Source organism: Peromyscus maniculatus, chromosome 6, assembly GCF_049852395.1.
Source record: "Peromyscus maniculatus bairdii isolate BWxNUB_F1_BW_parent chromosome 6, HU_Pman_BW_mat_3.1, whole genome shotgun sequence".
In the NCBI taxonomy this organism is placed as follows: Eukaryota; Metazoa; Chordata; class Mammalia; order Rodentia; family Cricetidae; genus Peromyscus; species Peromyscus maniculatus.
In genome coordinates, this window is record NC_134857.1 from 69,738,050 (window position 1) to 69,853,540 (window position 115,491).

Sequence of the window (115,491 nt, forward strand, 5' to 3'; positions counted from 1 at the left end):
TCTTGCGTGTGGCCGTCGGTGTGCACTGCGGATCCCAGGGATGTGACCATGGCCCCAGTCCCCTTCTTCCTGGTCTGTACTTTCCCAGGCTCCTGGCTTTGCCCAATTTGTTTGGCCACGGCCCTTCTTGGCACCAAACACCGTTTGTTTTGTTGGGGCTGTCAGGTGATCTGTGTTGGACGGCCGTCGTTTTCTGTGTCACCCTGTGTGACCCTGGGTAGAAATGTGCCTCGGGTTGCCTCTCAACCCCTTTCTTTGTGTGTGAGCTGGAGTGGTAGGAACGTGTGACGTGAGTCTGTGCTCCTGCGTGTTTGGCGGACTGCAAGTGGGTTGAGCGTGCACACCTGTGTGTGCCATGTGCCCGTGGTCTATGGGACCGAGTCTGTGGGGATCTGAGCTAGTCCCTCCGGCACAGTGTGAGGTCCCTTGCACCCCAGCTGTGTAAACAAGCCCATGTTTTCCTTCCTAAGGAGCCCCCCCCCCAGGGTGTCACTCCATCGTCCCCACCGAACAGCAAGTTTGACTGTGTGTGGGGGTGGTGCAAAGTTGTGAGACTCTGTGAGTGAGTGTGAACCCAAAGTTTGCGAGTTAGAGTGTGGGCAAAGTCGAGTGTTCCCTGGACAACCGCAGCCTCTCAGGGCCAGCCAGAGGAGCCTAGTTCTCTCCGGTTTCTGAGCTGGCCCAGCCACTCTTCTATAGCCAGGCTTGACACAGCTCTATAATTACCTGGGGCCAGATGCTGTGATGAAGGTCAAGAGATTGGCATTGACTCGGAGTGTGAGTGTGTGTGTGTGTGTGTGTGTGTGTGTGTGTGCGTGCGCGCGCATATCTGCCCCCACTGGCCCATCCACAGGAGACTGGAGGAAGCTGGACTCCAGGATCAGCTTGCAGACCCACAGCTCTGGGCTCGGCCTGGGCTTCCCCGGCTGCTCAAGGCCTGAAGAGTCTCTGGCTGACCTGGCTCCAGCACACCCGGGCTCTCCCTGGGGACAGCATCGCGCTTTCCCAGTCTTTTGTCCCACGGCTGCTGTTCCCTGCTTGGTGTCCCTGTATCTCCCGGCCGCGTTCCCCATGCCCGTCCGTATTCCTCACCAGATGTGCCTCCTGCGTCTCCACACATATCCTCCATACGTCTTGCCCAGTCCTTGTCTCTAGGTCCCAGCTGGTGTCACCGCCACATTCAACCGAGATTTCCCGGGTTTGCCAGTTGTACCAGCTAAAACAGTGTGAGAGCGAAGACGAATGACACTCGGGCCGAGCAGCCCTGGGATGGACAGGTGTGAGCTGGCCCAGGTCTATCCTACGCCCAGAGCATCTAGAACCGGAGCTTTTGGGGTGTTGCGGGATATTCGTGCGGTGTGTGAAGGTGTGCTGCTGTGATGGGTGTAATGAAGAGCTCAACAGCCAATAGCCAGGCAGGAGAGTGGGACTTCCGGGCGGAGAGAACTCTGGGAAGAAAGGCGGGTGGCCAACTGGACGAGGAGGAAGCAGGACAGACAGCACAGAGATGAGGTGATGAGCCTCGTGAAGAACAGATTGAAAATATGGGGTATGGGCTGGAGAGATGACTCAGAGGTTAAGAGCACTGGCTGCTCTTCCAGAGGACCCAGGTTCAATTCCCAGCACCCACATGGTGGCTCACAACCATCTGTAATGAGATCTGGCGCCCTCTTCTGGCCTGCAAAGACACATGTAGGCAGAACACTGTATACATAATAAATAAATCTTTTTAAAAAAATTTCTACTTAAAAGAAATCTGGGGTAATTTTTTTTTAATTTTTTAAAATGTTTTTGGTTTTTTCAAGACAGGGTTTCTCTGTGTAGCTTTGAAGCCTTTCCTGGAACTCACTCTGTAGCCCAGGCTGGCCTTGAACTCACAGAGATCCACCTGCCTCGGCCTCCCGAGTACTGGGTTTAAAGGTGTGCATCACCATCCAGACTGGTCTACAGAGTGAGTTCCAGGAAAGGTGCAAAGCTACACAGAGAAACCTTGTTTTGAAAAGCAATAACAACAACAACAACAAAATTGTGTTGATCCTGGTGTCTCTTCACAGTGATAGAACACTAAGACACTTACTTTGCAATAAATTAATTTTCTGAGTCTATTTCCCTGAGGGAAAAAAAAAAAGAGGTGTGCACCACCACCACCCAGCCCAACTAGCTCTTATAACTTAAATTAACCCATATTTGCCAGGCAGTGGTGGCGAATGCCTTTAATCCCAGCACTCGGGAGGCAGAGCCAGGCGAATCTCTGTGAGTTCCAGGCCAGCCTGGTCTACAGAGAGAGAGAGATACAGGACAGGCACCAAAACTATACAGAGAAACCCTGTCTTGAAAAACCAAAACACAAAAACAAACAAACAAAAAAGAGCTAGTTGGGAACAAGCCTAAGCTAAGACCAAGCTTTCATAATTAATAATAAGTCTCCATGTCATTATTTGCAGGCTGGCGGTCCCTTTGAGAAAGGACCACTACAGCAGGGAAAGAGAGTAAGAAACTTATTTTTTTCCAGTAAAGAGAGGTTTGACACCCTGCTCCTCAGTGACCAACACTCCTCTTTGCCTTTCCATAGTTCACAAACCCTTCCCCATCCAGCCGTGCTGGCTCAGTGGGCTGTAGTGTGAGACTCAAAACAGCAATAAGAAAGGACCCAGGCATGGTGGCACGTGTCTGTAATGTCAGCACACAGGAGATTAAGGCAGAGAGATCACTTCTAGCCTAGAGTATAGTGTAAGACCCTGTTTCATAAAGAAATAAAGAGGTTGTGGCTGGAGAGACACATGTCTCACTGGCTGAGAGCACTTGCTGCTCTTTCAGAGGACCTGGATTTGGTCCTGAGCACCCGCACAGGGGCTCACAACTGTCTGAGTCCAGTTCCAGGTAACCTGGTGCCCTCTTTGCACGCACGCACGCACGCACGCACGCACGCACGACACTCATATACATAAAATTAAAATGCAAATTAATTAATTAATTAATTTAAAAACTTGGGTAAGAGCCTGGCTGTAGCAGGAATCTTAAATGGTCTTATAAATAAGATCAAACCTGAGGCCAGGTATTGGGGTGAATGCTGGAAGATCAGAGAAGCAGAACAAGCCACAGCTACCTCGCCTCACCAGTTCCTCAGCTGATCCTGTTTCCTCAGACTGGAAGCCTCTGAGTCTTCATCCACAATGGCTCTCAGCTGAGCTGCTGCTCAAAAGCCTGAAACCTTAACCAGCCAAATGCTTAACCAGCCAAATGCTTCTCGTTTCTGGTCTCCACGCCTTATATATCTTTCTGTTTTTGCCATCACTCCCTGGGATTAAAGACTCACTTCTTGGGATTAAAGGTATGTGCTACCACTGCCTATCCTCTATGTTTAATATTGTGGCTGTCCTGTTCTCTGACCCCAGATAAGTTTATTAGGGTGTACAATATTTTGGGGAACACAATACCACCACATTTCCTCTTTTTTGTCTAAAATTTAAAAAAGCTTATAACTAATACAAGAAAAATTATATCCAATAAGTATATACAATATACACAGTCAAGATTACATTAACGATGTCTAGTCCATTAACATTTGACAGATTCAGACAAAAAACTCCATTACTATATAACAATGTCCAGTCCAGTAACATTTGACAAATTCAGACAAAAAAAATTAATTATCTTATTTAAAACAAGTAGTTCCTTTTTAAAAGTGGATTCCATAATCTCCCTTTTTATCTTATATCCACCTGGTGGTGGTGGAGCACACCTTTAATCCCAGCACTGGGAGGCAGAGGCAGGTGGATCTCCGTGGGTTCGAGGCCAGCCTGGTCTACAGAGTGAGATCCAGGACTACATTGAGAGACCTTGTCTCAAAACAAACAGACAGACAACAACAACAACAAAAACGAGCAGAAAGAGGAGGAGGAGGAGGAGGAGAAAGAAGAAAAGCCCTTCAATACAACAACACATTTCCCAAGCTCCACCACACAGAGCATGACTGACCCCTCAGGCTAAATGTTGCGCCACCTGGTGGATATTACGCAGCACTTCAGGCTCTGAGTGGGCGCCCAGCCGCAAGCGGCTCCGACCCCAGGCCTGGGTGGCGAACAGCCCTGGTTCCCTCCTGCCCTGAGCTCGGCTGCCTGCCGTGTATCTCACTCAGAGGACATGACGTGGCGACTTCAAAACAAGCCCCACAGTCCACGGCCAGCTGCGTGTTTGCTGTGGCTGTTCCCCGCCCCCCCCCTCCCCGGCCCCCCAGGAATGGGATGTGGCAATGCTGTATCCCGGAGTGGGGACACCTGGGAGGCCCTGGCCTGTGTTCCTCTAAGTGCTGAGCCCTGTCCTCAGTCCTGTGGACTGATGCTCTGTGCTGGTTATAACTGTCAACTGGACACAGCCCAGACCCACCCGGGAAGAGCGCTTAACGAAGTGTTAACTCCCTCAGGTTGGCCTGGGGGTGTCTGTGTGGGGTTGTCTTCATTAATTGATGAGAAGGACCCAGCTCATCGTGGGCGGTGTTTCCAAGGCAGGGGCTCCTGGACAGCGCGAGGGAGTTGAAAGCTAACCAAGAGGAGCAAACAGGCTGGATGAGGTCAGGAGGCAAAGGCACTTGGAGCTCTGGGAGTTCGAGCCCAGCCAGGGCTACATAATGAGACTTTGTCTCAAAACCTTAAAAACAAATTGTTCCAGGAGGTGTGTCACTGGGGGTGGGCTTTGAGGTTTCGAAATCCCACACCAGCCCCGTCTCTCTCCCTTTTTCTGCCTGTGCGTCAGGATGTAGCACTCAGGTTCTTCTTCAGCACCACACCTGCTTGTTCCCAGGCTCCCTGCCATGATGATAATGGACTAACCTCTGGAACTGTAGGCCAGCCACCAATTAAGAGTTTTCTTTTATAAGAGTTGTCTTGGTCATGGCGACTCTTCCCAGCAATGGAACAGTGACTAAGACACCTGCTCTACATTTTTGAAGCCACAACACCCCCATCCCGGTCACCAGCCTTGCTCGGCCTAGAAATTTCAGGGATCTGTAGCCGAGTCCTATTGCCTCGTGAAGGATCTCCACTCTGGCACGGCCTCCAACCCTGCACAGTAGAGCCAGCACTGGGTACGTGCAGGCTTCCTCTGACCCAGGCAAAGATATGATTTTCCGAGCTATTTCCACAGCCCCTGACATTTAACCGTGGAATACTGCACATGCGCTCGCTCTCTCTCTCTCTCTCTCTCTCTCTCTCTCTCTCTCTCTCTCTGTCTCTCTCTGTATTACTGATTTTTGATCATACACCAGTTACTGAGATGGAACACTATAACCAAAAGCATGTTGGGGAGGAGAGGGTTTATTTGGCTGACACATCACGCCATAGTCGGTCACTGAAGAAGTCAGGGCAGGAGCTCAAACAGGACAGGAACTTGGAGGCAGGAGCTGATGCAGAGGCCACAGAGGGCCCACCATGGGCCGCCCACCCCCACATCAATCACTAATTAAGAAAATGCCCTACAGCCCAACCTCATGAAGGCATTTCCTCAATTAAGGTTCCCTCCCCTCAGATGACTGCAGCTTCCGAGCTGACACACAAGGAGCCAGCACACACCAGCACACATGCAATTAATTAGGAGCTGTCTTGGGTAGGGTTATCATTTGTGTAATGAAACACCATGATCAAAAACAACCTGGGGAGGAAAGGGTTTATTAGGCTTGCTCTTCTGCACTGTAGTCCACCACTGAAGGAAGCCAGGGCAGGACCTCAAGCAGGGCAGGGACCTGGAGGCAGGAGCTGATGCAGAGGCCGTGGAGGAGGGCTGCTGATTGCCTTGCTTCCCATGGCTTCTCAGCCTGCTTTCTTACAGGCCACCAGCCCAGGGAAGGTACCACCTCTAAGAGACTGGGATCTCTCCTATCAATCACTAATTAAGAAAATGCTCCACAGCCCAATCTTTTTTGTTTGGCTGGTTGGTTTTGGTTTTGGTTTTTTGAGACAGGGTTTCTCTGTGTAACAGCCCTAGCTGTCCTGGAACTCGCTCTGTAGACCAGGCTGGCCTTGATTGAACTCACAGAGATCTGCCTACCTCTGCCTCCTGAGGGCTGGATTTAAAGGTATGCACCACCATTGCCCAGCAAGTAAGCTGTGTTGGGCCCAACGTCTTTTTTTGTTTTGTTTTTTAAGACAGGGATTCTCTGTGTAACAATCCTGGCTGTCCAGGAACTTGCTTTGTAGACCAGGCTGGCCTCGAACTCAGAGATCTGCCTGCCTCTGCCTCCCGAGTGCTGGGATTAAAGAGGTGTGCCACTACTGCCTGGCCTTTTTTTTTTTTTTTTTTTAAGATTTATTTTATTCATAAGAGTGCTTTGCCTGCACATGTCTGTCTGGGCACTGCATGCATGCCTGGTGCCTGAGAAAGGGATGAGCCTCCATGTGGATGCTGGGAACCAAACCCAGGTCCTTTGCAAGAACAAGTGCTCTTAACCACTGGGCCAACTCTCCAGCCCCTCCCATCCTGCCTTTATGTGGCTTCTGGGGTCTCAAACTTAGGTCATGTGGCCTTCACAAGTGATTTACCACAGAGCCATTGGACTGGCTCTTGTTTTTTGAGGCAGCATATGTAGTCCACACTATCCTTGAACTCTCTGTCTTCTTACCTCAGCCTCCCAAGCCAGGATTGCAGGTGTGCACCCCCACACCTGGGAAATCAGCGTATCTGAGTACAGACAGTGTCTTCCTTGTCCCTCCAGTACCCGGCACTTGGCAGGTGTTCCCTGAGTATCGACTGACAACATGGAAAACGGAAGGGCCGGGCCAGCCTTTCCCGTCCTTTGGTATAGTAGTGTCTGCCGCAGGTTCTGCCCCTGTCTGCCTTCTACTCCAAGCATCTCCGTTAGGTGATAGCGAAAACTTACCAAGAGTTTGCACACTCTCAGACAGGGCCTCGCTCCACAGCCTAGTCTGCCCTCGATCTGCAGCGTCTCCCTGACTCCTCCCCACCGAGGGCTGGCATTACAGGTACATGCCACCACACCTGGCGAGGGCCGTCATAATGCAACTAACATCTGCAGGAGCACATAGGAGGGATGCTTGCCTAGGATCTAGCCTGCCTAGTACCAGTTAGAAGACCAGGGTGCGGTGAAGTCCCCTGGGCTATGACAAAGCCTCCTCCCTGGCCCCTGAGAAGCCCCTTCGATTGTCCTGCCCATAACCTTTGTTCTTTCTGCTCTCCTGACACAGGGGGCTGTGGTCAGGTGGAGCCCAGGCCCCACCCGGGAACACATTTTTAAACGAATAAAATCTCAAAGGGTCAGGAAGGAACCCAGTTATATTGAAACACAGTTAACAGACGTTTACATTTTTGGTATGTAATATATATGTTTCTTTATTAACATGTTAAAAACAAGAAAAGTCTAACAACTAGGATCATTTCAAAGTAGTGGCGCATAAATGATATTCTGAGATATAAAGCAGTCTGAAAACATCTGGGATTTCTGTTGGCTACAAAGTCACAGGTACTGTTAACGCTATCGTGGCCTGACGCCCATCCAGTACATAAGGGAAGTGCTAAATTTGTCACAGGTGAGTGAAAAGAAAGATGTAATTGTTTTCCTATCTAGGTTCACAAGTCCCCTGAAATCCTTGGACCCAGCCAAAAGCCTGCCTACAGCATAGAGAACTCCAGCCTGAGTCTGAACTCCCATCCATGGGCCCTGGGAAACGGGTCCTCAAGTCATATTCTCGGTGGGGAACCTGAGCCTAGAAAGGTTGAGGAATCTGCCCAGAGTCACCCAGGCTCAACTCGAAGCTCTCTCCACACAGAGGTGGACTCTAGAGCCAGGCACTCCATGGACTCTGGCCTAGAATGCCCTCCTCACCCAGGACCTGAGCCCTATAGGGTTCAGCCCGTGAAATGGGGTGACATGGCCCCTTGAAACCACACACACTCAGTTATTTTTATCTCCAGTTTATTTTTTTTAGACTAAGAGCAGAGTATGAAAGTCACAGCAAAGCACTTGAAAAAGGCCCGGGATGGGTGGGGACCACAGGGCGGGCAGGGCGAGGTCCTAGGAGTTGGTTCCCAGCTCAGAGCGGGAAGGGACGGGGCATTGTTGTTACGGTCTCCAAAAGTGTCTGTGCGTTGCATAGGTCCTGTCTTCACAGAAGACAAAAGAGGGGCCAGGGGGGTCCCGAGGGGGCCTAACCTGGTGGGGAGGGGTCTGAATCTGGAAGGAGGAGTCAAGAAAGGTCAAGGTTAAGGAAGGGAAGGGACTCTGTCTGTCTGTACATTATATATAGAGATATAGTGTCTGTACATGCCTGTCTGGCACCCCAATGCCCACCCCTGTCCACTGCCTGCTCCCCCCAGGGGTGTCTATTTGTAAACTTGGATTCAATCCAAACCACAGTCCTCTGTGTGGGAGTGGGAGGAGGAGGACATGCTTATTGCTGTAAACAGGGGAAGAGGGAGCCTGAGGCTCCGCCCCTCACCCATCTAGTCCCCTCCCCGTGTTCTGCCCCCCCCCCCCCGAGGAGAGTGACAGGGGGCACCTCCCAGGCTTCGTTTGTTCTCTCTGGGGCATATGTGCCTCTTGGGGGACAAAGAGGGAGGGGCACCGAGGGTCGGGGAAAGGTACCAGGGGGCAGGGAGTCCAGAGCACTGCCTTTTAAAGCCCCCAGGTTTGGTACCAAACATTACCGAAGCCACAGGCCGCCTGGGACCTGCGGCTGTCCCTGTGACTGATCCGCTACAGTGCCTGTCCTGGAGAGAGTGGGCAAAGAGGCAGGCACAGATAGATAGATGTACAGTGCAGACCCCACTCCCAACCATGGGGAGAAGGATGTAGGCCCCACAGCCGACTCCCTGCTCCTTTTCAGCCCCGCCCCCACCTCTCTCTGCCATAGGAAGGGGCAGGGCTAGGAGGCCAAGAGTGTCATAAGGAAGAAGGCGATGCCCACGGCCAGAGGCAGGTGTTCCCGCTTGGGGCTGGTCCCGCTGATGCTCTTCTCAAGCTTGGGCACCTGGGGACTCTCGCCCTCAAAGTCTTCTGTGGAAAGATGAATAGACAGACTGGTCAGGGCTGGGCTGTGCGCTGGGGCGGGGGGCACGCGGCGGCGGCGGCAGCAGCAGCAGTGGAGCCCAGGGAGGTGACCACCCCTAGGGGCGGGAGGGGCAGGAAGAAGGGCTCTGGTCCCAAGAGAAGGCATGCAGGGGGCGGAAAAAAAAAAAAAAGCAGGCACCGGGAAGGGGGCTGCGGTTCCAGCAGTGGCCACCAGAGGGCGCTGCGCAGACTCACCCAACACGTTGATCTTCACATTGGGGCCCATGGTGAACTGGGGGAGAGTGGGGACCGGCTTCTCCCCGGAGTGCGATGCTGCGGGGTGGGGTGCGGGTGGGGAGAGAGGAGGGGAAAGTCAGGGCCAGGACCCCCTCCCCCTGCTACAGCTGGGGAAGCTAATCCCGGTCGCCTGTGCCCTCTGCCCCCATCCCCAGGAAGCCAAGGGAGCCCCAAAGCGGGGAGGCTAGGATGCAGACGTGGCTGCAAGCCGACGACGCTACTCACTGGAGGCGCAGCAGACGAACACCTTCATCCTCAGACACTTCCAGTGCAGGTTGTGAGTGGGCGTGGCTGGGGAGGAGACTGGGCCTGAGTTGCATTCACTCACTGGGTGCCCTGCAGACCTGACGCCTAGACTCTCATCCCCCCTCCAAATCACCCGCATCCGGCTACGTCCTGGAGTAACTGCTCCATCCTTTGGACACTGGTCACCATGGCTCTTATAGCCAGCCCAACCCAGAATGCCCCCCCCCCCGGGTCACAGAAATGCTCTGAGGCCCAAATCTGGGGCTGTCACCAACCCGCGTCCCCCCACCCTCCCAATCCTCACAACCCCTCGGAGAGGAAACTCCGAAGCCTTATCCTTGGTGACCACACCGGCCGGCCGGGGGTCCCCGGGACCCTACCCTACTCTGGATCACCCCAGAGACCGAGGAGCCGGCACTCACAGATATAGTAGTATTCTTGGCCGGCGTGGAATTCATATCCCAGCGAGAAGGCGCTGTAGCGCTGGAACTTCTCGGAGAACTTGATGGGGCTGTGCGCGGCGTGCTGCCGGTTGCATTCCCAGCGCTTGGAGCCTTGGCTCGCGTTGCAAGTGCGGTAGCCGCTCAGGTTCACCATGTACAGCACGTACTGCTCCGCCCCGCCGCCGGGCCCGGAGCTGTTGTAGTGCGGACAGTAGATATCCAGATAGTCGTTCACGTTCACCTGCACCGTGTAGCCCTCTCGCCGCAGGCTGGGGACAAAGGAAGCGGGTCAGAGAAGAAACCCCCAACGCTCTAAGGTTTTTTTTCCCTGTCACCACTTCGCAGACCTTCATTAGGGCATTTTAGTTCATACAGGTGGTGTGTTTTGATCGTCAAAATAATAAGAATTCACTCCCCCAGAGTCTTGGCTTTTCCTACATTTTTTTCCCCTCGGCCCCTCTCTGTCCCCTTTACTGTGTTCTCTCCTTTTTGGCCTGTCCTTCTCCTGGTGGCCACCAGAGGGCAGCAAAGGCACAGGGAAGCCTGGCCTACCTCCTAAGGAGGAGAGGGAGAGGGGCGGAGGAAAGAAGGAACCTGGCTCCGGTTGCCACAGAAACAGCGCAGGCCCCAACGACTCCCAGACCCAGGCCCGGATTTCCTCAGTCCATTCCCCACAATTCACCAGCCCCGAGGAGGGACTGAGGACTGGAAGCGAAGGGTGGAAGCGGAGAGCCCCCTTCCTTGGAGCACCAGCGCTCTCTCCCATCGATTCTCCCAGAATGCCTTCTTGCTGCTGCAGGTCCACCCCCCCACCCCCCAGGCCAGTCCGACAGGACTTGGCCTCGTACACGCGTGTATGGCGGCTTCATGCACATACATGCACAAGTCCCATGGCACAAACACAAAAATGTCCACCGCCCACTCCTGGGCGGCAGATACTCGGAAAAGGTAGATTGCATGGGGTGCTGGGCCTATGCCCGTATTAGCTGGCCCCAGCGATCTCAGGGCTCCCCCCTGAATTCCCCACACGATAGGACCTCTCTGTCTTTGTGGTTCTGAGTCCCATTTGCCTCCACCCCGAGGCCATGGACAATGAAGTCCCCAATAACCTGACACAGATCCCGGAGCTGAGGAGTTCAGCATCAAGGCCCTCCCTGTGATCACCCCAAGATTACTGCCTCGTTACATACTTCCTTCCTCCACGTAGATGCCACTGCACTGCACACACACACACACCCCACACACACACCATGATAATGCTAGACTACTAATAAGAGCACAGGCCTAGACAAGATGACTGTGTCTGTCACTCTCCAGAGGAGCCTCTGGGACAGAGAAGCAGATACTGGGTCCCCAGGAACCCCCACCTGCCTGTTAGTCCCCATCTGAGTGCTGGTCTGAACATCCTGGGTGATAGCACAGAATGGTGTGGGGGACGACAGAGACACCGCAGTGCAGGAGTGTGGCGGAGTGGATAGACGTTTCCTTTAACGTCCTCAGGGCAAGCGTGCGTACATGTTGGCAGTGATGTGGGAGGTCAGTGGGCACAAGAAAGCATGGCTTATACCTGGTGGGATGACAAACCACTGGGTCCCTAGTCCCTGGGAACTCCCCGAGGGAAGGAAGTGGCTGTCTGTGTCACCAGGCAGGCACTACCCAGTTCTACAATCAGCAATCGGATACATCAGGGAGATGCGCTCGGAGGGCTTCTTCCCGGGACAAGGCCTCGAGGGTCCTCCCTGACATCCCCCAACCTCACTGGATTGTGTTGCCCCCTCCCCAGGACGGGCAAGGAGGCAGATGGGTAACAGCTGGTGTTTGGGCTCTCTCTCCAGTAAGAACAGGCACGGTCCTCTTGAGTCATCAGGAATGCCACCAGTCCCACTTGGTTCCCATGGGAGTGATGGGTCACTCGGGCCCCTCCCTGTCCCTGGCACTCAGGTGGGCAGGAGTCTCGACGGGCGGGCGCTGAGAGCAGGAAAACGGGTTAGGCGAGGCCCGGCTGCTCCCAGCCACCACCCATGCGTTGTATGTCCATCCCAATCCCATAGCCTCCTGTGTCTTTCCTACGGTCCTGGGGAAGGGGCCACCAGCCAGCCAGCCCGCCAGCACAGAGTGCCAGGCCTAGACCAGCCCCAGAGCTACCCTGGAGCCCTGTTCCCTCGGCCTCACGCATGTATGCAGCCTGATTTTGATGCCAGCCCCTCCCCGTGGCTGCCCCCCACCCCGGAAGCCACACACCCCATTACAGCAGGGAGCAAGCCAACTCCAGAGATGTTCCTACAGGTGGTACCTCAGTTTCCTCAAGAGGGTGGACTGAGCATAGAAAGTGGTTGCTGCGTGACGACAAGAAGCCACCTCTTACCTATCCCTGTGATCGGTGGCAGAGAAGCCTCAGAAATGCCCCCTCAACCTGGCTATGTGAATCAAAACCTGATGGCGAGTTAGCTGTGCCCATTGGTATCTGGTGGGGTAGAGAGCAGAAGGCTGGGTGCCAGGAATCCCAAACCATGACTCCTAGGAGACCCGACCTGTCTGTTAGGCACAACCTCTTTAATTGAATCTGTCATCCTACTTAACCCAGCAGTGAAAGGGAGGTGCACAGAGGCCGCAGCAGAGCTTTGGAAGCTAACCACGCCTCCGGGGTTACCCCCTCCCGCGCTCCGCGGAGGGTGGGCCAGCATCTGGGGACTGGGCTGTGCCCCGCTCCTTCAGGGGGTTCTCCGTTCTTCCCTCCATTCTATTCCCTCGTTGCTTCCCACTTCTCTTGCAGAGAGAGGTCTTCGCCGCTCTTCTACAGGGATTACCCCCTTAAGCCTGTTACTTCGTCCCTCCCGACCTGCAACACCCGTGGGTGCATCTCCCGACTCTTCTCACTTCTACTGCGCCCTGGCTTCTTCCCAGGCCCGAGGAACTCAGCCTTCAGTGTCCGCGGGGGGGGGGGGGGACGACACAGGACGGGAGGTGGGGGAGCGGGGAAGGAGCAAACGTCTCCCCCTGGGGCAATTAAGGGCAGGTAAACAGGGTGTCTAACAAGACCTGGGAGAAGGGAAAGGCTCCCGAGAGACCCTGAACTTGTTAAACCCCTATCCTCGGCCTTAGGAGCCAAGATGCAGAGTTAAGGGAGTGGAGGGAAGAAAAAAAAAAAATGCAGAGACTAGGTTCTTTCCCTCTGGTGCGCGCCCCCGAGGCTGCGCGCCGCCCGCTCCAGCAGGCGAGGCCCAACCACGTGTGCGCGGCGTGGAGTCCGCGCGCCGGGGCTGGGGCGGGGGGTGGGCAGCGGCGGCGGCGGCGGCGGCGGGAACGCTCCCCGGGCGGCGCGTGCACGCTCCCCGGGCGGCGCGTGCACGCCGACACCCCCGCGCCCCGCCAGCTCGGGTCTGGTGGCTGGCGAAGCAGCGCGCCGCCGGTCACCCCCGCCCCTCGACCCTGCGACAGTAGCGACAGTAGCGGCGGCGGCGGCGAAGGTTTATTGATCTGCAGCGGCGGAGAAGAGCGAGGACCCGCCGAAAGCGAGACACACAGAGATGGTCAGACTCTGCCATATCCAGAGGGGAGGCGAACACACGGCCGGATTCGCCCGAGAGGGGAAAAAGGGAGGGAGCCGCAGCGAGGCAGGGGAAGCCAGAAACAGGGAGAGGGAGGGAAGGAAGGAGAACCAAGCGCGACTTGGGGGAAAGAAAAACAGCAGAGACTCCGCATCCGATCCACAGAGGCCCACAGCAGAGAAGAAGACAGCGAGGAAAAGAAGAGAAATCGGCACACACATGGACGAAAACAGACCACCGCGGACGTAGTAGAGGTCTCAATAAATATTTGTTGAATGAATGTGTGAATGAAAGCGATCGGCAGCGGCAACGCTTCCCGGATAGGTAGGGAGATCACGAGAAAAAAAAGATGCTCTCGAGGAGAGTACCAACACCTCCGTCTAGTTCCAAGAACGAAGCTCTGGCCAGGGGGGGATGATATACATGTTGGGCCCTCAACTCCGCCCCATCCAGTCCCCGGCTCAGGAGACCCCCCGACTTCACACTCGCATCCCCCCCCCTCCAATACGGTCGCTCCCACCGCGTCCTAGTTTCTGGGCCAGGTTAGGGAAAGGTCTCGCCTGTTCCCAGGGACTAACTCAAGGGGCCGAGTCCGGGGACGGGGGGTGGGGGGGAGGCTAGGTAGCCGGGGCCCCGGCCACCCGCCCCAGGTCTGTCCACCGAGGCTGCTGCAGGTCTGTCAAAAGAGGTGACTGCACGTGTCCCACCAGCACCCTCCCACGTGACCCCGAGGGGCGGGGTCGCGGACCCTCCCCCACGTGACCCCGAGGGGGCAGAGACCCTCTCTGCACGTGACGGGAGGTGGGAGCCAGGAGTCGGGGTCACGTGACGGCAGGAACGGGGGGGGGGGCCGGCCTGGGAGCCTGTGGCTCGGCCCGGCCCCGCCCCCAGCTCCCCGGCCCTCTCCACTCCCGGCTCTGGAGCACGTCGCTCTCACGATTTATGGGGCCGCGGATGCCGCAGTGAGAGAGCCGGGGAGCCCGGGCGCAGCGGCAACAAAGGCCCGGGGAAGCGGGGCGGGGGCGGCAGCGGCCTCCCGGCCCAGGCTGCGCCGCCTCCTAGCTCCGTCGGTCCCCGCCGGTGGCCCGGGAGCGGAGAGGGCGACGGGAGGCTCCGGGAAGCCGGCTCTCCCATCCCGTTCCCGAGCTTTCACCTGCGCCCAGGTGTATGCGGGGGAGGGGAGCCCGAGCAACGCTCCCCTCCAGGCTATTCCCACACCCACTCGGCTCTGGCATCCACGACCAGGGGGTTCCCCAAGGGTGGCGGGGAACCCGGGGTCTCTCACCTGCGAGCTCACTCACCGCCGCCCCGTGCCAGACTGTAGCGGGGCGGGGGTCGGACGTGTGAATCTCAGAGTGGGGGGGGGAATGAGCTAGATATAGCAGGGTAGTCAGCGAGCACTCAGCGCCCCCCGGGGAGGTTGGAGTCCCGCTCCGGGGGGGAGGGGCTGCAACCCCACCCCCGAGGTTTCCATGGGAAGCAAAAGGGGGGCGTCATTAGCTCATCCCCACCCCCAGTCTGACACTCTGGGCGCGAGGAGGAAGAGGGGGAGGCGCAGAGCCCCAAACAACAAAGAGCGGAGCAGCAAGCAGGAGCCCCTCCCCCGGAAGGTTGGGGGTCGTGGTCGAGGCCCTTCAGGTCCCCTCCCCCGGGGGTCTCACCATTTGTTCCCTAGTCGGCCTCCAGGGCGGGGAGTCAGAAGCAAAGCTGCCGCCACCGCCCGGGCAGGTGTGACAGTGATCCCCGTGTCCCCAGGGATCCCCCCCCCCCCCACCAACACACCGAGGTGGCCAGAGTGATATACGCGACAGCTCGGCCGGGAGAAGAAGACAAGGGCAGCAAGGACTGTGCAGAATGACGGCCCGGCCCCGCAGCCGGCACCGGGCCGCCGCGCCACACACCGGAGGAAACCACACGGCCGCCCTGACACCCGCCCAGACCGCGGCGGCGCCAAGAGCCACCCCAGCCCAGACAGGACTGGCCACGCGGACACCGACCGCAGCCCCCTCCCCGACCCGCCGCCCGCTCCCACCCCTAGACGGTCGCCGACGCAGACACACAAATCACACACAGACACACGCACACTGACAGCCGCGCACGCCCGTTCACACTCGGTGCCATACGCCGTCCCTAGCCTCAGCGTGCGTGTGTGTGTGTGTGTGTGTGTGTGTGTGTGTGTGTGTGTGTGACACGCCGACATCTCTGCCTTCTTCTCTCTCACCAGTACCCTGCGTTCCCAGGGCCCCCCAACTCCGCGACCTGCCCCGGCTCACCCCAGTAGGGTTTAGCCACACAACCAGAGCAACCCATTCCCCTTCGTTCTGGGGGAGGTGGCGAATCGGACTTCCTGCCTTAAGGCCGAACCCCACTTTAAAGAGCAAGAGTCTTAGCAGGCAAAACCCCATCAACGTTTATAGGCTGAAAACAGGTCATCCTTGGGCTCCCAAATGCAGCGGCCTATCCCCAAGCACACCGGTACCCCCAGACTTCAGCCTAGCCAGAAGGAGTGTGGATGGTAAGGGGGGGGGACTACGGGACAGGGAACACTAATCCAAAGGCTAGTGTGGAAAGAAACCAAGATGGGGTTGGGGCCCCCCAACAGCCTCCTCCGCACGGCCAGAGCGCTCCTCACTATGCCCCAACAGCTTCTCTCAGACACCCCCTAGTTTCACAGACGCCCACATAGTGCGTCCCCTCTCCCTCGCCTCTCGGCACCCAGCCTGTCTCCCAGGACTGCCGCCAGGTTCCCCCTAGGACTTCTAGGGCCCACCAGCTCCCCCATCACTGACGCGGGACGCACGGGCTCTCCGGGTCCCCGACTCACTGCTGGTTGGAGCTGTTCCAATACACCGCATGCCGGTTTCCCAGCGCGCCCCCAGGCCCCTGGGCCAGCAGCGGCAGCAGCGGCACGGGCACGAGCAGCAGCAGCAGCAGCAGCGGAGCCGCCGCCATCCCCGGAGCCGCCGCCGCCGCCGCCCCCCGACTGAGCCCCGCGCTCCCGGCTTCTCGGCTTCCCAGCTCCCTGCTGCCGCCGCTGCCAGCCCCCAACCTTAGCCACGCCCACAATCCTTCCCTCCGCCCTCCCGGGCGCGCCCCCGAGGCCCCGCCCCTGGCGCGCTCACGCCGGGCTCCGCCCCACTTGAGCCCAGAGCGCGCCGCGCGTGGGCGACGGGAACTGTGTTGCCCCTCTAGGAACAAACGCGCCTCTCCTCTCTCCTAGGTGATTTGCTGCAGCGGCTTTGCGTCTTTTGCTCCCCGAGGCCGGAGCTCCCAGAAGGACCTGGGAGCCAAGACCGGGATGCGCAGCTTGTGTCGGTCCACACCTTTCTCCGTGGACTGTGGGAGTGTGGGGGATCGAAGGGCTACCTCTGAATAAGCAGGACTAGACCCACATCTGAACGAAGTTGGACCTCGGCTTCCCCTAAGCCCTTCCCATGTGCACAAGGAGTCAAATGGACACGTGATGGGGAAGCCCTCGGGTGGTACCCAGGAGCTAACAGCTGGCTGCCTGAAGGCCCTCAGCTGAGCACGAGGGCTTGTTTTTCTTGGAGCCAAGGCAGAGAATGTCATCTCCTGGGGGGCTGAGCACAGTAGCTCACTCCTTTGATGCTGGCACTCTGGAGGCAGAGCCAGTCGGATCTCTGTGAGTTCGAGGCCAGCTATATAGGTCTGTATAGGGCTACATAGAGAGACCTTGTTTTTAAAACACGGCCTACTCTGGTAATTCCAGGGCATAGGTGTTGGTGATGGGTCAAGGCAGGAGGCGGTTGGAGCCAAGCAGGAATGGAGTGATCTTGGCAGGCCCACAAAGGGCCACTGACTGTCTCCAATCCCCTCGGCACGGTGACGTCCTCAGGCACGCTCATTCCTGCTCCCATAGATGCTTTCTCTAAGGACAGAGAGCGGCTTGTGTTCCCGCACTCACCACAGCCATTGTCTTAGTGGGGACATCCGAGCACAGACATGACATGCACACAGTGATGCGGAAAAGAAAAGGTGTGCAAACCCAGGGACAGGGAACATGGGGACATAGACACTTGCCACACAGATTGATACACACCAGGTGCTACCATAACCAGGTAAGAGGCCGGTAGAAACACAGGCCTATAGACACACACACACACACACACACACACACACACACACACACACACACTTCTCCCTAGCAAACTGGCCTATTCCTCTCACAAAGGGTCCAGAATCCGACCTATCTCCTCTCTTTTCTAGAAGCCCATTCCAAAAGGCAAAGCAGAACCAGGCCTGACTGGGTTCTCAGGACCCCTGGCAGCTATGCCCAGGGAGGCAGGTGCGATGCTATTTTGTTGTGCTTCCAAAGGCAGGGCAGATGTCTGCACCCTCCTTCTGTTGACCTTTGGTAGTATAAGGCCTTGACCACAAGCCTGCCTTGGGGGTGAGGTTGGGGGAGGGCACTGCACCCACAGTAGGCTCTATGCCTCCCTGCTGCTAGGCAAGAGTGGGTGCACCTCTCCACTCCAGGGAGATATCTTCTCTCTTCTTGGGAGCCAGAAAATAAATGAGGTCCCTTGGGATGGGAGGGAGGGACTTGGCAAACAGTTCTCTTCATTCCCAAAGGGGTTTTCTTCACCCCAATAATGCTACCCTGCATACTCCAGGGACCACAAGTTCCAGCCCCTGCCCCTCCAGGGCATGCCTCTGATTCACAGACATAAGCTTCTCTCTGTAGGGCAGAGTAGTCAGAGAGCCTGTCCATATGCACAGGATGGATTGGTCCAGGACTTTGAATTCCATTTTTGAAAACTTGACTCCTGTTTCTAGATTCTGGGTTCCAAGCTGGGAATGTACTTCTTGGTAGAGCATGTGTATGAGACCCTAGGTCACAATCCCCATTATGGTCAAAATAAATGAACACTAAAACCTGGCTTTTATTTAAAGATTTGGGTGACTTGGGTCCCATACTCTAGAGCCCAGATGCTCCTCTTTAGAATGTACTCTTCCTCCTTCTCCTCCAATAATCATTGAGGATCCCATGGAACTGGAATTAGAGGTAGCTGCAAACTGCCATATGGGTGCTGGGAATCGAACCCAGGTCTTTTGCAAGGGTAAAAAGTATTCTTAACTACTGAGCCATCTCCTCAGCCCCAAGCACACTCTTATTTTTTATTTTACTTTATTTTTTTAAGATTTATTTATTTATATGTATACATGCCAGAAGAGGACACCAAACCTCATTATACATGGTTGTTAGCCACCATGTGGTTGCTGGGAATTGAACTCAGGACCTCTGGAAGAACAGCCAGTGCTCTTAACTGCTGAGCCATCTCTCCAGCCCCCAAGCACACTTTAAAAGAATGAGACAGAGGGGCCAGGCAGTGGTGGCGCACGCCTTTAATCCCAGCACTCAGGAGACAGAGCCAGGTGGATCTCTGTGAGTTCGAAACCAGCCTGGTCTACAGAGCGAGTTCCAGGACAGGCACCAAAACTACACAGAGAGGGGTTGGAGAGATGGCTCAGAGGTTAAGAGCACTGACTGCTCTTCCAGGGGTCCTGAGTTCAATTCCCAGCACCCACATAGTGGCTCACAACCATCTGTAGTGAGATCTGGTGCCCTCTTCTGGCCTGCAGGCATACATGCAGGCAGAGCACTGAATACACAATAGATAGATCTTAAAAACAAAAAAACAAAAAAACAAAAAACCCTCAACTACCCAGAGAAACCTTGTTTTGAAAAACCAAAAAAAAAAAAAAAAAAACGGGGGGGGGGGGGGCCTGGGGATTTAGCTCAGTGGTAAAGCGCTTGCCCTAGGTTTGGTCCTCAGCTCTGAAAAAAAAGGATGAGACAGAGGTTAGGAGCATCTCTTCCTCTTCCAGAGGACCCACGTTTGATTCCCAGCACCCACATCAGATTGTCCCCAAAGGCCTGTAACTCCAGTTCCAGTGGATCTCCACCTTCTGCACTCACATGTGCAGATACCCACCCCCACATGATTAAAAATAAACAAGAAAAAGGGGAGCTTTTGCCTTTGAACCGGGGCCCCTCTCTGTTTAAGCCCGGGTTTAAGATCATCTTTCTCTCTCTAGCCAAAATCTGGCTTTCAGACACTGTATGGGGCCTGTGTCCGTGGGATCTGGTCCTCGGGTTTCCAGGCTTCTATTTATGGGGCTGCTGGCTGATTTGGGCCTTCATGTGGTTCACAAAAGCACCCCTCTATGCAGATTCTGTCTCTAGAGAGCAGCCCTTGGCAAGTGGTGTCTTCGTACAAAAGCAGAGGGTTTGCGTGTCTCCATCTTAGCAGGGAGTGTAAGCTAATGGCAGCCTCTTCTGGCCCTTTGTACAGAATATGCAGTGTGTATGAACCTCCAACTACAGTACGTTCAAGAGCCTTAGGGGAACTGAGAGCCCATTTATTTATTTATTTATTTATTTATTCATTCATTCATTCATTCATTCATTTAATTGAGACAGAGTCTCTCTCTCTATGTATCCCTGGCTGCCCTGGAACTCACTGGATAGACCAGGCTAGACTCAAATGCCAGCCTCTTCCTCCAGTGCTGGGATTAAAGGCAGTGCCACTAAGCCTGGCTGGGACTGGGATTCTTGAAGGACTAAGCCTATGTATATGAGATCTGAGCTGCTGTCCGTGCCTAGGACCTGTGGCATCTGGGTCAGAAGAAGTCCTCTGTCAGTGGGGCCTTTGTTTACATCTGTGGCTCCCATCATTCTTGACTGGCCTGCAGGAGGAGTGGGTTATCTGTCTGGCACTGCCATTCAGCAGGCCTGTGCATACATCACTGAATACAGCACGGAGCAGACACAGGAAGGTCCGCAAAGCAATCCTTACCCTGCTGCAGAGGATGTGTCCTCAGTGTCCCTCTGTCTCATTCTTTTTTTTTCAGAGCTGAGGACCAAACCTAGGGCAAGCGCTCTACCACTGAGCTAAATCCCCAGCCCCCCGCCCCTTTTTTTTTTTTTTTTTTTTTTTTTTTGGTTTTTCAAAACAAGGTTTCTCTGGGTAGTTGAGGGTTTTTTTGTTTTTTGTTTTTTTTTAAGATCTATTTATTGTATATTCAGTGCTCTGCCTGCACGTATGCCTGCAGGCCAGAAGAGGGCACCAGATCTCACTACAGATGGTTGCGAGTCACCATGTGGTTGCTGGGAATTGAACTCAGGACCCCTGGAAGAGCAGTCAGTGTTCTTAACCTCTGAGCCATCTCTCCAAACCCTCTCGGTGTAGTTTTGGTGCCTGTCCTGGAACTCGCTCTGTAGACCAGGCTGGTTTCGAACTCACAGAGATCCACCTGGCTCTGTCTCCTGAGTGCTGGGATTAAAGGCGTGCCCGGCCCCTCTGTCTCATTCTTTTAAAGTGTGCTTGGGAGCTGAAGAGAGGGCTTAGCAGCTAAGAGCACTGGCTGTTCTTCCAGAGGTCCCGAGTTCAATTCCCAGCAACCACATGGTGGCTCACAACCATGTATAATGAGGTTTGGTGTCCTCTTCTGGCATGTATACATATAAATAAATAAATCTTAAATAAAATAAAATAAAATAAAAAATAAGAGTGTGCTTGGGGCTGAGGAGATGGCTCAGTAGTTAAGAATACTTTTTACCCTTGCAAAAGACCTGGGTTCGATTCCCAGCACCCATATGGCAGCTTGCAGCTACCTCTAATTCCAGTTCCTACCCCCCTCTTCTGGCTTCTTCAGGCACCAGGTATAAATATGGTACATAGACATACATGTAGGCAAAACACCTATACACATAAAATTATGAAATAAAAAAGGTTTTGTTCTGTGTATCCTGCATAATGGGCGTTAACAGTTTAGATGCAAGAATGTAGAACGTTCTGTAGCGAACTTCTGCCCTCCGGGGTTCTCCCATTGTGCTGTAAGCCTGTATTTAAGACCTCCTCCCTCCTTCAATAAACAGCATTTGTCAAAAAATAAAATTAAAAAAAAATAAAAATAAAAAAAATAAATAGGGCTGGAGAGATGGCTCAGAGGTTAAGAGCACTGACTGCTCTTCCAGAGGTCCCGAGTTCAATTCCCAGCAACCACATGGTGGCTCACAACCACCTGTAATGAGATCTGGTGCCCTCTTCTGGGTGTATAGGCATACATGCAGGCAGAGCACTGGATACATAATAAATAAATAAATCTTAAATAAATAAATCTTAAAAATAAATAAATAAATAAATAAATTAACTAATTAATTAATTAAAATTAAAAAAGTAGGAGGGAGGAAAAGATTACTAACAAACTCCTTCCTTAGCTGGTTTCATTGAATTCATCCTGGGGAGAGTGGGTCACAGTTTAATTCAATAAAATTTACTGAGAATTTTATTAAAAAAAAAAAAAAACACCAAAAAAAGGGTTTTGTTTGTTTGTTTGAGACAGGAGTCTCACTATGTAGCCCTGACTGTCCTAGAACGCCCTATGAAGACAAGGCTGGCCTTGAACTCACAGAGCTCCACCAACTTCTGCCTTCTGAGTGCTGGGATTAAAGGCGTGTACCAACATGCCCAGTATTATTTTTAACTAAGTCCGGTGTACTGGAGTCTCTAACCACAGCACTTAGGAGGTAGAGGTAAGGAAAAGCAAAAGCAAAAGTTGAAGATCATCTTCCCCTACAAAATGCGTCGGAGGCCAACCTGGGCTAAATGAGACCTTGGCTGAAAGTAATAATAATAATGATAAAGCTGCCTGAGACTAATAAAACCAGCTCCTTGGTTTCATCTCCCACAGTAGGTCACAGACTTAAGTGTGAAGGTCTGAAACATCAGGCCTGACTCTAAGCTGCTGTTGGCGAAGCTGGAGTTTTCTCCATGGGCCTGGTCCTCTCTCTGGGCCTCAGGCCTTTTCTCATGTGGAGAAGGCTTTGCCTTCTAGTCTCACTGGCCTTGGGGCCGGCTGCCATTATCTCCCCAGGAGCACTGAGCCCAGACTCCCTGAAAATCCTGACAAGGTGCTCCATTCTCCCCATCCCTAGGGTCCAGGGCATCAGGAAGCTGAGCAGGTCTGAGGCACGGGCAGCACTCAGGGTATGTAGCCCAAGGCAACTCCCAGGACATAGGGTAGCAGCCACAGAGCTGAGGTTAGTTCAATAAATCATGGAGGCTAGGGCCTGGGGGAGGGGAAGGCTGGGAGGGGAGGGGGCTGGATAAATAATTCATTAAACAAATAAACAAGGAGCCTGTGAGAGCGAAGCTCGGGCATGGTGTGAGCAGAGGCAGCCGCCGCCAGCTCCTGACATGAAATATTCACAGGCTCTGCACCTTCCACAGGGTCATGAGTGTTCCGCTGCGTAAGTACCATAGACACCTGGGTGCTATGGGGTGGGGCCAGGTGTGTGCATTGGCCTTCTGACTTCTGAGTGTGTGTCCACATGGCCCTCTGGTGTGCTGGACCACCTGAGGTGACATGAAGCCACACATATGACTGACACATGGGATAAAAAAAAAATATGGATGACGGCAGGAAACATAGTACCCCCAATTTTGTCTAGGATACAAAAAATTAGGGTGCAATGCTTGGTTGATGGGGTCAAAGTATAATAATCTCAATTTCTACACATGCCCTGATCCTCTACTGGGCCTGGGAAGCCAAGGGAGCCTCTAGTAGGTGGCATCTCTGGGGTGTGACATTAGAAGTGTATGTACCTCTGGTGGTACTGGAGGAAACCCTGGGAAGGAGGAGGCAGGTACAGTGTCAGTGTGAGCCTACTACTCAGTGACTTGCCTGTCACTTAGCTTCCCTGGACTGCTTTTCTCTCCAGCGGGACTAATAATACCCTCCCTGCTTGAGAAGTTGCTCCTTGCAAAGATCAAGATCCATCTACACTCTCTGGGAAGCACTTAGCACAGTCTTTAGGGCCCAAGAGATGTTTGATTAATGGAGGCTTCATCAGAATCCTTATTAAGAGGTTACCTCCTTGCTCTGCCCACCTAGACCAGCCCAGAATCTCTTCCCACTTGCTTCCCCTGATTTTCAGAGCTTGCCTGATAACCATCACAGAGAGAAAGGTGAACTAGGCCTTGGAGAGTGGGAAAAGATTAAATAGGCTGAAGGAAGGGAGAGTCACATTTTTTAAAGAAGTATTAGCACATACCTTTATTTATTTTTTTTTATATATATATTTTTTATTTTACAATACCATTCAGTTCTACATATCAGCCATGGGTTCCCCTATTCTCCCCCCTCCCACACCCTCCCCTTACCCCCAGCCCACCCTCCATTCCCACCTCCTCCAGGACAAGTCCTCCCCCGAGGACTGTGATCGACTTGGTAGAATCAGTCCAGGGAGGTCCAGTCCCTTCCTCCCAGACTAAGCCAAGTGTCCCTGCATAAGTTCCTGGTTTCAAACAGCCAACTCATGGAATGAGCACAGGACTTGGTCCCACTGCCTAGATGCCTCCCAAACTGATCAAGCCAATCAGCTGTCACACCTATTCAGAGGGCCTGATCCAGCTGGGAGCCCCTCAGTCTTTGGTTCATAGTTCATGTGTTTCCATTCATTTGGCTATTTTTTTTCAATAATTGAGTAAAACTGAAATTTATTATATGCCACAGTTAGCACATACCTTTAATCCCAGCATTTAGGAGGAGGCAGAGGCAGGTAGATCTCTGTGAGTTCAAGGGTAGTCAGGGAGTACCAAGTGGTTAAATAAATAAATAAATAAATAAATAAATAAATAAATAAATAAGAAATCTCCTGCCTTCAAACTGTGGGAGAAGGAGCTCTTGACCTTCTCAGACCCCACAGCTGCTTCTTAATCTCAAACTCTTCCTAGGTCTGGTGCTCACCAAAGCTTTGATTTCTAGAAGGTGGCTATGAGGTGTAGAGAGGTCTTTGAGCTGGGTACCACTACCCAGACCCCATTTTCACTGTCAGAGTTTGGGTCCCCACCCTCTGCCCAGCAATCAAGGGCATCCCTGGCAATGAAGTCTATGCCTGGGCAAAGACCAGAGTGGGTGGGGAGAACCCGGGCCGCAGAGAGCCTCGTCGAGAGTCAGGGTGGAGTAGCTGGCAACCTCTTAGCAAGCCCTAGCATTCCCCAGCTCTCTCCTGTCCCCTGGAAAGGATCCGCTCCCCAGGGAGAGCGCCAGCAGACAGGTCTGAGCTGGCCTGCTCTTTTACACACCAGAACCGGTGGGGGAGGGGACCTGGGCTCCTCGTGGAGAGTGGTGGATGTGACACCGTGTCACTGGGAAGTCCGACCGAGTGGCCTGCCCTGCCTAGGAGTACCTACAGCCTGGAACCCAGCCCTCTGTCTCCCTTGGCCAGACAGCGGCTGTTTTAGAAGCTAGTTTCTGGCTCCCTGATGCAAAGATAATGTCTGCCCACCTTTTCCCATGGAGCCAACATCGGTTCTCCACTTCTCTCCCCTGGGCTGTGCAGGTTCAGGCCAATCTGCACAGGAGCTTCGCAGCATTGATCTGTAATAAAACCACAATATGAGTTCAGGAGAAGAGATCAAGAGATCCAGATCTCTCTCTCATGCACACACACACACACACACACACACACACACACACACACACACACGAAGTATACTGTGAAGCTCTACCAACAGTCCTTAAAGTACATCTCCACACGGACCTTTACTATGTCAAAACACATGAACATCACTAATTGTGCGCATCTCCCTGCCACCAATTTTGTTCTCCACAACCAAAGCCTTCTCTCAGAGCCCGGTCTCCCCTGCGTTCCCAACCGTTTGTATGTGGCTCTCTGTATTAATGCTTGCACTTGGCAGCATACTTAGTTAATGGACGGGTTGTCTCTGAGGAATTCTTTCTTTCTTTTTTGAGACAAGGTTTCTTTCTATAGGTTTCTCACTCTATAGGCACCAGGCTGACCTCGAACTCAGGCATGTTCTCTAAGATTTCTTAAGAGAAAGGTTCTTGTCTCATGCAAGTATGTGTACTCAGCACCCAAATGAGCTTGACATTTAGTTAGCAGAGGTGTTTAATCAGTGATTGTAAATCCATGAGAGAAAAAAATGCATTGAACGGTGCCACCGTTCCTAGAATCCCTTGAGAGTCCACATGAGTCCTAGAGAGCCCTGGAATCCCGGGAGAGATACCCTGAGCGTGGCTCCTGCCTGTGTCCAGGCGCCCTTATCTCCCCGCCTGTCTTTCCTTACAGCCTGTCCTTTTCTCCCTTTATCGCTGGGAGACCATGAATGTCAGCTCCACATGCTTGGCAGCCAGGAGGCAAGGCAAGGGTTAAATGACACCTCATTAGTGTTTAATTGAGGGAAGGAAGCTTCCCTGGCACCAGACAGGTGGGCAAGCCTGCTCCTTGCTGGAACCAGGCATCTCTAGTTCCAGCCTCTCACCAGGCGTGTGGGTGATTTGGCCCTGGAGACCTTCAACCCAGCCGGGGCACCTCCCCCCACTACCAGCTTTGCCAATTCAGTCTCCAGGCAGTGCCGACCAGCACTCCCCATCTGTCACCAACATCTAGAGGAGAGGCACACTCCTTATTCTTTCTCCTTTAGCTAGTCTCTGCCACTTCCCACCCCCAGGAGACTCTGGAGAGTGGGAGGAGGGGTGTGGAGCATGGAATTGGACAGTGGAGGAATACAGAGCCACCAAGGGATAGATTGCAGATACAGACAAGTGACAGAGACAGGGAGGTGGAAATGTCTGCCCAATTTGACCTTAAATGAACAGAATGCAAATGAGATGCAGACGATATGCAGATGAACACCAGGATCTCAAAACTGACATCCCCCATGGCAGCAGCAGCTCCGCACCCAAGGCACCATGGCGGTGGCGAATAACCCCTACCTAAACTCTCTGGCTGAAGTGACACTGACCTGTGCTTTGAGTGAAAAAAGGAATTTTAAGGGAGACAAGCGCTTGGCTGGGTGAAGGCTACAGAACCCGGGACGTTGAACTCCTCTCCAGCTTCCTCATCACATTTCCCAGCACCGTCTTAACGCAGCGGCTACGGGCGATGGATCACAGCCGCTGGAGCAATGACCACTCTCAAGGTTATGCTTGGACGCACCGTCGGTTGCTATGGGGACTTTCGTTTCCAGGCCCGAACCAATGCAGATTGCCACTGATGACCTCATGCCCCAGGTTCAGGGATTCTATTGGCTATCCGGAAGCCAGAGTGCTCATTTTTCAACTGCGTCACTGCGGGGATCCCCCGACGACCCTAGCCAGTGTGGCTAACTAAAAGAATGGCAGCCAAGCTCACAGAGAATGAATGAATGAATGAATGAATGAATGAATGAATGAATATGGAAAATCAAGAAGAGAGAGAGGAGAGAAGAGGGGGGGAGGCAAATTAGGGATTTGAAAGGCAATTTGCAAAGTGATAAGCGTGGAGCAGAAATCCAGGCAAGAGATTCTCTCAAGCCTGGGGGACAGAGATGAAGTTTTCGCATCTGTCCCGCTGAGACTAGGGTTGGTTTTAGTAAATGGAGGGCCCCACCCTCAGCCGTCTAGCGCCGCGGAATTTAGGGGAGACCGGTGACGCCCCAAACTTGCAGGTCTGCTTAACCTCTTGGAACTGTGCCCCTGAACACGCCGCGGAGACTTCTCGTGGGTAGGGCCAGGCTCCGGAGGGCCGCCCAAAGCCTTCGGCCTCTGTCTGGCCCTAAGAGCAGACTCCATCAGAGCTTTCTCCCAGAGAGTACCTGGGCCGACAACCCGCATCCGTGCAGGGCCCACGCTGTGAGGAAGGGAACAGAAAGGTGGGGGGTTGGCTTGGCCTGGAGGCCTACGGCCTGAGGGCGCTAGTTTGCAGCCCCACGAAGTCCAGCTCCTGTGCCCACCCCAGCATCCGCCCTTGTCCCTGCGAAGGCCTGGGCTGTCTGCAAATGCCCGAGTCTGTACAAAGTGCGGTCTGAGACTGAGACCATGTGTCTGAACTCGAGAAGAGCCAACGAGGTCCTGGTCCCTTTTGCACAAGGTCCCTTTTGCACTGCCAGCCAGAGCTCCTGCTGGGTCCACAAAGAGGTGCACGAAACCTCGGAGGAGCTGGGTAAGAACCCCGTATTTCTGAATCCGGGGCAGAGGCCGCTACACAGTTGCCCCGGACTTGCCCTGCTTATGATTTCTCTGACGGAAGGACCGAGGTAACTGTATCTTTGGTTTCCATGGCAACACATAGACGCCCTCCAGGAAGATGGCAGCGTTGGAACTCCAACGCTGGACCGAAAGACTCCCTCAGCCCACAGCTCCTCCCACCGTTCTTAGCTCGCCTTTTCTTCCACACGTAAACATCCTTTTAATTGCTAAAGATCAAAGCTTAGGGTCAGGACCCTAACCCATACACCAATAACGCGGCACTTTCTGAAACTGGCCTCGAATAAAGAGATGATTAACTCAAAATCTGCTCTGCCTGCAGCCACGCTCCTTAACCCTGGGCCTTAGCCAGAGCCACAGAATCACCACGAACTGTGAGGGCCCACAGTCGTGTGACAAGACAGGTCCCCCGTCCCCTTCGAGAGAGGAACCGATCGGTCCCAGGCGTGCGTGCGTGCGAGGAGCAGCCGGGGAAGGCCTCGCCGTCCCCAGCACCTTGGTGCTCCCCCCTCAAGCCCCCGCCCCATAATGTTCACACGCTGCCTCTCGCTGCCGCAGCCGGGGCGGGCTAATCAGCACAACATCCACCTATCGATCGCGGGCTGCGTGCCAGGCCGGCGGGCACCCCGCCAGAGGAGCCTGCGGGGCACCAGGGAGGGCAGAGCGCAGCTACAGAGGGGAAGGGGTGCTCCTTCTCCTGCATCCACCTAGGGCACAGTTCAGAAAGGGGGACCTTGCGGGGTTAGGGGGTGTCGGTCTTCTCAGAGAGGAAGCGACGGTATCGAACCAAGGGCGAAGGAGCCCTCTCTCCTGAGCTCCGCCTCCTCCTTATAAAAGCTCAGAACAAAGAGGCCGCTGGGGAAGAAGGGCTTTGATCCGACCCCACCTTCCCGGTTCTAGGCCAGGCACCGCCCAGAGTGCCCTTGGGAGGGGGAGGGCCGCCAGGCTAGCTGCGACGACGCCGGCATTCTGAAACCCAGGTGCTTCTCTGTTTCCTCTGGGTTTTACCCCAGCGCCCGCCCGCCCGCCCGGAGGAGGCCCTGCCAGGGTGGGACGTCAGCAGCATCTGCCACCTAGCACAGGAAGATGGCTGGGGAGGTGCGAGAGGGTGCCAAGCTCCACAGCTGCTGCTGGCACCTAGCCCAAACTGCCCAGAAGGGTGCCCACTGATGTCTGGCATGGACGGCCTGGGCACAGCTGGCATGGAGGTCAGAGCGGAGGCCCCAGGGAGTTCAGGTGTCAGGGAAGAAGCCAGGAGGGAAGAGTAACACAAAGATGGGTGGTTTTTAACGAAAGTTTATTATTTGTGTGTGCGCATATTCTCATGTTCACTGTGGCATGTTCATTGACATGCCATGTGGCGTACCCAAAGGACAACTTTCAGGAGTCTGTTCTCTCTTTTCCACCATGTGGGGTCCAGGGACTGAACACAGGTGGTCAAGGCTTTAATCTGCTGAGCCTTCTCACTGGCATCCGTTTTTTTTTTTTTTTTTTTTGGACAGGGTCTCTCTCTCGTACCCAGGCTGACTTCCTGCTCACCACCCCCCCACCCCCCCAGTGCTGGATTACAGGTGTGAGCCACCATGCCCCATGAGAATGGGTGATTTATTGAAGGTTTGGTCCAAACACTTATAAAAATACAAACCAGCATGAAATTCAACCTCATGGCAAGTCCGTCTTCACAGAAGACAAGTGTACTGGCCCCCTGGGAGGGCAACAATTGCCCCTGGGAAGAGGCCTAGAGGGCACAGATGGCTTCTCCTTTGCTCCTGGCCAGGAACCCACCTGTTCCCAGGTCTTTGGCTTTGGCCCCCAGTGGCTCAAGGATTTGATCCCACCCAACCCCAGTCTTCCGGGTGGGAGGGGACACGAAGCCATCAGAGCAGCTTAGGCTCCGGGGTGCCCTGCACTGTCTGCATCTCCCTCGCAGTTCCTCCTCAGCCTGTGGTGAGGGACGGTCACCTACAAGGGTCACCTCAGATCCTCTGCCTTTGCACATCAAAGCTTCATCGTGTCCGCCAGGCTTGGTATCGCCGCTGCGGCAGCAGGAACCCCTTCAACAGAGGATCTTGGGGAGGGCTCTGGTTCCTTGGGGTGACAGGGAAGGTGTGCTTGGCTCACAGAACTCGCAGGAGACGAAGTATCGGGAGCAGCAGCAGCAGCAGGAGAGACAGGGGGCTGGACGCATGCTCTCCTCGCCACCCAGAGGTGCCACTTTCGCCGGGGCTCCCGACAGGATGGGCTGACTCCGACTCTGTGAGGGATTAGAGGTGGAAGTGTGGGGTCTGCCTGCTTCCTCAGCAGCCCCCTCCCCGCCCTTCCCATTCGGTTTCTATTCTCTAGGGTCTCCCAAGGCAGCCACTGCCTTCCCACGATCACCTTCATCCTTCCCAAACCCCAACCTCCAAGTTTTCCCAATCAATAGTCCCCAATTAAGGCTCTGAAGGGCCTTGCCCCTTGGGGACCCCATTCTCTGTGCCCAGCTTTTTTAAAAGGTGTGGTGGGATCTCCCACAGGGGGGACTCATGGGAGACGAGGCTGCAGCTTGACGCTTAGCCTGGACCCCTTAGGTCTGATGCTCCTGTTTCCCCGACTCCTCCTCTCCTCCCCAGGGCTCCCGACCGGCTGGGAGGGCTGCTGGGGAGACCCCGGCCCACTTACGGCTCCCCTTGCAGCAGACGGACACCTGGAGGCGCAGGCACCGGCCGGAACTCTCCGGGGTTGGCACCGCTGATGGACAATTGGGAGGAAGAAGTCAGCACAGAAAAACCCATCCCTTGGAGTCAGCCGATTTCAGGCCTCCTCGGCTTATCTCCTTTGGGAGTCACACCGAGCAGCGGCTCATCCACGCCGCCCGGCCTCATCTCCCTAGTCCTCCTTCCGGCTTTCTGTACTCTTCTCGGCACAGATTCGGCTGAGACGGTTCCTTCCCCTGTCCCAGACTCAAACCAAAACCCCTCAGCCTCGGGAGCCACAGCCCCCCTTCCCCACAGCTTCTCCTTCCTCCTTCCTTTAACACGAGGCGAAGGCAAAGAGCCCGTTCCTGTTCCCCCCTTCCTCGCCCCCCCCCCCCCCAGGCATGCAGTATGCCCTGCTCACTCACAGATGTAGTAGTAAGTCTCTCCAGGCAAGAACTCGAAGCCCAGGGAGAAGGGTGTGAAGCGCTGAATCTTTTCGGAGAAGCGAACAGGGCCAAAGGGAGCAAAAGGCAGAGAGCACTTCCATCGCTGAAAGGCGTTTGCCCCCTGTGCCTTGCAGGCCTGGTAGCCTGACCAGTCCACCATGTACAAAGCAAAGGTTTCCGGGCCCTCCGGGGGGCCCGGGCTTTCATAGTGTGGGCAGAAGATGTCTAGGTAATCGTTGAGGCCCAGCTCCACCACGGCATCCCCTCGAAGCAGCCTGTGGGGACAAGGGGGTGTGGGCTGACGGGTTACGGCCTAGCACAGATGGGACAGCTCTGGGGTCTGAGCTGGCCTCTCTTGAGCCGGCCTCCCTCACCCGCTAGAGATGGAATAGCTCAGGAAGACACACGTTTCCAAGAACGACCCACCCCTTTTCAAAATCTTCTCCCCCTCTTTTTGGTAGCTGGGATACAATCTAAGGCCCGCATGCTCAGTGCCCTACTACTGAGCTATGACAAGCCTTTTAACTTTTCCTTTTGGAACAGGGGCTTGCTAAGTTGCCCAGGCTGGCCTTGAACTCACTCTAGTTCAAGCAGGCCTTGAACCTATGATGCTCCTTCCCTAGCCTTCTAAGTAGCTGAGATTACAGTCCTGTGCCAATTCCTAGACTGTACACCTCCCTGAGAGACAGTGTCTAGGTAATAAATGTGCCGATCAAGTCCCTTTTAGAGAGGTTAAGGGGCTGTACTGCCCAGCCCATAAGGCTTCCTTATGGGTGAGGCGGCCATCAGCCTACCCAGGCTTTGAGGAGACCTTCCCCGCAGCCCATCGCCCCCCATGGGGCCTGGCCCACCATCTGTGCCTGATAAACGCTAAGAGGATGGATGCCGCCGCCGCCAGGAGGCTGAGGCCAAGGCAGGGGAACAGATACATGCCCACAGAATAGTCGGAGAGGAAGTCAGAGCCCTCAGGAGCCTCAGTACCACACGCAGGGAGAAACAGGCAGAGTCGAAAGAGAATGAGTGGGTGGGATCCTTCTTTCTTCTTATGCAGTCCACGCTGGCCTTGAACTCATGCTCTCCCCAGCTCATCTCAGTCTTTTTTTATTACTACATCATTTTTTAATCATGCACGTGCATGTACATGGGTATGTGACATGAGCGCACGTGCCGGCAGAGGCCAGAGGTGGTGGCTGGTCTGGAGCTGGTGTTGCCGAGGTTGTGAGGCCCCACGGGCCGCCTCAGCCTTGGGAAGACTGGGATTACAGGCATGTGCCACCACACACGTCCAACTTCCTTTTTTTTATGACCAGACAATGCTAGGTATAAAAAAGCTCCCCCCCACCCCCACACAGTCCAGTTCCTCTTCCTCACCTCTCAGAAGCAGCCTGGGGGAAATCAGTACAGGAGAGAAGACCTGGGACAGGCCACCCCCACAGCACCAAATACTGAATGAATCCTGCCTCCAACACCACGCACACAGTCAAGCATGATTTAGAAAAGGCCTCTAAACGTCCTTCAGTGGGTAGCCGAGGACCACCTGCTGTAGGAACTCTTGATGAGAAGGATGCTCATGCTCAGGCTTAGCTCAGACCACTAGAAGGCAAGCTGAGGGAAGAGAGCGTCTTCATATGCTTCATTACACTGGGTGTGGAAAGGCACCCCCACACGGCCAGAGCCCAATAAATACTTGTGGATTTGGTGAATGAACCAGAAACTCAAGAGCTGGGGGCTGAGGCCCTGGTCAGGATAGTAGAAGCCAGAGTTAGGAGGAGATAGAAGAAGCCAGAGTTCAGGACAATAGCTCTTATCACCCAGCCCGGGTATTGGAATGGCGATCTTGGGCCTGCCCTCCCGGGGGTCTGTGGCCTCCCACAGGGCAGTGTTTTGGCCTCTCTCATTGGGAATGCCCAGCAGATCAGCACTAGTCTTGACACACAGTATGTGCTTATCAAACGATAGTGAATAAATGAACAGAGCCACAGATTGTCAGAAGTAGAAAATCAGAGAGGAAAACAGATGGGGAAGGCAGGGAGGCAGGGAGAAATGGGAGGCAGGATGCAAACAGCAAAAAATACCGAGGTTCAAAGGCAGCCAGCTCAGCAGAGAGGGAGAAACAGGCATTTCAATCTGTACAGCTGTACTTCTTTCCACAAGCCTGACCTCAGTCAGTCCGCTTGCTTCCCAGGGTACTGGGTATTATTAGCCCATTTTGTAGATGACATAACTGAGGTTAGCAAGGTCAAATGACTGGCCCACAGGTGAATCAGCTGGAAGGGCAAGGCCAGGATTGGATAGAAATAAAATCAAGATGGAAGCAGAGATAATCAAACGAAATCAGGGGCCGAGGGGGCCTGGGAACCAGAGAGGAACTCACGTTCTTTCTCTAGGGTGAAGACCCCCTCCCGGGTTCTCAGCGGCCCGCCCCAGCTCCTGCCGGCCGGAGGTTGGGGCTCAGCAGAAGAGGGGGGCGGGGCCCGGAATACGGGCCCGGGCCCCCCAGCTCCCTGCTTTCAGACTCAATCCGACTACCCTCAGGACCAGGGTCCTCCGCCCGCCCCCCCCAACACGTTCGGGCGGGGGGACCCCAGGCACGCCTCGCCCCTCCCCCGCCGGCTCAAACAAAGGAGCCCCGGCGCGCGGCTGGGCAGGGCTCAGGCAGCGCCTCGCAAAAGGCGAGCGGCGGGTGCGCGCACGGCTGGGGAGCGCGCGGGCCCAGCTTGGCGCTCGCCTCGTTCGGCCGGGCTACCTGGGGTTCGTGGAGTTCCAGTAGACGGGGTGGCGGAGGCTGGAGCACCCCCGCAGGCGCGAGCCGAGCAGCGCGGCCCAGAGGACAGTCCGCAGCAGGGGCAGCAGCCGCATCGCCCCTGGGCTCCAGTCTGGTCTGGCCCGGCTAGTCCCGGCCCCGCTTCTCCGTCCCGGCGAGAAAGGTACAAAAGTGGAGGGGGCGGGGGGGGGGGGGGGAGACGGAAAGGAGGTGGGGTGCGGAGACTCTGAGACCACACCCCTGGATAACTTTCCACCAATGGGAACTCGTCCCCGCCTCTCCACCCTGGGCCAACTCCTGTTAACCCTTTGTGCATTCCTGTGCGCTGCAGGTTAGCCAAAGCGTCCCTTTGTACCTCGCTGTGCTGGGAGAGCGTGGCGGAGCGGACCTGGTCCACGAAGGAGTTTTTGTTTTGAGGATTTGGGCTTTGGTTTTGTATGTGTGTGCACGTGTTCGTGCGGGTTGTCGTGGGCCGGAGGTCTTGCTTCTATCCCTCTCCACCTTATTTTTTGAGACAGGGTCGTTCACTGAATCCGGAGCTCGCTGATTGGCTAGGCTTGCAGTCCTGTAAGCTTGGGGCTGGGGGATCCTCCAGTTTCTTCGCCCCACCCCACCCCTTCCCACCCGCGGTTGGGTTACAGAAGCAAACCACTACACCTGTGGCTTTTTACATGCGTGCTGGGGATCCGAACTCAAGTAAGCACTTTACCAAGGCTGAGTCCTTTGAAACAGGGTCTTAACCCTAAAGCCTGGCTAGCCTGGAACTTACATGTAACCCAGGCTGGCTTCAAACTGGCAATAATCCTCCTGCCCCGTTCTCCCTGGTGCTGGGATTACAGATTACAGACACACACCCATGCACTACCACCTAAGAGGGTTGGGTTTTGTTTTGTTCAGATCTTGTCTTTTGTGTCTGCATTAGTTCAAGGTAGAAAGCCTTATTGAAAGTCTGGGAGGCCAGAGCTGGACTGCATATGCAATTACAAACATAGTCTCAGTACTGGAGAATGTCTCAGAAGAATCCAGAGTTCCAGTCAGCTTGAACTACACTCAGGATAGTTCACACAGGCACCCGCGCGCGCGCGCGCGCGCGCGCGCGCGCACACACACACACACACACACACACACACACACACACACTGGCCAGCACCTGAAACCCCAGATATTTTTGGAGGCTGAAACAGAAGAATCACTCCCATGCATTGCTCTTTTCTTGGCGCATCCAGAGGATGGTGCAAGGGGAAGGCATGAAGTGCCTCTGGGGACACCCCTAGTCCTCCAGAGCCTGAGGTGTCATAGTGGGTGACCACTTTGGGGAAGAGCCTGCCTCTTATCTCCCCCCCCCCCACCTTCTCTCTCCCGGGAGGCCTCCGTCCTGAGGACCAAGTGATGAGGTAGTAGCAATCTGTACAAGGCACAAAGCACCTTTGTTCTAGCGCCTTCGGGTGGGGGCAGGGAGGTGGAGGAGGCAGGTGTGAAGCCTTGGAATCCAAGCGGTTGCTGCCCTACTCCGCCCAGGCTCAGGGCTCTGAGAACACCAGTTAGATCCATTTTCCCAGCCACTGGCCAGAGGGTGGGGATGCAGGTCTGACGACTTAGGTCATTTGTCTATAGCTGTGGCGCGGGGCTGAACAGCATTGGCACGGAGCACTTGGAAACTAGAGGCCATCCAAGGCTGGGCAGAAACAAGCTATAAGCATCCCCAGTGACAAATTCTAGTTGACCCTTTCTAGGATGTCATACTCCCCAACAGGCCCCGGTCTGACTCAGCAGCGTCTCCTAGTGGCCAGACCTAGGAACAACAGGAACTACCCATCTTCCAGGAGCCACATTCCAAGATTCTCACATTTATTACCAAAGAGCAAAGACAGACTGTGTGCATGCCCCTCCGCCACCTACTCCAGCCCCAGCCCCTCCCCAGCAGCCAGGTGCAGCTATTTTGGTGGGTCCCCAGGCGTTGCTTAACAGCGCCTGATGGTGGGTGGTTCCCTAGGGCTGGACACTTCATTGTCTAGGCTCCTGCGCCTCTAGTCATTTGTCGGGGGGGGGGGGGGGGGGAGGGGGGGGAGGGGCGGCAGCGGCCGAGATTTCACTTCTTTAAGTCTTAAATCTGGGCGGGAGTCAGCCAAGTCTCAAGAGAGGTCAGAGGTAGAGCGAGGGTACTGCTGGGGGCGGTGGAGCTGGCCTGGAGTTGAGAAAGCCAAGGGGGAAAAAAAAAGTCAAAGCTCTTGCCCTGGCTGCCTCACTGGCAGACAGGCGTCCCTAGCAACCCCCTCCTCACCTACCTGGAGGGCACCACCGGCTGCATGCTCCCATCCCCTGGACCCGGCAGGTCACCTGATGGGTGCCGGCCCTGTGGGTTGGCAGGCAGTGGCTTCCTTGGGGGTGGGGGTTTGGCGGGCCCCTGAGACTGAGAGAGAAGACCAGTTTGGAAGGATGTCATGATTCCCACCCTCGACGGAGCGGCGCTAGCGGTCACCTTCGTCTCCACACAAACCTGTCACTACCAGAGGTGCCGCGGGGTTACCTGCCCCGAGGCACAGGGTGGGGGGCATCCTGTGCTGCCACCATGGCTCTAGGTCGGAGAGGCAATGCCCTGCTTTCCCCTCACTGTTACCTTTGGGTGCCGCACCACCACAGGGTCAGCGGGCAGAGGGCGAGTGGGGGGATTGGATCGCTCAGCCAGCTCAGCCTGAACAAAGAGAGGAGCGGTGGTTCTGAGAGCGGTCAAGGCGAGTGAGCATGCAGAGGCTCCCCGGGGGTCAGCGTGCAAAGTCAGCCGGGGGGTCGGGGGGAAACGGGAGCATGCGCAGGGGGCTTTGGGTGCTTGCCAATAGACAGGAGCCTCGGGGAAGGAAGGTGCGGATCAATCATGGAGTCCCTGGATGGCTGTAGTCCCACTATTGACCACCAGGTGGCAGTAGAGACCACGGCGGGAGGCTCACTCTGCTGCTTCTGGGACTTTGAAGGCGGAGGGGGCACCCTGGTCTCCTAATGAAGAACACCACTGGGGGGAAGCAGGGATGAGAACTGGGACTGGGCATCTAGCCTCCCACCTGTCCTGAGCCAGGGCAAGGCCCAGCCCAGATTTACCTGGAGTTTCTTGGGCACAGGGTTAGGGGGCAGCGGCCTGGAGGGGGGTACCGGCAAGATGACCGCACTAGCTTGCTGAGAGGGCAGGAGGAGCAGGCAGAGTGGGCAAGAGGAAACAGACAGATGTGGGCAGAAAGGGGTTAGTGTTCAGACCAGGGCCGCAGAGTCCCAGAGGCAGGGGGAAGGTTCTCAGCTACATGCAGAGGGGCGACATGGAATAAGAGGGCATGCAGGCTGACCCCACACACACCCCCTGCCGTTAAAGGTAGAGGGCCCTGGGCATTCTGCGGCCTTCCACCCGTGATGTCCTGGGCCTTGGCAGATCTTAGCACACGAAGGCCCCTTTGCCCACCACCCCGTTATCCCATGGCACGGGTCGCTGGCGGGTATGCACAGAACCACCTCTCAAAGCTCCCGGTTTGGCCAGCTGAGAGAGCTCAGCGGAGCCTCCTGGGGTGACTGGCCCTGCCTGCCGCTCTTGCTGTCCTGACTCCCCGGACTGACTGAGCACTCCGAGTCGTTTTTTGAGTCTTGAATCTTTAGGCTACCTCTAGGCCCGAGGTAGGCGCAAATAATGCGGACTCCCTTTGCTCTGCCATCCAGGGCTTACCTTAGCGCCTGGCGTCTGCTGGGCCCGCTGTGGAGGTCCTGGCCGTTCAGGAGGGTTTGGTTGGGCTGCCCTGAGTATGAAGAAAGCCGAAGAGAGAATGGGATCACCTGCTGATCTGGGGGGAATTAACCCTTTGGCCCTTGGAGGGTAGCTTTGTGTGGTTTAGGCCAGGGGTGTGGCTGAACAGCCTGGGAGAAGGCTACCTTTCCCCTACTTTGGGGTCCTGAGTGAAGTGGCCTTAGTACCTGGGGTGAAGTTAAGGGATACATGTAGAGATGGTAGACAGTGTGTAGGAATGTGGTCAGGAAATCCAGAGTCTGAGAGTTTGGGATTTAGAAATAGGGGCTAAGGACTGCTGGCTGGGGCCTTTAGAAGCAGGGGCTTGAAAGCCAGGCAGTGGCGCACGCCTTTAATCCCAGCACTCGGGAGGCAGAGGCAGGCGGATCTCTGTGAGTTCGAGGCCAGCCTGGGCTACCAAGTGAGTTCCAGGAAAGGTGCAAAGCTACACAGAGAAACCCTGTCTCGAAAAACCAAAAAAAAAAAAAAAAAAAAAGGAGAGAAACGCTGTCTCCGAAAACCGAAACAGACAAGAAAGAAGCAGGGTCTTCAGAACTGTCCTGAATTGAAGGGGACAGCGGCAGGGAAGGGGTGGTCATACCTATACTGGCAGCTGGATCCCTTGAGCTGGCAGAGCCGCTGATGCAGGCGGGCTCGGTGCCAGTAGCTGGCACCGAGGAGGACTAGGGCCACCACCACCAGGAGGCTGAGGAGCAGGCCCGTGGTCAGGGAGCTGGTTGCTATGGAAAGAGGCCACACTGAGGGTAGGTATGCCTAAGAACTCGGGGAGAGGACCAAAGAGAAAGGTGATGGGTGGAGCCAGTTCACCCTCCCCGGCACCCCGGGCCCCGCTCCTGGCTCACCTCTGAGCTGAGTCACGCAGTCAGGGGGTGCCCAGCCCTCCTCACAGTGGCAGTGTCTGCTGCTGTCACAGACCTGGAGGCACAGAGCAAGCGATGAGGGCATCTGTGAGATGGGACCATTTCCCTGTAGCTGGCTTTCCTTTTTTTTTTTTTCTTTTTTCCAAGACCAGATTTCTCTGGGTAGCCCTGGCTGTCCTGGACCAGGCAGGCTTCAAACTCAGAGATCCATCTGCCTCTGCCTCCCGAGGGCTGCGACTAAAGGCGTGCGCCACCACCGCTGGCCTTCATCTAGCTTTTCAAGAGCTCAGACTTCTGGCGGGAATGCTGTGGATTATGGGTAGACATAACCTCCCTCCTGGAGGGAGGAAGTCTTTATCCATGCCAGGGGAAATGACAGCAAACTAACCCCTTTAATATGGTGGTCACCAGTTAGCAGCTTTCATACCCATTTCATGCCCTCCAGGACATGGGTACCGTTGATAACTCGCTCCCAGGAAGTGGGAAAGACTGAAGCCAGGGTACGTCTGCCTCCAACGTCCCCTTCCCCTTCAGCAGGCTCCCTTCCCCTCCCATCTCCTGCACCCAGCTCACCCCATGGCCATGGCATTTGCTCCGACACTCGTGTGCTCCCAGGAGATCCACGGGCTGGCATCGATGGTCGATGCACACCTGTTCCATAGAGAGAAGAGCCAAGGTCGCGTTCTCACAGGGCCTTACAGGGACGGGACCTGCAAAGCTGTGAGGCTACCCTTTACAGCTATGAAACTGAACTAGACCGCTGAAGAAATAGTCTGGCCTCCTGTGAAGCCTCTGCCCTTGACAGCTGGTGGGGGGAAGCCTGGGCACAGGTTGCTGTATTTCACCTATTCCTTCCTACCTGGTCTCAACCACTCAGGCTACTCACCAGGCCAGGGCCACAGGCAGTGCCAGGCAGAGCCAGGAGAGGCTGAGCCACATCGTTGCCCAGGTCCAGGTGTGCCCAGCTGCAGTTCAGCTGCCTCCCATTGGCTTGCAGGACCTCCGAGAACAGGTCTTGGACTGAGCCCAGCAGAGGCTGGCTCCCCCCCCACTGGCACTGTAGCTGTCCACAGACGGCATCTCTAGGGGCAGAGAGAAAGACAAGCAGGGTCGGCAGAGGCTGCTCCCAGGTTCCCACAAACTCAGGCGGAGCCAGTGTTCTCCACTTACCTAGGGGCGCAGGGCACGTAGCTGCCGTTGGGGCTGCGCCCACAGCTCCCGAAGGCGTTACCCCGAGTGTTGGCTGTCTGGAGGCAAAGCGGTGCAGCAGGCTGGGCCCCAGGTCCCCAGAGCGACTGGCACTGCTGGGCGTAGGAGGCACAGCGCCCGTGCATACACACAGCCTGTCCGTCAGCACAGGGTTCACCGTCCCCCAGCCTGAGGTCAGCGGGGCACTGGGAACTATCTCCGGGGCAGAACTCGGGCAAATCACAATCGTCTCTGCGAGGGCGGCACTGCCAGCCAGCTGGGTGCAACTGTGGAGGGTGGTCAGCGTCAAAGTGGGTCCTGGGCAGATTCAGCCAGGAGCTCAGGGTCACAGAGGTCAGAATGACTCTTGGACCCTGTCACCTGGCCGGTGAGCTCCGGGGCGGCTGGTCTCCGGTCTGTGCCCACCTTGCAGTTCTGACAGCAGGGTCCATCGGAGGCACACTGTGCTCCTGGCCGCAGCTGGCAGGTGAAGTAGTCACAGCAAGGATCGGTGCATTCCTGCAGGCAAGGGGCCAGGGGGAGCTGAGTCTCAGAGCAGCGCTCAAGCCTTCCCACCCTCCCGGAGAGCGAACCCAGGTGTCAACGCCACACAGAGAAGACAGGAAGGCCCCCTCAGAAAGCCACTCGGGAGACGTAGAAGGGTCTGAAGAGTCAGGATGAAGGTGCAGCTGGGAGAGGGCCAGGCTTCGGGTCAGGGGCTCACATCTGGGAAACCACAGTCACACTGCTCGCCAGGGTCCACAAACGTATTTCCACACAAAGAGGACATGGGGGCCAGGCTGGGCAGCCGTTCAAAGAGGCAGCTGCCCATCCCATCGAGGAGGGCTTTTTCCAGGGCCTGTCGGCTGCAGTTGCTGAAGTTCAAACCTGGTAGGAAACTGGGCAGAGGGGCGAGTAGGGCTGGGCTGGAAGCTCTCCTAGCTTGCCTTACCCTCCTGCATCCTAACTCATCCTGCCCCCCATCCTCCTCATCCTCCCAGTTACTCACTCTGTGGAGGCTTCCATGACGCAGCTCTTGGCTGGAGCTGGACCCGGACAGGGACAACCGCTCCCAGGTGAATCATGGTCTAGACCCAGGCTGTGGCCCAACTCATGGGCGATTGAGGAGGCAACTCCTAAGATGCTTGTGGAATGGTCCTGTCATTGGGGAGGGAGATAACCCCAGCTCCAGCCCCAGCCTGGACTCAATACAATGGACACCTGACTCCCCATTCCCTCCTCATCCACTCTCCTGGATACTGTCTTCCTCCTTAAATGCTTCTAAAGTAGGCAAGTCCAAGTCTGCGTGACAGGAAATACTGAGTTCTAGTTCAACTCTGTACTACACCCCCCCACCCCAACACACACTGTATAGCCCCTCTGCCTGTGGGCCTCAGAAATGCCAAGGTGTCACAAATGACAGCTCTGTATACTATGATAAACTGGCCACAAATGCGTCCCCTGACAAGTCAAGGCCACTTTGTGGACTCTACCCTCTTTTTTTGTTTTTGTTTTTTCTTTCTTTCTTTTCTTTTTTTTTTTTTAAATAGATTTATTTATTATGTATACAGTTTTCTGCCTACATGTGTCCCTACAGGCCAGAAGAGGGCACCAGATCTCATTATAGATGGTTGTGAGCCACCATGTGGTTGCCGGGAATTGAACTCAAGGCCTTTGGAAGAGCAGCCAGTGCTCTTAATCTCTGAGCCATCTCTCCGGCCCTGTTTTTGTCCTGGATCTCGCTCTGTGGACCAGACTGGCCTCGAACTCACAGAGATCCGCCTGCCTCTGCCTCCCGAGTGCTGGGATTAAAGGCGTGCGCCACCGCCGCCTGGCGACTCTACCCTCTTTGGGCACAGCTTTGAGGCTAGTGAAGTCTAAAGGGAGCTTTCAGTGAGTAAAGGCTCCATACACAGGAGATGTGTACCTGGAAGTGAGGAGACCCTCAGGTAACTTACCATATTCACACCTCCTGAGTAGTCGGGGGAACAGATGGAGTTCTGAATGGCCATGCCCACCATGGGCCCAGAGAAAGAAGTACCACTGCGGGACAGAGATGAGAGGTCAGGGTCTAAAGCCGTTGTCGGAGCTCCGGAGGACTTGAAGGGATATGAGCTGGGCGCCGACGAGCTAGCACAGGGTCCCAGGAGCTGAGCTTGGGGGTCCTTACGTCACCAGCTGGGCACTATCGTGGGGCAGCCGAGGCAGCAGGTCCGTCCGGCGCCAGCGGAGGAAGTTGTCCAGCAGGACAGCTGGGTTGGAACTCATCTCTATCAGGTCATGCTGGGTCCATGCCTCTAGACCCACGAGGGCTACCCGGACCTTCAAGGGCTGGAAGAACTGAAAGAGCTGGGACTCAGTAAAGGGGCTGGGCCTGCAGCGGAGGGGGGGTGGGGGTGGGGCGGCTGCGGGACTCCTGCCCAGCCCAAACTCACCGTGTCTAGCAGGAGGGCCACTTCCAGTGTTCGGTTCAGCAGCTGTTGGAAGTCAGGGTACTTTCTGACCTGGGGGCCAAGAGGGGTTCCCTTGAAATACAATACGGCGGGAAAGTGGGGGCAGGGTGAGCGGCAGAGGGCTGTGGACTCAGCACACTCACCTCGGAGTTGTCAGCCACAATCACCAGCTCAACCGTTTTGGTCTCTGTTACCACATCCCGCTTAAGCTGTGGAGAAGATGGGGGGGGGGTGTCAGGCAGATCCCCCCGAGGGCCATGGCCTCAGGCTGAGCGAGCTGTGTCCAGGCCCACTCTGAGTAGTGTAGGAGATCTCATGAGAAGCCCAAGAGGCCAGAGACCTGCCCATCCTGGACCAAAAATAGATGAAGCTGGTCATAGGCCCCTACTTTTCCTACTCCAAACGCTGCTGCTTCTAGTTAAAAACAAAAACCCAGCTTTTGGTGTTTTGAGACAGTACAGCTCAGGCTGGCAGTGAAGTCAGTATCCTCCTGCCTCCGCTTCCCAAACAACTGCTAGGATTTGTGTACCCCCAAACCTGGCTCCTCTCAATGTTTAAAAATACTAACGCCAGGCATAGTGGCACACGCCTTTAATCCCAGCACTTGGGAGACAGAGGCAGTGGATCTCTGTGAGTTCAAGGCCAGCCTGGTCTATAAAGCGAGTTCCCACCCAGCCAGCCAGGGCTACACAGTGAGACCGTGTCTCAAAAGGAGAAACAAAAAACCAACTGAATGACAGCCGACGCTATCCAATACACGATTCCGGGTGCAGGTTCTCAGCACTCGACATGCCGACTGACCTTGGTTTTCACACTGTATGGTAATCTCCACCTTGGTAAATGAAGAAAGTGTGTTTGTATTGCTTTCTAGGTGGAAGTTTCTATTCAAGTGAATGCTCTCTGCAATGGGCCTAGAAGATAGAGGAGGTATTTGGGATGAACCCTGAATCTTACATATACTGTTTACTAGTGTATGGCCTCAGGCAAGTCCTCTAACCACGCTGTCTCTTCATCTGAAGAGAGAGAGCTCCTGGCAGCCTCTGCCTTCCGGGGTCGCTGGGACGAGCAGAGGAGGACGGCACTACTGTCACCGTGAACTGGGCTCCGAGTCAGCCCAGGGCTGCTTCCAAGCCTCCTCACCCTGTGAATGTGCTGCTGTCCCAGGAGGAGGTCTGGGCCAGCTTGAGTGGGCACAGGTGTATGCCAGCTTGGAGCACAGGTGTGGCCTGGCAGGAGGAGGTCCTGGGTCCGAGAAACAAGGAGAGGACCCTGCAGGTCTCCAGGCCCCAGCTCCAGTGCATAGCTTCTCTCTGGGGACAGGACCACCAACCCCCTAAGGAAGAAGGCGGAGTCAGAGAGCATTTCGGGTTCCTGCTTGGGTAGCCTCTTCCCGGATGTCAGACCCACCCACAGTACCTGATCCCGGAGCAGGCACAGAGGGAGACCCGTGAGCCGGGGCGGCCCTGCACATCTCCTCGGTAGCAGCAGTTCTCCTAAAGCAGGGGGGCCCCATCAGCTAGCACCCGCTCGCAGGGAAGACCAGAGAACCCCGGAGTCCAGCTTGCCGGCCAAGTGTCCTCCCACTTCCTCCAGGACTGCTACCTCCCATCCTCCTCCTCCTCTCTGCCCAGGCCAGAAACGGCAGAAGAGAGCCTGACTCACCAGACTGTGCCCCTCACTGATCACCCGGGTGCCATCAGGCTGGTACCACACCAGAGTTGGGCGGCCGGGGACTAGATCTCTGTGACAAAAGCAAGGCCGTGTCTGAGCCGCTTCCTAGGGGGTTGCGGTGACAAGCTAGTGGGGTGGCAAGGACATGTTAGGGACCAGGCAATGCCACCAAACTCCTCAGTTCCTCTGAGGCCACAGAGCCCAAAGGTTGGGCTGCTGTCTCCTCCAGCCTTTCAGTGTTCCAGTGTGATTTTTGAGATATGCATGACTGTATGCACTCAGGCAAGTTAATTTAATTTCTCTGGGCTTTAACGTCTTCCCGTGTTCAATAAGGATAACTGCATAATAGTATCTACCTTACAGGACTGTTGTGAAGGAGTCCATGAGGGCAGGCACTTAGTACCTGGTGCATAATAAATGTATGGTAAATCCTTCCCGCGATGACTCGTATCTGCCACCTTACCTATTCTGTAGAAGCTCCAGGACATGACTTTCACCGTCCAGCTCCACTCTGACCCTCAGGGCTTCAGGGAGACCAGTCTGTGAACACCAGAGGCATGTCTCACCTCGACCAGCCCTGCCCACCACTCCTACCTCCGTAACTAGAAAACCTCAGGCTCTCAGGAGAGTACCAATGATTAGGTCACTGGTTGGGGGATCCCAAGGGAGGGACCAGGAAGCCCTGCCTGGACTGGGCATTGTTCTAGGGGCTTGTGGGGGGGGAGGTCAGGGAAGGTATCGGAGCCACCCCCTTCTCGGCTTCCTGCCCAGAGAGGAAGCATCATGAAGGACCCGGCACAGGCCCCAGCCCTTCCTCTGACTCAGCTGCAGTGTGTGTGTGTGTGTGTGTGTGTGTGTGTGTGTGTGTGTCTGTCTGTCTGTCTGTCTGTCCCTCTCCCTACTGAGAAAACGAACAGCATGAGATGAAAGGAGGAGATGTAGTGACACTCTCCCAGTGAACATGGATGGGCCGACTGGGACTGAGGCAGGCAGATGTGTGTAGAGCGGAAGCTGGCTAAGTGTAGCCAGGTGCCGAGGGAGCTGCTACAAAGTCTGTTCACTGGCTGGTCAGCCAGACTTTGGCCTCGAGATGATTAATAATGTGAAGTGTGAGAAAATGTATTATCAGCAGGATGGGGACTCACCTGGAGCAATTCTGCCAGGCTAACTGGGGGGCTGTCCTGAACGACCTGCCTCTCCGAGGATCCACTCAGGGCCCTCTCTGGTTTGGCTTCCTGCTGCTGCTGCTCTCCAGTGCCTCCTGCAGGGGCCCAGAACATCCTAAGAGACTGCTGAGGGAATCCTTGGCAAAGCTGGGGTGGCTGGTGTCCTCAGACCCACCAACTCCCTGCACATCACGGCCTCTCAGTGACTTAAGGGCTCCTGCACTGCATGCTGGGATTTCAAGGAGGATACTGAAGATCCCCAACTTGCCGATTTCATCCACAAGTCCCTAAAGAAAGTTCAGTCTATCCTGCTTGCAGCCCTCCTGGTCTCCCTCTGGCCAATCCCAGGTTCTCGCAGGGACCGTCCCTGTAAGCATCCCTTCTGAATCACACACACACCCCCACCCAATCAGGAATGCGCTTTCTTAGGACTGGGAGCAGCCTTGTGGCCTGGTGCCCACTTGCCCTTCCTTTCCCTCCCAGAAGAGATGCTGGGAACGCCCATCCCTGGGTGAGCAGTGCAAACACTCCGACCTCCCTAAACAGCCTTGATGCCCAGTCAGGCGCACCCGTTCCCAACAGCCTCCGCTTCCTCCGCCAGCACCCCCCAACAATGGCCCTCTCCCCTCCGGACACTCCACCCCCGCCTACCCTCTCGGCCCCCAGCCCAAGACAGCAGCGGGAAGTGAAAGTTCCAAGGAGGAGTTGGTGTCCCAGACTCTTTCCTGGCAAGTGCTCTCCCTCCCCTGGCTCCTCCGGGGCCCCTCCCGCTCCGCCAGACTTCTCTCGTGGCCACCCCACCAGGGTGAGCGGTGTGGGCCGCCCAGATGTGGAACGAACGGCTGGAAATTATCCTTTTCACTAAAGCCCACGAGCCGTGCCTATTCCGGGCACCACACAGAGTGGAACTGTCAGCTAGGCCCTAGAGAGACGAAAGACGTCAGTCCTGGGAAGTGACTCTTTCCGCGATTCTGAGGGGCGCTGGGCAGGACCCCTCAGTGCGGAGCCTGAAGGTGTCTGCGGGGATCACGCCGGACTTCTGGATAGGGGACGCCAGCATCCTCCTCCTTCTCCATTCCCTCGCCAAATCACCAGCCCTAGGCCTTGGTCAGCAAACCAGGCAAGCTGCGCCCTGGTTAGGCGCTGGCAGACCCCAGCACCCCAAGGCCTCTCTGGGTTTCCGTGTATCTCTTCCCGGTCACCCCCTCGACCCCACTCCCTCCTGGGCACTCACCTATGTTTGGGAGCGGCGGGGAGGGCCGAGGGCTGCCCGCGCCCAGGAGTCCCAGGGCCCAGAGCAGCGCCAGCCGCATAGCCGCGGAGCTCCGGGCCGGACGGGGGCAGCAGGTGCGGGGCCACGCGTGGAGGAGCCGCCGCCGCCGCCGCCGGGTCAGACACCAGCTCGGCACAGCGCAGCCACTAGGCCCCGCCTCGCCCCGTCCGCGGCCCCCCGAGGCCCCGCCCCTGCCGCCCAGCGCAGCCTCTTTCCGGCCGCGGCTACCGGGATCAGCGGCGTGGATGCGGCGGGGCTCGCGCCTCCCCGCCTCTCCGCCGCGGTCCGGCCTCGGCTCTGCGGCCCGCCGGCTTCGTGAGGGTTGTGCGGGCCGGCGCTTCCGGCTTGCCGGGTCCCCGAGCCCCGCGAAGCGCCAAGCCGCAGGAGCGTGCATCACACTTTATTGAGCAAGAAGGCGAGCCGCATCCCTTCTTCACTCGCCGTAGACGGCGTCGTCGTTGCTGTCGCTGTAGGCGGAGGAAGAGAGCTCCTCGACGGGCGTGCACGCCGGGCACCGCCGTCGCATGTCGTCCCAGCACGACTGGCAGTACACGGCCTGACAGTCCGGAGTGGGGCACACGTAGGACTCGGGCGTCTCCGGTGCCTGGCACACGACGCAGCGCCGACGCGTCAAGCGGCGCAGGAGAGGGCACCGGCGGTACAGAGTGTCCACCAGGTGGGGGCGCTGTTGGGAGGCGAGGTGGGTTGGTTAACGCCAGGTGGGCTGAGCGGGAAGGGCTGTCCGGAGCCCTGGGCAGTTCTTACTGTCTCAGGTCCCAAGGCCTGGCTGACAGTGACTTGTTGGAGGAAGCTGGGGAGAACCAGAAGAGCCCTGGAGGGCGAGGGTGCTTTGGAAGTGAGTCTTAAAGAGCCTCCTTTTCCATTCCATTCCATTCATGATGGAATGCAGAGACTCTCCCGGAGGGTAACCCGCAGCAGCTACCATGTGCACCTGTACAGCAGCTTAATTTGGTTCTTTTTTGTTTTGTTTTGTTTTGTTTTTTTGGTTTTTCGAGGCAGGGTTTTTCTGTGTAGTTTTGCGCCTTTCCTGGATCTCACTCTGTAGACCAGGCTGGCCTCGAACTCGCAGAGATCCGCCTGGCTCTGCCTCCCGAGTGCTGGGATTAAAGGCGTGCACCACCACTGCCCGGTTTAATTTGATTCTTACAGTGAGACTTAGGAGTAGGGTAGACAGACTATGATTACTTACACCTTATAGGAGGGTTGGAGAGATGGCTCTCCCAGAGGGCCCGGGTTTGAGTCCCAGCTAACAATCGTCTGTAACTCCCCGGGGGATCTGATGGTTTCCTGGCCTCCCTGGGCACCAGCCACTCATGAGGTAGGTGCACAGACATGTGTGTGGGCAAAACACCCGTTTGCAATAAGTAAATGAAAGTGTTTTTAATCTTAAAAAAAAAAAAAAACTTAGATGGTGTGTCTTTCATGAGTCAGATCTCAGTCAAACCTGGCAGGAACTAAATCATAAAGTCTGCGATCATTAGGCTCGGTATCCGCTTTCCAAACACCCTCTTCATACGATGCCAGGAGTCCTTCACTGGCCATTGCTTAAGAAATCCTAGAGGCCCCACTGCCTGACAGATCAGGGCTTGGCCTTCAGAGCGCTCCAAGATCTGTTTCTTTGTAGTCTTGCTCTGCCTCCCAGGTCCTGCCGTGTGTGTGTGTGTGTGTGTGTGTGTGTGTGTGTGTGTGTGTGTGTGTGTGCTGCTTTTCCTTAGCTTAGCCTTTGGTCTTGGCATTCCCTTGGGTCTCTGATTTTTTTCACCTCCTGTTCCTTGAGCTTGGAATACATATCCCTCCTACCTCATCTAGCCGTTCGGGTTCAGTTTACTTCAGGACCAAGGTCAAGGGATCCCATCCTGGACGCCATGTTTATGTGTGCCAAGGGGCATGTGCGGCAGTCAGAGGACACCTTGTGGGAGTCCTTTGCTTCTAGCATGTGGGTGGGACTGAGCTCCGGGCATCAGGCTTGGTGGCAGGTACCTTTATCACTTAGCCGTCTTACCAGCCCCATTGTTCTGCTGATAATGCTGGTACCCACAAAAAGAGACCGTTAGGAAGTAAATAACTAGCTTGGCAGCAGAGCTCATGCCTTCTATGCCATCCATTCCCAGTGCCCCTCCCTGGGTGGGCATGCATGCCTGTGTGCATGATCGTTTACTGTTATTTTGTTGTTGTTATTGTTTCATTTTTAAACAGGGTTTCTCTGTGTAGCCCTAGCTGTCCTGGAACTCGCTCTGTAGCCCAGGCTGGCCTTGAACTCACAGAGATCCGCCTGCCTGTGCCTCCTGAGTGCTGGGATTAAAGGTGTACGCCACCGGCCCCCAGCTGTGTTTACTGTTACTATTACCACCTGTCCTTGGGGTGAAGACGTTGCTTGCTCCAGGCATGCAGTGCCGTACAGTGGCACCTAACACACATATGGAATGTTATTCTCATACCAGCGTCAAGGAAGTAAAACAGTCGTCGTCGTCACAACTGAACAAATGAAGCGGTTAATGCCATCTCACAGAAGAATGGCCTCACAGACCTGGCTCCATGTCCCATCCTTCCATAGGAGTGAGGACCACAGGCTCCTACCGCTTATGGAAGTGTGGATTCAAACCTGGTGTCGACTCTGTGTCTTCCAGAGGTCACACGTTCCTTTATGCAGGCCTCCTACCCGCCCCCGCCCCCACCACCTGCCTCCTCTCGCGATTTTCCTTTTTCGGAACCACCTTGGGCTTGTCAGCGGCCTCTTTCTGATCCTGCTGCTTCCTCTCCTACAAACAGACCATCCGACTGACTTCCTTCCCCTTTCTGCCACTTCCTAAAAGGCCACTGCTTGTCTCGGGCTGTGCTGAGGACTGAGGTTCAGACAAAGACACAGCCTTGACTTCCAGAAGCTGGAACCTGCATGCTGCCAGGCCCACTCAGCTCCAACAGGCCTGGGACACTGAGGGTGCTCAAAGAGATGCCCCTTCTCTGAGAGTCTTCAGACCCAGCCTAGAGCTGGCAGGCTTGCTCGGACGGTGCTTACCGGGGCCCTCTGCCGACGTGCCCGACGAACAATGGCGGCCCTCCTCAATTTAGTGAAAGCTGCCCTCTTCCTCAGTAACTCATTGTAGAGGAACAGAACCCGCTTCTTCTCTCGCTGAGGGGTTGGGTGGGGAGCAAGAAAGGATAGTGATAGCCGGGGAGGGACCCAGGCCTGGGAGGGGTGTGTGTGTGCGTGTGTGTGTGTGTGTGTGTGTGTGTGTGTGTGTGTGTGTGGTTAGGGGTGGAGCTGTCGTTCTTGAGTTCACCTTGGGGAAGTAGAAGGCTGCAATGACTCTCCGGAGCCTGTAGCCAAAAGCTTGGACCAGGCAGAGACACGCAAGCAGGATGGTTGGCAGTGATGCCCTCCAGTAGCCCCTGGCATCCAGGCCTATGGGTTGGGGCAGGCAGGCTGGGGGGGGGGGGAAGCGGGGGATGGGAGGCAGGCTGTCAGCAATCTGGTCAGGGCCAGCTCACCCTGACAGGGCAGCCCTGAGTTGGTCTCCCCACCCCAGTAGGAGGTACCCGTGGGTTTCCAGTTTAACTCCCCGCCCACTCCTCTTCTCCTCCATCTTGCCTAGCTTCTCTGTCAATACCATAGCTACTTACTATCTGTCTCCCACCCCTTCCGAAGGCTGGCAACCAGTTTCCTCTGAGCCGAGCTCTTCCGCCTTTTCCAGTTCGAGCATACCCGACCTCTTCTCTCCCTTTCCCAAATCTTCTTCGGCCCTAACCCATGGTCTTCTGGTTGCACCCTGCCCTAGAGGCCACAGATCCCAGCCTTCTGCATCACTCACGCATGTTGTTGGATTCCACGGCTGTGTCCGAGGTGGTGTTCAGGGCTCCGATGGTTTTCCGAAGCAGCCTGGCCAGCATGGAGTCTCCCTCGACCTTCACCTCCAGTTTGTGACTGCCTGGTCAGAGTGGAGGGAGAGAGGGTTTCGGGCAAGAGCCGTAATCAAGGGGCTGAGGTTGGACTTGGGAGGAGGAGGTAGAGGGAGGTGTTGCAGGAGGGGCTGTCACTCGGGCTGGGCCCCCGGCTCACTGCGGAAGGAATACTGCAGGAAGGAATGTCGGCGGATGGTGTCAAAAACGGAGTAGAGTGCCCAGTCGAGCCCACACAGCACCAGCAGCAGCAGCAGGATGGGCAGTGTCTCTAGGAGCTCCCTTGCCTGCGGGGAGCCCAGGGAAGTAGGGTTGGGTGCCCCCTCCTCTGGCTTGGAGCTTGGAGTGTTCTCTGCCCTTTGCCCTCCAGCCTCAGAGTCCTACCTGCAAGGTGCCACCCATCCCCAGACAAGGCTCCACCCATCCCCAGACAAGGCCCTACCCATCCCCAGACAAGGCTCCACCCATCCCCAGACAAGGCCCTACCCATCCCCAGACAAGGCCCCACCCATCCCCAGACAAGGCCCACCCATGCCCAGACAAGGCCCCACCCATACCCAGACAAGGCCCCACCCATGCCCAGACAAGACCCCACCCATGCCCAGACAAGACCCCACCCATCCCCAGACAAGGCTCCACCCATGCCCAGACAAGGCTCCACCCATCCCCAGACAAGGCTCCACCCATGCCCAGACAAGACCCCACCCATGCCCAGACAAGACCCCACCCATGCCCAGACAAGGCCCCACCCATCCCCAGACAAGGCTCCACCCATGCCCAGACAAGACCCCACCCATGCCCAGACAAGACCCCACCCATGCCCAGACAAGGCCCCACCCATGCCCAGACAAGGCTCCACCCATGCCCAGACAAGGCTCCACCCATCCCCAGACAAGGCCCCACCCATCCCCAGACAAGGCTCCACCCATCCCCAGACAAGGCTCCACCCATCCCCAGACAAGGCTCCACCCATCCCCAGACAAGGTCCCACCCATCCCCAGACAAGGTCCCACCCATCCCCAGACAAGGCCCCACCCATCCCCAGACAAGGCCCCACCCATCCCCAGACAAGGCCCCACCCATCCCCAGACAAGGCTCCACCCATGCCCAGACAAGGCTCCACCCATGCCCAGACAAGGCCCCACCCATGCCCAGACAAGGCCCCACCCATGCCCAGACAAGGCCCCACCCATCCCTGATCCAGTCTCACCACATTTCGCATTTCTGAGGCCTGGATAGAGGGCTTGAAAGGGAAGATAAGGAATCTCTTTTCTGCTTTTCTCAGTGGCAACAGACTCTGTTTGCCCTAATTAAAAAAAAAAAATCTCCATAGGTAAAAGCGCTAAAGGTCTTTGCTCTCCTGGGGTATGAAGTCCACTCAGGGCCCAGTAAGGCATCCTCTGGCAGGGTTGCGTTCCCTCACCAGCTTCTTCCTGCGCTCATCGATTTGATAGAAGTAGGTGCTGATGTAGATGTTGTCAAAGCGGATGTCCCGGTTATAGCTATCCAGGTAAGAGAAGGACCTACGGAGGGACAGACAGGGGTGTCTCCCATCTACACCCAACAATGGGCTTCTTTTAGACCTAGTCACTCATCAGATCAACTGGCGTTCACTGAGCATCCCTGTGTCTAAAGCCGGGCCAGGTGACCTGTGTGAAGGAGGCAGGCTCCACCCTGCCCTCTGGTTGCGCCGCAGCAGATGTCTACCTTTATGATGGTCAAGACCCAACAGAGGAGAGCATGAGAAGTCTGGGAGTTAGGGGCAGATGTTTTTTTTTTTTTTTTTTTTTTTTTTTTTTTTTTTTGGTTTTTCGAGACAGGGTTTCTCTGTGTAGCTTTGCGCCTTTCCTGGAACTCACTTGGTAGCCCAGGCTGGCCTCGAACTCACAAAGATCCACCTGCCTCTGCCTCCCGAGTGCTGGGATTAAAGGCGTGAGCCACCACCGCCCGGCCTAGGGGCAGATGTTTTATCTTGCAGGATGAAGGAAGTAGATGCACCGAAGCAGAAAAACCTCCAGATTGCAAGAATCACCCAGGAGTATGGCTCCTGTATCCATCTTTATTGATTTATTATTTTCGAGACAAGGTCTCACAATGTGGCCTTGGCTGGCCTCGCATTCACAGAGCTCTACCTGCCTCTGCCTCCCGAGTGCTGCTGTTAAAGGCGTACTCCACCATGCCTTCCAGCTTTGCCTGCTGCACACCTCAAACAAAACTCCTATCCAGACATCTCCTGTCTTCCCAGCATATCCCTGCCCTTCCTGACTTCCCTGGAGCTGTACGTTTGTGCAGACATATGTGTGTACGTAGGTGATCTCCGTGTAACTCCCAAAGTCCCATATAATGCTTATTTCCTAACGAAAAGTTCTGATTGTGAAAATGTGTTAAATTGCGGAAATATATTAAACTGTAAAATATGAAATATAAATCCCACTTCTAAAGAATGCCACTGCGGTGCTTCAAAGAAATGCAAAGATAGACTGGGGCGCCCCCTTGTGGAGAGACCTACCACTGCAACATTGGGTTTCCTAGGTGGGCGACAACCCTTCCCCCAGCTCTGTCCTGTTCCTGAGTGATCTCACCCAGGGTTGAAAGCCTGGCAGAGACTTTAGACTCTCTGCCTCCTCCCCTCCCTCCCAAGCTTGGCTTTGAGAACTGCTGTATCTTTTCCCTTCCTTCCATTTGGGGCCATCTTCCCGCCCTGCCCCACTCTCCAGGCTCCCTAACCTCTGACCCAGCCTGGCCCCTGCCACCCCCACCCCCACCCTCTAGCCTCATCCATCTTGTGGCCACCTCCCCACCCCCACCCCCATTCAGGGCCTTCCTGTAGAGATTTCCAGACTCTCCTAGTCAAGCTGTCCTCAGCTCGGCCCTGCACCCCAGCCTCTGCCCCATAAACGGCAGATGCTGAGGTCCTTGCTCAAGACACTACCCTTCCCTCCCTTGACCACAGATCCCACCTGCAGCCTCTGGAGCCCAGATATGGCCACCCTGTGGTATCTCCTTAGCTCCCACACCTGTCCCCATAGTCAGTCCCTAGTATTGTCCTGGAGCCCTCTGTGTCTGGTGGGTGTCGTTCCCACCACCTCAGCTAGACCAGGAATGTCTGCAGGTACCACCTCAGCTAGACCAGGAATGTCTGCGGGGTACCACCTCAGCTAGACCAGGAATGTCTGCGGGGTACCACCTCAGCTAGACCAGGAATGTCTGCAGGGTAGCAATGCCGCTCATTCACCTCTGTCCTTCCACAGGGCCCTGGGGATGCACAGAATCATTCACTTGGGGCCACTCTAGCCCGAAGAACAGGGACAGACAGCACAGGGGTCCTTCCGACCGCCCTCGCCCACCTCCTGCCCAGCCCAGGCACTTGAGGGTGGAGAAAAGGAGAAGACGGCCCAGGAGTCAGCGGGGGAACCTGAGTGAAGTGAGGGCCAGGAAGCCCCAGGTAGACGCTGGCCTGGGTAGGGCTGAGGACTTTGTTCTTCATGGAAGGAAGAGGAGCGGCCGACGCAGCAGCAGGCAGGAGAGAATGAAAGCAAAACTGGACGATAAAAATGGCACAAAGTCGGAGCCAAGGAGAACATGAAGGGCAAGGGGAAAAGTCCACAGTCAAAGCTGAATGTGGGGGGGGGGGGCGGGGTCGGAGGGATGGGGGGGGCAGTTTTCGGACCGATGCTGGAAGGAGACAGACAATGAAGACGGTAGACACATGGCTAATAGCACTCCTCACAGCATGCCCACTTTGTGCCCATTGACTGTAAACACAGGCAAATAAGAATCAGATTCCAGGGCTGGAGAGAAGGCTCAGAGGTTAAGAGCACTGGCTGCTCTTCCAGAGGTTCTGAGTTCAATTCCCAGCAACCACATGGTGGCTCACAATTGTCTTTAATGGGATCTGGTGCCCTCTTCTGGTGTGCAGGCAGAACACTGTATACATAATAAATAAATCTTTTTTAAAAAAAAAAAAAAAATCAGATTCCAGGCCAGGCGGTAGAGGCACACGCCTTTAATCCCAGCACTCGGGAGGCAGAGCCAGGCAGATCTCTGTGAGTTCAAGGCCAGCCTGGGCTGCCAAGTGAGTTCCAGGAAAGGCGCAAAGCTACACAGAGAAACCCTGTCTCGAAAAACCAAAAAAAAAAAAAAAAAAAAAATCAGATTCCAGGCCAGGCGGTGGAGGCACACGCCTTTAATCTCAGCACTCAGGAGGCAGAGCCAGGCGTATCTTTGTGAGTTCGAGGCCAGCCTGGTCTACAGAGCGAGATCCAGGACAGACGCCAAAACTACACAGAGAAACCTTGTCTTGGGAAAAAAAAAAAAAAAAAAAAAAAAAAGTCAGATTCCGAATTAGGGGTTCAGCTCTGCATATCTTATACCGGGGTTCCCATCGGGGTGGAGGAAGGGGCAACAGGTGGGGCTTGTGGCTCACGCGTGGAAGACCAGCAGGAAGGTGCAGGTCAGGAGCACATGAAACAGTCCCGCTGCCCACCGCAGATGGGTCTCCTGCTGGCGGACATAGTCCCGCACCTCGACGCTCACGCGCTCCCAGCTCATGTTGACACCCACCACTGCAGCCTGCTTCTCCTCCTGGAAAGGAAACGTGTGCACGCAGCCTGCAGTCTGGCCACACCCCGCAGCCCCGTGTGCACGCAGCCTGCAGTCTGGCCACACCCCGCAGCCCCGTGTGCACGCAGCCTGCAGTCTGGCCACACCCCGCAGCCCCGTGGGCACGCAGCTTGCAGCCTGGCCACACCCCGCAGCCCCGTGGGCACGCATGTCCAACGGCACCCTACTCAAGCGCCCCCCCCCCCATCCTCCCAGGACCTCCAAGAGTTGTCACGCCCCCTGTTCACGGTCTCTGTGACGGTCTGGCTTCCCTGCACCCACATTAGTTGACACCATCTCATGCCTGACTGTCCATTCCGTCGCCAAGCCAGTTACATACATTCCACAGGCCGGCATGGCGCCTCCCCCACACTAGACACCTCTTCCCGGGGCTTCTCACCTCACCTTCTTTCTGACTTGTTCCTTGAGACCTTCCTCCTCCCCTCCTGCTCGCTAGCTGCTCTTCTCCCTCCCCCACGCCTCTGCCTCTTACCTTAATGTCAATATTGGCTGAAAATTCTCCATATAGACCGTGAATAGACTGGTTGAGCGAGTCATAGGTTTGCCCAAAGTTGCCTTCCACTGGGATGCGCTTGTGACACCAAATCTCTATCACTGATGGACAGTGGAGCCAAGTCAGGGCCTCTTGGGGCTGGAGCCCAGGCTCTACTAACCCAGGATTCTCCCACCCGGCAACAAGGCCTCTGATGCTTCCTTCACTCTTGGAACTTGCTCTGGAGACCAGGCTGGCCTCGAACTCACAGAGATCTGCCTGCCTCTGCCTCCCGAGTGCTGGGATAAACTGCCCAGTTCTTCACTCCCATTTTTGCATCCGTCCTTAACCATATCAAATACTAATAACGGTATCCAGTGTTTCTAGAGCAGTCCCTCCGGTACCACTTCTGTTAGGACTTGGCATGCATCAGCCCGTTAAATTTCAAAACCCTTATGGGGATGAGAACTATTATTATCAGTCTTTCCAATAGAGAGACAGAATTCACGGCTTAGCTGAAACTCATCTCCACTGCCCACAGAGCCTATACCTGCCTTACCCTCCTATCATGGTCCCCAAGGATTCATCGCCTTTAACCTGGGGACCCTTCCCCATGCTGCCACTAACCCCTGGCGACGCTACAGAAAAACTTGAACTTCATTGGTAGGCAGAGCAGGTGGTTCAGAAGTGGGACCCAGATGCGCTGCATGCATTGTTGATACTTTTTCTCAAACCAAAGATGGCAGCTGGTTATGGCCCTATTTACCAGATCTGTAGCAAAGAGACAGAGGTGTCTGGGGTTCCCATGCCCCGGCCTGGAGCTTGGCCCCAAAGTCTGCCCCCCCCCCCCCCCCCCCCCGCCCTGCTAAGGAACACTCCTCACGAGAGCAGCGCAGTTTGGTCTTCAGCTCATACACCATCTGTGTGAACAGGCGGAGTCGGCCTCGGGGGACTCCTGGGGCCTCTGTGCCTGGAGTGTCCTTGGCATCCTCTGGAGAGTAGCCCATATCACTCCTCACCTGGGCATCCAGGTCCTCAAAGGAGGTAGAGATGTTCCAAGTCTCCGCTTTCAATGACTCTTTGCTGTCCTGGGGTTGGAGAGACAGGAGGAAGCAGGGGGTCTGCAGACTGTTGCTTCCGGTGTGTCTTCTAGCCACGCCGCACTTTGGGCTCTCCCCTAGGCCCACAGTCTGAGACAAAGCCTCCCTCTAGTCCACCCCAGCTCACAGGCTAGGCAGCCTTGTCTCCCCCTAGTTGCTCTGCCTTATTCCCAGACCCGCAGCCTCCCCTTGGGTCCCTTCCTCCCTCCGTCTTGCTCAGTGGTTCCATACTTTAGACCTCCAGTCCCAATCTCCCATACCCCTGTGACCTCCCATCTCCTGGTCCCCTCTCCTCTCCACCATTCCCGACCCCCTAGCTGCTTGCCCCCAATTTCCCATTCTCTGATCCTCTGGTCTTCAAAGACCAATGTCCCCAATTTCGCTACATTCTAATTCAGCTGCGCGTAGCTGGAGTCCTGCCCAGGCAGGTATCTGGAAATGGGGAGGTGTGTAGGTCCCAATGATAAGGTGTTCTCCTGGCTTTTAGCACTCAAGATCAGGAAGGGCAATGGGTGGATACAGCGCTACAAAACACTCTAGGAGCATCCCTACTAGGAGTCCATAGATCAAAGGTCATGTTCCCAGACCAACCCAACTCAGTCCCGGGGACAGGGACTCCACAGGGTCCTGACCAGCAGGTCCTTGAACACCGCCCGCAACGGGGCCGTGGAGACGCGCCAGGCCGCTCGGGTGTTGTTGATTTGCAGCTCCACGGTGCAGCCCAAGGATGCTATCACTTCGTTGATATTGTACTGCAGGTTGACTGCTGGCCCTGCAGGAGACACCCAGCAGGTCACCCCTCTGCAGAGCCAGTGCCTTCAGAGCCACCCTGATGCCTTCTCTGCATGCAGACCACCTGCCAGCCTGTGGGCCACCTTCCGGGACTGCGGAATGACGGGCCTGAGCGAGTCTGTGAGATCTAGTTCAAGTTTTGTCTTTTCGGCCCCATAAATTAAGGAGGCCCAGAGGTGGGCAGGCACTCTCAGGGAAATGCAGCAAGTTGGAACAGTAAGATGTGACACCCCACCAACACTACCAACACCACCACTAACACCTCAACTAACACCACCACAACCACCACCACCACAATCACCACAACTACCACCAATATAACTACCACCACAACAACAACCACCACCACCACCACCACAACCACCACAATCACCACCACCACCACCACCACCACCACCACCACAATCACCACCACCACCCCACACTTTCTTTCGACAACATGGTCCCCACTGGATGACCTACCCAGGGTCACTGCTTTGGTATCACCAGCTGGCACTCTGGGAGAGCCGCTCCTCACCTTTGTAGATGGCAGCCAAAGCGTATCCCAGGACAAAGAGTCTGCCTTCTTTGCCCAGCATCTTGGGTACCAAGAGAACACTGGCACAGCGAGTGTGGGGGGAGGTCCCCCAGCCTATGGCCCCAAAGCCTATTGGGAAATCCAGAAGATGGGGAGATGAAGTAAGGAAGCACCCCAACATTTACCAGATGTTAGGCTGCTCCAGCCCACTCCTGGATCCACCCTGCCCTCATCTCCATTCATTTACACCTGCTCTGATACACTTCTCAGGCCTCCTTCGTCCTTCCTTCCTTCCTTCCTTCCTTCCTTCCTTCCTTCCTTCCTTCCTTCCTTCCTTCCTTCCTCCCTCCCTCCCTCCCTTCCTCCCTCCCTCCCTCCCTCCCTCCCTCATCTACCAGCCGTTTATAGAGTACAGGTGTATACCTGTCTCTGGAGAGTCCCGGGGAGATGGTTAGGGATAGGAAAGTCATGGTCATACTTGTGTGTGCCTATGAGTGTGCATGTGGGTGTCAGGAGCCCACGCTTCCCACATGCAGTCAGGATGCACATTTACATGAGGCAATGAGAGAGCAGAGCAGGCAAAGGAGACGTTGAGGAAACGGACACTGATGCCCAAGGTGGTCAGAGGAAGAGCCAGAGCCCACCTGGACAGTCCCTGTGCTCTGACACCCCCAGAAACCCCACCCCCACCCTTCCCCTGTGGGAGCTCTGGAGTTCTTAGTCATGTGCGGTTGGTAGGTTACATCCGTCACTGTTGCACACGTGGTCTCTGCAAGGAGCCCGCGAGCTCCGTGAAGCTCATAATCCAGAAAGACAGACAAGTAAACAAATGACGACCACGGGACAGACAGACGTGCTCAGTGCACCAGGGAGGGGCTCACGGAGAGAGCTGCGGAGCCAAGGAGGGTGTGGGTATTTCTGCAGGGAGGGGTGGGGCCGGGAAGGCTGGACAAAGGAGATGATGTGTCAGCTGGGCCTGGGAGATGAGTAACTGTTGTTAGGAGACACAGATGGCCGCCCAGGACAAAGGAACAGCATGAGCTAGTCAGGGAACAAGAAGATCCCGGCGTAGATGGAGGCTTTGCCCAATGATGGCCAAAGCAAACCCCAAACGCTTAGACTCCCACCGTCTCCACTGTCCTCCCCCAGACCCCATCATCACTGGGGCTACAGACTACTGTTGCAATGCTTGGGTACACCCCTGCACACGCGAAGTAAGTGTTCTACCATCCAGCTCCACCGCTAGCTCCCGGCCTGAAATTTCCTTTATTTCTTATTTTATGTGTAGGAGTGTTTTCTTTGCCTGTATGTGCACCATGTGCATGCCTAACCCACGGAAGCCAGAAGAGGGTGTCGGATCCCTGGAATTAAGAGTTACGAACAGTTGTGAGCTGCTCACCGTGGGTGCCGGGAATAGAACCCAGGTCCTCTGGGAGAACAGCCAGCGCTCGTAACTGCTGAGCCATCCTTCCAACCCCGTGGACTGAAACTTTCCAACCTGCCTTCATACCTCCTCTCTCACTGCCTTCCACCTCAGTGGCCAAGATGATCTTATCGAAGCGTAAACAGTCCGTGGCCTTCCTTCTGCAGCTGTCTTTCGACTGCACCGGTGGATGGATTCCAAACCCTTCCACATGCTTTAGAGACCCTAGGGATCGGCCCTCCCACCTCCGTGGTGAGCCCACGCCACTGCGTCTGGTTGCCCATCAGTCCACGGGGGCCCTGCTGCTGCCCACTTCTCCCCAGGTCTTCAAGGGGCGGCGGCTGCCCTCTGCCCCTGCCGGCCGCTCTCCTCCCCCACGGCTCCACCTAGACATACAGGTTTGGGGCAGACCCTGGATGCCACCCAGCACTTTCTTTTCCCCTGCCTTCCCACTTGTTAACACAACTTGGATTTTGTTCAAGGACAATAGCCTGGTTCTGCCCTGGCCCCTGGGGGTTGAGTCTGGGTTGGCCTAAACCAACCTATGCATTGCAGGGCGGTGAAAGAGACTATTCTGAGGTCTTGGCCTTCTGGCCGAAGGCTGCAGCCGAAACAATAGCTGACAGATTTACGTCCCAGTGGCTCCTTTAGCGTCACACAAAGGGCAGAAGCAGTCATTCACTCCTGTACCCAACCAGTTTATAAGAGAGAGCAGGTTTTGGGTGTTAAACTCACCAACACTAGGTAGGTAAATAATTCTAAGAAGAGAGACCTGGGTCTGGTGTCACAGGCCCATGACCCCAGCCACTCAAGAGGCTGAGGCAGGAGAGTAGACGTTTAAGGACTCCACGGTCTGTAGAGCATGTTCACAGTCTGACCAACTCCATGAGACTTTCAGGGAGTAAGAGGACTGGGGATATAGCCAGTGGGAGTGTGCTTGCCTGACATGCTCGCTGCCCTGGGCGGTCTATGCCCTTAATCCTGGCACTCGGAGGGGGAGGCCGAAGAATCAAAGGTTCGAGGCCATTCTCAGCTACATATCAAGTTTGTGGCCAGTCTGGGGTATATGAGACCCTGTCCAAAAATAAATAAATAAAGAGAGGGAGAGGGGCGGGGAGAGAGAGAGAGCTGGTATGGTGGTACAGGCCTTGAACACCAGAACTTGGGGGTCAGGCGGATCTCTGTGAGTTATGGACAGGCAGAGCTGCAAGAGCAATCAGTCAATCAAAAACGACAAACTGGAAATGTTAGTGTTCTGGAAGTGAAAGGCAGCAGTTAGTGTAGGCAGCTCAGACCCGCTAGGGACTATCACAGGAAGGGACCCTGCCTCGTCCCTCCCGGGCTGGGCTCCTGAGGAACTGTAGTGGCTGGCCAGGCTGCTCCGGGCCCTGCTCTCTGCAGATCCCAGATCTCGGTGGAGCTTCTTCTCTCTAGGCAGCGGGGGAGGGTAACTACACATTCCATAGCAATTCCTCAAGGCAGCAGGCCTGGAGATCTCCATCCACAGGGGCAGTCTGCCGGGGGTCAGGGTGGATGCACATCTCAAAGGAAGAGCCTGTCTGTGGTTGGCTCCATGTGAGTCTGGCCAAAAGAACCTGGCAAAGTTCACCCCACGAGGAACCCCCCCCCCCCCCCCCCGAGCCCGTCAATGAGCCAGCCACACTGAGGGCACTGGAGGAGAGTTACAAAAGCATGGATGACTAAAGACTTTGTCCCCTCATCATCATAAAAAAAAAATAATAAAGATTTTGTATCTTTCCTTCTGATTCTTCGTCTCTCTTTTTCGACATCAGAAGCAGCAGAATGGAGGCCAGGTATGGTGGCACCCACCTGTCACTCCAGCCCTTGAGAAGGGGTGACAGAGGATCAGGAGGAGTTCAACCCTAGCCGGGGCGACCTGAGGCCTTGTCGGGGTGGAGGAGGGTGCCGGTGGTGTGGTGGTGGTGGGGGGGAGTGAGGGCTGGGGGAGGGGCCAGGCACAGTGGTACAGCCCCTGGGAAGTTGCCCCAGCTCCCCTTAATAACTTCCTACCGTGGCATTCTAATTAGCCACAGTCGGTCCCACACAAAAGGAGGCCACTGGAGGAGGAGGAGGAGGGGGGGTCACGGGGAAGAAAGGTTTCAGGAGGAGAGGGTTGGGGGCCGGGGAAGGCAAGGGGGCTCACTGACCGAAATTCATTCTGTGCATATATGAGACTGTCAGAGAATGCTTGAAAACGGGCCAGCGGAAAGGGGAGCAGTGTCCTTCACACTCCGGGACCCAGGGCCCAGGGGCAGACGGAGGTGGGGGTGGGCTGGAGCAGCAAGGAGAGGTGACATTTAAGAAGCATGGGAGCCCGAAGTCCAGATGTGGAGCAGACAGGACCCTTGAACTCCTGTAAATAAGCCCTAACTAGTCATCACGCCTGGGGCTGCCTCCATGTCGGAGTGAAAGGTCATCTCTGGAACATGTGTGAACCCAGCGGTCAGAAGGAAGACAGCTTACTGTGGTCTTAGCCTTATGGTCAGAGACTCTAGTTGATGTGTCCAATAAGCTGGTGACATGCATTCCATTGCCCTGGGCTGGGACAGGGTTCGAGGAGGACATCCGTTGCTGTACTGACCAAAGCAATGTGAAAAGCCTGCTGGCAAGTTTTCCTGGTTCCTGAACCAGGGGCAGGAGGAAGAGATGTTCCTTCCCTAGTTTTTGAGACTACTGCATTGAGATATGATGCCTGGAGTTATGGCGGGGGGTTTGTAACAGAAAAACCTCTAGGCAGCCAGGCCGTGATGGCACATGCCTTTAATCCTAGCACCGGGGAGGCTGTGGATCTCTGAATTTGAGGCCAGCCTGGTCTACAGAGCAAGTTCCAGGACAGCCAGGGTTACACAGAGAAACCTTATCTCAGAAAAATAAACAAACAAACAAACAAAAATTGAGTTTTGCTTGCATGTATGTATACCATGTGTGTGTCTAGTGTCTTTGGAGGTCCGAAGAACATGTCAGATGCCCTGGAAGTTGAGTTTCAGGTGGTTGTGAGCTGCCCTGTGAGTGCTGGGAATCGAACCCAGGTCCTCTGCAAGATCATCAAGTGCTCTTAACTCCTGAACTAACCCTCCAGCCCTTTGAGATAAGAGTCTTAATATATAGTCCAGGTTGGCCTCAAATATACAATCCTCCTGCCTCAGCCTTCCAAGTGCTGGGATTATAAACCCATGCCTCCGGGCTGGCAACTCTGGAGCTACGAGATTTCTCCAACTCTAAAGCTACTCTTTCTTTTTCCTTTTTTCTTTCTCTCTCTCTCTTTTTGTCTTGTTTGTGTCTTTTTCTTTTGTCTAGTTTTTTGAGACAACGTCCAGGCTGTCCTGGAACTCCTCTTTCGTCGACTTTTTCTGTGGGGTGATAAACTGTCTCTAAGATGAAGCCCTTCTCGGCGTCCCTTTCCTGTGGCCCAGGGCCCCCCAAAGCGCATGTCTCCTCCGTTGGACCGTCACCTCCAGAAGTCTTCCCCGGCAGGGTAGAGTCGCGCCCGGCCCCTTCCTTCCCCTGCATGGCCCACTTGGTTTTCTTCACTTCTGTCTCACACTGGCAGGTCGGTCAGTTTCTAGTTTTTGAGGCAGGACATCACTCTGGCAATCCAGACTATCCTGGAACATACTGGGTAGGCCAGGCTGATCTTGAACTAAGGCAATCCTCCTGCCTCAGTCTTATGAGTTCTGGGATTGTGGGTGTGAGCTACCACACCCAGCTGTGCCTGGCTAAACTATAATCTCCAAAAAGGCTGGTGCTTGTCAACTTTGTATACTTCTGAATGCTCAGGAGGGAGGGAAGGAAGGAAGGAAGGAAGGAAGGAAGGAAGGAAGGAAGGAAGGAAGGAAGGAAGGAAGGAAGGAAGGAAGGAAAGAAAGAAAGAAGGAAGGAACTACGTACTCAAGAGTAGGAAGCATGCCAGAGTGGTCAACAGAGCCGGTTATAAGGTGGAGGTGTGGCCTATGGTGTGTGGGCAGTGGGCCTCTCTCACAGACTGGCAAGACTTATTATAGGCAGGGGTGGCCTTCTCACTTTGGGATCCTCTCTCCTCTGGGCCTCCCTTCTCTCTTTTCTAAAGTGTGTGAGGAGGCTGAAGGGGCACATAAGGAGCAAGCTCCAGTTTCCTCCAGGCCCCTCATGGCCGGCCTTTACCCACGACTAACTTGCCAGGCTATACAACGCCACCATCTTCTGCTCCTCATAGATGTTCATGGGGTTCACCAGGAGCTGAAAGAGACCTGAAGGAACAGGGTGAAGTCAAAAGTTAACTGCCGGCCCCAGCCCTGCCCCAGCCCTGCCTCACCCCTGCCTCACCCCTGCCCCAGCCCTGCCCCAGCCCTGCCCCAGCCCTGCCCCACCCCTGCCCCAGCCCCGCCCCAGCCCCGCCCCAGCCCTGCCTCACCCCTGCCCCAGCCCTGCCTCACCCCCCCAGCCCCGCCCCAGCCCCGCCCCAGCCCCGCCTCAGCCCTGCCCCAGCCCTGCCCCAGCCCTGCCTCAGCCCTTCCCCAGCCCCGCCTACAGCCCCGCCTCACCCCTGCCCCGGCCCTGCCCCGGCCCCACCTCACCCCTGCCCTGGCCCTGCCCCGGCCCCACCTCACCCCTGCCCTGGCCCTGCCCCGGCCCCGCCCCGGCCCTGCCTCACCCCTGCCCCGGCCCCGCCCCAGCCCTACCCTTCTGCTCCCACACTTGCCTATGGCCAGCAGCCCACCAGTGCCTGCTCCCAGCAGGAAAGCAGTGGCGGGAAACTCCCCTGGCTGGCGCCATAGGAACCGACTCCAGGAAACCGGAAGAGCCCAGCGTAGGAGCCTCTGTATGGCTGAAAAGGGGACAGCTGAGCTCATAGCCTCCTCTGGCTGGATGAGGTTCACTAAGGTTAGAAAGACTTGACTCTTCTTCACGAGTACGTGTGTGCCTGACCGAGGTTATGTGCACCGTGTGTGTGCAGGTGCTCGGAGGGAGGTGGATCCCTGGGGGCTACAGTTACAGGGGTGGTAAGCTGCCTGATGTGGCTGGTGGGTGGATTCAGGTCCTCTGGGAGAGGAGTAAGTGCTCTTAACCACTGAACAAACCATCTCTCCAACCCCAAGGTTTGACATTTTTTTGGGGGGGGAGGAGGGGTTTTCAAGACAGGGTTTCTCTGTATAGCCCTGGCTGTCCTAGAACTCACTCTGTAGACCAGGCTGGCCTTGAACTCAGAGATCCACCCGCCTCTGCCTCCTGAGTGCTGGGATTAAAGGCGTTTGCCTGGCTAGGGGTTGAGATTTTAAGAGGATCAGATGCTGGGGAACATGGTGGCAGGGACTCGGTGTTCACTAGAAGAGGTAAGGGATCCCGAAGAGGAAGACAGGAGTGGAGGAAAAAGCCTGGGCTGCGGGGAGGGCAGGAGGGACAGAGGCTGGAGGACCCCGAAATGGAGAGAGGACCAGAGAAGTCTGCGGGGTGCTGGGCAGGGGCCATCCAGAGGTGGCTGTCTCACTCGTGTGGGGTGGCCTCCTCTGTGGCTTTCCTGCTCCGTTCTGATGCTGTGTCCTCCATCCATTCTCAGGAGCCCTTTGCATCCTCGATGGCTGTCTGTCCGGAGGTTCCCGGGCTGTGAGATTCTGGCGAGAGAAGGAAAGTGCTGCCCGTGTCCTTTGCCTCCCTCGCAGCCCAGCCCGTGACTGCGCTCTGCGCTCTGCGTCCTTCAGCTCACCAGCCCTGAGCCAGCAGAACTGGGTCACAGGTTCCGAGACACACCGCGGGATAAACCTGGTGGAACCTTAGAATCGGATGAAGGGTTCCGGATCTACAGAACCCGGGGGCCCTCTTCTGGAGACACACACACACACACCCCCGGCATTTGGTCCTAGCAGCCATGTCCAAAATTGATGTTATGGAGGGGCCCTCCGGGGAAGAGGGGCCCAGCATGGCACGGGCTGTGGTCCGAAGCATGGGTGGCTTTGTTCTGGGTTTGTCCTTGGCCACGGCCTACGGGCTCCTGGAACTTCTGGTGGAGGGACACAGCACCTATGGCTGCCTGGTGGTCACGGTCACTTTGGCTGCCTTCCTTAGCCTGGGCATGGGCTTCTCCCGCCAGGTCCGCGTCAGTGTCCTCCTGCTCCTTCCCCAGGCCTTCTCCAGTAAGCCTGGCACCTCGGGAGCAGGGCTGGACAGGGCTGGGCTGGGCTGGGCTGGGCTGGGCTGGGCTGGGGGTGGAGGGTGGGGAGTCGGGGGTGGGGAAGTATTCTAACAACTAACACGAAGGAGTACCTGCTGCTGCCTCGGGGCTGGGGTCGGGGCTGTGACTGAACCGTGGTCTCCCTAGGGCAGGGTCGGATGCTGCTGTTGGTGGCTGCCTTTGGGCTTGTCCTGCAAGGGCCCTGTGCCAATACCCTGCGTAACTTCACCCGGGCCAGCGAGGCCGTGGCCTGTGGGGCAGAGCTGGCCCTGAACCAGACTGCGGAAGTGCTGGAGCGGGCCAAGCAGCCCCTTGTCAGTAAGGCCCCCAGCCTACCACTGGCTCCCATCCTGTAAGGTCTAATTCCTCCCTGTTGGAACGGTGTCTGAACCCGAGTGGCTGGGCCCGGGACACCGCTTTCCTGTCCAGCTCAGTCTTCTTCCCCTTGCTCCCAGCCTCTTCTTCACCTGATTGCTCTCACACCCCGGCACCCAGGCTCCCTCCTCTCTGGGAGCCCCTGGTACTCCCTCCCTGCAGGAAATGGTGAGAATCAGCTCCTGGGGAAAGAGGCCCACCACAAGGCTGCCCTTTGTCCCTCAGGTGCTCTGGCCAAGATTAAAGCTATCGCCCAGAGGGCCAAAGTGGTGGCTGACCGGGTACGCAGGTTCTTCCGGTCCATCATGGATGGTGTGAAGCATGTAGGTAGGTGTGTTGCATGTCTGGTTTGGGAGGTCAAAATGCCCCCAGTCTCCTTCTCCTAGTCCCTCTCCAGGCCTGCTCAGGTCTCACTCCACCCAGCATGTCTGACCACTGACCAGTTCCTGTGAGGAGGTGGGCTGGGGTTACCCAAGTCATTGAAAAGGGCCGGGGGACTCCTACCCAGAGCCCTGACTGAACAGCTGTCCCCAGCCAGGGCCCTGCGGAACGTGTGGTACTGGCTCCTTCACATCGGCGATGTGTGCAACTCGGAGCTGGGCAACCCGTACACAAAGTGCGCCCGGTTATTCGACGATGCCAAGGACAACTGCATGGAGATCATGCCGCGAGTCTATCACCTGTGTTTCGTGGTCATGCCCTTCAAGTTGGTGCTCTGTGGACTTGCCAGCTGTGAGAGAGCCAGGGCTTCCCTGCCGGGAGGGCACGCACATGGGGCTAGAGTGGGGTGTGAGAATGCAGGGTCTGTCAGAAAGCTGGGTACGGGATCACACTGGGGGCACTGGATATGGAGCCCCTAAGGATGCTGGGTTTCTGTGAGGAAACGGTGGGCAATAAAGTAAGACTGGTGTTCGGGAAAGCACGGTGGAGAAAGGCTAAAAAAGAAAACGGTCAGCAAATGTAGGGACCAACGGGAAAGGTAGAAAGTCTAGACAGCCTCGAGAGAGGAAGGCTCCAGAGGTGGGCAGGCAGGCCGCACCTCTGCTCCCCGTCCTCACGCTGAGCTCCCCGACTCTCAGTGGTCCAGATGTTCTGCGTCATCCCCACGTACATCCAAGTCTTCCTGCGGAAGACCATCAGCACCCGTGAGTGACCCCATCAGGCCCCCGCTCCCGGTGTTCTCCTCCTCTTACTGTGGCCCGCTGAAGTCTCCTGGTCCATATGCAAGAACGCAAGAGCGGGAAGGAAAGGACTTTGTGGGGTCACCCAGACTAATGTCCCAGCTGAGCTGACTGAGAAACTGAGGCTCAGGGAGCTGGGCAGGGTGCTTCATCAAAGCCCGGCTTCAGAGCAGAATCTGGGAGGAACAGGGCCTCCTGCCCGAGCATAGGTCATGCAAGCAAGCTGGGAGGAACAGAGCCTCCCACCAGAGCGCAGGTCACGGCTCACCCCTCACCCCTCACCCCTCACCCGTGAGAGAGCATAAGCCCTAGGCCAAGTCTAGTGCTGTGTGTCAGGAAGATGTCACTGTTTCCTAGTCTAGATCGGGGGCCCCGGGAAGATGTCACTGTTTCCTAGTCTAGATCGGGGCCCCGGGAGCTCTGGCTGGTTTGTAAGTTGTATAATCCCTGGGCCGGGGCAGTCCCCCACCCCATCAGCCCCCCTCCATTCAGCTCTACCCTCCTAACTAACTATCCTGGCTCCTGTCTCCTCCGGCCCGGCCGGTCCCAGCTGTGTTGAAGCTGCTTGACCAGGTGCGTCGTGAGTTTGAGTTCAACATGACAGCCACGCACTACTTCTCCGTGGACCTCAATGCCTCGCGGAGCCTGTCCCAGGTGGCTTTGGACCTGCACGAGGCCGTCAGCATGAAGCTGTACAGTGTCAGGGAGGTCCTGGCTCTGATGGGCTACACCCTGCCTCTCCTCTTTACACTTCTCTACCTCCAGTGAGGGGCTGGCTAGTACTCGGGCCTGTGGGATAGATGGGCTGCTGCAGGGCTGGCTGTCCATCTATGGAACCTTGGGGGTGGGGGGCGTTGGGGGGGGGCAGCATTGCCTGGGGTGCCTGGGGGTCTGGTAATGAGAGCCGAGGAGTCTCACATGTGCTGCTCCTCCTCAGAGCCCTGTGGTATCGGTACTGTTACCTGAACTGGGACAGTTTTGACAACGTCTACATCACCAGCCGCTTCTTGCGCATGGAGGCAGTCCGCGCCGAGGCCGGGCTGCCCACAGTGCTGCCGCTCAGCTCTCACGAGGCCAGGCGCTACATCCAACCAGGTCAGGGTTCTGAGGGTGGAGAAGAGGAGCCCTGGGGCAGCAGAGCCTTCCCCAGCCCGTATCCCTGACCCCACTTTGGAGCATAGGGACCAGGGGAAAGAGAGAGGACTTCAGGCTGAGAGGGAGACAAGGAGAGCATCCTGGAGCAAGGGATGGGAGGCTGGGAAGGCTTTCTGTGGTGAGGCATGAGGGGTGGATGTGCTAATAGGAAAGGAAGGCTGCCCAGGAGGTAGGAGTCAAGCCGGGTCCGGGGGTCCGGGGACGGACCACTGGTTCCAGGGAGAGCTTGCAAGGCCTTCCCATCAAGCCCCCAGCCCCGAAGGGTGCTCCCACCCTTTGCCATGCTCCTCACAGTCTTTTCTTTTTGTCCTCTGGGTGAGCAATTAAGCTGAATTTGATAGACGGGCATCTCCCCAAGAGTTGAGATCTATGGGCAGGAGGATTGGGGAACACACTCCTGATCACCTACTCCTTCAGGCTCCATCTTCCTGACCCGATGGGAGAAGATTTTCTATATGTTGGGGACGTTTGACCTCGCCCGTCACCTCCTCCTTGTGTTCCTCCTGGTCTTTCTGGACTACGCTGTCTTCTGGGTCCTTGACCTGGCACGGTACCACCTCCAGGGCGAGATTGTAGCCCGCAGTGAGTGCCCACCCCTCCTGTGCCCACCCACCCCTGCATCGTCCTCCTCCCTGGGGCGTCTCCGGGGGACTCTCTGCATAGCTTCCTGCCTTTCACGCTTCGACACTGCCTTCTGTCTGGGTCAAGGACACCGCGTAACAGCCCAGCTAAAGCACAGCTGTGAGCCAAACTGGCTGGGTTCAAATCCCTGGCCTTCGTCAGGAGGTGATTTTCAGTAAGTTTCGTGGGAGCTGGGGACAGAGCCCCACGCACAGTGGCCCAGGTTCAGCCCCCAGCACACACACACACACACACACACACACACACACACACACACACACACACACACACGACAAATTGCTTCACCTCTTGCAGCTTCAGGCTGCTCATCTGAACAGTGGAGCAATGGCTGCTCTCCCGGGTCACTGTGAGAAGGGAGACTAAGCTTTGCTTAGAACCTCCTTGACCCATGACTGAGACTGTGTCACGGGCCAAGGAACGTAACTAGCCTGAGTTTGTTATTTGCATATGAGGACACAAAGAACAGAAGAGAAACCGACAGACAGACAGACAGACAGACAGACAGGCCAGCTCAGTGAGTAAAGGAAGCCCTTGTCACTGGTCACGGAGGTTTGACCTGAGCTAAATCCTTAAAATGCTTGAAAATGTGGAAGGAGAGAACTGACCCCACCAAGTTGCCCTCTGACCTCCACACATGTGCTTCCCCGACCACACATACACACAAGCGGACACTAGTCATGAAGAAATGGAAAAGAGGGCCGGGCGGCGGTGGCGCACGCCTTTTATCCCAGCACTGGGGAGGCAGAGCCAGGTGGGAGGCAGAGCCAGGTGGAGCTCTGTGAGTTCAAGGCCAGCCTGGTCTACAGAGCAAGATCCAGGCCAGACTCCAAAACTACACAGAGAAACCCTGTCTCGAAAAAAAACAAAACCAAACCAAACCAAAACAAAACAAAAAAGAAAAAGAAAAAAAGAAATGGAAATGAAAAGAAAAATTGAAACTCAAGGCAAACATAAAGCACAACAATAAACTGGGTAGTGGTGGCACTCACCTGTAACCCAGCATGTGGGAGACTGAGGCAGGAGGATTGGGTGACTAGGCTACATAGTGAGACCCTGTAGGAAAAAAATGACCAGCTTTCAGGCAATATTAAATGCTTCTGGGACGGTCATGAAGATTATGGCAGTGCCAGAGAAGCCGGATCGTGGTGTTAGGACAGAGGCCAGGCCTCAGTGTACCTTGAGAGGTACCTGAGCACCAAAGGTCCTGGGCGAGGGTGTGGCTCCTGCCCTTGGCCTGCACGGGAGGTGGCGGGTCCCCGGCCATTGCGTGAATGTCCCTCCCAGCGTCTTTGCGCTAGGTCCTGTGCTAGTATCCATAACGGTGGAGGGGACCGGCTATTCGGGGAGTATTTACCGCGACCTGGTGTCCGCTTTTGACGTCCTGCAACAAGGCAACATCAGTATATTGTCCCGGCGCTGCCTCCTGCACCCCTCAGAACCGGACGCCAGTGGTTACATCCTTATCGGTACTCATCTCACCTAAGAGTGAAGACCGGGGTGAGGGAGCCCGTGGACCAGGAGTGTGGACAGCGCCTTGGGTGGCGGCGGGCAGAGCTCACTGTGCACTGTGTTCCCAGCAGTGTGGCCAGTGGACGGCGCTCACTGTGCGCTGTGTTCCCAGGTACCATGTACGGCCTGTGCTTCTTCGTCACTCTGTTTGGCAGCTACGTCAGCAGGCTGAGGCGTGTCATCTGTGCCTCCTATTACCCATCCAGGGAACAGGTGAGGGCTCCAGAGGCGGCAGCTCTCAGCCATGGCCCTGACGCTAAGCTGTCTGTCTCGGCTTTGAGGATGCTGAAGTCCTTGGCAGCGCCCATCCCTACCCCTCTACTGCAGCCCGGAGCCAAGACCTAGCCATCAGGTGGAGTCAGGAGGAACGGTGTCCTTTTGGCCAGGGCCTCCTGAGGCACATCTTACTTCCAAGGCTTTGCTGAAGCCGCAGTGGTGGGGCCCTGTGACATACTGAGGTGTCCTATGTGACAGCTGTGATGCAGGGACTCCAAGGAGGCAGGATGAAACAGTCTAGTTAGGCTGACAGGCCTAGTAGATGAACTTCCTTTACTTTTTACATTTTTAACCACGTGTGTATTCTTTTCTCTGTGTGCGTATACTCCACGTGTTTGTAGGTGCCCACAGAGGCCAGAGGTGTTGGATCCCCCAGAACCAGAGTTACAACCAGTTGTCAGCTGCCTCATGTGGGTGCTGGGAATTGAACTGGGGTCCTCTACATACTCTTAACTGCTGAGCCATCTCTCCTGCCCCAGGAAGAAAGGCTCCCCCCCCTCCCCCGAGACAGGGTTTCTCCATGTAGTTTTGGTGTCTGTCCTGGATCTTGCTCTGTAGACCAGGCTGGGCTGGAATTCACAGAGATCCGCCTGGGTCTGCCTCCCAAGTGCTGGGATTAAAAGCGACCGCCACCACCGCCCGGCAGAAGAAAGGCTTTTAATGAAACATTATCATTAAAAAAAAAAAAAAAAAGCGGTTTCACTAGGGGATCGATAAGGAGAGATGGGAAGCCAGAGGAGGAACGGCTTACTTTGCTTAGGGAGGTCCTGAAGGGCTCCTGGAGAAATGGTCATTTGAGCTAAGCCTTGAGGAACTCACAGGAGTTGGAAGGAAAAGGGAGGCAAGGAGTGGAGCTGGGTGCCAGGGGGCGTGCCGAGGCAGGTGGACCAGGACCGCTGGTTCCCACCCCGGGTTCTGCCCCACCAGGAAAGGATCTCCTACCTCTACAACACGCTTCTGAGTCGTCGGACCAACGTGGTGGCTGCGGTGCACCGAGCTGTGATGCGGCGGGCAGCTGACCAGGGTCACATGAGCGTCCTCCAGGTGCTAGCCTTCAGGTGCGTCCAGTGCTTCCCTATCGGGATGCGTGGACAATGGACAGAAAGAGAGCCAGGGGTCAGAATGCATCTCTGTGCTTTCCAAGTGACAAGGAGTTGGTGGAAGAGGGTATCCAGCTCATACCTTTCATGTCCTGGAGGAAGAATTAAGGACAAGAATTTTATTTATCATTATTATTACTATTATTATTTTGGTTTTTTTCTTTTTTCTTTTTTTTTTTTTTCTTTTTTTTTTTTTTTTGTTTTGTTTTGTTTTGTTTTGTTTTTGGTTTTTCGAGACAGGGTTTCTCTGTGTAGCTTTGCGCCTTTCCTGGAACTCACTTTGGAGACCAGGCTGGCCTCGAACTCACAGAGATCCACCTGCCTCTGCCTCCCGAGTGCTGGGATTAAAGGCGTGCACCACCACCGCCCGGCAATTTTGTTTTTTTTCAAGACAGGGCTTCTCTGTATAACAGCCCTGGCTGTCCTGGAACTCACTTTATAGACCAGTCTGGCCTCAAAATCACAGAGATCCACCTGCCTCTGCCTCCAGAGGGCTGGGATTAAAGGTGTGTGCCACCACCCATGTCTGGCTAAGAATTTTACGTTTAAAAAATGTTTTGTTTGTTTTTATTTTATGTGTATGGGTGTTCTCCACCTGCACGCACATCTGTGCACCATGTGCACGCAATGCCCACACAGGCTGGAAGACAGCATCAGATCCCTTTGGACTCAAGTCATAGATGTTGTGAATTGCTATGCGGTTCCTAGGAATTGAACCCGGGTCCTCTGAAAGAGCAGCCAGTGCTCTTAACTGCTTGAGCCGTCTTTGCAGCTCCAACGATATAATTTTTGTTGTTGTTGTTGTTGTTGTTGTTTTGTTTTTTGAGACAGGGTTTCTCTGTGTAGTTTTGGTGCCTATCCTGGATCTCACTCTGTAGACCAGGCTGGCCTCGAACTCATAGAGATCCACCTGGCTCTGCCTCCTGAGAGCTGGGATTAAAGGTGTGTGTCACTGTTGCCTGGCCAAGGATAAAGTTTTTAAAGAAGATGTATTTATGTGTATGAGTGTTTTGCCTGTATGTATCTATGTATACCAAGTGCATGCCTGGTGTCCGTGGAGATCAGAAGAAAATATTGGATCCTCCGGGCCTGGAGTTATGGATGATTTGAGTCATCATGTAGGTGCCGGGAACCAAACCCGGGTCCTCTGCAAGAGCAACAAGTGATTTTAACCACTGAGCCGTCTCTGCAGCCCCACTAAAGATTCCTGGAGTGGGAGAGGAAGGAGAGTGGGGGCCATGGAGAACAGTTGCTACAGTCCGAAAGGCAGGCCAGGGCACCCGGAGGTCTCCCTCAGATCTGCAGGTTGGTGTGGCTGTCCAAGGTTGGGGTTCCTGAGCTTGACACTGCCGACCTTCCTTCCAAGGTGTCGTTGCCTACGTCCTTTGCTCAGCCAATTTTTGCTGCATCAGTACTACTGCCTGGGCTGTGGGCAGCCTGAGGGCCAAGGGGACACGGAGGAGAACTTTGTGTCCTGCAGTACCCCAGGCTGCAAAGGTGAGTGTCCCTCTCCCTGAAGGACTCACGGTGTTCGCCCATGACAGTTAACCATGGCTCTTCCTTTCTGGAATTCTCCCTACCTTTATATGTCCGTTCCATTACGATGCATCTTCTCATTTACATAGCTCCCTTCCCCAGAATCTCCTCCATTCCTCTGGGTGCAAGGGGGGTACTTAATGTGCATCTTTGACAAGGCTGGTCCTTCCTCCAGGGGTGGGGTGGAGAGGCAAGGCCAAAACCTAGGGATCACAGGTTGATCACAGGTGACAGGTTGGCTCAAGCCTCCTTGTCCTCCTGGTCTCCTCTAGGTCTCTACTGCCCTACCTGCTTCCGTCTCCTGGACAACACCTGTTCTGTGTGTGCCTCTCCTCTCTCCAAGCAGGGCCACCTGGATCTGGAGCTGTGAGTCTTTCAGTGGTGGGGAAGGCTGCAGTCATGGGGGGCATCGTGGGAACGATGCTCTTCTCCCAGGCTATCTGTGGGTCACTGAGACGGTAGCCTTCTCCAGGGACTCCAGTGACGAGGAGGGCCCTCGGCTCTGGCTGGCTGCAGCTCGCAGAAGGACCCCCGAGCAGGTGCAGATACTTCGACAACAGCTCCAGGAAACACTGGGCAAGAGCCTCTCAGGCGAGTCCCACTCAGAGTCCAGGTGAGCGGGAAGCAAGTGGAGATGGCCCCTGGGGACTGGGAGCATGTTCTGTCCCATCTGCACAGGCTCGCTGAGTGCCTGGCCCTCTGCAGGGACTGGAGGCAGAGGAGACTGAGGTTTGCTGAGTGCCTGCCCCCCAGCCTGCAGTTGCTTACAATGTGTGTGTGTGTGTGTGTGTGTGTGTGTGTGTGTGTGTGTGAGGTGTCGCAAGACAGCAGTCCTGTGTAGAGCTCCTGATAGAGGAGTCACACTTCTGCGATGGGAAGATATTAAAACACACTTCACAGAGTCGGGCATGGTGGCGCACGCCTTTAGTCCCAGCACTCAGGAGGCAGAGGCAGGCAGATCTCTGTGAGTTCGAGGCCAGCCTGGTCTACAGAGTTTCAGGACAGCCAGGGCTAGAAACCCTGTCTTGAGAGGGGGAAAAAAACCCACACCAAAACTTCACAGAAAAGGAGAAAAGTAAGCTGGGGTTTGGGGGCGGCCTGGTGGTTTGTTAGGCACATGTTACGGGAGGTGAGGAAGCTGTGGCCTATGTGAGTCTGGAGAATGTAAAACATTCAGGAGGGTAAATAAAGCCCGAGGGTGTGTGTGTGTGTGTGTGTGTGTGTGTGTGTGTGTGTGTGTGTCTTCGTGTTTGGGTGTGGACCTCAGAGAGTGTTAGTGTGGGGAAAACAGAGGGAAGCTTCACCGGCCATTTGAAGACCTTAGGTGATTGAAGACCTTAGGTGATCACATTTACCTGTTTTTGTTTGTCTCAAGGTGTAGTCCTTACTGTCCTTGAGCTCCGTAGACCAGGCTGGCCTCAAACTCACAGAGCTGCACCTGCCTCTGCTGGGATTGAAGGCTGCAGGATGACTCCTGGCCTTGGCCTCGCGTTTCGTAGTGCTTCCTGGTTGAGTGCTGGGATGACAGATAACGCCACCGTGCCTACTTCTCTCTTTCCCTCACTCCGCTCTTCCTTTTTCCTCCTTGTCCTTCTCCTTTGTGGTGTTAGGGGTCTAGCCCAGAGCCTTGCGCATGCAAGGTATGGCTTTTTTTTTTCCCTTTGAGACAGGGTCTTCACCATGTAGCCCTGGTTTGCCTGGAATTCCATTCTCTGGGAATGCTGGCATTAAAGGTGTCCACTCTTTTTTTTTTTGTTGTTTTTCAAGACAGGGTTTCTCTGTGTAGCTTTGTGCCTCTCCTGGAACTCACTTGGTAGCCCAGGCTGGCCTCGAACTCACAGAGATCCGCCTGTCTCTGCCTCCCGAGTGCTGGGATTAAAGGCATGTGCCACCGCTGCCGGCAAAGGTGTTCACTCTTATCACCAGGTCTCTCTCTCTCTCTCTCTCTCTCTCTTTCTCTCTCTCTCTCTCTCTCTCTCTCTCTCTCTCTCTCTCTCTTACACACACACACACACACACACACACACACACACACACACACACATACCATAGCTTGAGTTCTTTTTATTTCTTGTTTGTTGAAATAGGATTTTTCTATGTAGCCAAGGTTGGCCTTGAACTCCCTTCCCTAGGGCTTGGATTACCTGGGTGGTTCACAAACCCTGTGGTCTTCAAAGATGGTGTGGGGGGGAGTGAGGCCAGTTTGATCTGCGTATTGAGTTTGAGGCCAGTCGGGACTACATAGTGAGACCCTGTCTTAACAAACAAGCAAACGACAAACACGCTTGAGGCCAGAGCGAGTTCCGTGCTAACTAGGTCATTTTGGCAGGACCAGAGAGACAAAAGGAAGGGTAAGGCTAGACAGACAGCTTTGAGGTTAAGAACACTTGCAAGCAGGGCACTGGTGGCGCAAGCCTTTAATCCCAGAACTTGGGAGATGTTCAAGGCCAGCCTGGTCTACAGAGTGAGTTCCAGTACAGGCAGGGCTACACAGAGAAACCTTGTCTCGGGAAAAAATAAAAATAATAATAATAAAAAAAGGACACTTGCTGTCCTTTCAGAGGACTCAGGTTCAGTTCCCAGCACCCATATAGCAGCTCACAGCTATCTATAATTCCAGTTTCAAGAGAGCCAACATCTTCTTCTGGACTCTGGCCTCCAGACACGCATGCAGTGCTCATACATTCATATATATATGACCGGCGATGGCTCTGTGGTTGGGAACACTTGCTGTTCTCTTCCAAAGGGCCTGAGTTCAATATGCAGCATCCATGTTGGGGGATGGGGGACTCATAACCACCTGTAACTCCAGCTCCAGGTGATCAGATGTGTCCTCTGGACAGGCATCCACACACGTGGTAGATACACAGGTGGACACACAGTGCATAAAAACATATTAAGTTTTAAAATAAAGGGAAGGGAGAGATGGAGAGGGGAAGAGCAGGGGAGAATCTATTCCTGAAAACTACCCTAATAAGCTAAGGAGGCAGAAGGGCCGGGCAGGAGGCTGTTTCAGGCGGTGGTCTGAAGACGAGGTCCTGAGCTGTTGGGTCTCCACGTAGGCTTCGGGCAGGAGAGGAAACAGGACTGCCCATTTGAGATTAGATGTCTGTCGGGGCACCCAGCTAGAGCTGCCCAGGGAACAGGTGCAAAGATGTCCAGCAGGGCTCTGGACTGGAGGTGTTATCTCTTTAGAAAATGGGTTCGATCATCCCCTTCCCTGGCAAGAGAGAGGGAGACAGAGATAGAACCCTAAAGAGCTCAGCTGCAACCCTGAGGGAAGAGGCCCAAGAAGAGCTAGTCCAGGGCAGGCCAGATGTGAGCCACAGGCTGGGGACCACCATAGTGGAGAGACCACTGGTGTGGTTTGCGGGAACGTTTTTCATGGCACCGGGATGGCTAAAACCAGATCACGAAGCAAATGGCAAAGACAGCTCAGAAATGGAGTGTGTGGCTTCTGCATGAGGGAGATGGTTTAGGATCCCTTTAATATAAGTTTTGTGATTAAAAATAGAGGGCTTCTTTAATTATTTATTGCTGAGACAGGGCCTCACTGTGTAGCTCCTGGCTGAGCTGGTATTTGTTATAAGTACCAGGCTGGCCTTGAATTCAGAGATCTGCCTGCCTCTGCCTCCAGGAGTGCTGGGATTAAAGGTGTGTGGCCATCCAGCTTTATTTATTTTTAGAATGATTTTACTATACGGTCTAGGCTGGCCTTGAACTTGTAACCCTTCTACCTCAGTCTTCGTAGAAGGAAAGGTATGTGCCACCACGCTTGGCTCTAAGAAGGGAAGCTCAATGACAAAGAATTGGCTTTACCCACAAGGGCCACAGCACTAAAAGACGTTTCTGCATCCTCGCACATTTAGGACATGGAAAAGAGAACACTGAGGCCTTGGGATGGAGTGCAGTGGTAGAGCGCCTGTTTAGCATGCACAAGGTCTTGGGTTCAGTCCCCAGCTCTGGACCAGGGTGCCCAAGGAATGAGGGTGTTGAGAGGCAGGTGGCTGAGGTAGTTTAGAGGGCGGGCATTCCGAGCCTGAAGAATGGAGGGCTTTCTGAAGAGAGTCCAGCCTGCTCCAGCCTCACCCCCCTCTAGGGAGTAGGAGGCAAGGACACCTGCTGAGAGAGCGGAGAGGTGGCTGAAGTGGCAACCAGTTTCCCAAGAGTGGGTGGTGGAGGCTGCAATGTCTGCTGTGGGGAGTGTGCAGAGAAGCTGGTCAGGGAGGCTGAGGGATTTCCGGGCAGAGTTAAGGGAGGGGATAGTGAAACCTTGATGACCACTGTTCCATGTTCCTGGTCAGAGGTGTTTTGTCTTTGTTTTTTTTTTGTCTTTGGTGACAGGGTCTCAGCATTGTAGGCCAGATTGGCCTGAAATGTGTAGGGATTGTCCTGTCTTTGCCTTCCTGAAGGCTTATTACATGGTTGAAGACTTTTTTTTTTTTTCTGGATGGGTCGGAGAGAGGACGGTTTAGGAAGAAAATAGAGGCATCTTTAGTAACTGAGGTGATTGCCTTTGAAGAGGACGGGTTGCTGACACCCTGGCTGGGTCGGGGAGGGTGTTCCAGTGGATACATCCTCGTTAACTGTGACAGCGCTGGCAAAGCAGCCAGTGTGGTGGCGCGCGCGCGCCTTTAGTTACAGCACTCGGGAGGCAGGCGCAGGTCTGTGAGTTCAAGACCAGCCTGGTCTACAGAGTGAGATCCAGGACAGCCAGGGCTACACAGAGAAACCCTGTCTTGAAAAGCCAAAGGAACAAACAAACAAAAAACCTGAAACAGACCACCACCACCACCACCACCGCCGCCGCCAAAAGTAGATGGGCAGCAGGGCAGCAGCTAAGTTGAGCGGGGATGACCGTTAAGGTTGCCCACCAGTGGTTTTGAGCTTACTGAGCCTTCCTCTCCTCCCAGTGATGAGGACCAAGGGAAGGAGCCCTAACGGATGCTCCCGCAGCATCTCCCGGCTCATCAGTCTGCAGCTCATCAGTCTGCGGGCCTTCCCTTGCCCCCGCCCCCCAGCCCCAGGAACTACTTCAGAAATTCACTGCCCCCAAAGCAGCTCCCTCCCCAGCCTCAGAACCTCCTGACCCCTCCCACTCACCCCCAAAATAAAGGAACCAGAAGTGGACACGAGTATGAATCTTAAATTATTATTATTTCTTTCCTGTCACTTACACCCGAGGCGGGGGCAGGGGTGGATGAAGGGAATGGGAGAGGGGGGGGGAAACGCTTCCCCCACTAAGGCACTGAGTGGGAAAGCCGCAAGTAGAGAGCGCGGAGGCTACACCGCCCCCACTCTCTGGGACTAAGCCCCAGGTTTCTCCAGCCCTGGGCTCCCCTATCACCTGAAATGCTAAGATGAGGCCCAGGGCACCTGACCTCCCTCCTAATATATTACATCATCACTTTTTAAATAGATACAGGGACTGGTCCCGCCACCCCTCCCTGTGTGACCCCTCCCCACGGTTGGGGGTACCTGGGCAGCTGTGCAAACGGGCATGGAGGGAGGCGCATGGGGAGAGGAGAGCACCGGGCCCCTGAACCTGCCCCTTTTAAGGAGGGGGAAGGGCCACCAGGCCAAAGGGGGGGGGATAGTGCAAGGCATAGCCCAGGCCGCAATGGGGGTCCAGCACCCAGCGAGGAAGGGGTAGGGGGTGAAGACTCTTCTCCACCCCAGGAGAACTGGTAGTTTAAAATGTGAAATTGGATTTCAACAAGACCATCAGAAGAGGCTATGTACAGAATGGGGGTGGACTCAGTCCTAAGGGTGATGGGCAGGATCTGAGGGAAGGATTCCTTTCCCCTAAGGTCCGCCCTGCAGCTCATTTTTCCCAGGGGCAAGCGAGTTGTCTAGCCACCGTGTTGGCAAGGGGGCACCCGTTCACAGGCCAGGGCGGCTGGGTGTGACTCCAGCTCAGTAAGAGCAGTCGCTGGGGGGCGCTCGCCCTTACAGGGCATGGCCACCAGATGGCGCTGGCTCGCCCGCTCCCCACCAGGCCACCTCAACCCCTCACCCCCATCCCACACCCAGCGCCCGCCAGCCCGGGGGCGGCGTGAGTCAGGGGCAGCATGCAGCAGAGGCGGCTCCGGCTTGCACCTGGGCGGGGAGGTGGGGAGGAGAAGAGGGTAAGACGCCCGGCCCGCCCTGCCCTCTGGCCCCAGGGAGGGAGCGCCAGGAACAAGACATTCCCTGCCCCGGGACGCGGGAGGGGAGAGGTGGAGAGCTCCCTTAGCTGGGCGGAGCCCTTCTGCTACCCCCAGGGACGGGCGAGCCAATCAAGCCACCCCGCCCCCTTCTCCAGGACCCCATGACTCAGCGTTGGAACTGGGTGGAGGGGGGGGACTGGGATGGCTCCGTCCTTACAGGCCCAGCCCCCCTAACCCGGTCTTTCAAGCTTCCACCTTGTTTCCCCACTTAAGCCTTCCTTTACCACCACCCCCCCTTTGCATAATTTACTGCCAGGAAAAGGGAACAGAAACCAGGAAGGAGGGGTCTCGGAAGGGAGGGGCAGTCCACCACCCCCTCACACACAGCCAAAACCCAGGGGGCATGGGAGTGGGGCAAGGCTTTGGTCCCAAGCCCCAGCCTCTTAGAAACCCGCATAGCCGAAGTGGGACCCCACGAATCAGAGATAGATTATTGCTTCAATTCCCCAGTAGCAGCTGGGGACGGGGACCCCACTTTACTGTGTGTGTATACATATATGCGCAGTGCGTGTGTGTGGCACATACACACATATATATACACACACACACACATATATATATATCTCATGTATAACTCCTTGGGTGATCACCCCAATCTAGAGAGCTTGTGCCCCAAAACCTCAGCTTGGAATTGGAATGAAGGCTCTGGGGTGGGGGGGGGAGGGGTTGACTCTGATGCCAACAAAGCTCAGGATCCCTGGCCCCGGCCCCTCTTGTCCTATGTGCTCCCCATTGCTTGGCATGGCACCCCAGGCCCTTGTGCTGTTCCAGCCTGGCCATTCATCCCTCTTTTAAGAGGACTCCATGGCACCTTCAGCCTGTGGTGTGGTGGGTGTCCCCTCTTCCTCCTCCTCCTCAGGGGGCCCTTGCGTAGTGACTGGGGGTCCTGTAGGGGCCGACTGCTCCCAGAATCGGGCCAGAGAGAGGCGGAAGGTGTCCAGGTGGCCGTTGGAGAGGTCGAGGCCCGCAGGGGATGGGGTGGTGGCGGAGGGTGGTGGGTAGTGCGGCGGCGCGTCGTCCTTGCGGCGCCTCCGGGTGCGCACCTCCAGGCAGTTCTGGCCCTTGAGATGGCGCTGCAGGTGGTCCTCCTTGGCGAAAGCCTTGTGGCACAGGTGGCATTCGTAGGGCCGGTCCCCCGTGTGCAGGTGCATGTGGTTCTTGAGGTCGTAGCTATGCAGGAAGCGGGCTGGGCAGTGTGGGCACGAATAGGGGCGCTCTCCTGTGTGCTTCCGCATGTGGATCTTCAGCTTGTCATTCCTAGGGCGAGGGGCGGGGGAGGGTGTAAACACTCAGGACCCCCCGGAGAGGCTCCCCAGCCCATCCTGGCCACTCCCAGGCCTCGTCCCACTCCCATTCCTTATTGCTATTTCCCTATTACTGCCCTAGGATAGATACCCTTCTCGGTTGGCCTTTAGATGCTCTGCTATCATCCGCTCCCGTCTCCAGTGCACCCTTCCTGGGCACTGGACTGTCTTGGGCACTAGACCGTTCACAATCACCCCCCTTGGTTGCCTCTTTTGGCCTCCCAGTTCATTCCAAAAACCCACAAGAGAGCTGCTCCCTGCCGGAGCCATCTGTGCTGTGCTCACTCAGATCTCATGCCCACCCTCAGCCCCTTCGGGACCCTGGTTCCCACTTGCGCGCGGCTCACCTGGTGAAGCGGACACCGCAGACCTCACAGGCAAAGGGCTTCTCACCGGTATGGGTCCTCATGTGGCGTGGCAGTTTGCCTGCCCCGTGGATTATCTTGTGACAGACTGGGCACTCTTGGGGCATCTGTGAACGGCGTTTACGCACCAGCTTGTCTTGGCCATCCAGGCCGGGTGCCAGGGCGTCCTGGTGCAGGGAACTTAGGTAGACCATCAGGTCGGGATCGATGGGATCTTCGTCTGAGCCCAGCTCCTCCGGCGACAGCGAGGGCTCATTGTTCTGTGTCAGCCCGTACGCCGGGGGATATACCAGCTCTTCCTCTTCTTCCTCCCCCTCACAGACCTCATAGTTCAGGGGCCCCTCAGGAGGGGAGGCAGCTCCCGTGGGAGGACTGTAGCTGTCCCCAAGCCCACCGATCCCACTGTTGCCCACTCTCCCAGCCACCCCTTCTTCTTCGTAGGTCAAGGGGTGGGTGAGTACCGTCGGCGCCTCGGGGACCAGATGGTTCGCTCGGGCCCCCTTGGTTTGCAGAAACGCTTTCCGGGGCTTGCGGCTGCGGCGGGCGACGGGTCGGGGTGGTGGTGGAGGTGGTGGTAGGAGGAGGGGCCCCTGTGGAGGGCTGTCTTCACCATTGGGCACTCCTGAGGTCGAGGCTGTGGCGGTGGCAGTGGCAAAAGCCTCCAGGTACTGTCGGGCTCGCTCGCAGTCATCCTCGTCTGGGCTGGGGGCTTCCAGCCCGCTGCCTTGTAGGATCTCCATGCAGGCGGCAATGACACAGGGGATTTCCAAGAGCCGGGCAGCCTGGAGCACAGCGGGCATGTTGGCGCTGCTGGTGGTCAGTGTGGCTGTGTAGGCAAATTCGAGCAGGGCACCCAGGGCCTCTGGCCCTACAAAGTCCAGCTCACACACGCCGGCCCCTGCTCCTCCGGCAGCTGACCCGCCACCCCCTGTCCCCAGGACAGCGCTCCCCCCACCCTCCGTGAAGAGCTTCTTGAAGTAGTGGCTGCAGGCCGCCAGCACGGCCCTGTGGGTGCGGTACTCGAGACCCTGCGTCCTGATGGTGAGGTCGCAGAGATGGCCCAGCTGGCGCTGCTCATTGAGGCAGCTCAGAAGCTCACTGCTGTGGTCTGGGAATGGGATTCCAATCAGGTCATCCTCAGGGCTCCCCATCTTCTCCTGCAGGGTCAAGCGGAGGGTTAAGAGGTTAGGAGCAGGTATCCCTCTAAGGGGGTGGGGTGGGGAGCCCCTTCCAGTGCTGGCTCTCTCACTGAAGGAGGGCCACATGCTGGACACTCCTCTAAGGGCTTTGCTAGTCCCCATACCCTTCCAAAATGTGACCACCTCCCATGCCAACCACAGAGGAACCACGGTCCCGACAGATGAAGCAGCTTGCTTTCCAGGTGAAGTGCCCAGTGTGTGGGGTCACATCGTCGGACCCGGACCCGGACCCACCTTCACCTTCCCAGTTCTTAGACTGCTCTGCCTGCTTCTGGAGTGCCTGCCTTTCAGTTAGTGCCTGGGCACACTTGCACTTGACCTTCCCCATCCCCCATCCCCTTAGAAGAAGCAGTGGACCGGGAGCTAAGAGGCTGGAGTCCTGGTTTCGGCTTCAGGAAAAACTGACTGAAGGACCCTGGCGACACTGGCTTGCTAGGGACACCTGGAAACTGGGTAATGGTCTGTGATGGAACTGGCCCAGAGCTCTGGTGGAGCCCAAGGAGAGACTTCAGACTGATAGGGGACGGAAGGTGTCAGGTCAGGCATGTCTGGGTTCTGTCACAAGTATAGTATACCCTACAAACAAAAGGAGCCGTCCTTGTCAGGTGGCGGCGGTGGTGGTGCACGCCATTAGTTCCAGCATACCTTTAATCCCAGGAGGTAGAGGTAGGCCAGCCTGGTCTACAGAGTGAGTTCTAGGACAGCCAGAGCTCCACAGAGAAAGCCAGTCTCAAAAACACAAACAACAAAGAGCCATCCTCTTCCTCCTCCCGTCCCCCACAAGCCACCCTAAGTTCATCTTTCCTTCAAGATCCCCGCTCCCCACATCCTCCCTCCCTCATGGGCCAAGGAGCAGCTACCCGATGCCGGGGTGTCACTGGCGCAGGCACTTCCTGCCCCCCACAGATAAGCATCACCCCCACTGCCAAAGGCCAAGTCCCACCCCTGCCCTCCCCCTTAAACTCTGCCACCTTTTTCTCCAGAGGACCCTGCCTCTCCAGAGGCAGCCTTCATGTGTGTGTGTGTGTGTGTGTGTGTGTGTGTGTGTGTGTGTGTGTGTGTGTGTGTGTGTCTGCGGGGCCCAGCCCACCATCCACAGGGGTGGGGAGGGCAAAGACTGCAGAGCAGCCTCGTGAGTGACCTTGAACACGTCACTGTGGTGAGGGGTAGATGAAGCCAGGCGTGGCCCAGTGCCTAACACACAGTGAGGGCTCAGTCAGTGGTCTAGCCTATACTCTCCTGTTACACAAGAAGGAGCTGAGGGCATTGGGTGAGGGGGCAGACACCTTAAAATCCCAGCGTTGGCATGCAGAGGCAGCTGGGTCTCTGTGAGTTCGAGGTCAGCCTGGTCTAAATAGTTAAGTTCCAGGACAGCTAGGGCTATGTAGAGAGAGAGACCCTTGTCTCAAACAAACAAACAAAACAAAACAAAAACAAACAACAACAAAAAAACACAAACAAACAAAGCCGGGCGGTGGTGGCGCACGCCTTTAATCCCAGCACTCTCGAGGCAGAGCCAGGCGGATCTCTGTGAGTTCGAGGCCAGCCTGGGCTACCAAGTGAATTCCAGGAAAGGCGCAAAGCTACGCAGAGAAACCCTGTCTCGAAAAACCAAAAAAATAAACAAACAAACAAACAGAAAACAGGGGCTGGGAAGGAAAAGCTGGGATTGGCTCGACAGCCCTGACATTTTGTTGGTCTAGAACAGCTTTCTCAACCTGTGGGTCTCAATCCCTCAGGATATGAACGACCCTTTCACAGGGGTCGCCTAAGACCACGGGAAAACACAGACATTTGCATTATGCATCCTTAATTACAGTTGCGAGGAAGTGACGAACATCCTTCTATGGTCGAGGGCCACGACACCACGAGGGACTTTTAAAGGGTCGCAGGGTTAGGAAGGCCGAGGCTCTGCTCTAGAGCTAATAGAGACTGGAACAGTGCTCGGCTTGGACCGAGCCCGGCTCACCCAGGCTTGAGTCTGAATTCTTAGCTTCACGATCTTAAGCAAGTGATGTTATCTCTGAGCCTCTTTCCTCATCTGTAATACTGGATAATTCCAGTTGACTGCAGGGGTTGTGGCGAGGGGTAAGTGAGGCCAGGTGTGGTATGATACCGAACACACAGTAGGGCTCAGTCGGTAGTCTGGCCTCAGGGCAGATTCCAGTGCACATATGGCCTCTGCTGAGAAAACTACTGGGAGACAGGGCTGTCTCTCCCCTCCCAGATCGTACCCTGAGGGAGCCAGGTTACTAGGGAGCTACCTGACCTTGGACAAGTCACTTCCTTTCTGAGGAGGCCTAGTTCTTGTCTGTAATAGTAAAGGCGAGTCCTGCCGATCCTTAGGGCCAGTCCCACTGACATTTCGTCAGTGTCCTCTCGTACTCCAACAGCTGATCAGCCCTAGCCATCTATGGGAAAGAGTTTTGGGGGGGGGTGGGGGTGAAGGTCAGAGGCTACACATTTCCACTTTGGGACACGACAATTGGCCTGTCACACCTGCTGGCCACCTTCACTGCAGAGCTGGAGCGCCCACCTGGAAGCCCTGAGTGAACGCTAACCACTTGTCTGTTTGGAAGCCACACCTGGGAACCCTTAGCCAGCTCACCTGTTCCCACCTTCAGTCCCCCAAATCACTCCTCCTCCTGGGGGACCAGGCAGTCTGGGAGTTCTCTCCTCTCCCAGTACTTTACATACGGTTCGGTTCGGAAGGCAAATGGCCCCGGGACTTAAGAACAAACACAAGTCAGGTGGGCAGCCAGAGACCCAACTTCAACAGCAGTGGGCACCCTCCTGGGCCCAAGTGCATCATGTTCCTCCTAAGGGGCACGGGTGGAGCTATCCTTGCTGCACCTGGAGACACGTGCTCACCCCATCCTTCGCCCTCCTCCCCTCCCCACCCCACCCATTCCCGTTGGTAAACCTGCCCCCTTTCTCCCACCCCAGGGCTGATCTCTGTGGCAACTTGGTATGGCCGGTGTACCGATTGGCTGATCTCGCTGTCAGGTCACAGGCTCCCACAGGGCTTGGGCAAGGGTGGGTGTTTAACTCCTTAGGCCCAAATCCAATGCCTATGGCCACAAGGCATCGAGGAAGGCCTTAGAGAGGCAGGTGGCACACAGGGAGGAGAGGGTGTTCTGGGAAATCCCCTAGCCCTGGCACCCATACCAACCGAGGTGCCACCTGGAACGATGATGGTGCCAACCAGGCCGAGGGGGCACTCCTAGCTCTATCATAGGGGAGGAGCTGGTGGGGTGGAGGCCTCCCCTTCTTTCTGCCAGGGTGGGGCACTGGTGCCAGGGTGCCCACCCCACCTTGGGCACCCATCCCACATCTGCATCCCAGAGGGCCCAGTCCCCTTGACGCCCCATGTCGGCAGCCCATCCCCACCCAGCCCGGCATGCCCCCTCTTGCTAAGACCTTGTGGGCATGGGTGTGTGGTGGTTGGGGGGGGCAGCTGTGCCAGGGAAGTAGGCAAGGTCTGTTTGTCTGGTAGGGGAAAGAACTGGGGGCCCCGCCCCATCACGCCCCTCTTTCTCGCCACCCCCCGGGCTCCCCTCATTGTTAGGCCTGCTCGACCGGCCAAGCCAGTGGGCAGCTTTCTTGAAACCGGGCCCTGTGTCAAGCCTGTGCCATCTTTGGCCGGGGAAAACTTTGAGAGTGGCTGTGGTAAGGGGTGACAGAGTCGGGAGTCCCTGTCACCTACCCATCAGTCCCTAGAGGCACCTGCCGGAGTGTGTCTACCGAACAACCAAGAGCAGGGGGGTACACGGCGGGCGCGACTCGGGGAGACAGAGGCAACTAGAACCTTCCAGGTGCTGACCTTCCAGACTAGGACCGAGGGGCTCCAGGGCCAACCCCGCTGGTCTGAGCCAGCTGAAGGGACACCATAGGAGGCCCTGAGTGGGGCAGCTGAGTAAAGCTGGCCCCCCTTCTCCCCACCTTGGGGATTAGGGGACTGAGGCTTAGTGTGGGGGGCAGCCGGCAGAACCAGGATTAGTGGCGTAGAAAATAGATGTGGGCTGATACACAGGCGCACAGAGCATCACCACCCACCCGCCCCTACCCCCCATTCCAAGGCCCCTTCTCCCAGCTCTGCCAGGGAGCCAGAGGAGAGCCTGGCTTGGCTTTTTCTGGAGTAGCAGCTCGGGAGGCCAAGAGGGTGAGGACCTCTTCCTGCTGGGGATGACGGAGACCCAAGGCTCTGGCCGGTGCTCCTGGTGCCTGGGCTTGTAACCCCTCCCCCTTCTTTCTCCTTTCTGCCCCCAACCCCCAACCCCAGCTCCAAGCCTCAGGTTCTCTTCCTGTTTTTTTGGAGTCCGGTCTGCACGAAGTTAGGGCTTTGGCCTGTGGCTGGACCAGAGGGGTCTGGAAAAACTGGGCAACCAGTCCAAAGTCCTCAGGGACCCAGGAATCCTTATTCCATGGTTCCTTCCATCCTTTCTGGGACCAAAGGGCCACTGACACCTTAGCTACCCAGTTTCAGGCAGGTGAGGTGGCTGAGCCACATGTCACTGGGGGATCGGAAGAACTTCCACAGAGAGGCCCCAAGACAGGTCCCGGCCCAGGGATGCCAAGGACACTCACGGGGCTCTCTCCTCTCCAGCCCCTCTAAAGTCGTACATGCCTGCCCCATCCCCCATGTGACGCTTCCCCCTCCTAAACCTCACCACCCCCAGCACTCACACTTCCTGGGGGCCGAGGCGGGGAAGAGAGACCGCAAGCCACGAAGGGGGAAGGAGGCAAGGGGAGTCGGCTGCTTCCCGGTGCTGTGGGGGTTAAGCTCCACCAGGTCCCGGTGCCAGTGCAGGGGCTCCCAACGGAGGGACCCGCCAGCTCTCCTTTTCTGTCTATAACATCAGCTCCAGCACACAGCGCGTTAGCCCATCCAGAATGGACGGAGACAAAGATGGCGGAGGAAGGGATGGGGCAAGGCTTCCCCAGCCTCACATCTCCACCTCTGGGAACCCAAGCTCATCAGCAGCCCCTTACCCTTAGCCTGTCTTGCTTGGACTCCGTTTACTCTCTCAGTCCTCTTCTGTCTGTGGCGCTTATCTTCCCAGCACAAGATGACCCTTGGTTCCCTTCCTTGGCTCTTACGGGCTCCCTCATCTCTCCGCCATGCCTGTCCCTAGGACTGCTCCTGGGAACCATCCTCAGAGGGAACCTTCCTTCCCTCTTCCCATCACCTCTCTCACTGAAGCCTCTCCTGAGCCCAACATGTGCCACGCTCCCAGCATCCCTCCAGGCCTGTGTCGGGTAGACCCGGCAAAGGAACCAAATCAAGACCAGGGCTTGTTCTACAAACCATTATAGAAGACATGGAGTAGTCTGGGGTACCCATACCTGCCTTCTGGAGGAAGCGAACGGACGACCAAAATTTGGGAGCCACTTGGAGAAGAGAGGTGGGAGAGGCCGGGTGTGCAGTGAGAGCGGATGTGGGGTTATAGGGGGGACAGTGGGTGCCTCTCTGCCCGTCAGAGTTTCCAGCCCTGAAGCTACTGGACTTCCCCCCCCCTCCCGAGACTGCCCACCCTGAAGCAGGTAACTAGTCACTTGGGCAGACCCTGGTCATCAGGGTTCCCCGCAGAGTCTGTCTGGCTGGGCAGTGCCAGCTCTTCTTAGGGCTAAGGAGAATGCCCAAAGGGCCAGGGTCTGCCTCGTACCCCCTCCCCCCAGCCATATCTTTGGCTGGGTAACCAAGCTGGCTGGTAACCCCACACCCGCTTAGCCGCGGGCAGAAACCTGAGCCCCCCCAAGCCCCAGAAGACACCCCAGCCGGGTCCCCGGGGCCCAGCTCCCTGCCAGCCTGTCCAACCTCCTGGCCTGGCCCAGCAAGCACAGCTTCTGTAGGTCCCTTCTTCTGCCTTTCTTGGTTCTCTGGGACCCCTTAGACTCTGAAGCCTCCCCACACGCCAGTGCCCCAGCTCCTCTGTTCCCTAAAGCCTCCAGTGCAATCTGGGCACCTTCTAGCTAGCCTGTTTTTCAGTCCTCCTCTGACCCTTGGCCAATTCTAGGCCTCCGAGCCTCCCCTGGGGCCTGACCTCCTGAGCCAGAGCAGGGCCGACTCACCTGAACGCTGAGGGGCCTTGCCGGCAACAACTCCTGGCCCCTGGGGGCAGCACGTTGGGAGGGGTGGGGGAGGGATAACTGGGGGGGGGGCAGGGTGTCTGTTCCCCACTCCAGCTCCCTCCTTCAAAGGGGCCGCCCACGACCTGGCCCAGCCCCTCCCCCTCCAGCCTTAACCCTCTGGGTGCTGCCCCCCTCCCCCCAGCTTGGAGGGAGGGAGGGAGGGAGGGGTTACAGAAGGGCTGGCCGCGTGGGAGAGGGGCCGGGAGTCTCTGCCTGCAGTGCCCAGAGCCCCAGCTGTCCCCACCCCCGCCTGGCCTCACTCAGGCCTAAAGGGGGAAAAAGGTGAGGGGTAGGGAAGGTAGGAGAGGCCAGTCCAGGAGGACAGAGGTGAGGAGGAGAGGTTGCTGGAGGTGGGACCAGGAGAAGGAAGACCGGGAGGGGTGGGGACAGACGCCAGCAGTGGCCAAATTGGGAGGAAGGGAACTCTGGACAGCCAGTGCCAGGGGTGACAGGTGCCCAGGTCCCAGCCCCTCAGGGTATGTGGGATTAAGGGAACGGAAGGAGACCCTGCAGACCCTAGGAAGCCCTTGCCTGCCCCTTGCTGGGAGCTGTCCGGATTCTCTTCACCTTGTACCAGGCTGGGGCCCTCAGGGGCTGGGCAAGGCGGCACCCGCCCTCCTCACGGCCTCACCCCAAACCCACTCACATACCACAGTTCCTCGCCAGGGCGCCAGCCCTGCCAACCAGGCCAGGGGGCAGCCCTCATGCCAGACCCCAGTGACCAGGGGGACAGAGCTGGCTGGGGAGGGGTAGACATACTGGGGGGAGCCCCCGTGGACACCGAAAGAGGAAGGAGCCGGGAGGGGGGCATCTGCTGGGAAGCGCCTGGCCCCACCCCTTGCGCAAGCAAGCTACTGCTCCCCGGCTGGTTGGGTGGGACCCGCCTGGGCCTGAGGGGCAACTCAGGAAGGCTCTGAGAGCGAGGTGAGTGGCCACAGAATGTCATGAAGCTCCTGGGATTTCTTACTCTTGGAGTGAAAGGTACCCCAGTGTCCTCCAGACAGCAGGCCACCCCAGGTCCTGCTAGGCTCAGAGGGAATCACAGAAATGTCCCCTAAGATACCCCCCTCCCCGCTACCCCCAACAGCTGCTGGCCCGGTGCCCCTGGCCTGCTGCTCCTCACCGGCTCCCGGCCTGGCTGGCAGCTACCCACCAGGATGCTGGCAGTCCTGCCCGCCTCTCCCTCCTACCCCCTGCTCGCAGTGCCCTATGCCAACTGTGGGCCTGGGGTGGGGGAGGGTCACTCCTGTGCCTTGGTGCCAGGCAGGCGGGCCCAGGCCCCTGAGGTCCTATAGATAAGACCCAAGACCCTGTCCTTAAGCCACCTCCTTAAGAGGAAGCATATTGCTCAGGGCTGATACAGAGCATGGATAGACCTATGAGCAGTCACTAAAGGATCCACGCCCCAAGGTGGGGACCAGTGTCTGTCCTGTCGCCAGGCGCCAACCTCCCAGCATTCCCCCTGCAAATGCTTGGGCACCAAAGTCCCCGCAGTTCCTGAGAGCCCAAGTCTAATGCCTATAGCTTGTGAGGGAGCAGGGTGGGGCTGCTCCTTGCCCTTTGATCCCCATAAAGGGAGGGAACTAGCCTGGAGGGCAGGGGGCAGGGAAGGAGTTCATGGGGCCCCTCATTTCCCCTGCCAGGGGCATCAGGGCAGGGTGTGGGCATCTCTTGGGGGTAGGGCTCATCCTAAGGTAAGGATGGGTAATATGTCTTAGCATGAGAGATGGATGTCCACACATGGTGTTGTATGGTAATGTAATGGCGAGAACAAAGCAAGGAGAATGCAGAGGGTCTCTGCGTTGCAACCAGTCCCAATACTGACTTTTCACCCTTACCCAGAAACACTTTTAGACTCAACCAAATTGAGAGCTCAGGGAGGACTACAACTCCCAGTGTGCACCACAACTGCTTTGCATGTACCTTGGGAGTTGTAGTTCCCTTAAGAGGCCCTGGGTTCTCTTCCCAAGAACTTAGCTGGTAGGTTAGGGAAAGAACGGTCATGGACCTCTGGTAGGTGCAGCACTATTTAAGAAGAGTCGGATAGGCTAGGAGGTCCATGGTGGGGAGGGAAGACCCCCTTACTCCGGGCAAAGGGGGAAGAAAGGAGGAAGGAAGGAGGAGAGGATGTCTGTTGAAAGGGGCATATGGGTGGAGAGGAGCTGGGGGGGGGGGTGGAAACAGGAAGGAAACTGAAGCCAGAGACACGAAGTCGAAAGCAAGGTCTTGGGGGAGCCCCACTCTGAGGCGTGGCAGGGACTGGGAAGACATGTCTCCTGCCATTCTGGTGACCTGGGAAGGCAGTGAGAGATATTAGTGATGTTAAGCAGTATCAAATGAATGTATGATCGTGGGCGGCGCCACTGGCTCCATTTGCCTGCCATCAACCTTCTCCTGCCACGGGCACCCCCAGACTCTGGATGTGGTCTAGGTATTCGTTGGTTAGGAACCCCTAAAGGTTCTAGGAGAGCAAAGAGGCAGAGGAAGAGTTGGGGTAAGGAAGGGTCTGATGGTGAGCAGTGAAGGCAGCTGTGGTATTAGGTCCAGGTGTGAAGTCCGGCCGGGTAAGGGCAGGGCAGAGGCCACAGCAGGCAGAAGCCTCAGGAAAGAGAGAGGTAACGGGTCCCTGTGCCACCTGCCTCCCACCTATCTCAGGCCGTGCACCAAAAGAGGGAAGCCTCCCCTGGCCTCACTGAGGCATGTGCTACAGGTAGATTTCCTCCTGGACCAGTGGCCTGTGGACATAAAAGATGGCCTCTCAGGGACCAGAGGGCAACTGGGTGTCTTCCCCGGTAGAGATGGAGATCAGGGATGGGCAAAAGAACTGCGTGGAGGATAACTTTTTTTTCTGGGTTTCCCAAAGTTCCGTGACAAATGCTGACAGGCCATAAGATTACTGCCAGGACCTGAACTTGGCTAAGGGGTGGTGGTAGTGGGGTCTTCCTGGACCCTCCAGTCCTTGACGGTGGATCAGAGTCATCCTACGCCCCTTCCTCCACGTCCCCCGGCCTGCCCTGGCACCTGGCCGCTTCTGTGTTGGCAGGACTGGAGGGGGGGCAGCGAGGCAACTTCAAACTGTCCGGGCAAAACGTCAAGTTTACTCACGAGTTTACTCAGCAGGAGGGGGAGAGGCCAGAGCAGGCACACCCCATGCCAGGGTCCTATCCATCTGCCTGTCTCCACCTTCCTCCCTCACCCTCCTTTTCAGCCCTAGGCCAAAACAGGCACAAGCCCCAAGGCCTGGTGGCAGGGCTGTCTTAACTCAGGAAGGTCAGAGAGCCAAGCAGGCTGGAGGCAGGAAGCCCTGAAGCAGGCCCAGAGGCTCCTATCAGAGGGCACTGCCCTGCCTGGAGACCATTTAACTCCCCATCTTAGGTCCTTGGCCTTCGGCCAAAAGAACTGGGTCTCTCAGCCATCTAAGAGAGGGCCTTGCCTCCTCCACCTGAGCAGTCTCCTGGGCCAGTAACTTCTGACCCCAAACGTCCACTCCTGGGCCGGGCTTCAGGTGCTAACGTGATGCCATTCACGATCCCATTCATCTTAGCCTTGGCTTGGAATGGGGGGCCAGCCCTCTATCTGACCCACTTCCCTTTCCTCCCCACCTGTTTTCACTCTCTGCTTCTCTCCCCAAGCCTTCACTGTCCCCACCCCAGAGGTGCTCCACCCCCCCCTTGGCTGCTGGGTCCCCTCCCCCACTCTTCCCCAGGGTGCCAAGTGCAAGCACACAAAGGGCCCGATGGTGCATTGTTAGCCCAGCCCCCGCTGCCCGCCGCACCCTCCTGGGGCAGGCACTAGGCCAAGGAGGAGCTGGGGGCGGTGGGTGCCAGGGGGCACCATGGGGAAGGGGAAGAGGGCAGCACCTGTCTCTCAGACACAGGGGCCATATCACCTGGGCTGAGGAGTGCGTGCGGCGGGCGAGGGCCCCATTAGAGCAGGGCCATCTCCTTGACACCTGAGCCTAGTGGGCACTGCCTTCTCTCTTCCCTTGAGCCCCTTTCTGGTGGTATTAACCCCTTCCTGACCCCCCAGGCTGGGGGGGGGGTGGTCCCCAAGGGAGGGGACAGTGTCTGGGGGTGTCAGCAGGCAGGCAGCAGCAGCAGCAGCAGCGTGCCGACGGCAACCATGTAACAGAGGCACTCTGGGGGAGCTGGGGTCCCGGGGGCCAGGGACAGGAGGCACAGGCAGAGATTTCTCCTTGTTTCATCAGCTGCTCCAGGGGGAGCCCCCTGTCCTTCTCCCCAGTTACCACTAAGGAGGAACTCTAACTACCATCCAAGCCCAGTCACAAATATGCCCTTCTCCAGCCCAGCACAATACTCCTTATGCCCAGTATCTCCTCCCAATCTAATGTCCACTCCATGCCAGCTCTATAAACAGTGCCAGGAGGGTACAGGGGTGACCAAACCAGTTGGCGTGTGTGGGGTAGCAAAACGCAACCCCATAACCTCCAGGCCTTAGCGCTCCCCCAAAACACACACACACTCCCTTGGGGAACACAGAGTTCCTATCTTGGCTTAACTCCTCACTTCCCAATCTGGCTCCCCCAACCCTTGATAAACGGTCCCCTCCTCTAGGAATAAGTTGGGGGAAGGAGCAATAGCCGCGCTGACTCATTCCCATTCTCAGCAGCAGCTAGGGGTCTCCAAGGCATTCGGGCGGGGGTCAATTCAAGAACGCCCTCCACCTGGCCCGGAAGCCAGGACAGCTTGCCGGTCTCCCCCTCTCCCCAGCACCCACTTCCGGTGTCCCAAACTAGGTCAGCAGTGCTCGTTTCCTGTGGGTCAGCCAGCACCGGCGCCTCTGCCCCTCCCCTGCTCCGGACCCAGGCTCCCCGCCTTACCCCCCGCCCCCCAGGGCGCCCCGAGGTCTCACCACGTCTCAGCCGCCCTTTGATACATGGGGGTTGTGCGGGGCGGGGGGCAGGGGACCCGCCCTCTCTCCAAACACTAGCAGGGCCGGGGCGCCTGGGCAGGCACGTGTCCGGGCACAACCCGCTGCCCACGCTGCCCCCCCCACTCCCACCCCCCCTCGCTCTGGCCAGGACACGTCGCTCTCTTACTTGGGTGGGGTGGGAGGAGGGGAGAGAAAGCTGGGAATGGAAAGCGGCGCCCCCCACCCCTTTGAATGGCCACCCTCTGCCAGCGGCGCGCACTAAGGTTTCGGCCACACCGCCGCGACCCCCGCTCCGGCTAGGGCAGGTGCGCCGGCGCCGGCGGCAAGACTGGTTGGTGGTGGTAGGTCGAGTTCTTAGCACCCACCCTCGCACCGGAGTTGTGAGAGCAAAAGCTGACTTGGAAAGGGTGGCGGTGGGGCTGCAGCTCGAGAGAAGGGAATGTGATTGCGGAGCGGGAGGGGCAGGAGGGGTCGTTCCGCTGAGCCGCACTACCGCAGGAGAGACGACGCGGCTCGGGAAGCGCAAGAAACCGAATAGTCCAGCCGGTAACTTTCCCCCAAGCCGCGGTTCCTCCCGCCGCCCCCCAGCCCCCATGCCACTGGCCTGGGTCCAGCCCACCGCGCCAGGGGGGCGCGGAGCAGGGGGGGCAGGGGGGGGGGACACGCGTTGTCCTAGTTAGAGTCCGTCAGCGTTTCCATTCCCTCCATTCGGTCGGGTTGGGGTCTTCCCCCTAAAGTCACGAAGGCGACTGGGGGGGGGAAGTTCAGCTCAGCTCACCCCGTCTCCATCCCGTAGCTCAGTCTGATATTAGAAGTGCAAAGAAAGTTTCTGGAGACCCTCCGCCCAGAGTTGGGGGGAGGCTGTAGTTCTCTACCTTTCCTCCAAGTTAAAACCAATCCTAAAGACCCAGGGAAGCTACAGGGAAGGCGACTGGTTGAAATCTGGTTTGCGTGTGTGTGTGTGTGTGTGTGTGTGTGTACAGGGGTCTCACAGGACGCACGAAGGACACTGCAGTAGGCTCGAGTCTAGTGGACCCCGAGCCAAGGGACAAGAAAGTGGGGTTCACTTACCTCTCAGCCGTCGGGTCCGCTCTCTGGAGCTGCAGAGGCACAGGGTGTGGGAAGAAGCGCGTCCCCCGCCAGGCCCGGGGGCTTGGGGCCCTGCTCCGGTCCTGGTCAGAAGGCCGCGGTCAGTGGCTCGCCGCTCGTTGCTGGGGGGCTCCTCCTCCGCCACCCTTTGCCTCCTCCTGCTGCCCGCCCCCCCTTGGCCGCGGAGAGCCGTACATTCACCTGGCTCCCACCCGCCCCCCCCAGGGCCCGCCTCACCTGTCCTAATGTCTCACCTGTCCTCCCGCTTGCTTTCCCCCCATCCCTCCCCTCCCTCCCCCCGCCCCTGCCACCCCCAAACTCCCCCCCCACCCTTAGCAACACCCTCTGTCACTTCCTGGTTTTTCATCCGCCCCCCCCAGGCACCCCCTCCCTCCGCCCAATAAGGACATAAACTTCCACCTCTTCCAACAGCTAGTTCCAGCAGGGAGCATATGGGTCCCTCCCTCCTTTCGCCCCCTTCCTCCGAGCTCTTACTTCGCTCCTAGAGCCTTTCCCACCCTTCCCCTTCCCCTTCTTTCCTTCTCTCTTCCCTTCACCTGCCGCGATCCCTCTCCCTCTCTGCTGTCTACCACTAATCTCCTCCAGTCCACCTTAACTGGAGCTCCGCCTCTGACCCCCGTCCAGCCCTCTGCTGCTGTCCAGCTCCACCCCCCGCACGCCACCGCCCTGCCCGCCCATTGGCCTGAACACCCGCCTATCCCATTTGGGACGCGCCTAGGGTTCATCCAGGGAGTGGGTGGAGCTTGGGGCTGGCCTGAAACCAGGAGGGGAGGGAGGCCGGGGACAGTGTCCGCAGTGGCCAGGGAATGGAGCAGCCCCCTCGGGGACTTCCTCTCCTTCCAGAGGGGCTTCTGTGGGGCCGGCACCTGGGGAGGGAAGGGTAGGAGAGGTTACGGGTAGGCTGCGTGGCATGAAGACCTAGAATCGAAAAGGAGTGGGGTCCCGCTAGGGGCTTTAATCAGGTCAGATCCCCAGGAGGGCAGGGGAGAAGGCCACCAGACACTCAGCTGCGGGCCCCGGGCCCATCCCCCCTCCGAGGCAGCGGGGGAGTCGAGGCTGCCGGCACTCTGTGTCCCTCCCCACGCGTGACGGCGCCCCGCGGGGAGGGAACAGTGCCCGGGGCAAGGAGCCTCTGCGCTCTCGCCAGTGCCCGTTGCTGCCTTGGCATTTTCAGCGGGGAGGGACCGAGTCTGGGAAGGGGAAGGGGGAGGTGCGCGCCCTCTGGGGCTCCGGCTCTTTGCCCTCCTCCGGCCTGCTCCTTTAGTGGAGAAACGGAGACCCCCACGGTGGAAGGAAGGGACGTCTTGACGCAGTCTCACCCAGACACCCAGGTGGCGGCAGAGGCCTGGCTGGCTTAGGATGTCTGCTTGTGTGTCTTTGGGAAGGACCTGCGTTCGTCTTTCAGTGCCCAGCCAACCGAGAAAGGTAGCTTCGGAGGGACGCTTCCCACGGGGCCGGCGGGGCTACGTACCCCCAAAGGGCCCCTCCTACTGGTTTCAAACGGAATCAAACCCCGCTCTCCCGGGCCAGGTTCGGCTTCGCAGCAGCCGGCCAGGCCGAACCGGGTCGGACTTGTCCTCCCTTCCCAGCCCCCTGCGCAGGGGGCCTCCCTCCCTCCCTCCCTTTCCAGCAGGTGGCTCCGCAGGACACCAGCTCAACCTGTTGGACCACAATGGGCGGCGCCAGGGGGCCCTGGCCCTCACCCGGGCTGACCCGGGATCCCCGAGCAGGGGGAGGGGCGGAGTCGGTCCTTCCCTCCCTCTTGCTCCTTCTCCCTTTGACGTGACTCAGCCTCGAGGCCGCTGCTCTGCCCCTCGGCCAGGGGCGGAAAGTGTGAGGCGCCCCGGAGGGCTGAGGCCAAACCAAACAGCCCCCCATCCCAGACATTATCTCACTGGAGAATTAGGGGGGCAATAGGGACCAGTGGATAGCAGTCGGCATGGTTAGCTCTGGCTCAAGTGATCCGTTCCGGGTTTTCCTATAGTTTCTGTCCTGTCCCCCCCCCCCCCCCCCCCCCCGCCAGGGTCAAGTCTGATCTTTGCTCCAGGTTTTCTTAGCAGCCCCACCGGACTGTTTCCAGTCGGGAGGATTCCGAGCAAGATGTGCCTGGGCTGGGTTTTTTCCCTTCCTCGCTGTCAGGGTCTCGCTGAGCAGGGAGGGAATGGGCCATGCCAGGGGCAAGGCGGCAGTGGAGATGCCCAAGTTAAATGGAGAGCAAGCTGTTTTCAGGAGAAGGGTACAGGGCCAGGGAAAGGATTTGGGGGAGGGTAGGACAGTGGTCCAGGACTCCAGAAGGACGAGAGTCTTGTCACTTAGCTCCTGAGGACCCAGACGCGGACAGCTCTGCTGTCCCCTGCCCCTGGAGTTGCATCTGACTGGACACAACCCGGATCTTTTGCGCCTGGATTTTGCCATCCTCCAGCAGTCCTGGAAATCTACTGTTAGTTCCTCAGTGACTCTTTTCCATGCTTTTCTTGTGGCACAAATAGTTCCCTTTCATGTTAGGGGGGCACCGACTTGAAATTCCTGCCTACTCCCTAACTCTGGCCCCTGACTGCCAAACCAGAGACAGAGATGGCCAAGGAGCAATGGTGGGACCCCGCCCCCTTCTAGGGAGCCTGGCGCCCCCCCATGCCAATCTGCTGTCCACCTGAACTGGTACTGGGAACTGGAAGGCCAGTGTGGGGTCCGCAGGGGGTTCCGGGTGAGCGCCCTCCCCTCCCCCGTCCTCACTCTCAGACTTAAATCTTCAGGCAACTTTCTAGATTCCAGACTTTAATGTAGGAGGAAAGTAGGTGAGCAAACACCCCGAGAGGAAGGCGTTAGTCCAGAGAAGGATAATAGCCCTCGCAAGAAGGACTTTACACCCCAGGCTGGGGACAGGGACTCTGAGCCTGGCTGGTCCAAGTACACTGGAGAAGTGGCTCCTGAGAGGGGACAAGGCTTATTAGAGTCCTGGAGGAAGAGTGCAGTTGGCGGCTGGAGGCGAGGCTCTCCTTGGCAGGGGTCCTAAAGTGAGTCTGGGGGCCCGTTTCTGGTTGGGGGGTGCTGAGCTGAAAGCGGCTTCTCCGCTTGCACCAGGCGCCCACCTAAGTCTCTGCTCCCCCGCCCCTTCCCGCGGCTGCCTCCGCTTCCCTCGAAAAACCCGCCGCCCAGGAAACCGCTGGGGGCGCTCAGACCGCAGCCCCCCCTGCCGCCGCCCCCCAGAACCCCTACCGCGACCGCCCAACCCACCTGAAGAGGCGGTGGCTGCCGGGGGTGCTCCCTCCTGCCGACTCCCCCCACACCTGCGGGTAGCACTATTTATAACTGCGTGCCTATTCTGGGCCTCTCGGCTGGAGCCCGCAGCAGCGCTGTGCTAATCGCCCCTGGGATCTCTGCGCCCCCCAGGGCTGGGGGAGGTAAATTTAGCTTCAGGAAGCTCCGGGGAACGTTTTCCAAAACTCCACGTCCCAGAGCAGGCAAAACAGAACCCCTCTGCGCGCGGCCTGCTTCCTACTCGCCACCAGGGGGCGCTAGGCTCCTAAATCCCAGCCAGCTAGGGGTGTAGGGTAGCAGTCCCGAAAGCCAGGCAGGGTGGATAAGGAGCTGAGGATGGCTACAGATGCTAATGGATAAACTTCAGCAGGACGGAAAAAGACTGTGGAGTCTGAGAGCCACCTAGAAAAGGGGCCAGAAGGTTTCTGAATACGAATGGAGAAATAACTCATATGTAAACGAAATGCAAATGAGAGGTAGGGGTGTTTGCCAGCCTCCTCTCGCCAGGTGTCGCTTGGTCTGCTGTGAAAAATGTGGGACCGGCCCCCCAGCCCTCAAACTCATTTTATTGTGATCCCTTTCTTACCTCTGTGTGTCCCGCCCCCACCTCTGTCTCTCCCACTCTACCCAAGGTTGCAAATGGGATGTAATCTATAGCAGAGCTTTTCTCTCTCGCCGTGATACTTGAAGGTCGCTTCTAGCTTGTTGGTCTGTTCCATTTCAACCCCAACTATTTCCTTACCCCTTATGGCTGCTAGAGGGTCCCCAAGGAGCCCAGGGGTAAGCAGTAACTCCCCTTTCTGTCTTGGTGTCTTGCTGCTCTGCCCACCCTATCCCTGGCATGAGCTCCTGAAGCAATAGTTTGAGTGTTCAAGACCTGAGCAGCTCTTTTTGAGAGCGCATTGGAAGAAGTTGTTACATTTCCTTTTCCCTTCTAGAAGAATGGGGACGTTGTTGGTCAGGAAAACTATTCTTGTCTGGATGGGTTAAACAAAAGGTATTTGGACGGGACCTTAAGTTCATCCAAGGTGCAAAGGACACTGTGAGCCTAGAGCTTTGATGGGAAAGTGGGGGGGTAAGAGAGATGCCTCCACACTTGCATGGCTTTGCCTCCCAGGGCAACTTAACCATTTCTATCAGAAGAGGAAGGCAGATTAATGAGGAACTCTGGTTTTGACTGTCTTTTCTTCTTTTTGTATTGTTTAGACAAGAGTATTACTATATTGTCCATGCTGTTCTCCAACTGCTAGGATCAAACAGTAGGCTCCAGAGTCAGCCTCCGAAATGGCTAGGGGAAAAGAGCGTGGGCTACCAGCCTGGCCAGCCCTAAAGCTGAGATCTGGAAATCTGGGTTCACTGAATGCTTGTTCTATTAAAGAGCATTGTCCTTCTGACCTGGGGAGGAATCACTTCACCTCTTTGGGCCTGTTTATTCGAATTAATGTGGTATTATCTCTACCGTTCTCCTGCCTGCTTTTGCTCTGTGTATGTTTGTCGTTCAGTTCTGGGATAGGGTTTCATCACACCCAAGCCCGCCTACGTTTTTGGTGTACCTTTGCTCTGAGCATACAGACACACAAGTATGGAGGTCAGAGGACAGTCTGCGGGGGTTGATCCTCTCCTTCCATCCTGTGAGTCCTGGGGACTGAATTTACCAGGCTTGACAGCAAGCACCTTTATCCACTCAGCCATTTTCTCATCCCTAAAGCATACTTTATTTTTTAAAGTATACTTTAAAAAAAAATACTTGAAGCCGGGCGGTGGTGGCGCACGCCTTTAATCCCAGCACTCGGGAGGCAGAGGCAGGAGGATCTCTGTGAGTTCGAGGCCAGCCTGGTCTCCAAAGTGAGTTCCAGGAAAGGCGCAAAGCTACACAGAGAAACCCTGTCTCGAAAAACAAAACAAAAAAAAATACTTGAGCCAGGCACTTGGGAAGCAAAGACTGGCAGATTTCTATGAGGCTAGCCTCGTCTACATAGTTCCAGGCTGGACAAAGCTACATATTGAGTTTTAGTTTAAATTTTTTTTTTCTTGTCAGCCAGGCAGTGATAGTGCATATGCCTTCAATCTCAGCACTCAGGAAGCAGAGGCAGGTGGATCTCTGTGAGTTCAAGGACAGCCTGGTCTATAGAGTAAGTTTCAGGTAGCCAGGGCCACCCAGAGAAACACTGTCTCGTAAAACCAAGAAACAAACAAAAACAATTATTTTGTTTTGTTTGAGACAGGGTTGTTCACTCTTTAGCCCAGGCTGGTTTTGAATTTACTATGTAGCCCAGGTTAGCCCCAAATTGGAGGTAATCCTCTTGGTTTCACCTCCCAGGTACTGAATTGTAAACATGAACTGCCACACCCAGCTTGAAGTAGATGTTTGTGAGAAGAGACAGAGCATCATCTACTCTACAAAGTGTGTCCGGACTGTGACGTGTCTCCACTAAGGCCTTTCCAGCTGCTGCTCTCCTTGGGCCTCTCAGTCTTTAGTCCTTCCCTTCCACCAGCTCCCCACTCCCTGTCCCACCAGAGCGCACAGCCGTGGCCTCTGCTCCTGCGTCCACCACTGCCCTAGGAGCCTGCCAAGCATCCTCTCCTCTGGCAAAAGCCTTGGTGTTCAGACCTCAGACTCGGGGGGTCCACTTCTAGGCACTGCCCAGCTTAAATTGAGCAGGACTTAGAGGAAAAGGAGGCAGCGGGCCAGGGCTGAGTTAGGGAGGGTAGGAGCTGGCCAGGCAGGATGCACTCTAGAGGAAGGAGAGCCCCCGGTCAGTGGGAAGGTGGACTCTCAGCCCGCGTGAGTCAGACCTGGAGAGGGAAGGCTCAGAAGGAACCAGGCGGCAGTTCTGACCTGCATGTTTCAGGTGTTTAGAGGGGTCCTGAGCAGATATGGTGGCTTATCCTTCTAATCCCAGGACTGGGGAGGCTGAGGCAGGAGGATTGCCACAAGTTTGAGGGCAGCTAGGATTACAGAGTGAGAGCCTGACTCAAAAATCAAATCCAAAGCTCAAGCTCTAACTTATCCTACGTGTCTTGGCTTATATTCACCTCCAGATCGTTTTCCTGTTTCTCCATCACCAAATAATGTCTGTATACTTAACTACAGTGATGGGGTTTCCCGCCCAGGAGAATACAGGCTCCACAGGTAGGAATCGGTTCCTGTTTCTCCAAAGCACCCGCACTGGTATACAGTAAAGTTCTGTTTGTTGAATGAAGATAGTCTTTGCATATATCATTTCATGGTTACCTCCAGAGACCTGGGGGCTTGGAGATTAGATGTAGGGAACTATTACTATTAGAATTTTTTTTTTATTATTGCTGTTTTTGTTTGTTGAGTTAGGGTCTCACTCTGGCCCAGGCTGGCTTAGAACTTGAGGCAATCCTCTTGCCCCCCAGTCTTCCAAATGCTTGGGTTATAGGCATGAGCCACTACTCTGGCATTTTTAGAATTCTTAACTTTAGGCATATATTATCATGTTACCCGGCCAGCAGACACTCTCTCTCTCTCTCTCTCTCTCTCTCTCTCTCTCTCTCTCTCTCTCTCTCTGCTCTCTCCCTCTCCCCCCACCTCTCTCTCTCTCACACACACACACTCACACTCCTTGCTCGGGATTACAGAGCCTTGCCCATGCTAGGCAAGCAGCATTCCACTGTATCTCAAATTCTTTTTTTTTTTCTTTTTTTTTATTGCTGAGGACCGAACCCAGGGCCTTGCGCTTGCTAGGCAAGCGCTATACCACTGAGCTAAATCCCCAACCCCTACTTTTTTAAGGACAGATTTCCTATGTAGCCACAGGTGACTTGGGAGTATACAGCCAGGATGGTGATGTACTGGTAATATTTCTGTCCCAGCCTCCCGAGCACCCAGGCATATAGTATTTCTTTACAAAGTATTAGGTTATTTATGCTGGGTGTGGCGGCACACCTTTAATCCCAGCACTTGGAAGGCAGAGGCGGTCAGATCTCTGTGAGTTCCAGGCCAGCCTGGTCTGCAAAGTGAGTTCCAGGACAGCCAGGGCTGTTACACAGAGAAATCCCATCTTGAAAAAAAAACAAACATTTTTATTCATTTATTTATTTTTAGAGAGCGTCTCACTGTGTAGCCCCGGCTAGCCTAGAACTTGCTGTGTAGATCGGGTTGGTCTCAAAATCTGCTTGCCTCTGCCTCCCAAGTGCTGAAGCTAGTGTGGGTCCACAACTCGTGCACATCGCATCCGCATGACAACAGAAGCCAGGCTATGGTACAGCAGGTTAGGTAGCTGCAAAGCCCTGGGTTCGGTCCCCATCACCAACTCAACCAACCAACCAGACAACCATCAACAAACCAAAAGGCCCAGAGAAAAGGGAGTTGCCGGAGAACAAGGCTAAAGAAGAGCTGGCTGCAGAGAGGGAGGCAGAGAAACTATGCACTACCTCCAGGTCAGGTGAGAGAGGTGGGTGGTGGCTAGGCCAGGGTGCTAAGAGAGAGGACCCACCTCCCCCCCACCCCCCGCGTAGGTGAGGGTGTGATAGGTCTGAACCAATTCTATACGTGTCCATCAACTGCTCTTGATGGAAGGAAAGTGTATGTTGGTGGCAGCTGAGGGGAAGTGAGGAGTCAACCTACTTCCTCAGACTGTGTCCTGTGTGCTGGGATAGGCGTGAAGGACTGGTGTGGCCACTCTGACAGCTGTGTCTGAACTGGGACTCCTCCCACAAGCTGGGGACTAGCTCAGGATGGTCCATCCCCATGTTCCTTGGAGACAGGGAGCTTCCCAGGTCACACCTATTTGGAAAAAGGCTGAGTCTTTTGCATCCCTATCCTAGCACCCTGGGCCTCACAGAAGGCGGCTCTGCCCATTCTGCCCACCCTACCCAGAGGCTGGGAGGAACCTGGCCCTTCGGCTTGGCACTTCTACCCCAGCACCAGAGTCAGCAAACCTGGTTATCAGTCTCACTTCTCCAGAGATCCACCCTTCCTCCTTGCCCTGCACCCTGGCTCTAAAGCCCTTTCTGGGCGCGCATTAGACGGTTAAGAATTTTTGGCCTCAAGGCTCATTTATTATATGTGTAGTTCTGAGATTATCCGAGATCTTAGGGGCAGTCCATTCCTGGTTCTTCAAGCGCATGGTAAGATCAGTCATCTGAGTTGTGGGCCCACTGTGCCAGTTTTGGAGGAGTACTAGATCCTGCTGCAGTCTTGATGGAGTCTTAGCCGGCAAGCCAAGCTCGTGCTTACCAGAAGCACACCGGAGACGGGAGCTGGGAATGGGTGGGTGCCCCAGGATGAGGCAGGACAGACAGATGGACAACTCAAAGCGGGGTCCGCGTTGGCCTCCTCACTTGTGGGAGGCCCATCCTTGGTGAAGGCCGGCTGGCTGCAGGGGTCTTAGAGCTACAGGAAAGATGGGAGAGCTGGGCTGCAGGTTCCACCACAGAAGCTGCAGCCACACCTCCTGACGTCTACCCTCCCCGTCCCACCTGAGTGACGCGGGTCTGGGTGCCAGGGGTGACAGAGGTTCCCAGCCACCGCTAATCCAGCAGTTCCTTGATACACCAGCAGCAGAGGAGGATGTAGGCAACTTCCTTCAGAGTTCGATGTAAGCCCTCCCACCCTGTGCCCATCTTAACGACAGGCACCTGGAGACCAGTTCCTCGGAGGACATTTCCGAGAGAGAAGGGCAGGGCCTGGGTTAGGGGTTGCATTGGTGGCTTCATGTGGACAGCAGCTCAGTGGAAGGGTGTGGACGCTGCCTCTGGGGCCTTTTATCCACTGTCCCCACCCCCTCAGACCTCATGACCAGACAAAGGCTCTGGGGTCCAGCAAAAGATGGTTCTGGGCCTTGAACAGGCTGAGTCAGCCCCACAGACAGGGGTGGTGGTGGATGGAAGGGAGGGCTTGGCCGCTCCATCTTTCATTCTCCACAGTGAGGAGAGTTCAACTTCCCTTCCCAGGAGGCAGTCCTCTGCCCAGTGGCCCATTCCTAACGGTTGGCAGTCCTCTGAGTGCCTTCTCCCGTTGGGTAGCTCTGGCTACGGCTGACACTGAGAGTCATCCCTAGCGGCTCCTTTCCAGTATGTTCTACTGGACTCTTGGGCCCCTGAGCGAGCACTGCCAGTCAGAGCTGGCAGCTTTGGTCCACTTCTGCTTCCCTTGACCTGGAAGCAGGAAGGTGCAGCCAGAGCAACAGGCACCAACACCAGTGTGTGAAGTACGATTTACTGACATGACAGACAATATTTCCCACGCCTGCTCCCTGCCCTCTGCCTTATCCCCAGCTGGTGTGAGATCACGTGCGGTTGTTCCTCTCCTCATCTTCATTCTCCAGCAGGTATGCTGGTCGGTAGGTGGAGCGCCCTCCTGGGCTCAGGCACTTCAGGGCCGGGTTCTGCACTGTGTTTTCCTGACTCCCCAGTGACGTATACCTGGAGTGTTGAAACGGGAGCACGTGGGTAATAGGTGTGTTCTCCTCATCCCAGCATCCCCTCCCCTCCCACCCCCACACACAACACAGCCTTACCCTCGGTCATACAGGATACAGTACGGGACAAACAGTTGACGCAGAAAATCCCAGATGTTTCTGTAGCTCCAGTCCTGGGAAATGACAATCAGTCACTAGAACTCTCCTCACCTACCACTGCCATCCTGGGGACGGACCCACCAAAGGTACTTCTGTTCCCCTTGGCCTTGGAGAAGGCTTGCTATCCGATCTCTGCTGTACCTTGCTCTGTGGAGGCTTTAAGTAGGGAGACGGAGAAAGTCCTTACCCCCTGCCGGTTCCCATTCCACAGCCACCTGCCCCTGTCTGTGGTAGAAGCTCCAGGATGGGGAAGGACTGTGTTTACTGTGTTTAAGTCTAGAGCTTTCTGCCACAGTGGAAGTGTCCAGCCCCACATTGTCTCTTATTGCGGGCATTTGAAATGTAGCTGGTATAACTTAAGAAGTCAGTGTTTGGTCTGGAGAAATGGCTCAGGAGGTAAGCACACTGACTGTTCTTACAGAGGACCCAGGTTCAATTCCTAGCGCCCACATGGTGGCTCACAACCATCTGTAACTCTAGTTCCGGGAATCTGACATTCTCTTCTAGGCAACTCGAGCGCCTGGTGTGCACCGGTCCTCAGACACTCGTGCAGGCGAACACCCACACACTTTTGTTTAAAAGTGCTTTTCTCCTCTCCTCCTGCCAGGGTCTTACTATGTAGCTCATGCAGTTCTCAAGATGGCCATCCTCTTGCCTTATTTTCCCCCCTGCTGGGAGTTGAGGCGTGCACCACTAGGCATGTCTTATACATCATAGGCTGGCCTTGCACTTGACAGCTGGGAATGACCTTAACTCCTGTCCCTCATACCACTCCCAAGTCCCCAGTGGTATGTACCTAGAGTGGTGAAACAGAAGGCAGGTGGGTGATGGGCAGGCTTCAGTAGGGTGGTACCAGACACCGAGCCAGGGCTTTGTGTATCCAGGGAAGCACTCCACCAACTGTGGTGGTATTGTGTTCCCCAAAATATTGTGTACCCTAATAAACTTATCTGGGGTCAGAGACAGAACAGCCACTAGATACTTAGGCTAGAAAATGGTGGCACTCACACCTTTAATCCTAGCATTCCAGAGGCAGAAATCCCTCTGGATCTCTGAGTTCAAGGCCCCATTGGAAACAGCCAGGCATGGTGACTCACGCCTTTAATCCCAGAAAGTGAGCCTTTAATCCCAGGGAGTGAGGGAGAAAGGTATATAAGGTGTGAGGACCAGAAACTAGAAGCATTTGGCTGGTTAAGCTTTCAGGCTTCTAGCAGCAGTTCAGTTGAGATTCATTCTGGATGAGGACTCAGAGGCATCCAGTCTGAGGAAACAGAATCAGCTGAGGAATTGGCAAAGTGAGGTGGCTGTGGCTTGTTCTGCTTCTCTGATCTTCCAGAGTTCACCCCAATAACTGGCCCTGGGTTTGATTTTATTAATAAGACCTTCTAACAATTCCTGCTACAACCAACTGAGCTCCATCCCAGTTTATGTGGTACTGGGGGTTGAACCTAGAGCTTTGTACAAGCTAGGCAAGTACTCTAACCAACTGAGCGCACCCCCAGACCTAAGAACTTACTTTTAAATTTTATCTAAGTAAAAAAAAAAAAACAATGACATTATGAATCACATGCCATAAATTTCACCTTTTGAAAAGTAAATAGTTCAGGGCTTTTGTTTTCTTTTGACAGTGTTTTACCCAGGCTGGCCTAGAAGTCAGTATGTAGTGCAGCCCGGGCTTGAAGTCACACAATCATCTTTCCTCAGCCTCTCAGTGGTCTTAATCGTTTATATTTTTTTCCTTTTATATTTTTGAAACAGGGTCTCATATGCCCAGACTGGCCTCAGACTCACAATGTAGCCAAGACTTACCTTGAACCTTAAACAACTATAGTGTGTGTGTGTGTGTGTGCGCGCGTGTGCGTGTGCGGTCAATGGGCAAGCTGTGGGAGTCAGTTCTCTTCTTCTACCATCTGGGGACCTGGGGATCAAAGTGAGGCCCTCAGATCTGGCAGCAAGCGCCTTTACTGACCACACCATCTTGCCAGCCCTGGCCTTGAACCTCTAATTCCCCTGAAGGGTGGAATCCTAGGCATGAGCCACCATACATGGTTTTCAGGTGTGCTGCGCAAGCACTATATCAAATGAGCTACATCCTCAGCCCCATGATCTAGATTTCATTTCAATTTCAGTTCAAGTATGAACATGACTACTCTAATATTGGATATAATATTATTTCCAATTTATAATATTGGATAGCACAGGCCCGGGCCACTGTTTTGACCCTAGTGAAAAGCACAATGCCCGTCACTCAATTAGTGCTCAATACTGGTCAAAAGGATGAATGAACAAATGGCCCTGCCTCCCTTGGGATACGGAACCCCTGGGCTCTAGCCTCCTCCCAGTGGCAAGGGGACGGCACAGAGGGACCAAGGCAGACAGTCCTGTCGCATTACCAGCAGTGGGTTGATGCGCATGAATGAAGGCCAGCCAGGGTCGGTGGGACTGAAACTGCTCAGGCTACAAGAGTAGGGGTCAGTCCGTCGGGTGCCCATCAGGACAGCCTCCAGCTGGGGATGCCTTTCCTGGAGCTCACCCAGGGCCTGCTTCATGTCACCCTCAGCTTCTAACACCTGCAGGTTATACCTTAGGAAGGAAGAGGACAGAGATGAGGGCCAGAGTAGGCACTGCCAAGGCCCCCCGTGGAGCCCAAACTCCCAAGTCCCAATACCTTTTGATGGTGTCTTGTAGAAACTGTTCCAACTCAGGGAAAGTCGAGATGCTATGGATGTACAGGATCTGGAGAGGTTTTGGAGCATCAGGAAATTTCCTGGGGAGAGTAAGGATCCAGACTTGCCAGGGTGGACAGCAAAGGTGCTCTCCAGAGTTCAGTATTCTGTCCGGCTCCTAGGATCCACACCCACCACTTCCTCCCCAAAACCCCTCCTTTTTTCCCCCACCGAGATAAGGTAGCCCTGGCTGTCCTGGAACTCACTCTGTACACTAGGCTGGTCTCGAACTCACAGAGATCTGAGTACCTCTGACTCCTGAGCCCTGGGATTAAAGTGTGCATCACTGCCGCCCAGCTCTCATCCTTTCAGCAGACCCAGACCCACTTCCTCCGAGAAGCCCACTCTGATCTCTTATCCTTTTGTTTTGAGCCAGGGTCTTGCTGTGTTCGCCTAGGCTGTTCTATAACTCATTATGGAGCAGCTGGCCTTAAACTTACAGTCCTGCTTTAGCACCCTGAGGGCGGGGGATACAGGTAGGTGCCAGTTGACCTGTTTCACTCTGCTCTCAATCAAACTAAGCATCATTTCTGTTATTCTAAGATAAAAAAAAACAGACATGGACCACCAAGAAAGAGCTTTCAAAAAAACCTATGGGCAGAAGAGTTAGTTCCGCAATTAAAAGCACTTGTTGCTCTTGCAGGGGAGCTGGGTTCCATTCCCAGACCCCATACAGTGACCTACAACCCATCTGTCACTCCAGGCCCCGAGGCTCCAGCACTCTTCTGACCCAGGCTTGGATGAGGTACACACACACACACACACACACACACACACACACACACACACACACACACACGGCAAACACTCCCTAGGCTAGCCTCCAGTTCCTGAGCTCAGATGAGGCCCGGCCACTGCCTTGCCCGACTGCTAGGACTGCTACCAGGTCATATGACTTCTGGTAAATCTCACCTGCACAACTGGACTGTGGCTTCCCTGTGGGGGGGGATGGTTGTTGACTACATACCTGGACCCAGGGTCAGACGTACATCAGATGCTCAATAAATATGGTGGGGGATGGCAGTACTCGACGGACTACCCAGCTACCTTCCTCCCAAGCCCCACCTGAGTACTTTTTCATTTTCAGAAAAGAGCTTGAGAGCTGGGGGTTTTGAGTAGGTATTTCTGGAACCTTAGCTCGGGGGGGGGGCTTACCTCTGCACAGCTGCGTGGAAGAGGTGTAGGAGGGCAGTGCAGTCCTTGCCACCATTGAAGCCCACACAGAGCTTGGAGAGGTGGTATCTATCGAGGGCGGTCTCAATGGTCTGCAGGGCACTGGCTACCTTCTTCCCCAGAGAAGATCCTGCCATATACGCAGGGAAGAGAATGTCAACTAGGTAAACATGGCTGTCACAGAATCACGGTACCCTTGCTTAAAAGTTTCACTATCTTCCCCGTGTTCTGGGGTTAAATCCAAACTCTTTCGCGCTGTCCTGCATTGTCTGTCTCCCTGCCTGCTACTCAACCCCACCTCACGTGACCCTGGTTTTAGTCTTGCCTCTGGGCAGGGACTGAGGGGTGCTGGGGTTTCCTCTCATCCTCCCTGCAGCTCCATCGGCTTCCCTCCAGCCTCCTTTCACATCGTTCTCGCCCACCTCCAGGTCCAACCAGATCCTCGTCTCGCAGGTTTTTGTCATTTGTTCAAGGACCCTTTTCTCTGACTCAAGATCAAAGCCACCATCTCTGGGCTGGAATCCGCTTCGGCCTCATATCTCACCGACGATCGCCTGTTTACGGCTAACCCACTGGTCGAACCACTACTCAAGGTAGCGCACACCTGTTCTGATAAGCTGGACCAACCCCGGCACCCGGCACGGTACTGGTGCAAGGTGGTAATCAGTAGTTACTGGAGGAATGCACGGATCAACAGCAACCCTCTTCTACTTTTCCCTGCATCTGCGGGGAGCCCTCCACAAGCATTTCTAGATCTAGCGGAGAACCCCGACTCTGGTCCACACTGCCTTCCCCAAGGAAACTCCTACCTGACTGAGCGAGTTTGTATACAGCCTCACTAGCCTGCTCAACAGCGTTGGGCAGGTAGGGGACCAGGGATCCCTGAGGCAGATGTGCGGTCAGATAGGCCAGGCACTCCTCCAAGGGCTCTTTTTCCTCCGAGTCTAGAATCAGCTTCACCTGGTAGTAGTTGCTGCCCCAGTCAGGGTAGGAGCCCAGGTTAAGCCTACGCCCAAAGTGGGCCTGGGCCTCAGTTAGGACGGAGGCGATCGAGCCCTCAGCAGCAGCCACATACAACTCCTTCATGTGGAATTGTACAGCTGAGTTTTGGAACAGTCCTTTCAGTCCCTCCAAGGCTCGCCGCAGCAGCTCCGGAATTCCTGGGAAGAGGTAGACATTTCGGACCGAGACCAGCGGGAACCTGAAGGGCTGGCCCGTGCGAGGATCTGTGCCATAATGCAGGCGGGCAGAGGAGGGCACCATCGACAGCTTCTCCCAACCCTCCCCTCCTAGGGTTTTGATGGCTGCTTGGAGCTCAGGGTGTGGTTTGAGCTCCTCCCCAAAGGCCTGCGCCACTGCCTCAAACGTTACATCGTCATGAGTGGGGCCGATGCCTCCTGCGGTGAGGACATGAGTGAAGCGGCTGGAGAAGGAGGCGATCTCAGCTGCAATGGTGGCTACCTCATCGGGTACAACAGAGACTCGGCAAACCTGGACCCCCAGGGAGCGCAGTGTCCGGCACAGAAAGTAAGTGTTGGTGTCTTGAGTGTGTCCCTAGGGTCGGAGGAGGGATAAGCCTGTCAGTGCTGGCGGATGAAGGGCAGAGGGGGAGAGAGCTACATCTGTCTAGTGATGGGGTGCTCTGTTTTGGGGGTACCTCCTTAGGCTGCCAAGGAGCCTGGAATGGGAAGAGGAATGAGAAAACCCATTTGAATGGAGAGAGAAGGGGGTTCTCCTTGGGGCTCCTTTGCTACCCATTCATCCTGTCCTCACTTGCATTTACAGATTTGGTTGTCAATTCTGCAGTTTGATCCTGACACCTCACCTATATTTGTAAACTCAATCATTAATTCTGTGTGGCTCTTTCGACTTCTCACCAACCCCAACAGTTTCAGTTTTCGTCCCTGGCTTCAAGTGCCTGCCGGGCAGTCTCACCACGTCCCTGGGGATTGCTGTTTGGCATCAGTGGCATCCCAGACACTGCCCATGGCCAGTCAGGTCTTTTATGTTGTCAACTCCACTTCTGAAAATCCTCAGCACCTCCTCTCTTTGCGGTTTTCAGTTCCTTTAGGCTGGGCCTTAGCACCTTTCCCCTGGACAAAGCTGACAGCCTCCAGCACTACGCTCCATTCCCTGTCCTCTAAGGAACCTTTCTAATGTGCCACTGTGGTCACTGATCACTTCTGTGCTCAAAAACACGTGTTGTTTCCAACTGCATACAGAATAAAGTTCAAAGTCTTTTGCAATCATTAAAGGCTGGCGATGTTGTGTGCCCCGTCTTCTTTCCTGGCTTAAGGTCTGCTTCTCTATAGAAGGATGACTAGTTAGGAGTTTATGTTCTGGAGTTGGAGGGATAGACAGCTCAGCAGTGAAGAGTGCTTGCTGCTTTTCTAGGTTTGGCCCCCAGCACTGGCACTGGGCAGCTCACAGTAGCCTTAAGTCCTACTCCAGGGAATCTCATACCTCCTTCTGGCCTCTGTGGGCATTCTTGGATACACAGAGACAGAAAAACATAAAATAAAAACCTTTAAGCCTGGCATAGTGGTATAGATCTTTAATCCCAGCACCTGGAGGTAGAGCCAGGTGGATCTTTGTGAGTTCAAGGCCAGTCTGGTCTACAGCGTGAGTTCCAGGACAGCCAGGGCTACTCAGTTAGATCCTGTCTCAGAAAGTTTGTGCTCTAGAGTAAGAATTGGGCTAGAATTCCATCTCTACCATTTTCTTCCTTTTATTTATTTTGAGACAGGGTCTCTCTGTGTAGTCCCGGCTGTCCTGGAACTCACTATGTAAACTAGGCTGGCCTCAAACTCACAGAAATCCACCTACTTCTGCCTTCCAAGTGCTGGGACTAAAGGTGTGTGCCACCATGCTTCTAGCACTTTGTAGGCTTGTGACCTTGGGCAAGTTTCTCACCTCTTTGAGGCTGTTTCATAATCTAATGTGATTTGTAATAAAAACCCCAACTTCATGGAATTGTTGGAGTTTGTAAGGCCACGTGTAATATATAAGTACATGCCAGCCTCTGGTAAACACTAAAAAAGATCAGGACAAAATTACTGGTACAAACCTATGCCTGCCATATCCTCTAGTGATGCCCCTGATCATCCGGAATAGAGTCCTCTCTTCTAGTACCTTCCTTCTGGCTCGCCTACCCAGTCTGCTGAGCTCTTTGAATAACTTGCCAATAGGCTGGATACACATTAGTGACACTGGTGCTTCCGCGACTTACTGTCCCTCCTGTAATTAATTGTTGGGTGGCTCTCTCTACATAGGCAGTTGTGGGGAAGTCGCTACCCATCTTTCAACAGAAAAACAGGAGGGTCACTTTTCCTCCAATAGGTTGAGACTCACTACAGGGCCCTACTTTGACAAGCAAGAGGATTCCCACCCCGGTTCACCACCTTTCACCAGAAAGAGAAAGCCCCACAGTAAGAGGTTACCTCGCCCCTCCCCTCTTCAGTTCTAGACACACCTTAAGGATCTCATCTCCAACAATGATGATGCCCGCCGTCACGCTGCGTCCTGGAGGAAGCTCAGGGGCCCTAGATGCCATGGTCTTGCCCTGTCTGCTCCTTTGCAAGGTTCTCCAGTAGCCGCTCAGAACCCCAAATAGGGGCCGTAAGCACTGAGGGGCCGCCAGGTCTACAGGACACCGAGGGCCATAGAATGAATACAGAGTCGGGGGTCAAGGAAACCTGGGAGAGCCAGAAAAGACAACGGAGAGGGCAGAAGTGTACCTTCCTTTTTAGAGGAAGGCTCAATCCTCCTTTTCTTCGGCCTCTTTAACGTATACTCAAGCCCCAGGCTCCTAAAAGCGGCTCGATTCCTGTTCCCTTAAAGTGCCATGTCCTTTCCAAGACCTACCACTTTAGACCTCGCCGTCTGCCGAGCAGGTCTGGAATTTGTTCTGTCTGGGTTATCTGCACCTTTAAATGTCTCTCTCTTCTCTTCGGGTCACCTGTCCCTTTAAATGTCTATCTTATTCTGGGCCTCGGGCCCCTTTAAATGCATTCCTTCTCTTCCTCCACCCGCGCCACCGGCTAGAACTCAGCCTACTTCTGCACCCTTTCTAGCCCGAAATCGGTTTATCTCACCAGGCTTCAGATCACTGACCTCCTATCCTCTCACCTGCCTATTTTGCCCCTTCACGGGGTCCTTCACTCTTTCCTTTCCGCGTGTCCTACAGCAGCTTCCGTACTCAAAGTCCCGCCTTACAACACTTCGTGCTGATTGGCTACTCTGGCTGTTGCTTATTTCTATCCATGGTCCTATTGGTCCGGCCGGCAGTCGCTGACGCGAATTATCTAGAGGCTGAAGGAAATGCTAAGTTGTTATTGGTAACACCACGTGGTTATCGCTGCCCGGAAATAAAAATAAGGGGCCTGGCCTTTGCCCGTGGAGGGCGGGACTTAGAGTTTGGGACGCGAAAGGCGCTTGTTGGGAGGTTCGTTAAGGACGGACTGTCGGGTGCCACTTTATAGTACTGGAAGAAAATGAAGGTCTGATCTGTTTCATTCAGATACATTTAGGCAGGGTCCCAGTATGTGGCCCTGGAACTTTTTTCTATAGATCAGCCTGGCCTCGAACTCTGCCTCTCCCTGCAGAGTGCTGGGATTCAGGGCGTGCGCTACCAGGCCTCGCTGCATTTTTATCCTGTGTGCTCTTTACTGTTTTCATTAGCTAAGGCTAGTTCTAAGCTAAGGAAGGAGTCGGGAGCTGATATTGGTGTCACAAGACGTTGCCTCTTTTACTTTTCGAGACAGGGTTTCTCTGTGTAGCCTTCGCTGTTCTGGAACTCGCTGTAGACCAGACGGGCCTCGAACTCGAGATCCACCTGCCGCTGGGATTACAGGCGTGCAATACCGCCCGGCTTTACCTCTTAAATTTAAGATTCAAGATGAGCTCAAGACCTCTTCCTGCCATACCCCTCCCCGCCTGAGTCTCTGGGATGGATACTGTGCCAGGTGTGCGGGGCAAGGTGTGGGCCTTTGTTTCTAGTATAAAGGGAAAAAAAATTACTTAAGTTTCTTTGACATTAAAAGTTAAAAACCCGCCAGGCGGTGGTGGCGCACGCCTTTAATCCCAGCACTCGGGAGGCAGAGCCAGGTGGATCTCTGTGAGTTCAAGGCCAGCCTGGTCTACAGAGTGAGTTCCAGGACCGGCTCCAAAACTACACAGAGAAACCTTGTCTCAAAAACAAACAAACAAAAACCACAACCCTTTCCTGCTCCACCCGCCTCCAGAAGAACAAGTGTATAGATTCTCCGTGTATAATACTTCTCATTGATCGGTCCCTGTAGGGAGACCGGGTGGGTAGGTAGGATTATCTTGTACTCACTTTGAGTATCACATCATCCTATCTTATTCCTGTTTCAGTGCCCCTCCACCCTTTGCAGTGCTGGGGAAAATGGTTTATAAACTAATCATCTGGGACCTTTTTAAAAGTTTTTACTATCATTGTAGGTGTAGGGAGGTCATTTCCCTCCTTTCATGGGTTCTGGGATCTAACTCAGGCTGTCCGACTTGGGCAGCATGGCTTTACCTTTTACCTGTTGAACATCTCAGTAGCCCTAGGATGTTCTTAGTATGTAAATTATGATCCAGCAGGTTTGGATGGGGCCTGAGATCTACATTTCCCCTGGGAATTTCAGCTGTGACTTGGAGGCATGCTAAACTCCAGCTGGCCATATTTTATTCCACAAAATCCCTTTAAATCTCTTAACATGTGGGGAACATGTTGGTGATATGGCTGAGTGGTGAGCACTGGTCTAACATTGTGAGAATCTGGGTTCATATCCCAGGACTGAAAAAAACAAACCCATTATGTTGGATACAGTTTCAGAAGAGGGGAAGGGTGCGAACAACCTTACAATGCTACAGTGAATATAAGAGCAGCCTAAAAAGAAAAGGAAAAAGGGGATGGAGGTGTGTGTGTGTGTGACCAGAATGTATTAGAGACTTGTTTAAAACTGTTAGGCTGGGAGTGGTGGTGCACGCCTTTAATCCCAGCACTCAGGAGGCAGAGGCAGGTGGATCTGAGTTCGAAGCCAGCCTGGTCTACACAGTAAGTTCGAGGCCAGCCAAGGCTACATGGTTAAGACTGTCTCAAAATGAGCAAATAACAGTAATTTTTAAAAGAATATATTAACAAAAAGCAAAAAATTTTATCACCTACCTGTTCTCCAGTCAGTGTTCTGACTTACGAATCTCTCTCTATACACACACACACACACACATATGAACTTACTGGAATTGACTTATGGGCTGCAGTCCAACAATGGTTATGAATGGAAAGTCCAAGAATCTAGGTGCTGCCCAGTCCCACGAGGCTGGCTGTCTCAGCTGGCTGCTGGGATCTCAAAGAAGGAATGGATGGGCTGAGGGAGGTAGGACAGGCAGACCAAGAACACCCTTCCTTCTTCCATCGTCCTTACATAGTATTCCAGCAGAGGGCGTGGCCCAGATTAAAGGTGTGCCTTCCAGCCTCAAGGTCTGAATTACACGCATGTTGTCTTCCTGCCCAAGATCCACATCACTCCATATCTGGATTATAGTTCATTCCAGATAGAGTCAAGTTGACAACCAGTAATGGCTGTCAAACCACCAAACACCCGAATGCCTAATGACTTACTGCCTAGTAGGTGGTATTTGTTTTTATTGTATTAAAAGTGGTATTTGACTTCTTCCTAAACAAGTGCACATTTTAGAACCATTGATGAACTTGTTAACACATTGCTGAGCCCAATTCTCAGGATACAATGTGCCCACGAATTTGCACTTTGAACATTTCTAGGTGATGTGGATACCATTTGGTTTTTGAGTCGAGGGAGCTTGGAGAAATGATTCAGCAGTTAAGAGCACTTATTGCTCTTGTAGAGGTCCTGGATTGGGTTCACATGGTCGCTCACAACCATCTATAACTTCACTTCCAGAGGATCTGATGCCCAGGCACATGGTAAACATACGTATGTGTAGGCAAAATACTGATACATATAACATAAATCTGAAGCTGGGCATAGAGAGGCAGAGGCAAGGCCCAGCCTAGTCTGCGTAGTGAGAGCCTGTCTCAAGAAAACCAAATGAACCTGGAACAGTTTTTCTGTGTGTGAGGATTTCTTTTTTTTTTTTTTTTTTTTTGCAAGGGGTTTCTCTGTGTATTCCTGGCTGTCCCCAGAACTCGCTCTGGACACCAGGCTGGCCTTGAACTCAGAGATCTGCCTCCCTCTGCCTCCCAAGTACTGGGACTAAAGGTGTGTGCCACCATTGCCTGGCAAAAACTTTTAAACAGTGACAGTTGAACTAGGAATAAAAGCATAGGTATGCAGTGGTTAATCCCAGCACTCGGGAGGCAGAGCCAGGCGAATTTCTGTGAGTTCGAGGCCAGCCTGGGCTACCAAGTGAGTTCCAGGAAAAGCACAAAACTACACAGAGAAACCCTGTCTCAAAAAACCAAAAAAAAAAAAAAAACAAACAAACAAACAAAAACAAAAAACCACAAAACAATGGGTGGCAATTCCCCTTATGTAAATGTATGCTATTATTTGGTGAAAAATGTTTTTAAACACTGAGTGGGTGCGCGTATGGGTTCATGTGCCACATCACACCCATGGAGGGCAGAGAAAAAATAGTACGGTTCTCTCCTTGTACCACTAGGTTTAAAGTGGTTAGGTTTGTGGCAGGAATGCCCACTGACATGCTAAGCCACCCATGTAAAGAAGTTTGTATTTTTCTGTGTATAAATGTTTTGCGTCCATGTATTTGTGCCATGTGTGCACCTTTGTGGTTATGGATGGTTGTAAGCCACCAGTGGGTGCTGGGAACTGAAGGCAGACTTTCTGCAAGAGCAACAGCAAATCACATCTCAAAAACCAAAAACCAAAAAAAAAAAAAAAGCCAAAAAACAAAACCCAGCTGTTTGATACCTGTTTTCTCAAAGCTTAGCGCCATAACTACCTGCT

At 55.5% G+C, this 115,491-nt stretch overlaps 8 protein-coding genes and 1 long non-coding RNA gene across 56 annotated transcripts; 2 read left to right on the forward strand and 7 right to left on the reverse strand.

The window, feature by feature from the left end:
* Positions 1 to 7,907: 7,907 nt before the first annotated feature.
* On the reverse strand, positions 7,908 to 26,678 carry Efna3 (ephrin A3). Of its 4 annotated transcripts, XM_042279372.2 has the most exons (6): positions 26,330 to 26,646; positions 24,850 to 24,941; positions 9,964 to 10,253; positions 9,521 to 9,586; positions 9,254 to 9,331; positions 7,908 to 9,004 (listed from the first exon to the last, which is right to left on the reverse strand). In XM_042279372.2, exons 3-6 carry the CDS (start codon positions 10,136 to 10,138, stop codon positions 8,874 to 8,876), a joined length of 450 nt encoding a protein of 149 aa, XP_042135306.2. In that variant the 5' UTR covers positions 10,139 to 10,253; positions 24,850 to 24,941; positions 26,330 to 26,646; the 3' UTR covers positions 7,908 to 8,873. The 4 variants fall into 4 exon arrangements, with proteins under 4 accessions (XP_042135306.2, XP_076430583.1, XP_042135304.2 ...); XM_076574468.1 differs by lacking the exon at positions 9,254 to 9,331 and having other exon boundaries at positions 26,330 to 26,678; XM_042279370.2 differs by lacking the exons at positions 24,850 to 24,941; positions 26,330 to 26,646 and adding an exon at positions 16,357 to 16,577.
* A 2,153-nt stretch (positions 26,679 to 28,831) lies between these two features.
* On the reverse strand, positions 28,832 to 33,555 carry Efna4 (ephrin A4). Its single transcript, XM_042279389.2, has 4 exons — positions 33,422 to 33,555; positions 30,655 to 30,950; positions 30,213 to 30,281; positions 28,832 to 29,805 (listed from the first exon to the last, which is right to left on the reverse strand). The coding sequence occupies exons 1-4, from the start codon at positions 33,532 to 33,534 to the stop codon at positions 29,669 to 29,671; spliced, it is 615 nt and encodes a 204-aa protein (XP_042135323.1). The 5' UTR covers positions 33,535 to 33,555; the 3' UTR covers positions 28,832 to 29,668.
* Positions 33,556 to 35,266: 1,711 nt separating this feature from the next.
* Positions 35,267 to 45,997, reverse strand: Adam15 (ADAM metallopeptidase domain 15). 6 transcript variants are annotated; one of them, XR_013052159.1, is made up of 23 exons: positions 45,793 to 45,991; positions 44,538 to 44,653; positions 43,856 to 43,932; positions 43,384 to 43,462; positions 43,138 to 43,214; positions 42,862 to 43,054; positions 41,865 to 41,930; positions 41,704 to 41,772; positions 41,439 to 41,608; positions 41,227 to 41,311; positions 40,278 to 40,426; positions 39,993 to 40,167; positions 39,695 to 39,787; positions 39,251 to 39,555; positions 38,967 to 39,162; positions 38,654 to 38,731; positions 38,063 to 38,135; positions 37,801 to 37,939; positions 37,143 to 37,212; positions 36,271 to 36,446; positions 36,057 to 36,131; positions 35,725 to 35,849; positions 35,267 to 35,624 (listed from the first exon to the last, which is right to left on the reverse strand). XR_013052159.1 is itself a non-coding variant. In XM_042279375.2 (23 exons), exons 1-23 carry the CDS (start codon positions 45,869 to 45,871, stop codon positions 35,582 to 35,584), a joined length of 2,607 nt encoding a protein of 868 aa, XP_042135309.2. In that variant the 5' UTR covers positions 45,872 to 45,997; the 3' UTR covers positions 35,267 to 35,581. The 6 variants fall into 6 exon arrangements, 4 of the variants coding, with proteins under 4 accessions (XP_042135309.2, XP_042135310.2, XP_042135311.2 ...); XM_042279375.2 differs by lacking the exon at positions 36,271 to 36,446 and adding an exon at positions 36,533 to 36,607 and having other exon boundaries at positions 45,793 to 45,997; XR_006073259.2 differs by lacking the exon at positions 35,267 to 35,624 and adding an exon at positions 36,533 to 36,607 and having other exon boundaries at positions 35,834 to 35,849; positions 45,793 to 45,992.
* A 218-nt stretch (positions 45,998 to 46,215) lies between these two features.
* On the reverse strand, positions 46,216 to 64,451 carry Dcst1 (DC-STAMP domain containing 1). Of its 5 annotated transcripts, XM_042279383.2 has the most exons (17): positions 64,162 to 64,451; positions 63,376 to 63,501; positions 62,849 to 62,923; positions 57,254 to 57,382; positions 56,577 to 56,716; positions 55,864 to 55,932; positions 55,728 to 55,764; positions 55,472 to 55,615; positions 54,845 to 54,966; positions 54,176 to 54,333; positions 51,173 to 51,272; positions 50,960 to 51,055; positions 49,910 to 50,036; positions 49,662 to 49,778; positions 49,134 to 49,276; positions 48,869 to 48,982; positions 46,216 to 46,516 (listed from the first exon to the last, which is right to left on the reverse strand). In XM_042279383.2, exons 1-17 carry the CDS (start codon positions 64,241 to 64,243, stop codon positions 46,265 to 46,267), a joined length of 2,031 nt encoding a protein of 676 aa, XP_042135317.1. In that variant the 5' UTR covers positions 64,244 to 64,451; the 3' UTR covers positions 46,216 to 46,264. The 5 variants fall into 5 exon arrangements, with proteins under 5 accessions (XP_042135317.1, XP_006976528.1, XP_076430572.1 ...); XM_006976466.4 differs by having other exon boundaries at positions 55,728 to 55,932; positions 64,162 to 64,379; XM_076574458.1 differs by having other exon boundaries at positions 46,375 to 48,611; positions 55,728 to 55,932; positions 64,162 to 64,444.
* Positions 63,359 to 77,751, forward strand: Dcst2 (DC-STAMP domain containing 2). 6 transcript variants are annotated; one of them, XM_076574450.1, is made up of 16 exons: positions 63,360 to 63,557; positions 64,231 to 64,804; positions 64,990 to 65,160; positions 65,443 to 65,544; positions 65,752 to 65,949; positions 66,297 to 66,362; positions 66,949 to 67,162; positions 67,336 to 67,493; positions 67,971 to 68,135; positions 69,494 to 69,661; positions 69,817 to 69,917; positions 70,908 to 71,038; positions 72,447 to 72,577; positions 72,963 to 72,982; positions 73,079 to 73,229; positions 77,530 to 77,751. In XM_076574450.1, exons 2-16 carry the CDS (start codon positions 64,540 to 64,542, stop codon positions 77,703 to 77,705), a joined length of 2,217 nt encoding a protein of 738 aa, XP_076430565.1. In that variant the 5' UTR covers positions 63,360 to 63,557; positions 64,231 to 64,539; the 3' UTR covers positions 77,706 to 77,751. The 6 variants fall into 6 exon arrangements, 4 of the variants coding, with proteins under 4 accessions (XP_076430567.1, XP_076430565.1, XP_006976527.2 ...); XR_013052161.1 differs by having other exon boundaries at positions 63,361 to 63,557; positions 73,089 to 73,229; XR_013052160.1 differs by having other exon boundaries at positions 63,362 to 63,557; positions 72,889 to 72,982.
* Positions 77,752 to 77,754: 3 nt separating this feature from the next.
* On the reverse strand, positions 77,755 to 94,307 carry Zbtb7b (zinc finger and BTB domain containing 7B). Of its 7 annotated transcripts, none has more exons than XM_076574464.1 (4): positions 94,228 to 94,307; positions 93,790 to 93,890; positions 80,477 to 81,651; positions 77,755 to 80,082 (listed from the first exon to the last, which is right to left on the reverse strand). In XM_076574464.1, the coding sequence occupies exons 3-4, from the start codon at positions 81,643 to 81,645 to the stop codon at positions 79,617 to 79,619; spliced, it is 1,635 nt and encodes a 544-aa protein (XP_076430579.1). In that variant the 5' UTR covers positions 81,646 to 81,651; positions 93,790 to 93,890; positions 94,228 to 94,307; the 3' UTR covers positions 77,755 to 79,616. The 7 variants fall into 7 exon arrangements, with proteins under 7 accessions (XP_076430579.1, XP_006976385.1, XP_076430578.1 ...); XM_006976323.3 differs by lacking the exon at positions 94,228 to 94,307 and adding an exon at positions 94,062 to 94,097; XM_076574463.1 differs by lacking the exon at positions 94,228 to 94,307 and adding an exon at positions 94,045 to 94,091.
* On the forward strand, positions 92,903 to 109,787 carry LOC107401143 (uncharacterized). Of its 21 annotated transcripts, XR_013052166.1 has the most exons (7): positions 95,260 to 96,842; positions 99,407 to 100,219; positions 106,737 to 106,836; positions 107,064 to 107,261; positions 107,962 to 108,126; positions 108,827 to 109,060; positions 109,319 to 109,787. It is a non-coding gene; the product is annotated as an uncharacterized LOC107401143 (long non-coding RNA). The 21 variants fall into 21 exon arrangements; XR_006073263.2 differs by lacking the exons at positions 95,260 to 96,842; positions 99,407 to 100,219 and adding an exon at positions 93,073 to 93,264; XR_006073268.2 differs by lacking the exons at positions 95,260 to 96,842; positions 99,407 to 100,219 and adding an exon at positions 94,802 to 95,253.
* Positions 101,567 to 103,114, reverse strand: Lenep (lens epithelial protein). The gene has a single exon (XM_015995212.3). The coding sequence runs from the start codon at positions 102,769 to 102,771 to the stop codon at positions 102,586 to 102,588; it is 186 nt and encodes a 61-aa protein (XP_015850698.1). The 5' UTR covers positions 102,772 to 103,114; the 3' UTR covers positions 101,567 to 102,585.
* Positions 103,258 to 111,761, reverse strand: Flad1 (flavin adenine dinucleotide synthetase 1). Of its 5 annotated transcripts, none has more exons than XM_006976320.4 (8): positions 111,662 to 111,761; positions 111,006 to 111,228; positions 108,343 to 109,087; positions 107,516 to 107,663; positions 106,303 to 106,401; positions 106,028 to 106,217; positions 103,575 to 103,648; positions 103,258 to 103,479 (listed from the first exon to the last, which is right to left on the reverse strand). In XM_006976320.4, the coding sequence occupies exons 2-8, from the start codon at positions 111,084 to 111,086 to the stop codon at positions 103,344 to 103,346; spliced, it is 1,473 nt and encodes a 490-aa protein (XP_006976382.1). In that variant the 5' UTR covers positions 111,087 to 111,228; positions 111,662 to 111,761; the 3' UTR covers positions 103,258 to 103,343. The 5 variants fall into 5 exon arrangements, with proteins under 5 accessions (XP_006976382.1, XP_042135321.1, XP_015850694.1 ...); XM_042279387.2 differs by having other exon boundaries at positions 111,006 to 111,175; positions 111,271 to 111,728; XM_015995208.3 differs by having other exon boundaries at positions 111,647 to 111,717.
* Positions 111,762 to 115,491: the final 3,730 nt, after the last annotated feature.

Bases quoted from the DNA above. Each gene is read 5' to 3' on its own strand.
- Efna3 (XM_042279370.2), bottom strand. From the start codon at position 16,484: ATGGCGGCGGCTCCGCTGCTGCTGCTGCTGCTGCTCGTGCCCGTGCCG. The intron at 9,587-9,963 runs GTGAGTGCCGGC...TCTCCTCCCCAG, and splicing joins CCAAGAATACTACTATATCT to CCACGCCCACTCACAACCTG. The intron at 9,332-9,520 runs GTGAGTAGCGTC...CCCACCCCGCAG, and splicing joins GTTCGTCTGCTGCGCCTCCA to CATCGCACTCCGGGGAGAAG.
- Efna4 (XM_042279389.2), bottom strand. From the start codon at position 33,534: ATGCGGCTGCTGCCCCTGCTGCGGACTGTCCTCTGGGCCGCGCTGCTC. The intron at 30,282-30,654 runs GTGAGTGAGCAG...ATTGTCCATCAG, and splicing joins AGAGACTTACTACTACATCT to CGGTGCCAACCCCGGAGAGT. The intron at 29,806-30,212 runs GTAAGTGGGCCG...AATCCCTCACAG, and splicing joins CGTCTGCTGCAAGGGGAGCC to AGTCGGAGTCAGCCCATCCT.
- Adam15 (XM_042279375.2), bottom strand. From the start codon at position 45,871: ATGCGGCTGGCGCTGCTCTGGGCCCTGGGACTCCTGGGCGCGGGCAGC. The intron at 43,933-44,537 runs GTGAGTCCCCAT...TGGTGTTCACAG, and splicing joins GCCTGGCAGAATTGCTCCAG to ACTGGTCTCCCTGAAGCCCT. The intron at 38,732-38,966 runs GTGAGTAGCCTG...TCTATGGAACAG, and splicing joins CTGCCTGTGGCCCTGGCCTG to GTGTGCATCGACCATCGATG.
- Dcst1 (XM_006976466.4), bottom strand. From the start codon at position 64,243: ATGCAAAGGGCTCCTGAGAATGGATGGAGGACACAGCATCAGAACGGA. The intron at 63,502-64,161 runs GTGAGACAGCCA...TCCCCTTTTCAG, and splicing joins GAGGAGGCCACCCCACACGA to CCATACAGAGGCTCCTACGC. The intron at 55,933-56,576 runs GTCAGGACCCTG...CTCCAACCCCAG, and splicing joins CGGTGTTCAAGGACCTGCTG to GACAGCAAAGAGTCATTGAA.
- Dcst2 (XM_076574450.1), top strand. From the start codon at position 64,540: ATGTCCAAAATTGATGTTATGGAGGGGCCCTCCGGGGAAGAGGGGCCC. The intron at 66,363-66,948 runs GTGAGTGACCCC...GGCCGGTCCCAG, and splicing joins GCGGAAGACCATCAGCACCC to CTGTGTTGAAGCTGCTTGAC. The intron at 73,230-77,529 runs GTGAGCGGGAAG...CTCTCCTCCCAG, and splicing joins GAGTCCCACTCAGAGTCCAG to TGATGAGGACCAAGGGAAGG.
- Zbtb7b (XM_076574464.1), bottom strand. From the start codon at position 81,645: ATGGGGAGCCCTGAGGATGACCTGATTGGAATCCCATTCCCAGACCAC. The intron at 80,083-80,476 runs GTGAGCCGCGCG...CCCTCGCCCTAG, and splicing joins TGCGGTGTCCGCTTCACCAG to GAATGACAAGCTGAAGATCC.
- Lenep (XM_015995212.3), bottom strand. From the start codon at position 102,771: ATGAAGCCACCAATGCAACCCCTAACCCAGGCCCTGCCCTTCTCTCTC.
- Flad1 (XM_006976320.4), bottom strand. From the start codon at position 111,086: ATGGCATCTAGGGCCCCTGAGCTTCCTCCAGGACGCAGCGTGACGGCG. The intron at 109,088-111,005 runs GTGTGTCTAGAA...CTCCGACCCTAG, and splicing joins TTGGAGATGAGATCCTTAAG to GGACACACTCAAGACACCAA. The intron at 107,664-108,342 runs GTAGGAGTTTCC...CGTATATGGCAG, and splicing joins ATACAAACTCGCTCAGTCAG to GATCTTCTCTGGGGAAGAAG.